Raw genomic sequence first — 127727 nt, forward strand, 5'->3', positions numbered from 1 at the left:
GATTCAACCTAAGATGTTCTATAACGGAGTGCAGTAGGAGAACATACAGTCCACCCAATAAAGATCAATTGTTTAGAAGTTAAACAAAACTGAAGAAAACAGCAACATTAAAAACTAAAGTTAGACCATTAATATGTAAAGTATTCCACGTGGATCAGAGTTCTAAGGGCTAAAAACAAAACTTTATGAACATCAGAGAGAAGAACATTCTAAATAGGACACAAATTCTAAGAGCCACAAAATAAAGATTTATAAACATTTAAAAGAATATTTTAATTTAAAAAATCATAATATTTATTTGGTACAAAGATATACAAATATATTACAAGAAAATACAAATTTTCCCCAGGTTAATAGCAAAAGACAAACTAGAATAAACATGATTTCTAGTATTTTTTAAAAAACATTTGTTTATTATTTTAAAAATTTTATGTGAATGAGTGTCTTGTGTTCATTTAGTGTTTGCCTGGCACCTTGGGGGCCGGGAGAGAGCACTGGCTCTCCTGAACTGGAGCTATACATACGTTGTAAGCCACTGTGTAGGTGCCAATAATTGGATCTCAGTTCTCTGGAGGAGTAGCAAGTGCTCTGAACCACAGAACAATCTTTCTAGTTCTTTGTTTCTCTTTTGCTTTTCAAAAGGCTAGCATCCAAAAGCATGCATGTAACAGAACAACAGTGTTTGCAACCTATAGGGAAAATGGCCAAAGACAGACATAGGGAAGGTCATTCTGATGCAAATTCTAGTGGTTATTAGATCTATGAAAGAACATGTCAGTACTCACAATAAATAAAGATAACATATTTGCTATCTGTTGGCAGGAATGCCAAACTGCTAGAAACTCTTTAGAAACAACTTGGAAAAATGTACAGGAATTTTTATAGATTCCTGCTCAGTCATTTTATATCTCAGCATCTATTGTTAATTGGAAATAAAAAATAATAGCCTGAGCACAATATGCCCGAGAAAAGCACTATGTAGCACATCATCAATTGTGTGTATGCTGCTTGAATTTGTAAAGAATATATTCACTTGGTTGGTGACTAATCTATGGTTTGTCCACAAAGGGACATAGGCAAGGTGAGTGAGGGTGCTGACCAGGAAAGGGGGCTTCATATTCTTTTTTTTAAAACAACAACAAAAATTAAAATCAACTATATTCAGAGTCTGTGTCCCATTAAATAGTTCTAAAATATCAAATACATCCAAAGAGTTTCGTCAAAATCTAGTAAGTCATGAAATATCATGATTCACAAATAATAACTGATAGTTGTTAAAATATTCCATATTCTGTATTATCCAGGGAAACTACAAGAATGCTTGCTTCTAGTCTTTACAAACTTCTGATGTTAAACAGTCCGAGGTCTGCATCAAAAAAGTTTTAGTATAACTAGTTTTGAAAATATGAGTTCTGTACTCATTGGCACTTAAGACATAGTACATATTTTGAAAGTAAGTAAAACTGGCAATTGCCAGGGCTGTTTCAGTTTAATACATACCAACATATTCATGTATAGCTTAAGAAAGTTTTATTATTATCTCCTGTTACTGGAGAAGAGTGGACTGGAGTGGGCTGCGAGCCACCGGTGGATTGCATTTTCATACTTCCTCGGATCTTTTTGCCAATCTTGATGCCACCTAAGGTGTGCTATATCATTTGAGTAATTTTGTCCTATGCTTTGTTTCCACATGATAAACTGCTCTTTATTGTATTGACGGACAGAATCAGACACTTTAGGGTAGTTTATAATAGAACGGAGCTTCTGGTCCAAGGAATAAGTAATTTCCGGAAATTCTGCAGCAACGTTTGTTAGCTCATCTGGATCCAAGGAAAGATCTGAAAGAAAAGAAATAAAGCAGTTTTTTAGAAATAAAGAAATAAAATGGCTTTGTTAGAATATCATTGTGACTGATAATATATTAGGACTTATTTTCATTTTCCTTCTTTCTTTGTGTAAAGTATGCATTCACATTAGCAGCAGCATACAACATTCATAACCACATTCTCTTAACAATACATCTCATAAAGACTCAAAGCTGTTTTAGGTCAATGATCGTGAAGCAAGGGATGGCCATATGGATAATATACTAAATGTGGAATACACCTGTTGATGAATGAACATCTATCTTAATGTAACCATTGTGTCACCCCACCCTTTTTCTTATTTTACTTTTTGATGGCAGAAGCAGCTAAATTCTTGTAATTACTAAACTGGCTTAGCACAAACTGTTTGTATAAAGAATCTCTAGTGTGCTATGTGAAAGTATCACTGGTCAATAAAAATCTGATGGATGATGAGCTGAGGCAGGATTAGAAGGTGGGACAGTGGCAGAGAGAGAGAGAGAGGGAGGGAGGGAGGGAGGGAGGGAGGGAGGGGGAGAGAGAGAGAGAGAGAGAGAGAGAGAGAGAGAGAGAGAGAGAGAGAGAGAGAGAGAGAGAGAGAGAGAGACGAATTCTGGGAAAGAGTCAGGTGGGTGGATTCACCACTGGGAGTCTGAAGGACACACGGAGCTGTGGATAGGTAACCAGCTTGTGGCAAACATAAAATAGAATAAACCTGTTTATATAGGTTACAAGCTAGTCAGGGAACAAGCCTAAGCTAATGACCTAGGCATTTATCATAAATAATTAAGTCTCAGAGTCGTTATTTGGGAACTGGGACATAGTGAAAAGCAAATGCTTACAAATAGTGCCCAATGTGAGACATTTAATCCAAACCTAGCTAAAAATCCAAGCTTAGAACAAAAGATTCAGGCATTAGAAAAGCCCCAAGGTAAAGTGCAAGCAAAGAATTCCCAGATCAGTTTCCCAAGAGAGAATGAGCAGAGGCCAGTGAGAGGGGTTAGCAAGTGGGGAAGTGGAGCCTCATAGTACTCCCCACAGGTGAAAACCTTCCCAGAGCTCAGGCACATAGGCTCATCTCCCAGCCAGTATTAGGCTGAGCTAATACTGGAGGTAGAGCTAGCTGCTCTAGTCACATGCTGGCCTGAGGAGCCTGCAGACACACAAGACAGAAGGAACATTTTGTTAAAGCTGTGGTGGAACTAAAAATCCTCAAATTTCTGAACTGGTAAAGGATAAGTTTGAAAACAATAAAAAAGAAACAAATACTTAGTTTGAAAATGATAAAATCCTTAAAGAGAGAATTAAATAATATTTTAAAAATCTTCAGAGGCATTCTAGAGAAAATTAGAGAAAAAATAAGTTTAGAGAACAGTAAGAGAAATAAATAAATGCCCATAGAAAATAAAGTCTCCAAAGAAAGGAGAAAGAGAGAAAAATAAAATAAAGTTTTTAAAGAAAGGAGAAAGAGAACTAAAGTATAGTCTCTCCCCCCAGAAAGGAGAGTTAGAGACATTAAAAATACTTGCCATATTAAAAAATGGAAAACACTATAGAAAAAGGCATTTGGATCTCATATATAACAACATTAATATATGTTCAGTAGTGATTCAATTTTATTATCTTCTTTAAGAAAAATCGAAATAAAGCAGGCTTAACAGAACAAGAAGACAAAAATTAAAAGCTAGATTGGAGGACATAGAACAGAGATTAAAGGGCTCTTTAAATCAGACTAAAGAATCTTCAGGAGAATCCAATAAAGAGCCTACAATTGCAGAAAAATTAGTTCCAAACGAGAAAAATCCACAAAGGCTTTAAAAATTACATGACTGCTCACAGAGATGCAATATAATGAGTTAAGAATCCATATTCTGTTTAATGCAGTCACCTTAGAGCAATGTCATACAATAGAATATGTGTTTCATTTTATAGAGTTTGGAGAATTAAGATATGTATACATGGTAATATAGCATACAGTTGATACTTATTCAAGGTTTCAATATGTTTCTGCTTTTAACTCTGAAAAAGATGATTCTGAGATTGCACATTTATTAGAGATGGTGACTATCTTTGAGATGCCTTTAGAGACTGAAGCTGATGATGCTTCAAGATGTGTGTCCATTACAATGCAACAACTTTTAGACATTATGGCATAAAAATGTTACAAGCGTATCTCATAATACTACTGGTCAAGCAATTATGGAGAGATCTAACAGGACTTTAAAAAATGCTCATAAAACAAAAGGGAAATACGAGATCTCCTAGAGATAGATTAAATAATGCTTTATTGAATTTAAAATTTTAAAATGTAAATGAGACACAGCTGCTGAAGTACACTGGACTTTAGAAAAGACAACTTTAGAAAATTTCAACAACTGTAAAGATACCAATGGATTTTCTTTAGTAGTTTGTCAATAGATTAGGTATCTACTTAAAAGCAGACAAAGTACTACAATGAGCTGATATGAGAGGAAGAGGGGGAGAGAGGGAGGAGGAGGGTTTTCAAGCTGCGAAAGGGTGAAGAAATCAGAAACCAGGAACAAATGGCAGATTGTACCATCGCCTTTTGTCAATGGTCAAATGGAGGGGGACTCATTATAGACAGTTGCTAAAATGTGAGACCCTTCGGATTAGCTGTTGTCTAACATTAACATTAGATATTCATGAGTTTCTCTGCTGAGAGCCAGGTACCACAGTTCTTAAAACTTAAGGAAGTTTGGCACCAAAGAATGATTTCTAATTAATAATTTTTATATTTGCAACTAGAATTCAATCTTAGGAACCAGTAAATATTAACAAGGACCTTGACCCTATTTTATGTACAACATGGGGAGAAAAGATAAGAAAATAAATCAAAAAATGCTGCTTAAAAATGAATTCACAGAGAGTGAAGCCAGATGACAGTTTTACAGAGTGGAGGAGCTTGGGAACCTATGCTGAACTTTTAGTTTCATGACTTCCTAGTTCTGAGGCTCTGCCTGTCTGTCAAGACTTTCTCTGACCCACCAGTTTGCTTCTCTGTAATTGCAGAGGAGAATGCAATCTCATAGCACTGTGGTGACATTAAATGACATAGTTAGAATGTGTGGACTTCCCAAGAGCTAGGCATCAATCATCTGGAATTGATGAAACTTCGGTGTAAGGAGAATGTTGACAGGCATCAGAAGGTTGCTCCAGGCAACATGGTTGAATGAGATCTGGATCAGGCTTTGTGCTGGCTCTGGTTTCAGGGGCTAATGTGCGAGGCAACTGCTCCTCTTTTGTTAACTGAACACTGACGGCTCATATCACTACCAGAAGCCACGGACTAGAGAGCACATGTGGGTTTTATAAACAAACTAGATCTAGATAAGCTTACTCTAAACCATGAAACTGGGGTGGCCTATTGCAGCCTATTCCAGCCCGAGAAGCAACAGGTATTCATTTATTTCAAAGACAGTTACTGACTCTCTCAAGCTTGTGGTGCAGACCAGCTCATGGCACTTGTCACCTCTATCAAGAAGCTTACCGAAGAGCTGAGGCTGCACCGCAGCACCGTCAGCGTAGGCTATGTACTTCCACGGGCCAGTTCGCAGCATGTAGGTGGAGGCATTTGCATTGCATCCATGGAATTCACTCAGGATCCAAGGCGGCCGGTGGGCTTGGAATGCCTGTTGATTTGTGGATGAGTTTGACGACAGTGCCAACAAGGAGTATCCACTCAGGTTTGGAGGCAGAGCAATTCCTGCAATGTCTCCAAATCAAAAGGAAAGTGTTCTTGTTTGTTTGTGTTTGTGTTAATTCTTTTTGGAGTTATTTAAACATTCAGAAACATCATCTATATTTTTCCCATCACTAAGGGTTGCATGCTAGAGATCATACATGGATTTACAACCTAACTTCCTAGCTAGAGGGGCTCACTCCATGATCATGCTACCCCGAGTGAGGCAGTAACTCCTCTGACTGTTTCCTCATTTCTACGAGGTAGGATGATAGTATAATGCTGCTTCCATTTGAAATGTTCAGTTTCGGTGAAAATTTAGCTACCTTGAGATTTGAGAACTGAGCCTGGCACACAGGGGCCCTCAGTCAAAATTATTTTACATGAGGCCAGACTGGTGTATATATAGAGTGAGTTCTAGGACAGCCAGAGCTACACAGAGCAGGGCAGAGACAGGGGACAGTGTAGCCTTGTTGGAGGAGGTGTGTCACTGGGGGCAGGCTTTGAAGTTTCCAAAGGAAGATAGGAAAGGGGACAGACAGTATCTGTTAGATCATCTGTTCAGCCTCTTTACCTGCTGTCCTGAGTTCTATGTTCCTGTCAGAGAACACCAGAGGCTTGGTTCCCAGCGTGCTCTCTCTACCTTATGGATGGGGATAGAGATGTCTCAGCTGTTCCTGCCACCACACTATGTCTGAGCTCCAGCACCACAGACTCTCACCCTCTGAAAAAATAAGCCAACTTTTGTTCTAAAAGTGCCTTGGCCAAGGTACTTTGTCTTGGCAACAGAAAAGTAACCAACACACCCTGTAAAACAGTGCATAAAATTTCCATAGTGGAAATACTTATACTTTATAGGGGGGTGGTGGGAGAAAGTTGAATGCTGTATATAAATAAATAAGATAAACTTATAGTCATATCCTGATTGTGAATCCTTTGAAGAGAATATGACTGAAGTGGGTGAAGAAACAGGAATCTGTGGGCCGTCCTTGTGATTGAATTCTTGCCTTTCAGAGAACAACTCTAACTCCATGAGTGAGGTACTCAGGGGAGGAAGATTCTGAATGTGTTGCTTGTGTGTTTTTTTTTCTTCAGCATTACAACTAAATATTTCCACAACCACAGTACTTACCAAGCATAGTAGGGTAAATATCCACAAGAGAAACAATACTTGGTACTTGTAGGTTGGCCTTAATTCCTGGTCCCATCATCAAAAGAGGAACATGGGCACTAGCTTCATACATACTCATCTTGTAAAACTGCTGGTGCTCCATAGCCATCTCTCCATGGTCTGAAGTGTATATAACAACAGTCTTCCGAAGAAGATCTAACTTTCGAAGAGCCAAAATCATTTCACCTACCGTAAAAACCAAGGTTAATTAGCTTTATTCTGTGTTTTAGTTCATCACACTAAGTTTAAATGACCTGATTGAGTTTGTCGGGATACTTACCACCTGAACAAAACCAGCCAGCTAAATTGAGAAAGAGGTAGAAAGGGTGAGCATATTTATCAGTAAGCCTTTGAGACATCTGGCAAATAAAAGCTACATTTACTTCTGGCCACCGAGGAAATAAAAGCAACATTTACATTTTCTGCTCCTCCACACCCCATCACTCATTCTTCAAGCTCCCTATGGTTTGTTTGCAACTGCAGTAATATATTATAATCCCTGGTGTTTATCTACATGTACGTCCATCTATATGCATACATGAGCCACAGCACCAGGGCAGAGGTCAGAGGACAACTTTGGGAGGTGGTTCTTTTCTTCCCTCATGTGCTTGGTGACAAGTACTTTACTGCTCCATCTTGCTGGCTGCACTGTGTTGTCTGATGAGCCCCAAGCTATCAGGTACCGTGTTGGGCACTATGTTGAATATTATTAAGAAATAACATTCTTTTTATGTACTTCTTTCTTAATGTACAGGCATTAAAAAGTATAAATTTTAAGGCATATAAAATTAAAAATATAAGGCATATTTAAAATATCTTATTTACCTCCTTTCTAAAAAAGTAACACATTAATTTAAGACATTACAATTATTTTTCCATCCTAAGGCCTTTATATTTTTTTGCCTAGAATGTTCTTCTTTTTGCTATGTACATGGCTGACTTTTTTTTTTTTTTTTCAGTTTTTGGCTCATGAACCATTTCCTCAGAAGTATTTACCCTAGATCCTTTGTTAGAACAAAATGTAAAGTTAAAAAAAATCATTTTATGTACATTAAAATGAGAAAACCCACCATTTACTTTTGTCTACATCTTCCACTATTTGCATCACATTTACCACAGTCTGTTCATGTCTGAGCATCTGCTAATTTTCTTTTCTGTGAAGACACTTCAAGAGCTGTAGTCTCACTTCCTACAGCAGCATTGAGTATACACTACTTCACTCTAGAAGATGCACTTGCAAACTTCTGAAAGCAGCTTGAGGATGATGTCTAGATGACTAGACATTCCCTAGCATCAGGAAACATCAACAAAATACAATTCAACTGTCAGATGGAGTTATGGATAAAGAAACACTTAAAATACTACTGTGCTACTGGTCCTAATGAGGGAGAACTTAGAGCCAGGTATGGTAGTGTTTAATAATGCTAATACTTGGGAGACAGCAGCAGAAGAATCAGGAATTCAAGTCCAGCCTCAGCCACATAGTAGATTCAAGGTTAATCTGGGTAACAAGACCCCCTGACAGCAACCCCCATCTCCCTCCCTCCCTCCTCCTCCTTCTTCCTTCCTACTCCTCCTCCTTCTTCTTCCTTCCTTCCTCCTCCTCCTCCTCCTCCTCCTCCTCCTCCTCCTTCTTCTTCTTCTTCTTCTTCTTCTTCTTCTTCTTCTCTCTCTCTCTCTCTCTCTCTCTCTCTCTCTCTCTCTCTCTCTCTCTCTCTCTCTCACACACACACACACACACACACACACACACACACAGAGAGGTGGGGGGAGGGAGAGGTAGAGGGAGGGAGGGAGGGAGGAAGTGAGAACTTGAAAAATTCTTGTTACTTTTTTATATTTACACTGTTTATATAAACAATGTATACCCATACCTTCCTTTTTTTTCTTTCTGCTACATTCTATTACTCAGTGAGTACTTCTAACAACTGCTGGGTGGTTATTTTCAAGGTGTTTTGAAAGGTTATTCTCAAGGTGTTAGAAAGAGGTGCTGCCCACACTTCAGCAATGCAGTTGTGTTTTATTCCAAAATGTAGTAAAGTAAGTGAAACACTGCTGTGAAAATAACTTGTCATCCAAACAGATGCTTTTAAAAACAAGGTTTCTTCAGTAGGAACTGGAAACTACTGCAGCCAATAGCCAGAACCCTTCCATAATCATCTTACAGAGGCAGGCTTGTCTGAGGCTGCAGTCATCAGAGGAAATAGACCTGAGCTGTGGGTAAGCCTTACTCTAAAGGGTCTAGGGAGAATGAATTTGTCTGTAGGTATTCCAAGTGTGAAAACAGTTTATAACACTAACAAAGAGGTCTCTGTTTAAAAAAAAATTATTAGAGGTATTAAAATGAGACTGGTACATATTCAGTAAAACCAATAAGAGATGAGAGTAAATATTGAGGTGTTAGTTATTTAAACTCAAGATATTTTTCACACAGTAAATATATTTAAACTAATAAACAGATTAGCTGAAAGTTCACAGATCTCATAAATTAGTGGGATTATATTTAATCTGTTTATACTATTTAACATGTTAATGATAATAGTGTCCCAATTTTGACTTATAAATTAGTGGCAATATATTTCTTGCCCTCTTGGCTATGAGTCTTAAGCCTTTAAGAGTGGTAAAGGTTTCTTCTAGGATACTATGTACATGCTGACTGGACATCTGTTGATCTTTCTGAGTGAGAAGAATACAGGGAACAGACATGGACCTCTGTATACACTGGCTTGACACTAAACAGCAGAACGTTTTTGGAACTATAAATTGACCTATGGCTCTTCTAAAAGAGTGGCAGATGCTATATTGGGCAGATGCTCAACCACTATGCTATATAGCCAGCTCCTAGAATGTGTTTTAAACATGTTTAAAATGATATGGTGAAGCAAATGCGAATGCTAAGCTCCTTTCACAACACCTTCACCTACCATCTGTCTCACTTTTAAGACTGACATTTCCAGTAATTGTAAGATTTATACTGAAATTTTCTCATTTTAATACATGTGAATAATTTTACAGAAATAATTTCATCTACAACTTTTATCAGCAAGTGATTTTTTTCCTAACTTTACATAAAAGTACTACTTGATACCTAATAATACAAAGTGTGTTTAAGAAATTAACATGTTTGAAGAAAAGTTAAAGAGATTTTCTATTCTTAATTCCTCTATGTGACTATGCATTGGGTTCCTGAGGACAGTTCAACAAATTCCATAAAAGGAGTTCATGGTCACAAATCACTGAATTCATTCCTCTCCATCAGTGTTTGGAATGTCACACTCTTCATCTCTTGAAAGTAAGCTGCCTTAGAATTACTTGCCACATGCCTGTGCTCAGCAAAGTACAGGCCTGTTTAAGGTTGTTTTTTGTTTCAAGTACAAAACAGCTTTCTATGACTCTTCTTTATGTATGAACAAATCTGAGAATTATAAATAATTAAAATAGGAAGGGCCCTTTATTCTGTTATTAAGGTATTTATTGTAAGTAAAGAGTCTCAAAGTTCTAAGTCTCAGGTATCTAAGCAACTGCTTTAAGACATCTTTGAGGATGCTCCTGCAAGCCCCAACTAGCACAACCACAATTTGTTGGAAAAATATTTTCTTCATGAAATTGCTTATTAATTATACCACCTACCTAGCATGGCATCTGTCTCAGCACACATAGCATAATAAAATGCTCTGATGTTCTTAATTTCATTTTCAGTAAACTTCCCAGTGCAGTTTTTTGTGTAGGAGGAGTAATAATCCACAGGGTGCATTTCTGACAAAGCCAACCACTTTGGGATTTTGATTGCATCATAAGCTACCTGAAAAGGAAGAAGAAAACACTTCACATTTGCAAAGTCAAAATGTCTCTGTCTTCCAGTGAGTATCTGTGTTGAACTTCAAAATGTTTCATACATAGAATGACTGAAAAAATGGCTATGAAGCATGACATTTCTCTGAGTTAGGAATGGCTGAGTAAACCTTCTTTACACTATTTGGAGCTGGGGTGTTTGGGATTTTTCCTGGCTTTCCTCAAAGGTTAATAGAAAAATCGATTTATGTTCCAGTGATAACTCCATGAGACACTTCACGAAAGTGGAATGAAAGAAGACTCAATAAAAATGAATACTCAGGAAGGAAACATACTAAGACTGGAGTGAATTCAGACACACATATATGAAATTATAGAAGAAAAGGCTGGTTTTGGATGTTGACAATGCTGCCACCCCAAAGAATCCAGATTCACAGTCAGAGAAACTCAGGGACGGGACTCCTATCTAAGCAGTTTTAAAAGGATCGAGATGCAAGCAGGAGAGGGACTGGTAAAAATGTTTACCTTAAATGAATTATATCTACATTGCAGCTATATCTATATTGGAAGCCAAAAACTAAAATATAGGAAGGTAATCCAAATAGAGAAAGAAATATGACAATTTGCCAAGCCGAGAGAAGATGCTTGCTGTAGGTCAGCTGCACAAGGAAGGCAGGCCCTACTCACACTGAAGGTCAGCTGCACAGGGAAAGGTGGGGAGTGCTTACATTGTATACTTTTTACAACACCCATCTGAAGCACTTCTGCTTTTAACAGTATACAAAATAATACATTTGGCTATTTCATTTTTATTGACAACCCAAAGCAAAATTTAAAATATTTTGACAGATGTCCTTAACATTTCTAGGAAAATTTGCTTTTTCTGTTGACAAGTAAGACCTTTTTTTTTTTTTTTTCAGTTTAATTCTGCATAGTTATTTTTACCATCCCGAACTAGGGGAAGTGAGGCCTGCCCACACTCCAAAGATAATGTCTTTTAGTTCCTTTTTATAGACATATCACATGTACATCTATACAGTTAGCAAGCTCTAACATTTTATTTCAAAAAATATTATCCTTTGAACAAATTTATTACCAGTTTAGTTTAAAAAGTTCCTAATTTTTCCATAAGAATAATAAAAGTAAGAATGAGCCAATGCCAGGTACCTGCTTTTGAGCACATATACAATACTTACCTTTTCTAACCAGTAAAGAGAAGTTTGAAACGTCGAAGAGCCAAAGTTCTCTCCTGAAGATGGTGAAGGGTAAGGGTGTGGCAAATTAAGTCCCAAGTAAAGGACAAATGGTTTGGTGTCATTCACCTGCCTTAGCCAGTCGATTGCTTTGTCTGTGTTCTGCCAGTCCTTACTCATCACTCTCCTTCTATTCTTGTCAGGGATAAGATTAACCATGGGCCTGCCTTCTTGTCGGAGCAAGAATGCAACTTCTCTTGTCCACGCTTCCACACGGTTACTGAGGGTGTTAAGAGAACAAGTGTGTCAGAAAACACTCATGCAGCCTTAGAAACTGGCTAAACAAATCCTGGAAAACAACAGAGGAAATGGTTTTAATACTCACTTGTGGAAGTGTTTAGATAACTGTATCACATCTCAGTAAAATAAAAAAAAAGTTGTTGAGTATTACAGATTTAAGAACTAAGGAAAACAAATGAATATTCATTTGTGCTGAGAGTAAGACAAATTACTTCGAACAATTAAAACATTTTTTTAATTTTTTAGAAGAAAGATATTTAGTTGTGCTGGCTGGTCTTAGGTCAACAAACTATAGAGTTATTTGAAAGGAGGGGATCTCAATGGAGAAAATAATGCCATAAGATCCAGCTGTAAGGCATTTTCATTAGATATTAATGAGGAAGGGCCCAGTCCATTGTGTGGTGCCATTCCTGTGCTGGTGGTCCTGTTTTCTATAAGAAAGCAGACTGAGAATACCATGGGGAGTGTGATGGTTTGCATATGCTTGGCCCAAGGAGTGGCACTATTAGAAGGTGTGGCCTTGTTGGAGGAAGTGTGTCACCATGGGGATGAGCCTGAGGATGCCCAGTCTGTTCCTGGCATCCTTAGGATGAAAATGAAAACTCTCAGCTCCTCCTGCACCATGCCTGCCTGGGTGCTGCCATGCTCACACCTTGATGATAATGGACTGAACCTCCGAACCTGTAAGCCAGCCCCAATTAAATGTTGTTATTTATAAGGCTTGCCTTGGTTATGGTGTCTGTTCACAACAATAAACCCTAACTAAGACAAGAAACAAGCCCCTAAGTGGTAGCCCTTCATGGTCTCTGCATCAGCTCCTACCCCTTGTTTTCCCTGTTTGAGTCCCTGTCCTGACTGCCTTCAGTGATGAGCAGTAATGTGAATATGTAAGCCGAACAAACCCTTTCCTTCCCAACTTGTTTTGCTCATGGTGCTTTATTACAGCAATAGTGACCCTAAGACATTAGTTAAATATTCACAGCCCTAGCAGTTTTCTTTTCCATTGAATTTTCTAGCATTTTAGTATCCTTCTCTCACAATACTTTTAAGCAAAGGTACTATAATTTCTTTGTATCAATAAAGTTTTTATATTTAAAAAAATTCTACCTCCCATTTGTACTTCTCATGTTTCTAAATTGTGTTTTAGTGTGTTCCCCATTCAGTATTTTCACACTAAAAAGTAGTTTAGCCATGGTCTGAATTGCCTAGTAGTGATGTAGCTTTCTGATTTGCTATAAACCAGATATGTTTTTGTCTTTGATGGCTGACGTATACATTAATGACTTATTCAACTTGAATTTTGGAAGTCTTTAGTTTGGGTCACATGCTACTTGACACTTTTAAACAATGTCTAGGTTTATGAAGCTGATGTTGCTTAATCAGCCTTGCCAAGAAACCTGTTTTATAGCATCCAGCGCCTTTGAAGTGCTCTATCAGGTTAGATTTTTTAAAAAGAATCTAGATAATAACTCCAGCAAAATTTTATCTCATGTTAAAACAGTACTCAGAAGGAATTTCAGAAAATGACCAATGGCCCATGTATAATGAGGGCAAATAACAAGTTTTCTTTCCCCCACAACTTGATCATTGAAGGTAGTCAAGGAAATTGAAGCAGCTATGATAAAGATATTTTTGATAGTACATAGTTAATATACTTTAACAAAAATATCAAACAGTTGAATTTTTAGTAGAATTACTCCTAACAGATTCTAACCAATTCTAACAGATGTGAGACTCTAAAATTAGATTTTTTCTGGGAAAAATTCACCATACTACTATCACACTAATTGTTAAAGAATCTGTAGCTATCAGCCCCATGGTCTCACTTCAGGAGCTGCTCTAGTGTAGAAGGTGTCGTGGAAAACCAATCTAATTCACCTTGATCTGAACCATCCTCCTCTGCTGCTTCATTGTGAATCTCCCGCTTTCTCCTCCTCTTCTGCTTTTCCAAAACTTTGTCCCTGCCCACTCTCTACTGTCCAATCACGTGTCATCTTGACATCAACCTACATGCCTCAAAGCACATGACATTAGCTTCTCAGTCTTCTGTTTATACCATGCTAAGCACTGTTCCTGTATTAGATTCATTACATCACTGGTGTTCAGCATAGAGCCCAAGGTGCTCAAGGGAAGCATCGCCCTGTGCTATGAGGATGTCAGGAAGCAAAGTACATTCTTGTTATTTTACCAGTATTCTATAGGAAACACTACAGGAAATTACTAAGAAACACACTGGTAATGCAGTGGAACTAGCTGCCCATCTTTGGAATGGCTCAGGTGTGGACAAGCATTTGCAGCATGCTGAGTCCTTACCATAGTTAACCTTATGATTCAGTCAGGAATGAATCTAGAGCAAAGGAAGATCATTAGCCTTTCTGCTGATTAGCTTTATTAATACATTTCTTTTTGATTGGTGAAATTATAAGAACTGTTAAGCCCAGCTGGCTGTATCTAGAAAGTATATGTGAGGTCACTGGGCATGCTCATGAAACAGAGACCTTGTTTCTTTCTTTGTTCCTGGTCTCTGTGGTGTGAATGGGTGTTCCCTTCTCCACATTCTGGCCATGATCCTCTGCTTCATCAGAGGCCCAGGACAACAGAGCCACTGAACCATGGACTAAAGCTTTTGAAAGCTCAAGTTAAGTCTTCCCGGGTTAAAAGTTTAATCTCTCTCAAGAACAGCAATGGAAATCTTATTAACATAGTTCTCTTAATGGTAAACCTGTTCAGATTAAGTTAATTTCAGCCTAGCTTTATCATCACGGACAGCTCTAAAACTAGACTTTATTCTTACCTTTTACTAAACTGTGATTTACTCCTTTCTAATACTAATGGGAAATAAAACTAGCTAACACACTGCCAACTAATTACTGCATGAATTTGCCTGTGTGGCATTGCTGGGTGTGTTTTCTGTGCCAGTTCTCTGCTGTTAACACTAGGTACAGTTCTCTCCTGCTGTTAACACTAGGTACAGTTCTCTCCTGTTAACACTAGGTACAGTTCTCTCCTGTTAACACTAGGTACAGTTCTCTCCTGTTAACACTAGGTACAGTTCTCTCCTGCTGTTAACACTAGGTACAGTTCTCTCCTGTTAACACTAGGTACAGTTCTCTCCTGTTAACACCAGGTACAGTTCTCTCCTGTTAACACTAGGTACAGTTTACAGGTATGAAGAATTAATTTATATAGCAACATATAGTACTTCTTTTTTTATTACAAGAAATAAAATTTTAATGTACATCAGGTCTTCATAAATTTTTAAACAGGTTTGCTTTAACATGGGACAGACCCACTCACTATTAGCCTTACCTCTCTTTACAAAAATACATCAAGTCTTGTTTTCAATGATGGTCTGAAAAATTTCAGTCTCAAAAAACAAATGTCATCTGGCTACTAAAATGCTAACAAGTTGAAAACAGAAAGCAGCCTTTCCATGGACAAAACTTTCCAGTTGTTTGCTCAGCTTTTCAGGCTCAGAAACCACTTAGCTCTGAAAAGCAACCAGAAAAAAATGTAACAGTCTGAGAAAAGGTTGCAATTTTGTCAAGTTGTCAGCACAGGGTGTCTGTTGACAGACCCAAAGATTCCTAAATCTCCTCTAAGCAACAGTTTCTAATATAATGCAAGACTGCAAGGATCTGAAATACACTGTAACAAGTACTTCTGAGGGAAAATAACACATTAGGATTGATTATAAAAAATGATTTTTTATTCAATATGAAGTAGTGATGTGACTTCACAAGTCACCCAGGAAGCCTCTAGGCTTAGATTTGCCTAGTTCTGGTGGTTCTCCTCCTTCATATTGCTTGGCTAAAACCGCCAAAGCTACAATAACTCTTTTATATAGAAAAATGATAGTTCTACAAACACCCTTGAAAAATTTTGAATTTACCTTATACATTTTATATTAGAAATAAATTCACCATTCCCTATTGAACGCTCTTCTCTCATTATGACTAAACTTCACATTTGACCTAGTTTAACATTTTTATATTACAGGCTAAATCTCTATGTTTGTAACCTGGCCAGCAGTTATGAAAATTCTGGCATGAAGTGTGAGTTGGACTTATGATACTTTATAGAACTTTAATTGTGCAAGAAAAAAAAATCCAACCATGTCCAACTACGAGGTAGAGGGTCACAAAGGACATGGAGCCAGAATCAAGTGGGGTCATGGTTGAACATGACGAAGTTAAAAAGCAAAACAAAAACCAAGGCCCAGAGAAGATCAGAAAATCAGAAATGATAAATGTCTTTGAAGATTTAGTACCATCAGTGCTTGACACTGAGGCCACCGAATCTGTACTGAAATAGAAATTATTTCCTAGTTTTGTGACTCCAGAGAAGTGCGTGCCGAGTCTGATCAGGTGCTCTAAGTAAATAAATAGCTTGTTCATGACCTTACATTTAGTATTTTAATAAATATTCCTACCAATACCTGTTTAAGAATTGTCCAAAAGATAAGAGCATCCTGCATTCAGTGTCCAGTATGACCACAGAAAACCAGACCAAGTCCACTACCAAATGTGCTTGCATATTATTACACATACCATTGGTCACTGCTTCAGCTGCATGGCCATACTATGATTATAAAGTTTATATTGCTGGCTGATAACGTGTGCACATTCAGGAGCTGCCACATACGAATGAGGCCTGGTAGTAACAGAAGAATAAGATTGAAAGCCAGCTTGGACTCTTAACAGAGCACGAATCCCCTATCTCCCCGTGCTCTCAAAAAAGGGAAAAGTGGTCATTTCCAGCAACTTTGAACACCTCTGTAAAGTGTGGTATCAAGAGACTTTTTCCTGAAACTCCTTTTTAAAACTTACATAGAAAGATCCAAATATAATGTCATCACTTATATAACTTTTTCAGACATGCTACTAAAAGAAGCCCTGGCCCTGTGGCATGTGGCACTCATGCAAACAGTACTGGGAATCCTACTCCATTTCCTAAGGATGCTGCGAGCTACTGATGTGCCAGCTTTCAAAACATTATATTTACGTAGGTTTTGCTTTTTTTTTAATTGAAGAACTTTATTTAAAAAAAAACAAAGATAAATGTACAAATTTTAAGCATTTTTACATAAAAGTATACGAATACATTTTTGTCTCTGCTTGGCTTTTGGGTTTTGCTTTTTTATCCTACTGATTTTAGAATTTACAGAATAAAACAAAGAACTTATGGAACTGAGACTATTTCAAATATTTTAAAATCTTAAAAATAAGACATGCTCTTGTTGGCCTGGTCTGTCTGTCTGTCTGTCTGTCTATCTGTCTGTCTGTCTGTCTGTCTGTCTATCTATCTATCTATCTATCTATCTATCTATCTATCTATCTATCTATCTATCTATCTATCTATCTATCTATGCCCAAGTTGATATCTGGGGGGTAGCAGCTTCCTACTTCCCATGTCAGCACCCAGCAGCCAAGGAAGCTCACAGGCTGTACCTGTACAAGTAGGAGAGAAAATGGATGTCAGTGTGTGTGTGTGTGTGTGTGTGTGTGTGTGTGTGTGTGTGTATTTTCTTTTCTTTAATGTGACAATGCCAAAAAGCAAAGGAAATGAAAGTGTGACTATGCAAAGACAAGAAGATTTGTCAGAGCAGAGGAAGTAGCAGGATGAGGGTAATTGGCAGATGAGAGAAAGCATCTGCAAGCTAGCTCCCTGCTATGGAGTTCACAACCAGAATATACCAGGAACTTAGCTCAACAGCAACAGCTAGGAAGCCCCAGTAATACTACTGAAAGGGGACAGTAGATACAAACAGATTTGTCAAAGGGAAACCTACAAATGGCTGGTAAGTATATGAAAAATACTTAGTATCAGTATCCAGCAGATCATAAAAATCAAAACTATGAAACATCACTTCACTCCAGCAGAATGGCTGCAGTTAAAAAGAAAAGTAGCTAACAAGCGCCAGGGCAGAGGCAGAGGAAATTGTTGTTGAAAATATAAATTAATATATCTCGCTAAAGAAAACAATATGGATGTTCCTGTAAAAGCTAAAAAGATAATCATTGTATAATCCTGCAACACCACATGCAATATCTAGCTGAAAGAAGTGAAGTGAGTTTGTTAAAAAGACATGTGCACCCCTTAACACACTGCAACATTGTTTACATAGCTAAGATACAAAAACAACTTAAGTATCCATCCCTTAGTGAGAGGATAAAGAAAACATGATGGGTACACAGTGGAAGACTGCTCAGCCACAGAAAACTGACTTCTGAAGGCAAGGTGGTAAATGAAACTAGCCAGTCAAGAAGACAAGAAGGGCATCACTCCTGGGAAAAGTGACAGATTAGATCTTCTGGAGGTTGAGAATCCACTGATGACTCTGGTAAGCTGAAGTGTGGTACAATGGAAAAGGAGAAACCTACACCAATGGATGGGAAGAACTAATCAACATTATAACAATGTGTCAAGCTACAGCCAGAGGAAGACACCCTGAGCTTCTATTACATGGTGTGTGAGGTAGGTAGACATCTACCATGCATCTGAGAAAAAATTTGGAAGGATTCTGAACGTTTTTGTCATGAAAATGATGTGTGAGGAGACGTAGATGGTTAAGTCAACTCGACAGGATCTAGCACCATCCAGGTAGCAAACCCCAGGACACTACTGAGAGGAACTTTCCAGATTAGGTTAACTGAAGTGTGGAAGATCAGGTAACTGCAGGCAGCACCATTTCTTGGGCTCAGGTCCTGTCCTGAATAAAAGGAGGAAGTGAGCTGAGGATCAGTCTCCAGCTCTCTTCAGTTTCTGCCTGAAGATTTAGTGTTATGAGCTCTTGGTGCCTTGACTTCCCTGATACAACTAATAGTGCTTTAGACTTGTCAGTCAAAGCAAACCCTGCCTTCCACAGGCTGCTCTAGTCAGTATTTTATCACAACAGAGGAGGTAAGTAACTTAGTAGAAGTTAAGTAACTTGCCCAAGGTGAGCAGAATGTTAGCAGAGAGTCTAACACTGCTCCTCGAGCTATGTGTGCTGCCTCTTCTCATTCTGCGACATTCTCAAAGCAAAGCAGGATACAGCAAGACCTTTACCCAGAAGGCACACTTCTGTGCAGCAGTTCCCACTGGAAAACACATTACAGACATTTTAGTAATAGTAGGTGCATACTGCGGGAGACAGCATGGCATGAAATCAGCCTGTAAAACAGTAAATTAGCTCATAGACTCAGAGCAGGTAAGTCATGGGGTTAATCAGTTGTATATTTAAAGAAGATCACTGTTGCTGCCTTAGAAAATGGTCAGACTGAGGAGTTCAGTTAGAGGCCATTTTAATAACTCAGCTAAGAATGACAGTTGCCTGGTGAGGGCAGAAAGTGAATAAGCTGGGGTGCTTTACAGCAGAACCGAGAACACTTGGTCATGACAGATAGAGTGGGCAGTAGGGGTATTGAGGTGACTCCTGAATGTAGTTTAGATTTTAAAAACAGAAAAATAGAGAAATTCAATATTAGAACAGCAAAATTAATCAATTATTCTAGTATTAATACTCATAGTATTTTAGTATTGGCTTAAGTGCAAACTCACTGTACTATTCCTTACAACTTGCTTAATAAGATACCACAAAACGAGTCACTTAAAACAGCAGTGTGTTCTTCCACCCCTCTAGACACCAGAAGCTGGAAGTTATTATCAGCAGAGATGTGCTCCTCCTCAAGGCTCTCTGGAAGACTGTTCACTGTTCTCTCCTGGTTATGGTTACTCTGGGGACTCTGCCATATTCTCTGACTTGCCCCTGTGTCACTCCAATCTCTGCCTTAACTGTCACCCCTGAGCATCTGTGCTTTTCCCCTTCTTCTAATAAGAGTGGAAGTCACAACATTTAACGTTATCCTGGTCCAGAGTTTGTCACCTTGAGACCAGTAAGTAGTTAGATGTGCAGATAGGATCTATTTCCAAATCAGGTCACATTGTGAAGTTTCCATGGCCATGACGCCTGGGTGGAAAGCTGGTCGGCTCATCACCCTGACTGCTGTCTATACATTTAGTTCCCAGTCCTCTTACCCGTCATCCCTCAGCACCATTAGTCACTCTCAGTTATCACTTGAGAGGCACAAAGTCTTAACTGTGTTTTTGTTGGGAGTGCCAAGTGTTAGAGGACCCACATCCATGTTTATAAGGAGGAACCGTGGGGTGTGGAAGACGTTTTTACAAGAAAGTGCACAAAGCAAAACCAGCACAACAGAAGGTGCTTAGGGTGAAGGCCAACGGAGAGGCACAAAGGTGCAAGCAGAGTTCTCATGATTATTATCCAGATTCTTCTACTATGCAGGTGTGACTGGAGGTGTGAAACGTCTCTAGTCAATGCATGTGTACTATTATTCTGAATAAAGCTAGAGAATCATTATGTGGGCACCTTGGACCTAGCCCATACAAAAACATCTAGTCTCTGAAGAAAGTTGATTGTTGAACATAATCCACACTATACAAACATTCCAGGCCTCTCTTTTTCACTTATAGAACCATGGGAAAACAACTCCTAAGACCCAAGTTCCCCAGCACCAATCAGGGCCAATCATGTGGGTAGGCAGATACTTTAAGGTAATTTTCAGGTATGCACACCAGCACTTACCTGCATTAATTATCTACTTTAGTTGTCACATTAGCTAAAGTTCAGAGAGCTTAGGTGTGTTCAAAACTACACAACCATCGGCTTAGTAGTAAGTAGAGAAACCAGAATTCAAATTAGGCAATCTGGTTCTAGACTTTCACTCTTTGCTTTTGTGGTGTGGTGGTTAGAACCCATAGCCTCTGCATGCCCAGCATGTTTTCTACCCCTGAACCAAACCACCAGCTGAGATGACTGCCTGACACTTGAAGGTTTACTGAAATGAAAGAAAAGTTACAGTAGCTTCAAGTTCTAGAGAACTGTCAAAGGTAAATATCAGGAATGCTAACACTACAAAGTAGCAGTATAAAAATTGGGGAGGAAATATATAACTGAATTCATAGGATAAACTATCTTACAAATATTAAAATACACACACACACACACACACACACACACACACACACACACACACACACACGGTTTCTTTTCAAGGCAGGGTTTCCTCTGTGTCGCCTTGGGTGTCCTGAAACTTGTAAAGTGCTGGGATTAAAGGCATCTACCACCAATGCTTGGCTGCTAAAATCCAGTAATTATAGATGTTAATGTTAAATAAAAAAGCCCCACAGGATATTAGCAACTTTAATATTTTTAAGAAGATTAAAGAGAGTTAGGTGTTAGTCAAATTGGCATAATTGAGGGATTAAGAGATTGAATTTCACCCTTGTGATAAAGTGGAAAAAAAGTCCATGAATGTGCAACAGAGGAGAGTACTGAGTTAATTTAATTTTTACCTAATGGAATGATGACCTGAAGTATAGTCCAGTTTCCCAAATTTCTTTGTCTGATATCCATGCTTCTCCATGATGTCCATCCATGTTGTGTAATTTGGATCCAGACCCTTAAAATTATTCCAAGATTCTGTTAAGTGAGTGAAGAGGCCACTCCACATTGCTGCAGGTTAAAAAAGAGAAACAAAAAATAAAATAAAATAAAGATAAAAAACTGAAAGAGAATAAAAATAAAAAAGCATAAAAATAAAAGAAATAAAAGAAACAGATGAAGATAAAATTTAACAATTCACGTTTAAAGAGAATAACTTGGAGGGTGTGGCTGGCTGTTTTAGAGTCTGGAATGAGAAGTGCCACCAGCTGGGGCAGTTCACAGGCATTTCTCATTGCTACTCTACTTTATGGGAGGGAAAACCCTCATTTCTCATTGCTACTCTACTTTATGGAAGGAAAACCCTGTAAGCGGTTAGTATATCTATTCTTCATATGGACCCACCACGGCATAGAGGTTAAATTGATTAAGGTACTTGTATGGGGCTTGAACATCATTAGCAATTTTTTTCAGCCACAAAAGCTATCTGTATTCTTTTCTAAGAAAAAGAAAGAAAAAAGGATGCTACGTGTTCCCTTTCATTTTCTAAACATTCAATAAGCATTTCTTTTCCTTTTTACATTCTGTGAGCAGACACAGTAGGCTGGATAGGCCTTTTCTGTGTGTGTTCAAGTGCATGTCTAGGGAGTCTTCCTAAATAGTTTCTGAGAAAATGTGTCCCTCCCTCCCCCCTCCCTTCATCTCTCCCTCCTCCCTTTCTTCCTTCATCCTCCCACCTGCTCACTGAACCTTGCAGTTTGGCTTGGCTGGCTAGTCCACAAGCCTCAGGAACCTTCCTGTCTCTGCCTCTGAGTGGTGGTATTGCATGTGTGCACTGCCACACATTACATGTGTGTACTTATTATTGTTGCTTTAATTACATGGGTGCTGGGTACTCAAGTTCAGGTCTCATGCCCATGGAGAAAGCACTTTAGAAAGTGAGTTCCTCTTTTCTGATCTAAGAAAATACTGTCTGAGAGGTCAGGTATGAATCCCAGGAACCATAGTTCTGGTATGTTTGCTGATGCTATTCAACCTTTTTGTTTTAGTTTTCTTGGGCTATTAATAGTAACCATGCTCATGGAATTATGAGGACTACTTATAAATATTAGAATGTTACAACTACAGTAAGAACACACTAATCATTTGTATCACTATGATTCCTTGTCATATGCTTCTTCTAGGAAAACTATTTTTGTGAGACTTTCAGAATTCATCAACCACTTTCTCATTTACTCTTCCAATTGACAACCATGTTTGCTTTGAGGGATTTAGTATATTTAGCATTCTGTAGGTGAGGAGACTGGGTTACTTCCATTACACAGTACACAGAGGTTTAGAATCACCTATTCCAGCTCAGGGATCATTCTAGTCAACACAGTATAGATTAGCAAACACATTTTTACACATGATCTCTATGACTCTACTGGCTCATAGAAAAACCAAACTGTTTCTGTTATTTACAGGTTCCATGACGGATAACCACAGACCCCATGGACAGATGCATAGGAGAGCAACTTTCAGACAAGAGTCTTAAAAGCAGATGTTTGTTTTCTAAATGTATGGCTTATGGTCACTGACATGCTTACCACCAAAACCATGCCTATTTGTTAATAAGGTGAGCAATTAGTTTGGTGATAGATGTAAACTGGGACAGACAAGAAAGAGATGAAGTATATAATCAGAAATAATTTGAAAGACTTTAGATAAACATGAATAGAAGAATTCCTGCCTGGGAAGGATCTTCCAGAGAGCCTGCTGACTCCTTTGTTATATGAGTTTCAGTCCTTCTGAAACCCTCACTGAAAGACTCCCTTAGAAACAGAGCTCTTTGACTTATGGGTGCCTGTTCTTCTGCTTTGATAGTCAAGTGAAAAAAAAAAAAATGAAATGGAACTAGACAGCACCCCAGCAAGAAAAAGCCTTTCTTCAGAAAGACATGTTAGAAATTCAAATGAGCCCAGCGTTCAACATATATCCTAGAACACACCGGTTACACCAAGCTATTTTTATTAGGTATGAAATCCGACTTTACAATAGGTTTCTGCATATGATATTTTGAACATCAATATACTTTTAGGGGTCTGACTCTTTCCATTAACATGAGGCATATTGAAGGCACATTCATACCTGCACGTGATGGACAGCAGATGGGAGAGTTAGTGTAGGCATTTAGGAAGGTGGTGCCATGTGTTCTCATGATGTTAATGAAGGGAAGTTTTATTACCTCACTTCCTGGTTGAAATGTTAGTCTTCCATCCTGAAATAAAGAAATCCAACCACTGATAATTATGCTGCAAAAATTATTTCCTTTATTTTTTAGACACAAAATTTCACAACCCAAAAGACTTCAGCATGTTTGTTCAAAACATCAAAAAGAATAAAAAGCAACAGAGGTATGGTATTAAGGATCCAGTGCTCAAATGAAAATTGAAAATCCATCTACATATGTTAAGTTAAAGAACTTCTTGGAAAGTTCTTTTGTAGAATAAGGAGATAATTTTAAAATTATATTAATAAACATTAAATACTCGATTTGTATCTTTATGTATCAGGCACCTTGCAAGATCTAAGGATACAATGATGAGTTACAATAGAGTCTCATATTCATGAAACTTACACTCTGTAGCAGAGATAAAAACAAAACAAAACAAAAAACGAACAGTAGCAAATTAACTTTCATATTTCAGTTAGGGTTTCATTGCTGTGAAGAGATACCATGACGAAGGCAACTCTTATAAAGGGAAGCAGTTAACTGGGGCTGGCTTACAAGTTCAGAGATTTAGTCCATTATTGTCATGGTGGGAAGCATGGCAGCATACAGGCCAGCATGGTGTTGGATGGAGCTGAGAGTTTTACATCTTGCTCAAAGGCTGCTAGGAATAGAATGGATTCTACACTGGGTGTAGCTTGACCATAGCAGACTTCAAAGCTCACACCCACAGTGACACACTTCCTCCAACTTGGCCACATCTACCCCAACAAGGCCATTCCTTCTAATAGGGCCAGTCCCCATAGGTCAAGCTTTCAAACATGAGTCTATGGGGCCCATACTTATTCAAACCACTACATTATATGTATTTGTGTATATGCATGCATGTATACCTTTTCCTTTGAAAACAGGGGTCTCATGTATCTCAAACAGCCTATGACTTGCTATAATGAATAACCTTGAACTTCTGATTCCCAGACTTCACCTCCTGAGTGTTGGGAATCATAAGGCATACATTACTATACCCACTTTGTGTGGTGATGGGGATTGAAGCCAGGGCTTTGTGTATGCGAGATGAGTCCCATGTGAGCTGCATCCCACATATAGCTGTAAATTTTAATAAATACTAATAGCTATTTCTGAATTATGGCATGGCATTTAGTTCCTGTTCATTCTGGGTCAAGGAGGATCAAAGGAAAAGCTTAGATTTCAAGCATTGTTCTAGTTCGGATTCTGTTGTTGTCACAAACATAACAATAACTCAAAGCAACTTACAGAAGAAAGAACTATTAGTTCTGGCTACAATCCGTCATTGAGAGAAGTTGGGGCAGGAATTAAGTAGGATCTGAGGAGTAGAAACGATGAAGGAACACTGTTTGCTGGTTTGGTTTCTGGCTACCTCACTCAGTCTTATGCTTAGTGTTCTTATATAGCCCAGAACCACCGAGACAGGCCTTGAGACAGTGATGCCCACAATGCTCCCTGCTCTCCTGTATCAATGAATAATTGAGACAATCTCCCTCTTCTTCCTCTTCCTGTCCTTTTTTAACTTGACACAAGCTGGAATTATTTAGGAAGTAGAACCTCAGATGAGAAAATGCCTCTATTGGATTGCCTGTGGGCAAGTCTGGGGGAGCATTTTCTTGATTAATATGGGATTAATTAATGATCGGTGTGGGAAGGTTCACCTAACTGTGGGCAGTGACACTCCTGAGCAGGTGGTCCTGGGTTGTATAAGAAAGCCAGCTGAAGAAGCCACAAGGAGCAAAGCCAGTAATCAGTCTTTCTTCGTGACTTCTACTTCGTAAGTTCCTGCCTTAAGTTCCTGGCCTGACTGGGTGGAGTGTTGCGGTGTGCTCCTCGACCAGCGAGGAAAGATGACCACCACCAGAGGATTCTTCTCAGATCACGCTTTATGGGAGCCTCTTGATTGAAGAGGAGAGCAGGAAGTGAGGGGCCTGAACTACCCTAGCTGTCTGCTTATATAGGGAGAAGCGCATACGGGCTTGCCATGATTGGTTGTCACCAGTCTGCTGACACCAGAGGCCTCGGGATTGGCCAGAGATAGGTTATGTACTGCACATGAGCAGGGTGCAGCGCCTTAGCTGACAAGAGCATTACTATATATGGAGTTGTTTACCTCAAACCGTGAGGGAGCCAGCGCCATCTTGTAATGGCGTCCGCATTCGGCTCCCCACAGTGTGTGACCTGACACTAAAGATGAAACAAACCCTTTCTCCCACAGCATGTGCTCAGTTACAATGTTTTATCACAAGAGTAGAAATCCACAGTGCTCATAGGTCAGGATGATCTAGTGAAAAAACCCTAACCCTAACCCAAAATCAAAGTTTCCTCTTGGATAACTTTAGGCTATGTCAAGTTGACAATTAAAGCTAACTAGGAAAAGTATTATTCTAACTAAAGAGTCAAACAATGACTTATCTGCTGTGGCAAAGCCTTAGCATATTGTGACTTTTTAGACTTATCTACCACACCAAGTGATATTCTTGGGAGATTCCGCAGTATGCGTCCCACTATTTACTTCTGAAGCCTCATCAAATGAAAAGCAGTGTGGCTGCAACAGTGGCAAGGTGCAGTGTGTTTGGTGCAGGGGTTTGGGGGCTGTCCAAGTCCTCTAAGGCCCAGGCAGAAGTGCTTTTTATCCAGATATAATTTATATACAACTTACATATTTAAAGTGTGCAACTCAAAGGATTTTATTGTATCCAGAAAGTCATGTAGAACACTTACATCATTCCCAGAAGAGCCCTTAGCTAGCACCCTGAGGCAAGTACTAACATGCTGTCTGTCTCTACATAGCTGCTTTCTTTGGGCATGTCATATAAATGGAGTCATATAAAATATACTGTCATTATTTCTTTCAAGGACATAGTTTTCTAGGTTCAGCCACATTGTAATAGGCATGAGTTTTGGATTTCATTTCTGTTGTTGAATAATTCCTCCAAGTTCCATTTATACATTTGCCAGGTTGCTCTCCTTCTCATCTTCTAGCATAAAATCGTTCATGAAGAAGCTTTGGTGTGGACTGTTTTCCTTTCTCTTGGACACAGACACAAGCATACACACCTAGGATGAGAACTGCTGAACTGCATGGAAACTCTATAGTTAATCACTGTAAAAACTGCCAAATGGTTTTCCGAGGTGGCTGCTCCACTTTACAAAGCATCTGGGCAGCAGTGTGTGAGGTTTCTAATGCCTCCATATTTTCTCTAACTCTGGTTATTGTTTATGGTGTGTGTGTGTGTGTGTGTGTGTGTGTGTGTGTACCAAAGAACTTGTATATTAACTGTAAAAAAATAAGTCTAATTGAAAGTTTCATACTTTGATCATACTTACGTCCTCCCCTCCCTTGGCTCTCCCTGTACCTCTCATAACCCCTTCCTATTTTTATGCCTTTTGGTTCTGGCTATCTTTATGGGGATCAATTGGTTTGATCTACATTTCACTAATGATTAATGAATCTAAGCTTCTTTTCATGGGCTTATTGGCCATTTGTGTAGATTCTGTTCAGGAATGTCTTTTCAAATCCTTAGCTCATTTTAAATTGCCTAATCTAAGATTATGAAAATTCACACTTCCATTGTCTTGAAGGGGTTTCATATCCTTAGTTTTCACATTTAAATCATTGATTCACTTTAAGCTATTTTTTACACGTGGTGGAAGCATGACCCAATTTTGTTCCTTTCCATGAGTATATTTAATTTTCCAGTACTACTTGTTTATAAGACTTTATTTCTGGATTCTTAAATCTATTCTACTGGTATGAATATTTATCTTTCTGCCTATAACATACTATTGTGGTTATCGTAGCTTTGCCATAGGCTTTAAAATTAAAAGTTTTTTTTTTTTTTTTTTTTTTTTTTTAAATCGGTCTTCTTTTTCATTTTTTCCCCTCCCAATTCGAGGTCCTTTCACTTTCCATATGAATTTAATTTAAATTTAAGAGTTTGCAAACATACATAACTTCTTTAATATATAATGAAGTAGATTTGATTATAACACCTAACATTTACATCAGTGCTAACACATTTATCAAATGTCTAGACTGGTGGTTCTCAACCTTTCTATGCTGCAACAGTTTAATACCGTTCCTCATGTTACGGTGACTCCCCCAATCATAAAATTATCTTCGTTGCTACTTACTACCGGCTTCTTAGTACTACTTTACAAGTAAGCACGAGTGTGCTGCATGTACGCGCCTGCCTGCACCTCACCTCTCAACTCGTGTTGTTTCTCTACTGGCTGTGGGCGGTGTCTGCTCCCAGTCCTCTGGGTACTTACGAAGGAGTCACTGACGACCAGCACCACATTGGGCGCCTGGGCCACTTGCAGCCTTTTCTCCTGTGTTTCGGGGACCGGTGCCGAGTGCGCTAATGCTATGATCACCGACAACAACAGCAGCAGCATTTCTGGCAAGGGAGTCCGAAAACGGCCGCTGAGTCGGTCTCCTTTTATTTGCTCTCCAGTAATAAACAGGGACCAAACTCTAAAACTTGTAAATAGGGGTGGCACCAAGAAACTACAACTCCCATCAGGCCAAGTGCACGCGCATGCGCAAATAAGGAATCGCGCTCAGCCCATGTACAGACCGTTTTAATCAAATTTCGAGCTAATGATAGCTCAGCCAGTTCCTCTCACTCAAGCGATGTCTGGGGAAGTGCGCATGCGTTGTCTAGACTTGTACTTTGTGGCTATCCCATATGCTCAGGTAGGTTCTGGTTGCCTTCGGTTTTGGCAGAAGTTGAAATCTAAAGGTAGTTGAAATAGTATTTAGGGGGAGAAAGGATTGGGCATGGGCGTGATGTTAGGGGTCGTCTTCATTTTGTCCGGGGCTGAATGTTTGCTAACATAGTGAACTTGGAGGTGATGAGGTGGCAGTGATTCTGTCACTTAAATTTGATGGGGCTGTACCCCTATGGGACTTATGCTTGGTCACCTAAGGTGTGGTCTGGATAGTGGCGACGCTCCGGAACCCTGCTCATGCAGCCGGCCTCATCGTATTTCCTCCTTTTTGCCGGGGTTGTAAGGATTGTGCTTGTATGGGGTGAAGAGCGAGCCTAATAAGTTTCAGGTTCCAGATACGGAAAAGCTTAGTTGTTCTTTGCCTTTGGAGTAGTAAAAGCGGGACGGGGGTGGGCTGGGGTAGGGGTGGGGGTGGCTCTAAAAGGAATAGATGTGGGCTCAGTGAAGTGTGCGGTTAATTGATGTATGCTTGGAGTAACATTGTTGGGTATAGAATAATCAGCAGTACCACTTTTGATCGCTAGATTCCTTTGGAGAATTCTGCAAGAAGCACGTTTCTATCTTCAAGTCAAATTCTTTACTGATAAATTTCAGGTATATATAATTGTACATTACACCAGTTGTTTTGATTTTCTGGCAGGAAGAGGAGTAGTGCTATGTATTTAAAATCTCAACTCTCATATCTGGCAGCGTTTTGTATTGTAATAAAAATAGCTTACGCGTCGAATGCAGAGCGGTATGTGCATAGTGTTCTGTTAAGCTTTACTATATATTTACTGTGTAGCGTGCTTTTATGTGGAATGCACTCTGTAGTCTTCACTTGGACTGCTTCGCAGATGGGAAAACAGACAAGAGAGGTTAAATAATTTTTCAAGATTGCGTTCTGTACGGGGCACGCTCCCCAGAATTGTGTTAATTTGGAATGTAGAATATACTCTACAGAAACAATATCACTGGCATTTAGTTTTATAAAAATTACATTTTTTCTTTTTGCATAATAATGATTCTTTGAACACTGATCATCTCTGAAGGCTTTGTTTCTGCAGGCCCTTGTTCTGGGGATAGCAGCACGTCCTTTTCTTCTTTCTGCATTGCTGTGTCAGTGAGAGCAGGTATTCTAGTGACCCAGTTTCAAAGTGTTGCTAGAACCTAAGAGGTTTCTAGTACTCTCCATTTGACATTCAGTGGGACATAATGGTCCTGCCTGCTGGCTTGTCCAGCCAATACTTCATCTTCCTTGGTAGGAATCCTTACATTGAGGAGGTTTAAGTAGTAAAGGTTCTGGGCTGGAAAGATGGCTCAGTGGTTAAGAGCACTGACTGCTTGTCCAGAGGATCTGAGTTCAAATCCCAGCAACCACATGGTGGCTCACAACCATCTGTAATGGAATCTGATGCCCTCTTCTGGTGTGTCTAAAGAGAGCGACAGTGTCCTCATAAAATAGATAAGTAGATCTTTTTAAAAAAGTATTAAAAGTTCTGATTTTGAGCTGAAGTCAGTCTTCTACTTTTACCCACTCATTAATTCATTATACTTTGCTTTTACATGGGTAAAGACCCGTTTTTCTATTTCTTCTCCAAGTCTCAGTCTTGCTAACAAGTCTTCAGCTAGTAATCGTTTTTTACTGAAGGCTGCTTCACTGTTTTTTGTTTTTCTTGGAATCTTAACCTTTTACATTTAATTAATTAACTAATTAATTATTTTAATGTACATCTCCATTGCAGCTTTCCCTCCCTCCTCTCCTTTCAGTCTTTCCCTCTCTCCTCCTCTTCCCAGCCCTCCCTTTATCATCAGAAAAGAGGAGCCCTCCTGTGGTTATCAACAGGCCTTGGTATATCATTGCAACAGGACTAGGTTCATCTTCTATTGAGGTTAGATGAGGCAGCCCAGTTAGGGGACGGGTATCCACAGGCAGGCCATAGAGTCAGAGACAGCCCCTGTTCCTACTGTTAGGAGTCCCACAGGAAGACCAAGCAGCCCAACTGTTAAATATGTATCAAGGACCCGGGTCTGTCCCATGCTCTCTGGTTGGGGTTTCAGTCTCTGTGGGCCTAGGTTAGTTGATTCTTTTTTTCTTTTTTGTGGTGTCCTTGACCCCTCTGGCTCCTACAATCCTTTCCCCTCAGGATTTCACGGTCTCTGACAAATGTTTGACTGTGGGTCGCTGCATCTGTTTCCATCAGTTGTTGGCTGATGGAGCCCCTCTGATGACAGTTATGCTAGGCTCCTGTTTGCAAGCATAGCAGAGTAATTAATAGTGTCAGGGGTGGTCTCCCTCTCATGGTATGTGTCCCAAGGTGGATCAGTCATTTTGTGGTCATTCCCTCAATTTCTGCTTTATCTTTACTCCTGCACATCTGATAGGCAGGACAAATTGTGGATCTCAACAGAGGAATTTCAGATGGCTGAGGAATACTTAAAGTTCAATATGTTCAATATCCTTAGTCTTCAGGATAATCCAAATCAAAACAACTCCTGAGATTTCATCTTACACTCATCATAATGGCTAAGATCAAAAACTCAAGTGACAGCACATGTTGGTGAGGATATGGAGCAAGGGGGACACTTATCCACTGCTGGTGAGAGTACAAACTGTACAATCACTTTGGAAATCCATCTGGTGTTTTCTCAGAAAATTGTGAATGGTTCTACCTCAAGACCCAGCTATACCACTCCTGGGCATATACCCAAAAGATGGCCCATTATCCCACAAGGACAGTTGTTCAAATATGTTCATTGCAGCTTTATTTATAATAGCTGGAAACTGGAAATAACCCAGATGTCCCTCTACTGAAGAATGGATAAAGAAAATGTGGTACATCTTAATTTTTCTTTTTTTGCAGTTTTAGTATTTTGAGACAAGAGTTTCTCTGTGTAACAAACTCTGGTTGTATGTAGATCAGACTGGCCTTGAACTTACAGAGAATCCACCTGCCTCTGCCTTCAATCCCCCCTCACCCCCCACCTCTGCAGTGCTGGGATTCAAGGCATGGACCTTCAGGCCTCAGCAGTGTCTTTATTAATGACTGCCTTTTGAACATAGATGTTTCTGTTAATCACTGAGTTACTCTATGAATAAAGGATCTTTTATGTGTGTATGTGTCCATGTGGGTAGGTAGTATTCAGGATAGGGACAGTGGTTTAGGTCATAAGGGCTGCTATAACAAAAATACCACAACAGAAATCTATTTTCTCATAATTCTGGAGTTTAGAAGTCCAAAGTCAAAGATTTGTTAAGTATGGTTTCTTCTGAGGCCAGTGTTATTGTTCTGTAGATGGTCAACTTCTCACTGTGCACCACCTGATCTGTCTTCTGTGCTTGTGCATCTTGGTATGTTCAGATTTCTTCTATTTACTGTGCCAGACTGCACTGGGCTCTTCCTACATCACCTCATTTAGTCTTTATTGCCTTTGTGCTTTGCAAATTCTGTTGTATTCTGAAGTTCTTTGATATAAGATGTATGAATTTTGGGGTGTTGTCTGACTTTTCTTGTGGAAACATGAACAAGCAAGCTGAATTAATGAGCTTCTTAGACTTATGGAGCATGGGTGTGGAGTTACTTAGGGGAATATGGATGACTCAGAGGTAGCTGCATCACTGAAAAGCCATTGCAACATGGGTGATGACTCATGAAGCTTCCTGAACAACCCGGACTTAAGAGCTCAGCCACCTGCAGAGTATCCTGCACTTCTTTTTGTTACTGCTTATTTTACCTTGGGAGAGGAGCCTTGTTAATCACATCAATTTCAGGTACTTTCTGAGACTTGTGAGTTGTTTATTTCTTGAGCCTTATAAACTTTGTTTATTTTTTGAGTCTTAAGCAGTCTGCCACCTGGATGGAATGTTTTAATTTGAAAGAAATTTCTATATAACACAGCAGGATACAATTATCCCACAACAACCTCGAATCTGTCTGTCTTTGTCTATCAGGTTTACAACATAGCTATTGATTCCATGTTAGGAGCAGGATGCTTTAGGGAACAAAAAATCCATTCTTAAGAAGTTAGAGAGGCGTTCAGTTGAACCTTCTGGGTCTAGCTTGTGGTCCTCTGCAGGGTTTTTAATATCCAAAGTAACAACAGAATTTCCCAAAGAACTTCCAGTCAGTTTTGGAAAACACATAGATATACATACTTGTAAAAGTCTAAGAATAGAAAAGGCATTAAAAAGTATGGATAATGGTTGAGTGAAAACAAACAAACAAACGACCCTATAACTCCCTCCCTTCTCAATATTCCAAGCTATTTCCTGGAGCATGCTAGTGTTTTCAAAATGTCAGTTGGCTTTCACTGAGCTGAATGTTCTGTGACGACAGTTTAGAGTTGCTGCATTCAGCTGTGTTGGGGTATTTGGATTTTCCAGAGGTTTTAAGATTCCAGTATACATTGTGATGAGATACTGAGATCTGTATGGTAGCCACAAAAATTCTGCACCATGCAGTAATACCATTAAGCATGTTCCTTGCAATATGTTTTTGGAAATGCTGGTATAGGTCACAAATGTTACAGGATTGGATTGGTGTGAATTTGGTGTAGCACAGGTTGTGTGCTTGACACTCCAACTTGGCCTTGTTATGAGTAACATGAGACGAGGCAGCAGCAAGAGTAAGCAGGTTGAACAGTTGGGAGAAGCAAGGATACACAGGATACTGGAGGGCTTTCCAAAAGAGTAATGTGAGTATTGTCACGTTACCTTTTGGTGATCTAGACTTTGGAAGCTAGATTGTCTGTCATGTGTTTTATGTGTACTACTCAACAGGATTGTGTCAGAGTTACTAGTGCTGTGATGAAGCAACTTTGGGAGGAAAAGGTTTATTTGGCTTACACTTCCACATCACATTTCATTGTCCAAGGAAGTCAGGACTGGAGCTCAAACAAGGCAGGAACCTGGAGGCAGGAGCTGATGCAGAGGCCTTGGGGGAGTCCTGCTTCTTGGCTTGCTCTCCTTGGCTTGCTCAGCCTGCTTTCTACCAAACCCAGGACCACCAGCTCAGGTGTTGTCCCATCTACTATGGATTGGGCTCTCCCTCAACCACTAATTAAGAAAATACTCAACAAGCTTGCCTGCAACCAAGTCTTATGGAGACATGTTAAGGTTCCCTCTTCTCAGATGACTTTAGCTTCAGTCAAGTTGTCATAAAACTAGCCAAAAGAGATTGATTACATAAGGGGCTTCAAATAATATGAGCCTTGCTTTTGGATACTGAGTTGGGAAAGAACATACATCTCCATAGAACAATTAAAAATTCCTGTGTGTTTTTGTTGAGTAGCTCTGGAGTGCCTCAAGCTTAATCATTAGTACTTGTGTAATGGCTGATTTGAAGAGGATATGCTCATGTCTGATGATAGTTGTGAGTTAAACAGGTAAGAAGATTACCTCTTCAGAGAGCAGGGAATGAGGTTGCAGCTGGGTTGAGCTTGTTTTTTTTTATTATTTTTAATTAAAAAATTGTTTATGTGTACTGTATTTACACATAAATATTTCCCTAATTCTTTCCAGTGCCTTTCACGACTTCCTACAACTAGCTCATCTCAAATTCATAACCTTTTAAAGAAAATTGTATTATATTATAGCTATACACACACATGCACACACACATGTAGAAGTGAATATATAAAAACAACCTGCTGAATCCAGTGTATTGTTGGCTCCTATGTATAATGTTTTAGGCTTGACTACTTGGTATTGGATAACCAATTAGTGTTCTCCAATCTCTCTTATCAGTTATTGATTTGCATAGCTCTTCATCTAGAGGGGGAGCTTTTTGAGATTGTCAGCATTTCAGCGGTCACTGTCATTCTCTGGTCTCTTTCAGGTGACCATATAATTGTGAGTTTGGGATGAGGACAGGATTTCCAACAGTTTCTGTAATGACCCTTACTGTTACTTCCTCCATTGTCTGCAGTGTATGCATGGGAAGGAATGTTCTTATTATCCACAATCTAAAATCAAAATAGTGATTTTGAAAGTTCTGAAAGTTGTTGAAGATACTGTATATTATGCTGTATCAAATACCCAGCCAAGCTTTAATTCCTTATGTAGGAATAAACATTCATTTCATTATTATGCAGATTTCTTTGTTCTTTAATTATGTGTATACCAAATAATTGTTTTAAAATACATTTCTTTATGACTTGCTGTCATATTGATTGTATACCTTTGTTTCTGGGCCTCTGTACTCGGGGTTGTGTTAACATTTTACAGGTGAAAAGGAGGCATGATTGGAACAGCCTAAGTTCTGGTTTAAACCAGTTCAGAAATTTGGAGATGAAGATTAGTGGCTTTCTGAAAGATGAAAGACTGAAAATCATATAGATTTATTTTCCATGTTTTATATTATGGTCATGGTGAATCTAATTTTAAAAATATGTGGAAGGATTTGGGTGTTGGATATCACCATCTCATGCTTGTGCTTCCTTAGTTTAGGTGAAAAATGGGTAAACAATGTGACGTCCAGTTCAGGAAGAAGATGCAGGTGTGGTAACAGGTGAGAGGGGAGCAGTGTCTTTACAGAACGGGCCATCCCAGGTCCTTAAGGATGAACGCCCCTTTATATCACACCACAGGTCAAAACAAATACCTTTAGAATTTTTACTACTTTTTGTTGTGACTTTCTAACTCTTTGAAAATATATTTATTGCTACTTTTAAGCTTCAGTAAAAAGATTGTAAAGTTGCTAGTTGGAAATTCTTCATTGCATAAAAGCATGCAAAAATTATGCGTTTTCTCTTGGTAACCAGTTACTGTGCTCAGCATCTTTTAACATAGTATGCTGAGTTCTAACTTGGGAGGAAAGACAAATGATGGGAGGAGAGGAGTTAGGGAATGTATTAGTAGAATGGTGGAATAGCATTGCAGTTTTTCAAAGCACTTACAGTCTTAGAAATGCTTATGAGGGAAAAATCCAAAATATAGGAGCATAGGAGTACATGGAATAATTTTAGATAATGCATTTTTTTTTTTTTTTGTGAATGAAAAAGGTTTTTAATGCTACTTAGTTAGTGGTCAGTTTTCTAATGTTTCTTTAAAAAATGGTTAATGGGCCTCTTCCTTGCATATATATGTGTATTCATGTACATGTGTGTTAGAGCCTGCATCATCCCATGGCTAAGTGAAGAAGGAATGGGAAGGGAATATATGGTTCCAATGCAGTGTGAAGAATGACATGTGGAAGTGGGTAGATATGGAAGGTCCTTAGAGAGAGGGTGGGAGGGGGAAGGGAGGATGGGAGGGAGGGAGGGAGGGAGGGAGCACACGAGCGAGAGCATACTTCTAGTGGGCTTCAAGTGTAATGTATAATCTGATGCTTTGCAGCTGTCCTTAGTCTAAGTTTGTCTATCTGACTCTCAAGGTCAGTACTTTGGCAGCTCTACTTAACCCTAATTTGCTTCTGATCTTTGGTGTGTCTTCTGGGGTCTGTTCAGTGTGACCTTTCTCATTCTCCCTTGCTTCCTTTCTTGTCCTGCTCTCTCCTTTCACCTTATGCAGTGTCTCTGGAGTCATGTTCCTTCTTCTTTCCATTGCTGTGGCCTGTCTTCTCCTTGTTGTCATTGATTACCTCACACAGTGTGTCTTCTCAAACCTACTGTACCTGCCTATTTCACCTTTAGTCTGCATTTGGTTCTCTCAGGGTTCATGTAGGGTTTTAGATGTTTCTTCTGATTTAGATAGTATTCTTCAGGGCCTCAGGGCCTTTTGTATTTTGTTTCTCGTTGGTGAGCTAGGGGCCCATGTGGAGAATGTCTGTTGTTTCTTCCTTGTTTATGCTCCCACCTAAGGTCTTCTTTATTTTAATTTTTACTTGGGCCTCTCTATTTGTCTGTGTCAGTTACCCTCACTGAGCTTTTCCTTTTAGTCTACAGGTTACCTTGCAGAAGGAACGTGGACTGAGAATGCTAATGTGAGATCAAGGCTAAACTTTGTTAACTGCTGCCATCAAGACTCATAGACTAAAAGCATTTCTTCTCTAGTTCACTTCTAAGTATCACGATACTTTCAGGTAAGGTAGTCATCAAAGTTGATATAATGTCATGCATAATTAATTATTGCATTATATTTGGGAAATCTGAATGTATCACAGATAAACTGATATTATAGTGTTGTAATTTTTATATTACTCGGAATGTTAGCTTTTTTTAAGTTAAAACAACCTTATCTTCAAGTTTATAGATTTCTTTTGTTTCATACTTGTACATTTCAGTGTGGCTCAAATATACTGGTAGTATTCCGTTAGTGTATTGCTTCAGTATACAATGTTAGTGTACCATGTTAGTGCACTGCGTCAGTGTAGTGTGTTGGTGTATACTGTGTTAACGTAGTGCATTAGAGTCATGTGTTAGTGTATTATATTAGTGTAATATGTTAGTGTACTGCATTAGTCTTAAATGTTAGTTGTTGTGGTAAGCCAGCAGCTGTAGGGCCACATGGCACTGTGGGGTATCTGCATCTTATCAGCTCCACGCCACCATTAAGTACTCACAGACTCCGGCTTCTTTTGACCCAGGTGCAGTCCACTTTACCCACCCCAGCTGTTTCTGTCCTGAATGGTCCACGAACACCCCAGCATATTGTTTTCACTCACTTTCCCTTGGTGTGTTGTTGCCAAGCCTTTACACACATATCTTATTCTACGGGCCCTGCATGCCCTTACTTCTCATGGGGAACAGAGCTGGAACTGCTAGTTCTAGCTGCATCTCAGCCATTGCTTTCATACACTGTCCTCCACAGCCTGGTAAAGTCACTGCTCAACAATCAATAACTTATTAAACAGGTTTAGATGTTAAAATTTCAATCCACAATTTCTCTACACAAAATCCCTCTACACAATCCCCTTACACAAAAGATATTAGTGTATTGTGTTAATGTTGTGTTTTATAAAAAGAAAGAAGGCAGGAATATGTTTTTTGGAGGCACAGTAAGTTGTGGGGGAAGGAGGTGCTTCTGTGGACTCATGTTGAGGCATCCCTTTCCCTCTGAGTTACCAGTCATATATATAATATATATATTAGTATATAGATATAGTATAGATAGGTGTATTATAGAATAGAGTTTATTCATGGCATGGCAAGGGGAGCAGAGGGAATAGAGACAGAGAAAGGCAGAGAGAGAGAATTTGAGTAGAGGAGTAGAGGCCAACAGTGAGCATGTGGAGGGGGAGGAGAATGGGGAGAGAGCAGGAACAGGGGCAAGAGACGAGAGCAAGAGAGTGAGGAGGGGCAAGCAGCCCTTTTATAGTGAGTCTGGCACACCTGACTGTTGCCAGGTAACTGGGACAGAGCCTAGACTAGATACTAAGTTAGTGTACTGTATTTGTTTATACTGTTAGTGTACTTCATGAGTGTATTGTGTTAGTGTAAAATGTTAGTATACTGTGTTTGTGTAAAGTGTTAGTGTACAGTGTCAGTGTACAGTATTTGTGTATAGTGTTAGTACTTCACATTAATGTACTGTTTGTACAGTGTTAGAGGTATACATTAGTGTATTGAGTTAATGTACTACATTAATGAACTGTGTTAGTATATTGTGTTAATATATTGTATGTACAGTGTTACTGTACAGTGTTAGTATGTTGTGTTTGCATAAAGTGTCAATGGTCAATGTACTGTGTTCACATACAGTGTTTGTGTACTGTTAGTGTAACACTAATCTACTGTGTTTATATCCTATTTTATGGATCGTATTTATATACTATGCTCGTGAAATATGTTAGTATACTTACTGAGGGAGAGTAGTTACTCTGTGTCCTTACTGTATTTGAATACTGTGGCAGTGTGCTGTGGGAGTTTGTTATTCTGAATATCTGGAGTCCCTAGTGCTTAGTATTTACCTAACTTTGTTTTATCTTTATAATGAAATTAGAAAGAGGTCAAGTCAGCAGAAAATGCAAGTGTTTCTCTTTTAAGAGTTGTATCATTAAAAAATAATTATTATTTTGTGATTGTATTTGGATTGAGTAAGTCAGTAACTTATAAAATATTAGCATGGGCTACTATAGTTAAAATTAAATTAATGTACTTTAGTATTAAATGAAGTACTTTGCCTATAAGGTAAAATATCTTTAAAATTTTTAAAAAATTTAAATGATTGTATAAAATATTAGGTTTCACTTGGGGAAGGTTGGCTTTGAACTTGCTGTGTGGCAGAGGTTTGGCTTTGAACTTCTAATTATCCTGTCTCCACCTCTCTAGAGATGGGATTACAGGAATGTGCTGCCACATCTGGATCTGAGTAGTGTCTCTTCATGACAGCAATTAGTGTACAATTTTTGCATAGTAACCAGCCTTCTATTTATGTGTAAACATATTCATTTCTCATTAGAGAAAGTAATGGTAATTCTCAATACCAAGACAATCTGCATACTAATTACATCTTGCAGAATTTAGTATTAAAATAACTTCCTTAGCCTTTAAACATTTCTCTATTCTAGTTACTAAAGCTATTGTGTTTTTCTTTATCTGGAGCTTATTTTGTTGGATCTTGCTTTAAACATTGGCTTGGGATTACTATATATTGTAGGTCTTTGTTCATAAGATCTTCTGTATTTTAGCTAAATGTGTGGAGAGTGAGTGTACTTCTAATACAGCTGCATTTCAGCATGTATGTATGTCACCTGCATTTGTCCATTAAAAAAAAAATTAGATTTTTCTTTTTCAGGTGGTTAAGTTTACTGGGACTCTTAACATTAGGGAGAGATTCTTGTAGATTCACTGCAGCTTCTTGTCTTGACAGAATGTCCAGTAAAGAAGTGAAGACTGCTCTAAAAAGTGCAAGAGATGCAATCAGAAACAAAGAGTACAAAGAAGCCTTGAAACATTGCAAGGTAAAGGGTATTTGTTTCTTGGGCCATCAAATACATTATCAATTTTTGGGTAATTTGTAGGTATAAGTCTTTGATTGTCCACATTGAGTCAAGTGGTAGAACCTGTAGAGCAGTTGGACTCATTTCTCCTTATCAGTGGGTAGGCTTCTATTGCTGCACTTAATATTCTTGATTGCTAAGTTATCACAGCCCTGTTTTCAAAGGCAGAAGTATCATGAACACCTTGCATTATGGAATGCCACTTTACTTTAGCATCATCATCATCATCATCATTATCATCATTATTGATGTTGATGCTTGCATTATATTTTAAAATGTGTCTGTTATGTGTATTGTGCTTGTAGAGGTCAGAGGACAAATTGTAGGAATCCGTTCTCTTCTTCTACCATGTGGGTCCTGGGGCTTGAACTCAAATCATTAGACTTGATAGCAGGAACCTTAACCTCTGGGCCACCTTTCCTACTCAACGTTTTTATTATTTTAAGGTGTTTGACATTTTAAATTCTATCAAGATTCTGAAGCTTGCTTGTGTGCCAGCGGGAACACTCCTGTTAAAGAGAGATTGACTGTGCTAGAGAGGATGGCGGTAGAAGTGAAGTCCTTAGGGGGTGACAGGATGCGGCCCAGATCACGGGAGGAGGCCTTCAGTTCCTCTTCTGACTCAGCAGGAAAAGGACAGGTGCAGATACATACAGGGGTCTAATTTTTGATTTGTCGATGGGGAAATAAGAGCATTTTTCTCTGATGGCTTCTATTTTTTTTTTTGGTGACATAGGGCACTTTTGAAGATTTGAAGATTTGTGTTACTTAAGTAAAATCTGTGACTGACAGAGTTCAGTTATGGATGGTAAGAATGATGAGGAGAGAGGCAGAGGAGGCAGGAATGGGAGGCAGGAGGAGGTGTGGCAGAGATGGATCGTAAGGAGGGATAAAGCCACAGGAGTAGGAAGGAGAGTCCAAGGTTGAGAGCTTTCACAATGAGACCATTACAATAACTGACTGGGTAGGTGTGTCAGACATATTAGAGATTGCCTCAGAGGCACCAGAGCACACTGGTGCATGTGAAGAGAAGAAATCAGAGCATTTCTTCTTGGAGTACTTTGGCCAAGAACAAGCCCAATTTTGATTTCCTACTTCTCTCCCTGTGACCCATCTGTCTGTAGTTTATGGTCCCGGAGTTGTCTGATGTGTGAGTCTGAAGTTTGTGCCTGTCTGAGTGCTGTCTTGTGAGTTTGTTCTCACACTTGCTAAGCCTAATTGATCAGCCTAGAAAGCATCACAAAGGGAAGGCATTCTTTAATAGAGTTTAGCAAGGGACTGAACTTTCCTGGCCAGGAAGCACTCAGGGAAGCAAAAGTAACAGTGAAGCCTTATTACTTATGTCCATGTTGCTTCCAGTATTTGTGGTGGATATTTGTTTAAGGACACTTACCTGTCTGCTGTTTTCAGCAAATGATTATCATAGCGCACACATAGACCCACATGCATTACTTTTGGAATCAGGAGCGTGAAAGACTTTGCTATTTAAACTTAAAGCTGTGTAACATGGTAAGGTTGTTTATCACATTGTACTCTTAAAGGCAGGTTAAACAAACAGGCTAAGTATAGAGCAGGACATTTTTGTTTTGTTATGTTTTGCTTTGTTTATTTTTGAGACAGGGTCTCTCTGTGTAGCCCCGTCTGTCCTGGAACTCCCTTTGTAGACCAGATTGGCCTTGAACTCACAGTGATCCTCCTGCCTCTTCCATGTGAATGCTGAGATCCTAAGAGTATTTCACTGTACCGAATTTGATTCTAATTCTTAGTAGCCTCAAGGTTTGTTATTTACTCGGCTGTGAGGTTCAGCAAAGATACCGGCCTCTCTGTATGTAAGAGACATATTCATAAAAATATATTGGTGACTGAGATTAGCAGACATATGAAGCCATGATGGTACTAATCTGATACAAAAGGTGAACAGTTTGATCAGATGGAGGATGCAGTATGTGGGGGTGAGATGAGAGGAACCATTTCGTCCAGCATGGAGCTTATCTAACTGATAGTGCCCACATGCTTATGTGGCTACATAGTTATTGTTATTGTTGTTGTTGTTGTTAGTGTGTGTGATGTATATATGTGTGGTATGGGGCATACACATGTGGAGATCAGAGAACAACTTTGTGGAGCCAATTCTCTTTCTACCTCTGTGTTGAGTTTCAGGGACTGAACTTAGTTCTGTAAGCCAGGGTGGCCCACTGAGCTATTTGGCTGGCCCCTGTTCCTGTTACATTACTTAGCATGGGTATCGCTCTTTAGGTCTTTGCAAACTTTTTACCTGAATTTCACCAAGTAGATTATAATTTATAGTGGAGAACAAAGCAATGGCAGACGTCTCTTAGCTGTGGTAACCCAGAATTGGTTGGCACTAAAGAAAAGCTACCCAGTATGTATTTGCTGTGATCCAGTCTCATAGAGCTTTGCAGCATGGCATAAGCGTTCCTTCGGGGAAGCTGGCTCCAGGTTGTACACATACAGTCAGGTACTTTTCTCTCTGTGTTCTCTCAGAATTTTCTTTTTCATGTGATTATTTCCTTTAAAATGTATCTCTGATACTGAGGCTCTGATCGTTAGCTGGGCAGTAATTAGTGGCTGGTGGTTGCCGTGCAGTTGCCGTGCAGCTGTGTCAGTTAATAAGCAGTTCAGTGTCACAGGGTGTACTCGCTGTTCAGAACAGAAGCAGAACACGCCCTTGTGTTAGGGTTTCACTTTGCAGACACATGGCTGAGGTTTGTGGGAGGCAGCATTATTGGATCCGCTGCAGCTTGTACAGTATACTGGCAACAGATTGCTGGAAGTGTGTGTGCATGCGTGCACATAAGCCCAATTATTGGAGAGGTTCAACTCATAGAAATGTGATTTTCCCCAGAATATACAAAACCTTGAGAGGCTCCTAGTTCTTTTTGTTTTCTTTTCCTAGAACATATGAATTGTTCCTTAAGCTTTTTACTTTAGCAGGTACTCTTATTTCTGAGAGCATTATCTATATACACCTTTGTTTGAGATGGATGGTGTTATTTAAACATTTTTCTGCCATTGTGTATTTTGAACATGCTTGGTATATTGACATTAGGGTGAATTGACTTATAACTGCCATGAGGAATCTTTCATGTGGGAAAATATTATTATGAAAAAGAAAATATTGGTGTTGAATGAAGTGCTGTGGAGACAGAAATGGGGCTGGGCATTACTGTTCTCTTCTACCCAGCATTCTCATGGGCCGCCGAGGCATCTGATGTAGGTATCGTGATTTCTTGGGCACTTTACAGAAACACACTTCACTTTCCAAACCCTTTAGAGGTTTTCATTTACAGTACTTGTCTAGCTACAACTCTAAAGGTCACTCTGTTGGTGGCAGATATAGTGTCCTGAGTCATAACAGGCTATTGTTTTGTTGTTTGTTAAGTAGTTTCCAAAATGTAATGACTTACTTTTAATTTTTTTAATCAGACAGTGTTAAAACAAGAGAAAAATAACTATAATGCCTGGGTTTTTATTGGTGTTGCTGCAGCTGAACTAGAACAGCCTGATCAGGCCCAGGGCGCCTATAAGAAAGCCGCTGAACTAGAACCAGAGCAGCTACTCGCTTGGCAGGTATGGAGACATGTTTTATTTCTTGTAATATAGGCCAAGTGCTTGTTTTCCATTTTTTTTCTAAAACGTAGGTCCCAGTATTAAAATAAGTACTTGAACCTGTCTCATGAACAAAATTAAATTTTCTAAATTGAAAGTTAGGTTTACATGTCAAAGATACTGTTTGCCACTATTTAGCTTCCTACCTAGTGGATTGTTATTAAATATAAAGACTTTAAATATAATGTTTCCCTACTACCTTTAATTAATTTGGAAGGCAATCCCACACATATTTCACCTGTAAACTATGCTAATTTGTAGATGCTACCACATTATTTCACACAATAAATAAATTTCGGGACATATGAGATTTGGTAAGAATAATCATTACCACTTCCTGTTTTAGGGGCTAGCAAGTTTGTATGAGAAGTGTAATCACATAAATGCCAAGGATGACTTACCTGCTGTTTACCAAAAGCTGTTGGATCTCTATGAAAGGTAGGATATGTGGGGAAAGGCTAGTTTCTTTCCAAGTTTGAATTAGAATAGTTCTATTCTATCGATGTGTGTTAGGGCACTCTAGAAAAAGAAAACTGATATAATGAATCTACATATATAAATTGATTGATTAGAGTGTCTGACAGGCTGTGGTCCAACAGTTCCAACAGTGGAACGTCCATGAATCCAATAATAGTTTGGTCCCTGAGGCTGCATGTCTCAGATGGTCTTTGGCAAACTCAGGAATTTCAAAGAAGTAGGCTCTACTGCCAGTGAAGGAAAGGGCTTGCCAGAGCGAGGGAAAGCAGAAAAAACAGCTTCCTTCTTTTAAGTCCTTTCTGTCGACTGCCATCTGAAGATGTGGTCCAGATTTTAAGATGGGTCTTCCCACTTCAAATGATTCAGTCAATAAAAATCCCTTCCAGCTCTTCCCAGTGGCTTAGGTTTTAGTTAATTCCAGCTGTAGTTAACTTGACAACCAGAAATAACCACCACAGAGGTAGAAAGAACTGTACTTACTGAGAATTCAGAAACAATTTTCTTCTAGAAGTTTGTCACTTTTTTTTTTTTTGTGATTACAACAGACTGAAAAGACTATTAAGATGATTAACTCAATTTGGAATTTTTAAATTTATAGTCAAGATAATGAGAGATGATCTTTAGGCTTGTTGTATGAAATAATACTATATTATCAATTTTCTTAGGCTTTTAAGTGTTTGGTTGTTTCTGCTATCAAATTAAAATTTCTTTTTTTTTTTTTTCTCTTGAACCTAAGTGTTGACAAACAGAAGTGGTGTGAAGTGTGTAAGAAACTTGTGGATCTCTATCACCAGGACAAGAAACACCTAGAGGTGGGCTAGTGACTTCTGAGCTACTTCCCATAAAAATATTGTTAGAAAAACACTTTCATCTAACTTTAATGAAAGCTAAAAATTAAGATGCAGTATGATATCAAACATTTGAGAAATAAATTACATTTCAGAAACCGAATTACTATTAAAATTTAGAATATCCTAACTTCTAAACTTTAAGGCTAGTTTAAGTTACCTAAATAGTATACCTGTGGAGTTTAGTGAGCCATATTGTTACCTTCTGAGTTGTGGGGGCTGGGGATGTAGTCATTTGTCTTGTGCCTTAGTGGTGTTTCTGATAGAGGGGTTCTAGAAATTCCCCTAATCAACTATTTTTCCCCTTCATAGTTCATACAGGATGCTATTTTTCCTTTCGCTATTTTTACATGTTAAGGACAAAATAATTTTGGTTGCTATGTTTAACATTTTAAGTTTATGGTAACACAACTATGTCACTCTCCTCACCAGGTGGCCCGGACATGGTGTAGACTGATAAAGACACGGCAGGAAGATGGAGCGGACAGACAGGAGCTTTATGAGTTGTGGAAAAAATTGAGTCAGCTGCTGGCTGAGAGCACAGAAGATCAGAATAATGAGACCCAGCAGATGGTAGGGTTGCTTTCACTCTCAGGGTCCATGCCATGAAAGTTCATAACGCAGTTGAGAAAGTGGAAGTGCAGTGACGTGGCACCGCAGAGTCCTGTGCATCAGTACAGTGAGCACTGGCTTTCAGATCCTAGATGTTCTCGCTAATGATAAAATTAGAAACCTTTGCTTACCGTCCCATGCAGTGTGAAGGGGCAGACTTGGGCCTTGGAATATTAGAATTCCAGGCCCTTGTATTCATAACAATTCACAACAGATCATTAATTTAGTCATTGTAGAGAGAAAAATATGTAAAACTAACTTTTACAAAACTGCTGTAACTTCTAGAAAGTTGTACTTTGTTGCTATTATTCCTTATACTTGTTAAGTAAGGGTGTTGAATTACTTAATAACTACTTAATAATTCAATTGGAATATTTATATTTAATAGTTAGATTACATTAGATAATGTCCTTTTGTGAGTGTATTGATTTCCAAGTCATTGAAAGGATTTTTAAAATATAAAACATTAGTTTTAAACCATAGCTGGGAATATCTTTTACATAATTTATTAGTAAGTTAAACAGTAACCTAATTTTTTATTGTAATAAATAGCTACTCAGTGTATGCTTGTTAAATTGAGTGCAGTTTAAAATAATAGTTACAAACCGTACGCAATGAAAACTTGTTTTATATGTTTACTTGTCTATTTGGTAATTTGTTCTTTTGTTCAGAAAATAATGTTGAGGATGTACTGTGTGCCAGGCAGTCCCTAAAGAGTCGAGTATTAAACAGTTGTGTAAGAAACCCAGTTAAAAGGAGGAAGGGTATTGTGGCTCTCAGAGGTTGAGGGTGTGCTGACCGCCTGCCTGCTACTTTGTGTGTAGAAAGGCTGGCAAGGTTAGGAGCCCGTGCAGACCAGAGCTCTTCTCCTGTGCTCACTCGGATCTGAAGGGAGGGCCGGGCTGTAGCACCTCCTTCAGGGAGACCTGCCTTCCGTTCACTGGGACTCACTTTCTGAAGCTTCTGCCACCTACCAAGAACACTACAGACTGGTGAAACCCTCAACCCACGGCTTTCAAAGATGTTTAGTTCTAAATTATAAAACGAACTAATAATGACTTGTCTGTGTAGGCAGCTGAGGAAGAAGTTTAGTAGTGACAAATTCGGTAGCTCATCAGTTTCTTTTAAACTCTATCTACAGCATTATTATATTTCTTAAAATACTATATGTTAACAGTATCAAACATACCAAAATTAATTATGTATATATTTGATTGATTTATACTTTATGGAAGATAATTTATCTAAAAAAATGAAAAGTAGTATCTTACTATGTTGCCCAGGCTGGCCCTAAGCTCCTGTGTATTCCTCTGTTTCTCTGTGTGTTTTTTTTCATCCCTGTCTTCACTCTTACCATTCCCCTCCCCTCTTCTTTCTCCATTCACTCTCCTTCCTCCCTTCTGTTTTCATTTCTTCTTTCCTTTCCCCTGTTATTTCTTTCTTCCTTTTTTTCTTTCTATGTTGGCAATTGAATTGAGGGTCCTGTAGATTCTAGGGCCACACTGAACACTGAGCTATTTGTCTGTAGTTAACACACACATAGACACACATACAGCACACATACATAATATACATAGCATACACACATATACATACACATAGACTGACACACAAACCACACAAACACAAATGCAAGTGCACACATATGAGCACATACACTCATACTTACTCACAAACACATGCACACATACACACATGTACACACAGATACACACAAATATACCTGCACAGCATATACAAACCACACATACTGTCACACATACACATACACAAACATACATTTACACACATACACTCGCACCCCCCCACATAGGTATATATGCACACACACACACACACACACACACACACACACACACACACACACACTTTTGTTGTTTGCTCCTTTGTTTTGTTTTTGATTCAGTGTCTCATCATTGCAGCCTAGGCTAACTTGGAATTCTTGATCCTCCTGCTTCAGTCTGCTGTATACCAAGGATTTACAATAGCATATCACAACGTCTAGCAACTTTTAATAAACATATATTAACCATGCATATTTATGGCATTCATACATAAAACATTTATTGATCATACCCAACTATATCTCTACTTTCTCCTTACCTCCTATATTTTTCATAGTCCTTTAAAAATTTAAAATATGATTACAACATTTTCCTCCTTTTCTTTCTTCCCTCCAACACCTCCATGCTACCCCCAAACTTCTCTGAAATTCCTGACCTTCTTCGATTGTTACCATTATAGATTTGTGGTATACATATATATGTACACACACACACACACACACACACACACACACACACACACACACACACAAATATATGCATAGATCTTAATTCTTACAGGATACATACACGCATACACACATTTATATTTATCTGAGATCTGAGTCCATCCAGTGTTGCATGCATATATATGATCAAGGGCTGACCACACTTGGTGTTGAATTGGTTAATTTGTTAATTAGGAACACCTCCCTGGGGAAGCCTACTCTTGCTCTTGGCATTGAGTCACTTGTAGTTGTTTGTCTAGGAATGGGGGCCCATAGACTTTCCCCTTCCATGTTCACAAGGTGTTTTCCTTGCTCAGCAGCCATATTGAGGTATCATAGATGTCTTTTCTGTAACTTCTGTAGAACACAGTTTCACAGCACATTTTCTAGTATCTGGCTCTTACCTTTTTGTCCTCTCTTCTGCAATTTTCTCTGAGATTCACATGCAGAAGTTGTGTTAGAACTGTATCTCTTTATGTGGGGCACTCCAAGGCCAGCTGTTCTCTGCATTTTGACTAATCTTGGTTTTTCCCTTGATGGTGTCTATTACAAAAGAGAAGCTTCTCTAGTAAGGGTTACACTTCATGCATTTTGTGATGGTGAGCTGTTCTGGTTCTTTCTCAGATCCATACTCACGGGCCTTGGGTGGTCGGCTAGGTCTCCAGTACTAGGTGTGACTCTCTTTTGGTTGAGCAGCCCTAAGTCCAGTTAGACAGATGTTGGTCATCAGCAAGGTATGAGTGCCACCATCACATCTCTAGGATGTCTTGTTGGGGTTCCTAGGCTTCAGTAGTTGGGTAGCACTATTGGTTGGCTCTCTCCCTTTGGCAGCTACCAGGACTATGAAAGTTAGCATACAGGGAAGATATTTTCAAGTCAGATTGAGCTCTCCTCTTCCAAGTTTTCTGTTGAAAATGCTCAGTGTCTTCAACAGCAGGGACTTACTTTCAACCTCTGGGTGGCAGATGAGGACAGTAGCAATGTCCTGTAGTACCACACTGAAAGGGAGTTTTTCATACCTGTTATTAGGGTTTTAGTTAGTGTATGGCTCTTGAGGGGAACATTGTTAGCTTAACTTAATTTAAACTATATATGTATATACATTTATATGTACCATGTGAATTTTGGAAAAATAAAAATTTATCTGTTTTCTTAATATTCCTTCCCTCCTCCCCACTCTTCTCTTTCCCTTCCTGCTCCTCCCCAATCAAAGCACCTGCCCCGTTTTTCCCATTTCCCCTCACATCACCTGCACACTGCTCTTCTCTCTAGAGCTCCTTTTTCTCTGTCCTTAGTTATAGACTTTTAAGAATTTATTTTTAGGCATTAAACAGCTAAATCATCAAAAAGATAAGGGATGAAGTTTAATGAGTGTTCAGAAAAAATTCCATTTGTAATATGTGCTTTGTTATTTGAAAAATATAATTATGATATATATTTTTAAGTTAACTTTTCTTTATTGTGAGATCATTACCCGTATTTACCTTTTGAACAGTTAAATTTGACTTATTCTTATATACTTTATTATTACCAACATGAAATTTATCGTACAGCTTGGTTGTGATAACCAATTTTATCAACTTGATTGGATTAAGAACACTGAGGTCATCAGCACATCTATGGCCGTGACTACAAGTGTCTGATAAAGAGTACCTGGGGGTTGCTTGGGTTGGAGATACCTACCCAGGTGAGTGGCACTGTCAGGACCAATCAGATTGTGGTGGCTCCATCTCTAACTCCTGTAGTTGGGAGGCCGAGACAGGAGGATATCCATAAGTTCATGGTTTGCTAGCAGGACAGGCTGAGATCCCTGCTTTACAAAACTGACCAACCAACCAAACAAAAGAATTATGAGGTGCTGAGAGTTAAAGGTTTAGTTCTGATAAAGGAATTTTAGTTCATTTTAGTGCTGGCAACATTTTTCATTAAGTATGCTGCATAATAACTTCTTGGTTTGTTTCAGCTTTTAACTGCATTTGAGAATGCACTGGACTTAGCAGATAATATTCCCAGTGAAGATCACCAAATACTTTACAGGAATTTCATTCAGTGTTTGTCTAAGGTAAGTGACATTCATGTATTTCTAGTTAAGCACATGTTCATCCATGTGCTCTCTTGCTAACAGGATTCACTTTATCATGCTTTTATATTTTCAAGTTTCCTCATGAGACGGCTCGGTTGAAGAAGGCCTGTGAAGGAATGATAACTGTGTATCCTGCTGTACAGTACCCACTGGAAGTGATTTGTCTGTACCTAATTGACTCAGGCAAGTTTGTTTCCCAGAGATGTGTGATATTGCAATCAATTAAGCACTGATTACTGTGTATAAAATATTATGTTGGTGTTTCTGGACGTAAAAGAAATACAGCTGTGTAATGTTGCTCTTTACAGATACTCTGACAAATACAAGAAAGTAGAGTGATTTAGGTTTTGTGGGTTATAAAGCTACTGGTTCATAAGTGAAGTTTATTCATTTGCTTATTTATTTATTTATTTTTTCAGTGGGACTTGAAGGGTGTCTTGAGTTTCCTCTGACCTTAGATGGAGCAGGTCTGACAGGTAGTTCAGATGTCAGGTGTAGAGTTGGGGCACTAGATGTAGAAAGAATAACCAAAACCTCTCTGACTGATAGGTTGAATTTATTACTGAGTTTTCAGTGCGATGAGAAGGATTTGTCAGAATGCTGAGCTTCATAGTGCTGAGAAAATGTATTGATTTAAAAGCTGAGTGTGGCGGTGCATGCCTGTAATCTCAGGGTGAGGTAGAAGGAGTAGGTGGCCTTATTCCAAGGAAAATGATTATTTTGGAGTGTGAAATGAATGGTTATTACAGGACAGTATGGTTTCTCTTTTTGTCATTCCTAGCCAAACTGAATTCTGAGAATGTAGAACTTTTAGAAACCTGGAAGTCCACTAAAAGCCAGCACACCCTTTCCCCCAATATACTTTAGTATCTACCCAATTTGCTGCTTCACAGAAGTTTAATCACTGTGTTCTTCCCCCCAAGCAACCCCAAGGACAAGTAAGTGTCTTCCATCCTTCTTGGGGTTGCTCTGTGTGTTGAGCCTCAAGACTCATTTAAAATGACTCATGTGTCAAGCTTCGTGTGACAGAGTTTGAATAATTTTTCTGGTTGCTGTTCGTTGAAGGGTATTTTTTGTGTGTATGTGCAAAATGACTCTTTTGATTTGTTTTATCTGGTAGCTGAAATACAAGAAGACAAGGAGGCTCTTGGCTCTTTAAATTCAAGCGAAAACCAGCTTCATTAAGGCCTACTACGATTTTGTATTCTGGGGCCCAGGGAGACAGCTCGGAGTAGAACACTTGTTTAGCTACAGCACTGCAAGGAGGATATTGAGGGCATAGCACTGGTTGCATCAGGTTTTGGGGTTCTTATTTGTGAAGTGGCCTTGACAGAAAGGAAGTCACGTTTGGAAACATAATAACTAATCAAAGTGATATTTCTTTCAGTTTGGTTTTATATTTTATAATACAGTGCTTTTTAAAAAGTTTGAATTAAATTTTAACATTTTTTTTTGCTATTGTGAATATGTTCATTTTAATGCTAATTTGGAGTTCTGCATCAATATATAACATTACTTACAGATTATTCATTGATATGTATCTGATATGCATTATATTGGAATGTAATGGTATTATGTTAATAATTTACTCTTATAATATCTGTGATTGAGTCACTGATTCCGTATATGCTTTGGAGCCATTATATTTACAATAGATGTTAAAACAGCAGGCCTTTTAAGGTATTAGTTATATTTATTTGTTCCCTATGCATATTGTTTTGTCTCTCTCAGTTACTTCTTAAGAACTTCCCATGTGATTAAACTACATATTAAGGTATTGATGCCCCTCATTAAATATAAAAATAAATCACACTTCTCATTCCTTTTTGGTATAGATTTCTAAATATTGGAATGGAACTATACAAAAATATGGTTTCTAACCTAAATTGTTTTACTGAAATAAATTAAGATTATTACAGCATTGGATAACTAATTCATATTATTATATAGACAAAAATTGTTTGATTAAAAAATGTGTGCAGTGTATTGCTGAATGTGTAAACCTAAGGAGACTGTGACAAAGTCTTCAGTCAGTATTGTAAGTCTAGTGCAGCATCTTTTGCTAGTAGGATGCAGATGTTCACCAGTCTGGTGCTGTGCCTCTGGTTATGAATTACTGCCCCAGGAAACCAGTAATATACTCTGTGTTCTTCCCTGTAAATATTAAGTTAATATGGCTGAATAGGTAACACTGCTGAAGGTTGAATAGGGGAGAGACCTGGCAAGTCATGGCTCTGTGACAGTCCAGCTAGGAGCCATAGCTCTAGCTCTCTGATCATGAGTTCAGTTTCAGGGTGTGTGTGTGTGTGAAGTAGTTTACTTCCAGTGTTTCAATGTGTTAATGAGGCTTTAGTGCTGTCTGTATTTGCTTTATTTATCTTTTTAGTTCCTTAAGTCAGGACTTGATAAAGTATGTATGAAGTATGACATGTATATAGATATTGGTAGTTAAAAATTTGGTGTTCATGTATGTATACATATGCACACACATGTATATATGCATATGCACACACATATGTATGAATATACACGAACATATATGTACATGCGTGTTTATAATGCTTTCTTTTCCTTTCAGGGAGCCTGACAGATGAGGGACACCAGTATTGTTGTAAGCTAGTGGAAATGAATTCAAAAAGTGGTCCAGGCCTTATTGGCTTAGGCATCAGAGCTTTACAAGACAAGAAGTATGAAGATGCTGTTAGTCATCTAACAGAAGGTAATGAATGTACAGAGTGCGGCATTGTATGTGGCGTGTAGTTAATCAGTCTGTAGGGACTATTAGTCTCATATAAGGAGATTAACTAGTTGGAAAATATATATACATACTCTAGAGCCTGCTTCTTAGATTTGAATTTAAACTTTGCAGTGTAAGAGTGTGGAAAAGTTCAACTTTATGTGTCACAGTGATTTCCTTTGTACAATAGGGAAACTTTGAGGAAGCCTTAGAAAGAGAGGCTTAGCTTAGTCTTCCTAGGTGTGGTGTTTTGGGCAAACTTACATTCAAGTTGAGATATGTTTGACAGTGTGAGGAAAGTTGATGAACTGTGTGTATAGGAGAGACATTGAGGTCAAGGAGTGCATTCATGGACTGGTAGAGCTAAGAGGAAACTTGCTCAGGGTAGGTCTGTAAGGCTTGAATTTGGGTATAGAAAGGAACAGAAAATAAAGTTGAGCATTGCCTTACAAGCATTGTTAAAAAGCTTACACTGCATGCTGAGGATAGTAGGAGCCCATGAAAGAAAGCTCTAAGCACAGAAATATATTCTGATTTGCAGTTTTAGACAGCTGGGACTAGGGAGATAGATCAGACAGGAGTGCTTGTGAATGTGCAGACATGAGTTTGATTCCTGGAACCCATGGTATCTGTGATTACCTCATCCTTCTAGGTTTGAAGGAAAGCCCTCTCTGCATAGCTGGGTGGTGTCATCTAGCAGAAGCCCAAGTCAAAATGCACAGACCTAAGGAAGCTATTCTTTCTTGCAATCAAGGTATTCTTGATGGATTTTGTGTTTGCACATAAGTGGGACCAATGCTGTTTTGTTTTGGTCAAACTTGAGAAAGATACTATTGTTACAATGATGAACTTTTTTTTTTTTAAATTTTAAATTTGTGGTTAATTTAAATTGCACTGAGGAGGAGAAATTAATGCCAAATCTATATGCATGTCTGGTAGTATATTTATATGCATGTATGTCTACTAGTATATTTATCTTTAAGGTGCAGGTTTAGGTATGGGTGTTCTGTTCGGCCTTTCCAACAAGGAGCTTTTTGGAATGGTTGGGAGTTTCATGAATTCTTAATGTCATAGATGTAGAAGAGAGATAATTCTTTGCTCATGACCCAGTTAGTTGCCAAACTTCTGCATTTAACAGTGGATTCTGATTCAGCTTTTGCCCCCCTCCACCGCTCTGAATTTGCTAGCTGCAGAGGACTAGTAGCTGTTGTTATTCTTAAGCATCTTTAATTTTATTGTATACCATGGGAAGATAGAGGTCTTAAATTCATATGTTTAGTTTTAAATTCAGGTCTTTCTAGAAGAATTTGAGAGTTTGTGTTTGAATTATTCATTTCTCTCTATATATTATAATTATGTGTTTATATATATTAGGAATTTTGCTCACTGTATGTGCAAGTGTATTATGTTTTTTTTTTAATCTTACATTTTTAAGATATACTCTATGTTTTGTGTATAGGAAAGTCTGTCTGTATGTTTTTGTATTATTTTCTGTATTGCTTGTAGAGGGCAGAAGAAGGGTTATGGGATGCCCTGGAACAGGAATTGTTGATGAGTGTGAGGTGTCCTGTGGGTGCTGGAAATCTAACCTAGGACTTTTGGAAGATCAGCCAGTGTTCTTAACTGCAGAGCCGTCATGGCAGTCTTTAGGTTTTTTTTTTTTTTTTTTTTTGCCTGCCTACCCCCTTCCCTCCTTCCCTCCTTCTCTCCCTCCCTCTTTCCCTCCCTCCCTCCTTCCCCCCTTCCTCCCTCCCTCCCTCCTTCTTTCTTTTGTTCATCCTTCTCTGTCTTCCTTTCTTTCCTTGTGTGTGTGCATGAGTACATAACATAAGTATAGAAGTCAGAGGATAACTTGGAGAGCTTTGTCTCTCTTACCACGTGGTCCTGGGCACTGGGCAGTCAGGCTGCCAGGCTGGGTAAACAAACTGAATCTCTGGAGCTCGAGTCCTATGTCCTTAATCTTGTCAGCTCTCAAGACCATAGATAATCTTGGTACGTCGGGTAGTAGTCTTTATCAGAAGAATCTTTGTCTTCGACTGAAAGCAGAGGCTTTGCTGAAACTCTCGGATTGTGCATCTTCGGAGGAGGCAGTTCGTACCCTTGATCAGGTACGTAGTCTGAGCCTTCCCTTTCAGTTTCAGTTTCCAGGTAGCTTTCTATCCTGTCCACATGTTAACCATCATACATTTTGAGTTACGGAGACAAATTTAGTATCTATCTATACTCGGAGAAATCTTTGACACTCTGGAAACTCCTTGTAATTTGTGTGCCTGTGGTTAATACTTCAGTACTTCTTGTGAAGAATTTGTTTTAGTTCTTGTTCTCTCATCTTGTTTCTGTTCTTTAGAAACAGCACTAAAGGTTATTAACAATTTAGGACTTTAACTTTTTTCTTTAGAAAATGTTTTTTTACAGATTATTGATCAATTGATGACTTAGCTTCAAAATGCAATGTTTGCCCCAGCCACAGACCTTGATTTGTTTTTAAAGGAGGGAACTGATTTATGTGGGCTTTTGAAATTCCTTAGTGAGAGAACACTGTGTAGATGATAGTGAGAATACAGTGTGCAGATGGTAGTGAGAACACAGTGCAGATGGTAGTGAGAACACAGTGTGCAGATAGTAGTGAGAATACAGTGTGCAGAAGGTAGTGAGAACACAGTGTGCAGATGGTAGTGAGAACACAGTGTGCAGATGGTAGTGAGAACACAGTGTGCAGATGGTAGTGAGAACACAGTGTGCAGATGGTAGTGAGAACACAGTGCAGATGGTAGTGAGAATACAGTGTGCAGATGGTAGTGAGAACACAGTGCAGATGGTAGTGAGAATACAGTGTGCAGATGGTAGTGAGAATACAGTGTGCAGATGGTAGTGAGAACACAGTGCAGATGGTAGTGAGAACTCAGTGCAGATGATAGTGAGAACACAGTGCAGATGGTAGTGAGAACACAGTGTGCAGATGGTAGTGAGAACACAGTGTGCAGATGGTAGTGAGAACATAGTGTGCAGATGGTAGGTAGTAAGAACACAGTGCAGATGGTAGTGAGAACACAGTGTGCAGATGGTAGTGAGAACACAGTGTGCAGATGGTAGGTAGTAAGAACACAGTGCAGATGATAGTGAGAACACATGGGCCAATCATAGTGAGAACACAGTGTGCAGATCGTGAATTTTAGCAACACTGCTTCTTTTAGTGCCTTGGAGGATATATTAGTTATTTCGATTTGTTTTTAAATCATAGCTTGGTGAATTTCAAAGGATGTTGCAGTCTATCACATCAATAAAGTGAAATCAGCCACTGGCCTCCTTTAAGAACTCTTTACATATTGGGATGTGGGGGTTTGTGCCTGTTTGCCCAGCACAGAGGCTCAGGCATAATGATGGACATAAGTTTAAGGCCAACCTGTGGTGCATTATGAGCTCCAGGCCAGCCTGAGCCACACTGAGAGTCTCCTCGTCTTTCCCCAGTATGTATCTTCTGTAGATGCTTTATAGACACCTCTCTAATACCTTCCCCACCCTTTCAACAGCATAGAGGAAAGTTCTTTCAAAAAGTGTAAGTGTCCATATCTGCAAAAGAGAATTTGTTGAGTGCAAAACATCATGTCATGCTAGAAAGCAAAAAAACTGTAAAAGAATCACCCTAAGGAGATTGGGGGCTGGCTCTGGGGAGATCGTACAATGCATGTACTGTTTAATGTTTAAATAGGATTAAGTTCCAGCGTGTGCGACAATATCACAAATTAAGAATCAGAGCAGCTTTTTGTAAATACATCACTGACTGGTGCCAAGGAATACACTGTAAAACGTGAACACATTAGTCATGTGTCTCTGTGAACTGCTCCTCATGATAGCCACACAGATAGGGGAACTTTCTTCTGGTTTAAGTATTATGTGTGATAAGGAAAAGGGCTGTGATCGACTAGAAATCTCCATTTTATAATCTTTAGTGAATAAAGAGATGTAGGTGTTGAGGATCAGTGGCTTCCACAGATAAAAAGGATAGTCTGACACAGCCACAACAAATAGCATCTATCACCCGGATCAGCTCAAACATCAGCCCTACATGTTGATACGGACCAGAGATAATGCCAAGTAGCATGAGAACATACACTGCATAGAAATGTAACGTTGTAACACTGTGGCAAATGGTCTGTGTTATCACAGTTAAACTGTAAGGCAGGAAGCAGAAAAGTAGAAGGGACCCTGTACTTTAAAAGCTACTGTAAAAGTTAAAAGAACTATCATCATATGTACCTAAGTTGAATTTTGACTAAAGTAAGTTTCTCAAATTCTTCCTGAGGCAACTAAGTCATCTGATGCTAAGGCAGCTGAACAGTTGGCCTTGGATATGAGGATGGTAGTAAGGTTGCCATTTACAAATGACTTTCTCTTAAATGTGTATGCTGAAGTAGCACAGAGGAGAAGTTTTAAATTCATCTGAGGGGTACGGCAACCGGTGGGTATATACATGGGAGAACAGAGCGTCTGAGTTTATAATTCTGTAGCCGGATGGTAGGTGATGCAAGGCTGCTGTACTTACCTTTCTTGGGTATTTGAAATCTTCCCAGTTGAATGGTAGAGGCTGAGAATCTGGACAGTGTTGAGACTGCCCTCTGACTCCATCCTGTCAGACCTTGCTCATCTGTGGTTCTTCTTTTCGTAGAGCAAACACCCCCAAGCTATCTGGAGAGACTTGTAACAGATGTCCATTGTTTTCTATCCAGGTTTCTGATGCCGAGAATACCCCAGGACTACTGGTTCTCCAAGGCCTGGCCCATCTGAACACCGGCGCTGTAGACAAGGCTACAAAGGTGGGTGCTTTTTATTCAAGTGGAGCATTATTTGAAGTCTAAAAAAGGTTTTGGGATTTAGTTCAGTGGTACAGTATTTGTGTACAAAGTTTAAGGCCCAAAATTTGGTACTGAGAACCAAAAATAGAGTAAAATTAAATATAAAATAAAAAAAGTTGAATGGGACACCCAACTAAGAAATAAAACTCAAAAGCCATTGAAGAATATTTTATTGTATTTTATGTGTTTGGATATTTTTCCTGCATAGATGTCCTTATGCCATGTTTGTGCCTGGGTCCCTCAGAGGTCAGGAGAGAGCATGGGCTCCTTGATAGTTGTCAGTCACCATGTGTGTCAGGGAAGTGAACCTGGAGCTCTGGGAGAACAACCAGCACTCTTAACTCATGAACCATCTCTCCAGCCCCTATTTGTTTTTAATGACTGAGGAATTGACAAGTGTCTCCTCCACAGATCATGGAAGATCTTGTAGCCTCTTACCCTGATCTAGCTGCGGCTCATGCTCTTGAGGCTCAGGTTCATTTTACTAAGAAGGACTATGTGCAAGCAGAAATAAGGTAAGACTATAGGCTGCCTGTGCTTCCGTAATATCTTCAATACTTTGTAATTGCCAAAACTTCAAATGGGCTTGATGAAGGTCTAATTGTCGATTTCTGTGCCACGTGTTGTGTGTGTGTGTGTGTGTGTGTTTGTATGTGTACCCCATATGCATAAAATAAACAAAAAAATCCCGAAATCTAAAACGTCATGACTCCAGAATTTATTTAACAAAAATTTATTGACAAAAAATAAAAGCTGACAAATACATGTATATAAGCTTTTTTTATGTCTTATTGTAAATAAACTTGACCAGTTTTCTCATCTTGGCTGTGTGGCCTCGAGCAGGTTAGTCTCTCTCCCTCTCTCTTTAATTGAACAACTTTATTTTAAAAAACAAAGATAAATGTACAGATTTTAAATACATTTTTGTATAAAACCATATGAATATACTTTTTGTCAGTATTTGATTTTTTTAAAAAAAGTTTGATAGTATGCATTGAAAACTTACTAGTTACAATGAGCATAAAGTACATATAAAACAAAACATAACATGGAAATAGTCAAAGTTTTCTTGGTGTGTAAAGATTAAACATAATGATTTTTAAATACCAAAAATTGCTACAATTAGCTCTTGAATCATTAATGATTTAAGGTCTAGGTGTACCCCACTCTGAGAGGGGGCTCTATACTTATTGTTTTGTTTTGTTTTTTTTTTTTTTTTTGTTTTTCTAAGAAGAACTGAGGCTTCCACTTTTTGGCCTTTCTTTCTTTCTTTCTTTTCTTTTTTTTTTTTTTTTTTAGCTTCATATGGTCTGAGAGTTGTTTCTTGGGTGTTCAGAACTTTGTGGGGCTAGTATCCAGTTATCAGTGAGTGCATATCATGTCTTTTCTTTTGTGACTGGGTTACCTTACTCAGGATGATATTCTCTAGTTCCATCCATTTGCCTAGGAATTTTGTAAAGTCACTGTTTTTAGTAGCTGAGTAGTACTCCATTGTGTAAATGTACCACACTTTCTGTATCCATTTCTTTACTGAAGGACATCTGGGTTCTTTCCATTTTCTGGCTAATATAAATAAAGCTGCTATGAACATGGTGGAACATGTGTCCTTACTATATGTTGGAGCATCTCTGGGGTATATACCTATAAGTGGAATAACTGGGTCTTTAGGTAGGACTATGTCCAATTTTCTGAGGAACCGCCAGAATGATTTCCAGAGTGTTTGTACCAGTTTACAACCCCACCAACAGTGGAGGGGTGTTCTTCTTTCTCCACATCCTCGCCAGCATCTGCTGTCACCTGAGTTTTTTATCTTAGCCATTCTGACTGGTGTGAGGTGGAAAGAAGAGCTTTTAAGAAGCACAGGGCCAGGCTAAGTAAGCATTATGGCGAACTTGTTAGATTAAAAATTCATTACAGAAAAATGTATAGTTTCTGTGCTACAAGTGAAATCACACACACACACACAGACACACTTACACATTCCTTTTCACTTCCCTTTGCTGATTTAGTTTCCAGAAAGCACTTGAGAAAGATGCTGAAGTTGCTGAATATCATTACCAGCTTGGGCTGACATACTGGTTCATGGGTGAAGAAACAAGAAAGGACAAAACAAAGGCTCTCACCCACTTTCTGAAGGTAAACCAGCACTACTGTTGAGTGTTTGGTTAGAGTGGAGATTTCTTAAACAATCAAAGGGGGTCAGATTAGTTAATTAAAATTGCTAGCTACTGAAGTATATTTTTAAGTTTCATGTCTCATAGAAGAGGTCTTGAGAGTATTCTGTGGGTTTTTCTAGGTAAAAATTTAAATCATAAAAGTATGAAAGTATCTGTGTCAGAAATTTGTGTTATAGAACTCTAGCCATGGTGTATGTGGAAAAAATGCTGCTTTAGCTGATGACGCTGTAGTTTGTGGTCCATGTGTCGAGATTTTTAGCTTCCTGTTTTTACAGACTTTTAACATCTATGTCTTACATTCTGATCTCCTCAGGAGAGCATAGTAATTTGACAGTGGCTTTAACTTTACATTTGTTTTTACCAAAGCACTGTTAGGTTATCGTGTCTATTTTCTGTAGGCAGTGTGGGCCAGCTTTCCCTTCTGTTTTAAACTGTACTAAAGGATTGCTTGGCATAGCTCTATACCTTTAGTAAGATAGTTTCTTTAATCAGTGGGCTGTGTTAGTGCCTATATGCTGTATACATTGAGGTAGACTTTAACACCGCATTGTCAATGATTATTTCCAAGGCTGCGAGACTGGATGCACACATGGGTAAAGTTTTCTGCTACTTAGGCCATTATTACCGAGATGTGTCTGGAGATAAAAGCAGAGCCCGGGGGTGTTACAGGAAAGCGTTTGAATTAGACGACAGTGATGCTGAGTCTGGAGCTGCCGCAGTTGACCTGAGTGTGGAGCTTGAAGACATGGTTTGTCTCATGACTACTTTTGTCTCTTAGTCTTTCACCCCAGCATATAAATAGGAATGGCTTTCATAATATATTTACTTAAAAGTTATCATTAGTTCTTTTTCTTCGTAGATATAATGGAAATGTCTTTGTACTTATTTATATACTACATTATTTTTCATTGATTGATAGATGCTGAATTACTTGCCAGTTTTCCGTGTGCACTTTTACATGACTATGAACATGGATGCGTGGCATTCATGGGCATATGTGTATGAATGTATGGGCCTGAGGTCATTGTCAGGCACCTTGTCCTTTTTGAGAAAGGACTGATGACAGAACCTGATGCTCACTGGTTCAGCCAGGCCACCTGTCAGTGAGCTTCAGGACTCTGGTCCTCATCCCTGTTCCACAGTGCTGGGGTTATAGGAACCCTCCCAACCCCCAGGTTTCACATGAGATCCTCAGATCTGGCCTCAGGTCCTTCTGCTCTAGCTAACTTCTTGACTTCTCATTTATTATTAAAATTGGTTTTATGTATCTCATTGTAAATTAAAAAAACTAGAAGTGGGAACTGAAAGTGTGTCTGTATCTTATGTATAATTGCTCTGTATTTTTGCATGTCCCTGACATTGATATTTCCCATTAGGAAACTGCTTTAGCTATCTTGACGGCAGTAACTCAGAAGGCAAGTGCCGGAGCAGCAAAGTGGGCGTGGCTGAGGCGAGGACTGTACTATTTGAAAGCTGGTCAACATTCTCAAGCAGTGGCTGAGTAAGGTGTCTTACTATATTTACATTTAAACAGTGTAGTGCTTGCTTAAATTCCTTTCAGGGTAAAAATATTGAGTGAAGACAAGTCATTTCTGATGTATGTTAATTTCTAGAATGTAAATATTCTGATGTTTTTATATAAAATTACAATTTGATTATTAGTATAAGAATCCCTCTTCGTTCTGTACTTCAGGTGTTGAGTATGAGGACTGTCAGGCTGACAGACTGAGGCAAACCAAGATGCCCGCTTACCCCCGCAGGCTAGAAAACTGGAGCTCAGTCAGATAATAAAGAAAAAGACAGCGTGGTCAGCATTTTCCCCAAAGAGCATTTTCTTCTTTTTTAAAAATTGCTTCACAAAGTCTTCTTACTATTAAAACATTCAAGTTGTAAAAGGAGGGACCAGGTCTGCAAATCAGAGGACATGGATTACTTGATTGCTTACGTATTTTATACATTCCTTTTCAATGTGGATGTAGTTCTCACTTCTGCCTCTTAAATATTTAAGTTTACAGGCAGCACTAAGGGCCGACCCCAAGGACTGCAATTGCTGGGAGTCATTAGGAGAAGCGTACTTAAGCAGAGGTGGTTACACCACAGCCTTGAAGTCCTTCACAAGAGCCAGTGAGCTCAGCCCAGATCCCACGTACAGCGTGTTTAAAGTAGCAGCAATACAGCAAATCCTAGGCAGATATTCGGAGGCCATTGCACAGTATCAGCTGATCATTAAAACCAAAGAAGATTATGTGCCTGCCTTAAAAGGTAATTTCTTTTCCAGACTTGCTTTTTTAAAATTTTAATAATACTGAACTATAAAACCTCTAAGTAAATTTTCTACCTATCTGTATTAAATAACTTGAAAATAGTTTAGTCAATAGCAAGTATCTGACACAAAAATTTAAGTACTTTCTTGATTTGATTATTTAATTTGATTATAAAAGATTCAAGTTTTGTTTCCTCAGCACTTCATAAATGGCGGAGATGTAACTTTTAGACAAACAGACAAAAGTCTCTGATGCTTTGTGTCCCAGTCAGGGTTTCTATTACTGTGAAGAGATACTATGACCACGACAGTGCTTATGAAGGACAGCATGTAATTGAGGCTGGCTTACAATTCGGATGTTTAGCTCATGACCGTCCTGGCGGAAGCATGGTGGCATGCAGGCCACAGTGCTGGAGAAGTAACTGAGAGCTCCGTCTCTGGGTCTGAGGACAGCAGGGAGAGATAGTAACACTGGGCCTGGCTTGAACATCTGAAACCTCAAAGCCAGACCCTGGGACACACTCCCCCCAACAAGGCCACAGCTACTTCACCAAGGCTCCACCTATTAGTGCCACTGCCTGTGAGCCTTTGGGGCCATTTTCATTCCAACCACCACACCATGTCTTGGTATTTCTCTATTCCCAGAATATCTTAATCTTTTTGAAAAATGATATTGTAAATTATAGTAGCTGTTTACCTTTTGAGAGTATATATTACCCCTTCATAAACATGAAGCCTGTTATGTGAGTGGCTCTTCTTCGGCTCCTGTGTGGTTTGCAGCTGGGATCACTTTTCTTTTCGCCTCTCTCCTCTTCCCCCCTTTCCAGTTAAAAAACTTTTCTCAAGAGAAAGAGCGAGCTTATGTTTATGAAATACTTCCTGGCACAAGGCATTTACTATTCCATTTAATTTTTACTGTATAGTTTGCTACACAGATTTTAATACAAAAGGTCAAATCCTGTTTCTAAGCTGGCATCTGTACTTAAGGCAACTCTGTACAGTGTCAGTGATTTTTTTATTGCAAGAGATCCTTCACATTTGAAATTGTCTATAAACGTATCAAGATTGTATGTAGAGATAATTTTATAAAATAATACTGTCTTGTTTTTTGGGAAATGTTCTTAAACGAACCAGAGGTTTATCTCAAGTTGATTCTAAGTGTTTGTTTTGTATATTTTAATGGTACACATTGTCACCTCGCTGCAGGTTTGGGTGAATGCCATCTGATGCTGGGGAAGGCGGCCTTAGTGGATTTTCTGGACGGAAAAGCTGTGGACTATGTGGAGCAAGCACTGGAATATTTCACCCGGTTCGTCCCATCTCTGTTTAGTACCTTACTTGCTTGGTAGCATAATGAAGCTAGATTTAGAATACAATTTTATGCCTATGCTGCTAGATATGGCAGTTATTCAGACTGTCAAACACAAAGAGTAACAGCCAATTAATTCTGTAGCATGCACACTGAATTAATTTTACGTTGAAAAAAAAAATCCTTTTTTTTTTTTTTTTTTTTTTTTTTTTTGTGCTCTCTGAAGCGGCTGCTATGCTGTAGAGAGGAGGGAACCAGCAGGCCCTAGTGAAGCAGCAGCTCTGTCAGTGTTTTGGAGGTCTCCCTGACCCTGACATGGTGGCTCTCCACAGCAAATGGTAGAGGAGTGGAGCTGCATGTGTGTAGTGTGCTTTACGCTCATCACTAGAGCCTGTGTCAGCTTTTAGGTGGGCTGAAGGTAAAGAAAAGCAAGCTTTCCCACTCACCCTGGAGAGAAGCTATAAGACAAACGTGGCGTATCTAATAAGAAAGAATCCGGGGAATTTAAATGTAGAATGTTGTAGAAGTGCAACCTATGATTTGTTAGATGGCTTTCAAAAGTCTGCACACTAGGTAGGGGTCAGGGAGATGGCTCTCAGGTAAGAGCAGTTGCTGGGCAAGCATGAGGAGCTGAGTGTGAACCCCCAGTGTGCATGCTGGGTGTGTCTGCACACGTGCCTCTAACTCTGCTCTTCTGAGAGGCCCAGCCCAAAAGCACTGAGTCTTACTGGGTGGCAGCCTGGCTCCAGGTGCAGTGAGGCCATCTGCCCTGCATCAGGAAATATGGCAGAGAGGGACAGAGCATGATGCCTCTTGGCCTCTGTAGTCAGATGAATAGGTGCAAGCACACACACACACACACACACACACACACAGAGGCAACAGCAAGTCTACAAATTATCCTGGGCACAGTGCTGCAATCAAAGCCACTTAGGGAACAAAGGCAAGAGGAGAGCGACTTCAAAGACAATTTCAGTAACACCTCAAGAGCAACCATACCACTGAACTGATTTTAAAACTTATTTTCTAAAAAGAATTAAAGCTGAAAAGACATGAGTTTGGGCTCTTAAGAAGCCCTCGATCCTGTGGAGGCTCGTTGCCCCAGTGTAGGGGGATGTGAGAGGGGTGAGGCAGGAGTTGGTGGGTAAGTGGGGGAACACCCTCTTAGAGGCAGAAGGGATGGAGGGATAGGATGGAGGTTTGCGGAGGGGAAACTGGGAAGGGAGACAACATTTGAAATTGAAATAAATAAATAAATAAATAAATAAATAAATAATAATAATAAAAGAATCCGTGTTGGTCTAGTTTACAAATAAAAGAATGCTACTCTTTTCTTTTTTCTCCTTTCACGTGTCAACTTTAGAAATCTGACTCAGATGTTTAAGGGAATTTAGGAATAATATCTTTTCTTTTGAGTCTCACAGGGGTTGGGCTGGGTGAATGGAATGCTTGGTGTTTCTCAGGAAGACATTGGGAAATGGATTCTGAGTAGACTGTAGACTTATGGAGTAGGAAAGGCTGTGAAAACCTCAATTTGCTTGTGTAACTGCTTGTGACACAGCAGTTTGTAGTAGCTGAGTATCGGGTTTTGCCCGAAACTGAGACGCTCTGGGAAGGGAGAGAGAAACGTGCAGCTCTGACTCTTCCCACCGTGTAGGGAACTAGCAGCTCATGTCTCTTCTGATCCCTCTGTTTACTTCCCGAGTCTTTAGGCTGCTCTTACTTGATCCTGAATGTAGACTTTATGTTTTCCTGGTTAGTTTTGTTGTTTTGGTAGTCAGCAAAAATCCTTTGTACCACCAAATATAGTCAGTACAGATGTATGTAGTTGATACATTTTCTAGTCCTTTGAGGGGAAGTTGAAAGTCTGGGACTTTTATCACAAGGTCACTGCCTTAATTATTGATAAGTAGACAAAAAAGCACACCTTAGAACCCTAGTTCTAACACTAAACTGTAACACAGTAACAGAACTGCCCTAAACCAGTCCTGGAGTGCTGCCAATGATTTATTTGGTTTCTGCCACTTTTTTTTTCTTACAACTTTATTTTAAAGAAATTAGAGATACATGTACAGATTATTAAAAGCATTTTAGCATAAAACTATATGAATATATTTTTGTCAGTACTTAATTTTTTTAAAGCTTTGATAGTATGCTTTGAAATCTTACTAGTTACAATGATCATAAAGTATATGTAAAACAAAGTGTAACATGGAAATAGTCAAAGTTTTCTTGGTGTGTAAAGATTAAACATAATGATTTTTAAATACCAAAAATTGCCACAAGGCTATCTTCTTAGCTCTTGAATCATTAATGATTTAAGGTCTAGGTGTATCTCACTCTGAGAGGGTGCTATACACTTATTGTTTTGTTTTGTTTTTTCTAAGAAGGATTGAGGCTTCCACTTTTTGGCCTTTCTTTCTTTCTTTCTTTCTTTTCTTTCTTTCTTTCGTTTTTTTTTTTTTTTTGAGCTTCATATGGACTGAGAGTTGTTTCTTGGGTATTCAGAGATTTCTGGGGTTGGTATCCAATTATCAGTGACTGCATATTGTGTCTGTTCTTTTGTGACTGGGTTATCTCACCCAGGATGCATCTATTTTCCTAGGAATTTCATAAAGTCATTGTTTCTGATAGCTGAGTAGTTCTCCATTGTGTAAATATACCACATTTTCTGTATCCATTCATCTACTGAAGGACATCTGGGTTCTTTCCAGCTTCTGGCTATTATAAATAAAGCTGCTATGAACATGGTGGAGCACGTGTCCTTATTACATGATGGAGCATCTTTGGGGTATATGCCTGGTTTCTGCCACCTTTAACAATTATGGTGAAGGAAAAATGCATATTTTCCTGCCACATAAAATAATCAGTTCTTCTCATCTTGCCCCTTTCTTTATCTTTTTCTTCCTTGTAAGGAGGAGATGGGGTGTAGTTCTGTTAAGTGAGCAGTGAGACATGCATAGACCCTAACATTGCCTTCAGGACTGCATATAGTTCTTCTGTTGTAAGGATACAAAGTCCTGAGTGACAGGCTTTTGAACACAATTTTGAAAGCCTCTGTTTTTCTGGCAGGGCTCTGCAGCATCGAGCTGATGTATCTTGCCTTTGGAAGCTCGTGGGGGATGCCTGTACCTGTCTGCACCCTGTTTCGCCATCTAAAGTGCATGTTCGTGTCTTAGGAGCCCTTCTTGGCCAGCAAGAAGGACAGGAAGTCTTAAAGAAAGATGAACTCCTGCATCTTGGAGGAAGGTGACTTACAGAGATTACCAGTCATTGGCATTAGAGCTGAATTGGAACATTAGATTTTAGAAACACCCATACCACTCATTTATTTTTCTGCAGGTGTTATGGTCGTGCATTAAAATTGATGTCTACATCTAATACATGGTGTGATCTTGGAATTAATTATTACCGTCAAGCACAGCATCTAGCAGAAACAGGCAGCAGTATGAATGATCTTACTGAGTTACTGGAGAAATCTTTGCACGTAGGAAAAATTTCTCTGAACTAAAATAGCAAGCGATTTTTTTTAGCATTAAACTACATTTTATTTATATAAATGCTGATATTCAAGAAATAATTTAATTTTACTTCTTTTTAGTGTCTGAAAAAGGCAGTGAGGCTGGACAGTAATAATCACTTATACTGGAACGCTCTTGGTGTGGTTGCGTGTTACCCTGGTGAGAATTGAGTAATTTTTTTTTTTTTACAAGATGTTTGTTTTCAAGCAGCAAAGTTCAGTTACTTTAAGTTCTATTTGTTTCAGGAGTTGGAAATTATGCCCTTGCTCAGCACTGTTTCATCAAATCAATCCAGGCGGAACAAATTGTAAGTGCTCTTTGTGTCTACAAATAGAACTGCAAAATTAGGTGTATTAATTTGCTTTTAAAATTAATTCACTTTGTGTGTGCAGGTGTGCCTGTAGACATCAGAGGATTACTTTGGGGAGGAGTTGGTTCTCACCTTCTGCTGTGTTGATGAAGGGTCTTTCTCACTTTAAGTGTGTGTGTGTGTGTATGTGTGTGCATGTGTGCTTGTGTGTGATTGTGTAAATGTGGTTGTCAGGACAATGTTGAAGAGTTTGAGTTATTCTTTGTTAGTTTTATACATGTACGTAATGTTTTTGGAGAATTTCTAGCTCCTCATGCTCTGATACCTTCCTCTCTCATCCACTGACCCCTTCTTTCATTTCTCCACCTACTCTTCCTTCTCCTTCTTCTTTAAATGAACTACTGAGTTTAATTGGATTGTTTGTGTGAGCATGCATGTGAAGTTATTTGTGGAGTATGGACACAGAAGCTACACCACTATAGAAAATGACCTCCCATTCTCTATTAGCTGGGGGTAGAGCACTATGAGCTCCTTCCTGCTGCACAGTAGGAGGCTGATGTGCTTAGTCTTGTAGAGATCTTGTGCAGGTAACCATAGCTGCTGTGAGCTGGTGAGTGCAGCAGCCGATGCTGTCCTGTTCAGAAGACTGAGCACCCCTCCCATCCTCCAGCTCTTTCATTCTTTCTGCTGTCCTTTGACATGTTTCCTGGGCCTTGGAGGGTGTGCTATCGATGTCCTATTTAGGGTGAACACTGAACAGTCATTTTTTTTTTTTTTTTACCACTTTTACTAGTTATGAATCTGTATTAACTGCTGCCCATTGTAAAAAGAAGCTTCTCTGAATCAGACTTGTTTTTACATGTCTCTTAGAATGCTGCTGCGTGGACCAACTTAGGAGTGTTATACCTTGCAACTGAAAACATCGAGGTATAGTTATCACTTGTGAAGAAATCCTATATGTATTATCTATCCAGTATGCAAATATCCTAGTTAATTGGTGGCATTTGCTTTATTGTGTTGAATAATGAATTTGTAAGATTTATTTTTCCTCCCTGGAAACTCATGAAACTTCTCATTTTATATTAATACAAAACTTTTTCCCTCTGAGACATCTTTCTGTGTGGTCCACACTGACCTTGAGCTCACTGTGTAGCAGCCATCCTCTTACTTCAGCCCCATTAGGTCGTTTTTATAGATGAAAACAATTCTCTTATGAATTCATTCCCTAACAGCACAAATGTCAGAGAAGTTGTTTGTATACAATGTTTAGGCTGGGTGAGTAAAGCTAAGAGAGACAATTAGTAGTTTTTAATATCTTCAATTTAACCATTGATGCATAATTTAGATTTTGGACTTAACAAATGTCATTGCCTTTAAATATTTCAGTGCAGTTCCTCCCAGTTGAGCCTATGGAATTGTGTTATAGGCCATATGCGGGAAATCTTAAATCTAGGGATAGCACCACATCCTACTGTTTCTTAGTGTAAGTGTGCTAAATCCAGTCCTCTGACAGAAAAAAAATTACATAATATTCTTTTAGGTAAGTGATTCTGTCTAATCACTCATCGGCTTTGTAAGATTGTAAATTGAAACAAATTCTTCAGTTAGATTTTGACATATGTGAAGGTGTTGTAGCTGTAGCTCAGTGAAAGAAAACACGTTTGGTGTGGGAAAGGCCTTAGGTTGAGTCTCATGTCCACTGGGCACAATGGTTCATGAGCTTCTTAAAAAAGTCTTTCCTGACACCACATGGAGTATTCTGAAACAGCTGAAAGCAGTGTAGAGTAACTGTGTTGTTGTTGTTGTTGTTTTTAAAGCAGGGAGCATATGAATTCACAGTTCAAGAGAGGTATCTTTAATGTTTCTTGACTTCTTATTGTAGAGTTGGTTATTAATCTCTCCTTCTCCAGGAGCAGGTCTTATCTTCAGCTTGATTGGTTGTGGGGGTTCTCCCCTCAATAAGGGGGAATAGATTACACATAGTCAGCACATGGTATTGAAAGTTCTGCAGACTAGGTGATAGGGACCTAGAGATGGAGATGAAGAGCCAGAGGAAGATGGAGACCTAGTATCAATGTTGCAGGGGAACAGAGCTCTACACCTGTAGAGGAATCTGTTGTACATTGCACTATTCTAAGACTGTGCACCTAAAACACTGAATTCTAATGTGCATTAACAATGAAATTTTATATTTATGTATATTTATGACAGGTTTGACTTTTCTTATTTTATGCTTTTTAAACCATTGAAGTTTATGGAATTGCTTGATGTAATTTTTTTTTCTTTTTTTGCCTAGCAAGCCCATGAAGCGTTCAAAATGGCTCAGTCCCTTGATCCGTCTTATTTATTGTGCTGGATTGGACAGGTAAGATATACAGCAATTAACAAACTCATCAGTATAAAATAACTTATTAGTGCTAATGTTGGTAACATTAACATGGAGCATTTGAAAACTCATTGCATGCCAATAATTGTGCTAATGGCTTTGTATACAGTATTTCAATCTATCTGTTGTCAATTCTTGGAGGTGTGGCTAGTGTTATACTCTTTAAAGATGTACACATTTTAAATTTTTTTAAATTTAAATATTGTGAACATTTTGACCCAGCTGGTAGTTATTAAACTTTGAATCCTATGAATGTGATTATTAGTTTGCTTAAGAAATAAACCTAGATCTATTAATAAGCTTGTATTTACAAAGATATTTATGGGGACTGGAGAGATGGCTCAGTGGTCAAGAGCAATAGCTGCTCTTCTAGAGGTCCTGAGTTCAATTCCCAGCAACCACATGGTGACTCCAAATCATCTGTAATGAGATTCGATGCCGTCTTGTGTCTGAAGACAGCGATTGTGTACCCACATATATGAAGTAAATAAATCTTAAAAAAAAGATACTTATGGTTATTGTTTTCTAATTTTCTATAAAATCTTCATATTGGGATGTGCACCTATGGGTATTTTTTCTTTAATCAAGTTTAGATTTTTGTACTGCCAGATGGAATCGTGTTAATGGTTACTAGTCTGGATCTGTTGCTGTTTATTTTACTTTAGTCATATTACTTAAGAAATAGTATTGGGATGACTGATGGCTTGTCTGAATTGTAATGAGTTGCTAAATGGTTCAGGAACAATAGCACCACATATGTCAGAAGCCATTAGTTAAAGCTTAGGTATACGAATTCAAGTTGTCTGATGCAAGCAGAGAGAGCAGGACAATGTCCTGTCCTCATTAGGTGCAGTGGCTCATGGGAGCAGGGCACTTTGTGCTGTTCTCTGTCAGATACTGGACAGGGAACACTGGAATTTGCATTTCTGCTGGATGTCAATCTTATGATGAGATTGTTCTGGGGAATATTGTGTTACTCTAGATTAGTAAATACTAGCTTAGCTACCCACTGTTAAATGTTTAATATTTTAAAAGTATTTTGGTGTCTAAAATAATTGTCTCAGGATACTACTCACAGGCTTAGTTAAAAATGGTAGCATGGAATTGAAACTTAACTTTGCTTTTATCGTGTAAATCTCTGGTTCTTCTAGAACCGTTTATTAATCATCATTTTTGTTTCTTCTAAATTAATTAAAACCCTTTAAAATTCTTTTAATAGGCTCTTATTGCAGAGAGAGTTGGAAGTTATGATACCATGGATCTCTTCAGGCACACTACAGAGCTCAGTATGCATGTAAGAATCTGAATGTTCTTCTTGGGCAGATATTATCCTTGTTGACAAAATGAGTGGAGGCTAGGATTAGTGACCACAGGAGGTGGAAGCAGGAGGGTCACGAGTTCAAGGTCATTTTCAGCTACACAGCAAGTGTGAAGTCAGCCTGAGCTACATTAAATCCTGTCTCAAAAAACTAAAACCAGAAATAAAAAGTAAAAGAAACAAAATAGTGGTACAAAGTGTTATAAAATGTTAATAATCACTGTTGTTTCTAGTCTGCCTTAATGTAGATAAACTGTCTTTATGAGAAAGTTTTGTTTTTAATCTTCAGTGATCAAGCTGATGAAAAATGAGAGTGGGATTACATTTTTTTATTGATTTATTTTTCTGTTTATGGGTGTTTTGCCTGCATGTATGTCTGTGTACCAGGTGTGTGCCTGGTGTTCATGGAGAAGAGGAAGACATTAGTGGCCCTGGGGCTGATGTTACAGACAGTCGTGAGCTATCATGTGGGTGCTGTGGTTTGAATCTGGGTCTTGTAGAAGAGCAGCCAGTGCTCTTAACTACTGAGCTATGTCTCCAGCTTCCACATTGAGATTTATTACATGTCATAAAGGTAATGTTGAAAAGAAATTGAGATCATAAGAAAGGATGGACATGATGGTTTTAGACTTCTAAAAATACATTGAATTAATACATTGAATTGAATTAGTTTTGTTTAACCGGTGGACATGGTCCCAGAAGGGAAAAATCAGCCTATCCAGCAAGCCTCTGTTTTTTAGTCTTTATTGTATTTGATTCTCCTCAGGATTAGAGACGAAATTTTAATCTCAGCCATTTTTCCCCCATGGCAACTTTTGTCAAAGGTACTTAAAAAAGACTAAGCTATGTTGCTATTGTTATTGAAATTTCCTATTTTATTTTTTTAGCTTTAATGAAATATTTATTATTCTAAGTTTAATTGTTCTTTTTAAGACTGAAGGAGCAATAGGTTATGCTTATTGGGTTTGTACAACATTGCAAGACAAAAGCAACAGAGACACAGAGCTGTATCAGTACAACATCCTCCAGATGAATGCTGTCCCTGCAGCGCAAGGCGTCCTGTGTAAATATGTAGGTAAGACACCTTTTGTGTGTGGTGCAGTATCAGACTTCTGAAACGACTTAATTTTGTTTAATTCACCCATCCTCTGTTAAATATTAGTGTTATTCAGATGCTAACTTGACTTTCTGTTGCTACTTGGAGGGAGCACACTTGTTAAATCAGAGTAATGAATGACTTTGAAAAAGTGATTAGCCCCCTTTATTACTTCCTGATTGAGGATGTTCTTGCACTAATGGAAGTGCACTGAAGGTCAATGGTTCTGAGTTGCTGCCACCGCCTTCCTCTGTTGTACATTTCAGTGTGGGCACCAGATGTTTTACCTCCCATAGCTTGTACTTCATCTTTGGGGAGAAGGATCACAATTCACAATGTTGCATGGATAAGGTTAGGAGATTAGGAAAGATAACATATAGGAGATGCTGCTCCCACACCCAGGGGCTTTACCCACCTCACTTAGTCCTCACTACTGAGTCCTTAGGCAGACTACACAACTGAGTTTCAGCTGTCTTACCTGTGATGTGAGAGGGAGAATACCTGCTACTGAGGATTTTAGAGACACAGTGCTACCAGGTATTAGGCTGAGCATGTGGCAGAAACAGTCAAACAGAAACCAGCAGCAGAGTGACATGAGATAAAACACAGGGGAGAAAAGGGTTCTGCCTAGGCGTCAGCACTCAGTTCTCTTGTACCTTTAGTGCGTGCAGAGGGTAATGCGTTTGCAGGCATCGGCACATGGGGCAGAGAGGACATTGCTAAGTCCAGAGATAGGGAGGTGTTAACTCAGAAATCTAATTCACCAGTTTCCTTACTTTAAAACAACTTAAAGGATTTACACAAAGAGGTAAATCTCGTAATAAAATGCAGATATCTAAAATGATGAACAAAATTTTCTAACAGTTGTGCACAGCTGGTTCTTGAAACAGTGGAACCATTTTCATAGACTTGTGTAAATTCTGTGTGCTTGGCCAGAAACACTAACCTAGAAGTAGAGTGAAGAGAGATGCTGATAAGTGTGTGTACACCATCCCTGTCTGTCCTGCTGAGTTTGCGGAACACGGCATATGGAGTTTCAAACTCTTTCCGATGGTTTTGTGATCTTGTAGAGTGACTTTAGGGATTTGGAGAATGACTTTGGTTTTCACCTTTTTCTTTGGTATTAAAAATCCTGCCCACTATGTAAGACTCTTACTTGCCTTGTACGTCATTAAATAACATAGGGCTATGCAAACCTGCTTTTCAGAATGACCTTAAGTAAACTAAATCTGATAATGTGTTTTTGTCTGATGAAATGAGCCTTCAGCATTAAAATTGGAAAATGCTATGTTGAAAGTACCCAGATCCATTTCTCTGTTCCTGGTGTGAAGTACTGAATTATTTTTTTACACCATAGTTTGGAATAGAACCACCAAGAGAAAATAATTGGTAAATCAAATCATAAGAGGTTTTAATTGGTTATCCAAAAATAAAGTATGAAATTTTATAAGAACTAATAAAATATTGTAAAAATCCTGATTATAATGTCAGAACTAGTTTTAATGGGGTATAATTTCAAATAATTTTACTTTGAGATAAACATGTTTTTGTTATTTTAACCGAACATGTCAAGATAAAATATATTAAGATAAAATAAAAACTATCTCATTGAGGCTGGACAAACCAACCTAACAGAAGGAAAAGAGCCCCAAGAGCAGGCACTGAGCTAATGCTGGTACGTGCGTGTGTGCGTGAGCTACCTTAGACCCTGTGCCTGCTACTTCATCCTCTGTGAGTTCATTTGAACCAGGCTTAGTTGATTCAGAGGGCCTTGTGGTGTCTTCCATTCCTTCTGACCCTTGCACTCTTTCTGCCTTCTCTTCTGCTGGGAGCTCTTAGGGGAGGGATTTGATGGAGACATCTCAGTTGGAGCTGTGTGTTCCAAGGACTTAAGAAACACATGTCTAAACTATAAATTTAACTGAAACCTCACATAGCTCTTCAATATCATTCAGTGACTTAGAAGAATTATCAAAGATCAGTGTTGTATTCAAGATATATTAGATGATTATTAATTTATCAATCTCAGTAGGTAATCTTCTCTTTTGAGATACTGAAACAAAAAGAATTTGTTATTTTTGTGAATATAGTCAGCATGAACATACAAACTAAAGATATTTCTGAATTTCCAGAAAGAATTCAGAATTACTCTCCAGCATTCACAATGTTGGGTTATTTAAACGAGCATCTACAGTTGAAAAGGGAAGCGGCCGAGGCGTACCAAAGGTAGGCTGTGCTGTGGGGATACCTTTACCATCTTGTTTGTGCCCTTAACTGCTTAGCCTGTGACAGAAGAACTATTGAGACTTTCGTCTCCTTTCCTGGACCTCATTGTATTCCCTGTGGAAGGTGATGTGGTACAAGTTCTCAGCTGTATTTTGGGCTCCATTAGCTAGGGGGTGGGTCACAGATCAGGGCACTAACAAATCCTTATGGATTCTGTTTTAAAATATCTATCCCCTATAGTCAGACAGGAAATAACGTGAATATTTGCTTGACTTACCTTATTATGTATCACACCTTTATTTCTGTAAATGAATGTTGGATACACTGTGCCAAGAAGTGTACTTGGCACAAAAAATTTATCAAGGAATTAAAATAAACAGAGGCCCTGTTCTCCTAAAACTCCTCAATGGGAAACAATCAATAAGCTGATGATATCTGGTTACTAAAGGTTGCTAAGGAAGAATTAGAACAGGCTCTAGGGTCAGAGAAACGGGAAGATGTATTTTTAGATCAGTGGCAGCAAGTTCTCCCAAACAGAAGTAGTCTGCTATACTTTACAAACAAAACCCATGTACTAGAGTGTAATGACTATCCCGGAGATAGGTAGGAAATGAAACAAACTATCTTTCTATAAGGTTAAGTCTCATGAGTAACTACTAAAAGAGCTGATTGTCTAGCTTTAAGGCACGTCATTGTTTCAGATGTAAGTAAATATTCAGAAGATATCTGGTCATGTGTAATGAGGAATCCCAAATACTTAACTGCATCCTGTGGTGGATTCTCATGTTGTTCAAAGGAATAATCACTAGATGCTACTGGAGGCTATACAATGAAGTTATTCTTTCAGTTGATGGAAGGTTTACTAAAAAAACCAAACCAAAACAAAACCCCATAATTTTCTTCTTCCACTGTCAGTAAACTTACAGTAAATAAAATACAGAGTATAACAGTTAACACACAAAGCTAGACAGCTTAACAGTGTTTGCGCCTTTGTTTTACTGTATTCTTATTATTGTAGACATTGGTGGCTCTGACATCACCACACTTCAGTCACGTGGATATGTGCCACTCCTTTTTGATTGAGCACAGCAACTATTATATGTTGTGATATTTGAGACTTGAAGCAAAAATAGTACATAAATTCAACCAGAAGTATAGTTTTAACTTTTTTAGCATTTTATGTTTCTTGAGCAAATTGTTTTTCATGTAACATCAAGTAGATTAAAAAGAAAAATAACCCTTTTTTAATATTTCTCCTGGCAGATCCTCTTTAAAGAGAAGGAAAGAAATCATTAAAAATAAAAACAATAATAATAAGGTTAGCTTTTAGGACATTTCCCCCTTGCCTACAGAGAACACAGTGGGAGAAGAAAATATTGGCTTTAGCTCTTGATAAATGTATTCTAAGCCCAGCAGGACCTCTCATCTTTTCTCTTAACTCATTGTCTTTTAGTATTTCTGTGTGGGCAGCCTCTCAGAGCACATGAAAGCATTCATTTTTTTCTGCCTTCCTACATAATATTTTCAATAGTGTCTTCTGTAAATATCAGTGTGTCAAAATATAACATGTATATAGTCATTGCTTATGTTTGGATTACAAATTTAGAATATTTATACCTCATATGCAATAATAAATGTCTTGTGAAAAAAGAATAAGTAGATTATTTTTTACTGACAACCTAAAATTTAAACATATTTAAGTGCCTCTGTATCAACTTACTGAAATATGAATAAGCACTCATTTATAGCATTAAAGAATTAGTAGGATTGGAACAAATGAATATAAATTTGTGGATATAGCTCAGGAGGAATGTGTAAAACAAAATGTTGCACATATGGAATTGAAAATACCTTGTTCTCTCCCCCCCCCCCCCAGGGCAACTGTACTGTTAGATTCTGCTGAAGACCAACATACTTACAATATTACAGTAAGAAACTGGGGCAGACTGTTATGGTAAGGCTGTTTTTCCCATTAATTCTATGAATCTATGTATCAGGGACAATCTCGTCCCTACAGATGTGAGGAGTATCCAGAGCACTGGGATACCTGATTCCAAGTGCCAGAATCTGTTAAACTTTCTGTACTCTTAAAATCTTGCCTGACTGTGTCTTGTGAAGAGTGACTGTTGGTGCCCATGTTTATGGACTGAATGGGGGACCAATTCTCTAACAGAAGCCTACTGAACTAGTTGGGAATTGGGTTTATTCAGATTGGTTATATATTTAAGTTTGGAGTAAATATTATAAGCCTAGGGGCTCCTTGGATATAATACGAAAATGTTCAGGACAATGGAGTTAGGCTTCCCTTAGATTCTCTAAATCTTCCGACTGAGAAGGACAGGAAGACAGCTAGGTCAAGGCTAGACCCCCTAGCTAGAGGATGGATGGCTAGGGAGAGGGTTTGTGACTCCTGGGTGATTTCTTAGATGTAGAGTTGCCCTAAATTTGAATGGTCTAGTTTGAAGTACATTAAATTGCAGCTTGGTGCTTTCGGCTCAGTCTTTACATCTCCTAAGGACTTGCACATGAAGGCATGAGGTAGTCAGGTTCTCCTGTCCCCACAGTAACTTAAGCAAGTCCACTCGTGGGTAATTTTGCTGGTTGCCTATTAAGGTTTTTAAACTATATTTTATTAGTTGGTAGAATTAACTGTTAATTTCAAGGTTTTGTTGAAGCAGAGGATACCTAGAATAAGAAACTAGCATTTCATCTTCTTAGGTGTCTTAGGGTTTCTATTCCTGCACAAAACATCATGACCAAGAAGCAAGTTGGGGAGGAAAGGGTTTATTCAGCTTACACTTCCACATTGCTGTTCATTACCAAAGGAAGTCAGGACTGGAACTCAAGCAGGTCAGGAAGCAGGAGCTGATGCAGAGGCCATGGAGGGATATCACTTACTGGTTTGCTTCCCCTGGCTTGCTCAGCTTGCTTTCTTATAGAACCCAGGTCTACCAGGCTAGGGGTGGCACCACTCACAATGGGCTGGGCCCTGGCCCCTTGATCACTAGTTGAGAAGATGCCTTACAGCTGGATCTCATAGAGGCATTTCCTCAACTGAGGCTTCTTTCTTTGTGATAACTCCAGCTTGTGTCAAATTGATACAAAACCAGTCAGTACGTTAGGCTTGATATATTTTTTTAACTTATCAGCAGGATTATATATTAAATTCTCAATTCACAAACCCTCTACACAATAAGCTTACAACCAATGGACAAAGATATAAACTGCCATCTATATGACATAAATAGACCCATAGAAACCCTTAGAAATAGTAATAACAACCTCATCAAGCTAGAGATGCGCCGAGAGAAACATGTACATCAGCTTCCAGTTTGACTCCAGAATTTCTTCCTCCCTCAATCTTCGCTTATTCCCACTTTGATATTTCATATAGACTAAATATCTTGAAAGAAAATTTTACCTTCTATAGAAAATTGGCCATCTATTTTCTTTTCAAAAGATTTATTTATTATTATTGTATGTGCATATGTGAGTATCTGTATGTATGTATGTGAAATGTGTGTTTGGTGCCCAGAGGTGCCAGAAAGGGTTTGGAGCTCTTGGACCCTGAGTTAACAAATGGTCCTGAGCCACCCAGTGTGGGTGCTAGGTACTGACATTGGACTTCTGTGAAGTGTGCTTTAACCACTGAACATGTATCCAGCCCCCTTTTGGTTTTATTTTGAAACCTCTTGAACACAGAGGCTTATTTACACAATAAGCTATAGTACTTAAGTTGATGAATAGCTACCACTTGTGTGTAACACGTTAATATTCTGTCAGTTTGCTTCAAGTTTCCATTTCAAAGATAAAGCCATAACACTGATGTCCCCTTTCTCCTTTTTTCTTACTCTTTTCTCCCTACACATTTCTGAAAACGTTCCTTTAAAGAAATATATGTGTACATATTAACAGATAATCTAACTATATCGAAGGATAGTTCTCTTTTAAAATTCGAGCTTAATTTTATATATTTCTCTTTATAAAATGAATATTCAAAGCAAAGGTTGCTTCGATTTTTAACTTTTATTTATCGCTTCAAAGATTAATATACTTTTATGAAAATACTATAACATTTATAAGAAAGTTTTAGATTATGGTGACAAATACCAGAGGAGTCTCAGAAATATTAATATAGATCACATGTGGGCAGGAGAGTTGGCTGAGCAGTTCGAGTGCTCGCTGTTCCTCCAGAGGTTCTGAGTTTGCTTTCCAGCACCTGTGTGAGGCAGCTCACAACCAGCCCTCTTCCAGCTCCACTGGTACCCACATGCGTGTGACACAGACTCACAGAGACAGACACAAATACATAAATGAAAGATGTCCTTAAGTGATGGCAGGTGACCTCATGTGACTTCATGGAAGACAAGCAGCCAGCCATTTCACCATTATCCCTAATACATGCTTTTTCTGACTATGTATTGAAAGAACAATGAAATTTTCTCAGAATTTTATTGTGTCAGTCAATATGCCATCCAGAGAATGAATATATGGGTAAATAGTTTACAGGAAGGCTAGGTTTTTATTCTTGACTAAATATTTATAACTTGAATCTAGTTTCATACTCTTAGGATAATATTTAACTAGCATAATAAGCTTAAAAATTAAATTTTTTAAAAATAAAAGCAAACCTGAAATTGTTCTTATAATGGGATTTAAGTAATAATGTTTGTTAAAAAACAAAGCATTTGACAGAGTAACTTGAATTTTGTAGAGCCATTCATTTTCACATATAATTTAAGAGGAAAAAATATGCATTTAAATCCACTCTACCTATGAGTGCCTTCTACTCTAATTCTTTTCAACTAATATATTTTATTTGCCAAATTATTATAAAAAAGGACATTAGATAAGCAACTGAATATAGTTGAGTGAATAAGTCTGTATATTACTGTAAAGCCAAAATTAACATCCTTATCTTAAAAGTATGCTGTGCTTCCTTCCTAGCTCCATTGGTGACTACGACAAAGCTATCCAGGCCTTTAAGTCAACGCCCCTTGCTGAGCTAGAGGACATCCTAGGGTTTGCGCTGGCCTTGTTCATGAAGGGTCTGTATAAGGAGAGCAGCACAGGCAAGTAATCAGGTTACTTGAAGCTTTTGCAGAAACATACAATACTGTGATTGTGGGAGGGTTGTGGGATTTTTTTTTTTTTAAAGATTTATTTATTTCATGTATGTGAGTACACTGTCACTGTCTTCAGATAGACCAGGAGAGGGCGTCAGATCCCTATTACAGATGGTTGTGAGCCACCATGTGGTTGCTGGGAATTGAACTCAGGACCTCTGGAAGAGCAGCCAGTGCTCATAACTGCCAAGCCATCTCTCCAGCCCTCAGGGTTGCAGGATTTTAATTAGCTAAAATTAAAAAAAATTATTTGTATAGATTGATGTATATTAGTTTACAATGTGTGCTTAATGTTCTTGGAGGCCAGAAGAGAGCAACTGGAGGTATAGACAATTTTAAGCTACTGTGTGGTGCTGGGAATTGAACCTTGATCATCTGGAAGAACAGCCAATGCTCTTAACTGCTAAGCCATATCTCCAGCCCTAGGGTTGCCGTGTTTACTAAAATCTGACTAGGAGTTAGGAGCCATAAAAAGCATTGTTCATGTCATCTCATTAGTGTAGGATGATGATGAGTATCCTAATGAACAATTTAAACTGCGTATCCATTGAACAGTTTGAGGAGACTGGGGCACGGGTCTTTATGTTCTACACTGCTTAAATGAAACTTTTTGATAAGCAAAAGCTTCAGCGTTTGTTAGTAGTATATTTTTATTTCTCCAAACATTTTAAGTGAGGAAATCCTGATATACATGGGCTCTGCCACTGTGTATACAGTGTGCTTTAAATATTATTTGGTTGGTAAAGGTAATAATCTGTACTAGATTGTGATCAGACTTTTGTGTTTCCAAGTCTCTTTTTCTACCTAAGTTGACTAAGACCTCAAAGTATATTCTGCAGGCAGAAGGTGGGGATTGTCACCTAACAAATACATAGGTGTCCTCAGAGTTATGTTGGAATAGCTAAACCACAGTAGATTTTATTCTGTTTGCTTGAAAACAAGAGAACAAAGAAGAAGGAATTTTTGTTAGATCTGTTTTGAAAAGTGGGATTGGGAAGGGGAAATGCTGTATTTTGTTGGTTAGAATTGCTTTGATGTTTTGCTTCTTGTCCTTTTCTCTGTAACAGCCTATGAGAGAGCCTTGGCTGTTTGTAAGTCAGAGCAAGACAAAGCTCACATTCTGACAGCTATGGCAATAACAGAATATAAACAAGGAAAAATGGATGCAGCCAAGTCATTACTCTTCAAATGGTACGTATGTATAGCTGGCTTTAACGTTTACCTATCAGAGCCTTAAAGTCTTTGAGATAAGATTTGAACAATGTAAATAAGTTTTAAATGTTTTAGGAACTTTCAAGTACATGGAAGGAATTGGACATGTCTTGTTCTAAATTGACGGGTGGAATTAAATATCATGGCTTTATTCAAAGCCTTGTATCTGTTCAATATTGCTTATTTAGTGTCAAGAACAATTGGCCACACTTAGTCCCCAAGGGAGGACTGTCTGTTACAGTGGAAATCTTTTCCCTGGCCTGCACTATCCTTGACTGCCTGATGTACCATGATGGGAACCTGTATATACAAAAATGGAGAGGTTTCTGACCTTCTGAGCAGTGAGGGAAATTGATAAAACCTTCGGAAAATGGCTTCCAGTTCCAACTCTGTGTGACTGTGCTTAGAAGGGCTGAGAAGCCATTCTTTAGTGCCAGCCCTAGTGGGCCCTGGGTCCTTTTTCTTCTTAACTAGAAGGACGCAAGGTCAGGTTCTATGCTGAGGAGATCAGGGAACGTCCTCTGTCTCTCAGCTGTAGCTCCCTGCCAGGGAGAGCCTCCTGCTACCTGCCACCCACCAGACCCGTGGTGTGCTAAAACCCGGAGTTGCTCGTGTCTGTGACCCCTGGCACTGCTGCGGGACTGCAGTGCTCCCTGACATTTTGTCCTGCCACAAAGTGTCTGCCCCTTCTTAGTTCAATCTGAGGACTCAGACAGAGTGCTGGTGGCTCTAATCTGCATCTTCTGATCTTCCTTTAATTAAATAGATTTTACTAAAACTAAAACTTTTACTAAGATTGTTCTCATTATTTATCTAATACTGAGATCCAAAGAGGGCAATTTATGTTTCTAAAACAAAGATATAATGACTTGAAATGAGATTTGTCAATTTATGCTGTGAAAGACCTTTGTTATTTTGTTCCAGTCAGATAATTACTATATTTAAATGTAAATATAATTCTTCTTATATTAAGCACAGCATTGACTTATTTTAATGAGTGTTTAAGAAAATAGCTTTTTTGTATTCAGTCCTACCTCTTGATAGATATTAGGCTACCTCTTTCATGGCTAACAGACAACTAAATATTTCTTTCTAGCTCTATTTTAAAGGAACCAACTGCAGAGAGTCTCCAAGCACTGTGTGCTCTAGGGCTGGCAATGCAGGATGCCACACTCTCAAAAGCAGCACTGAATGAGTTACTGAAGCACGTGAAACACCAGAATCATTACCACAGGTGCCTTCTTACCGCAGCAGTCTCTGCACTGCAGGGCCGCAGTGTGGCAGTGCAGAGACAGGTGGCGAAGGCTGTGCACAGGTGAGTCTGCATTTGGGGAATGGTTTATTAGATGTGATTGTGCTCAGCTTTTAGGATTTATTGTGATAGAGGGAAATATGCATCTCGTTTTGGAAATCAGACTGCTTGTTATTTTTGTCAGTTGATGAGCTTTTCTCTTTTTGGGGGTGGTGAGAAACACTACTTATTTTGATATAAAACGGTAATTCCTTAGTTTGTAATATTGTCAGTTCATTAACTGATCTATATCAACACATATCTATCTGTAGGCAGACTAGGCTGGCCTCTGTGAGTTTGAGGACAGCCTAGTCTACAGAGAGAGTTCTATGACAGCCAAGGCTATTCAGAGAGACCTTGACTCACCACACCAAAGCAAACAAACAACAAAAACAAAAGCCAAAATGACATTTAATAGGAATTATTTTTATTTTCATATGTTGTAGCTTTAATTTCTTTTTCTTTCTTAGTTCCTTCATATGAACAACTTTTGCTGATTGGGTTTATTTTTGAGGGGTGAGTGGGTAACAGAAGTAGCATGTACTTATGAGCATGGGAGGACAATTTGCAGGACTCACTTCTCTCCTGGCTCATATGGTTAACCCATATGGTTTCCATATGGTTAGGGTTTTTCCATGCATCAGAGGTTTTCAGTTTTTGGTTCTCAACCAATTTGAAAGACCTCTGTCTTTAGAAATATTTACATTAAGACTCATAGCAACACCAAATTTACAGTTATGAAGTAGCAACAAAATAATTTTATTATTGGGGGGGTCACTGCATCATGAGGAATTGTATGGCAGGGTTGCAGCATTAGGAAGGTTGAGAGCCCAATCACAGGTCAGGTTAAGCGCCCAAACACACTCACTGAACCAGCTCTCTGGCTGGACTGAAAAACTTAATGTGAAGTGTATTCTTTATGAACTGTTTCTCTTAGTGTTCCATCCTTCTCCTGTGTAATGTAGGAGTTACAGTTCATCCTGTGCCTTTAAGGTTCTTTGTGGTTCTTCTGAACACACATTCTATGTTTCCTTAGCTGTTTTTATTTGTTTCATAATTTTGTCGCCGTGATACTGTTTTCATTCATGTTTTAAGAACATAAGTACTCTTAGTGTATAGAAAACAATATAGTTTGTTTTCTAAAGTTTAAGGTTTTTTCAGTTAAAGGTAGGCAATTAATAAGAACTTGCTTAGGTTTCTAAAACGCTTTATTCTTAAAATATTTGGTGTGTTTTTTGGTTAAAGTAACTGTCATCTTTAAGGTGAGCATTTTTGTGTTCCCTCTAGTAACCCTGCTGACCCTGCTCTTTGGTCTTTGCTATCTCGAATTGTTGCTCAGTACACCCAGCGGAATGCAAAGGTGAGTAATGCCTAGAATTCTGACAAGTAACTAGTGGTGCATTAAATATATATATGCATATGTATATTGTTACACATGTATATATACTTACATATATATGCACAGAGAGAGATCCCCCACACGCATGCGAGCACACACACACACAAGAGGGGGAGGGAAAGAGCGCTTTAATGTGTAACTCTGGCTGCTGACCTGGAATTTCCTATGATGACTAGGCTGAATTCAGACTTACAGAATCTGCCTTCCTTTCTTTTTTGAGTGCTGGAATTAACAGCATTAACCACACACCCATCTTAAATACATTTTTAAACACAGCATTTTTCTTAGAAATATTATACATACAATGAAGGAAACATCATCATTTAATCAATAATGATTTGCACAAATACTAGACTGCGCATCCTCTGTGTATTTACAAACTATTCTGACTGTTATGAACACTACAAAGTAGGAGGGCACTAATGTTCTGAAAATTACACAGATTATCTCAATGCCTATATGAATAAGTAACATGCATAACAAATAAGCATTAGGGACTGTATTTTTAAATTCCAAAAGATGGTTTTATTTAAAAACTGTATAAAGGTAAGATAATAACACGAACATTGCTAATATCCAAAAGTTTCAATATCAGCATGAAATCACTGGCATTTTGTAAGTAATTATATACTGTGTTTTAGTGATAATTTTAAGGTATCTATAGTTTATTAGTTTCTGCTATTAATATTTTCTTTTTTCATTTAAGTGTTTGGCAAACAGTAGCGACACCTAACTTGATTTGAAAACTTATTGAGTAATAATTTTGGTACTTAGGGTCTTTGTGTTTCTATTGTCCGTTGTTCTTCTGATCTTCACTCAAGGTGGCTTTATGTCTTTCACCGATGGTATCTTCTGGAGCATTATTTACAGACATAATTTGAACCTCAGGATTAAAAAAGCTTCATATGAAAGAGTGTCCTTGTTTCTGTGAGACATGTTATAGCCACGTATGTACTTGGGGCTCAGTGTTACAGTTATGCAGTACTTTTAGGAATATGTTCATCCCAGTACTTCTCAGATGTGTGTTGGCATCACTTAGTAGTATTAAATCAGTTGTAATTTGGCAAGGCTGAGGCAGCACTGAGAGTCTGTGTTTCTAATGGCCTCCCAGGCGATGCTTCTGGTTCACAGGCCATTTGGGTAGTAGGCGCTTAGCTATTTGATAGGAGGCATTGGACATTGTGAGTAAGTTGCACATCCAGAGAGGGTTACTGTGGTACACTTGGGTGTGTTTGTTAAACAGTAGAACCAAGTTCAGTAATGACTATTTACTTTTGACAGAAGGAAGCTCGAAGCCTTGAGGTTAAGTAACTTGTACAAAATCCTGGTTGTTGTTGGTTTTCAATCCACTAACTCTGGAATTTTCACACTCTGCTATACTGCCTTTTTCTTAATCCACCTTTGTTTTATATTCACATACCTCTAAAGCTTTATTTCAGCATTCTGTATGAGAAGCCTAGTGCACGTGTGATATAAAATCTAAGGTGTAAAATTGATGTGATGAAACCATTGCATTGCTGCAGCTCTGTTTGAGGCAGAGTCTCATACAGCTCAAGCTAGCTTGGGACTCACTATGCATCCTAAACTGGCCTTGAACTCATGGCTGTCCTGGCCTCAGCATTCTGAGCGTTAAGATTATAGGAATGAACCACCATGTCTGGCAAAAGCATTCTTACAATTCATTTTTTTTAAGGTAAAGTATTCAACAATTGAATTTGAAATTTTTGGATTTTTTCTTTTAGTAATTGAAGGTTTGAAGAATCCTGTTTTTTTTCTTTGTTTTTGAAAAGGAAGTCAGAACAGAAATTTAAGCAGTACAGGAACCTGGAGGCAGGAGCTGATGCAGAGGTCATGGAGGGATGCTCTCATTGCCTTGTTCCTTGTGGTTTGATTAGTCTGCTCTCTTATACAACCCAGGATCACTAGCCAAGGATGGGACCTCCCCCAACAATCACTAATTAAGAAACTGTCCTGTGGGATTGCCTATGGCCTGATCTTACACTGGCATTTCTCACTGGAGGCTCCCTCCTCCCAGATGACTCTTGCTTGTGTCAAGCTGACGTAAAACCAGCCAGCACACACTCCTTCATTTTGATTACGTCTTTGTGCACTCATCCACCACAAAAACGTGAAAATTCAATGACAGTAAAAATGATAAAAGTCATCTTTTTGCTCTTCTTCCTGACTCACAGGTCCTTGCCCTGTATTCTGACCTGTCTCACATCTGATAGCATCCAGCTTCCCCCTTCTAGATGGTCTATACACACATGTACATTTGTTTACATACACGTGTGTACATTGCAGGCTAAGACGCACATACACTGGAGAACATGTATTTTCTTTCTTTCTGAGATAGAATGACATTCTAAGTTCATTAATTTTCCTTTGAAATTTGTGATTCCATTGTTCTTGAGAGCTAAGCAGTAGTCCATTACATCTGACTGTCCATCTGTTTATCCATCCATCTATCCATTCATCCATCCATCTACCTGAGCTAAGCAGTAGTCCATTACATCTGTCTGTCCATCTGTTTATCCATCCATCTATCCATTCATCCATCCATCTACCTATCCATTTCTTTATCTATGCATTTATCACGTTTTTATTATCAGTTCTTCCGTTGATTTACAGCTAGGTTTTTCCCAGGAGTAAGCTGTGCTGGCTTGTATTCACTACCCTTCATCTCCCTCTCTGCCATTCTTTCTTTTAGCATGTTTCTGAAAGATGGTACATCTTAAGCACATTCATTTACTTAGTGCCCCTACAAAATCATCTTACTTTTAAAAGTGAAATGATCAAAGTAGACAGATTTTCTTTCTTAAAGCTCTACTATTATATTGATATTTACAGAGTTTGCAAGTGTAAATTTGCTAAAAACTGATCTTCTCAAATGATTTGCAGGGAAGACTTTAATTAGTCTTACTGTTTCATGAAAAGCTTGGCATTTGTCTAAATACTATGCTTTGTTGTAGGGTGGTGCTGTAGCTGGCCAAGTGGCTCACACTTTGGATTCGAATCAAGGAAAGGTTAGTTTTTACTTTCATACAAAGGAAACATTTAACTTGTTAAATAGTATTAATGAGTCAGAAAATGCTCCTCATTGCTTTAGGGTTTATATCATGCTAAATATAGGCCTTTTACTTTTGAAAAGAGGAATCTGTGAAGCGAATTGATAAATGCAACTCCTTTTCTTCTTACATAGAAGGCATTACTGTATACTGCTGTGAACCAGTTGGCCCAGGGAAGCAGTCCGGCAGAAGATGAAAGCAACGCTGCTCTAAAGACCATTCAGAAGGCAGCCTTCCTTTCTCCAGGTGAACATATTACCATTTTATACTCTGGCTGTCATTAGCTTTACACTTGTGGGTTAAAAGAAGAAAGCTTGTATTTTCATGGTAGAGAATTATAAGAATGTATTTTAAAGTTTTGCATATTACTTGATTATCTGAATGTGACTCTTGTTAATTATAATTTATCAATTGTTTAAATAAACTGATGGTAATGTTTTCATAGAGATACTTGATTATCTGTTATGGAAAATATGAATGACATTTTCAGGCTGTTTTTTATTTCAATTTCTACCAGTCTGGTCTAGTACAGTTTATCTATACCTACTAAATTACTTACTATAATATTTTTGTATGTGGTTAACTCTGGAAGGTTGGGGTATGTTAAGGCATGGGGAAGGCACAGTGGCGGGGAGAAGCCACACAGCATGCTCCATTTCAGTCAGGAAGTAGAGAAAGATGAGTTACCACTCATCTCTCGCTCTCTTTCTGTTGGACTGGAACCCACACAATGGTTCTGCCGAATTCAGGGTAGATATTTTCTCAAGTAGATATGTCAGGAAGCATCTTCATAGACCCACCCAGAAGATTGTCTCCATGATGATTAAATCCTACCAAGTTAATGAGACTGACAGGTAGGGCCTCACCTTAGTGAGCTTTTGTTAATTCTAGCAGGATATGCCATACTCATGCTGTTGACCATACAGGTAAAGAGAAATCAAGTATACCACCCTGGTGTGTTTCCATAGTTATTACTGGAAATGTTAGAGGGTCAGAAGGTCTTAACTATGAAATGCAGCATTACACAGTTGCTCTTCCCAGGTACACGCAATCATACATGCAGCATCCACTCGGCACCATGAGATTCTTTCATGCCTTCCTGGTAGAACTTAGGTGCAGTGTTGAGTTTTTTCTCTGAGTTTCACTTTTCTTAAGAACCAAAACCCAAGACCAAAACCAAAGTGTGTTCACTTGTTTATCGTTAAACCAAGCGTTTCAAACAGGAACAGAGTAGTAAAGATGAGTGTCTCCTCGAAACTGTCCTCCATGTCTATGAGTGTATGTAATTGCACTCCCCATAATAGCATACTTCAGGGGCTGAGCCAACCAGCTGAGGGACAGAAGGAACTTATTCAGCTAGTTCCTGTATGAGATGTTCAGGAAACTCAAAAATCTTAAACGTTAAATATCCAGTTTGTTTTTGGAAAGCAAGTTGGCTTTCTTTTAAGGTCATGAAACTTTTTAAAAAATATAATTAACACTTTTGGGAAAGACATAAATTTCATTTAGGATAGTTTTGCAGCAGCATGATATGAACAAGGCTTTTAACTAACTCTCTTCCTTGTCTAGATGACCCTGCTGTCTGGGCTGTCCTGATGGCAGCCTGCCATGCAGATAATAAACTGGCTTTGGTCAGTAACACTCAGCCAAAGAGGGTAGATTTATACTTGGCATTGCAGTCTGCTGTTTCTGCTTCACGTAAGTTTCATTTTTATGGATTTGCATTTAGAATTTTTTAGTTGCATACAATATATTTTGATATTCTTTTTCCTCACTTAAGTGCTTCTAAATTCTCCCTCCCTCCCTACCCAACGTCATGTTCTTTCTCTCTCAAAAAACAAAACAAGCAAACAAACAAAGAAAAATCAAGAAAATAAAATAAAAAGAAAGAAGGACAAAACCACCAAAGAACAACAACAAAAAAGAAAAACAAAACAAGAAACCATGGAGTCCATTTTGTTTGGTCAGCTGTACCTGAGCTTGAGGCCTCCCCTGGAGGGTGGTGGATATCGCCTGTGTCTTTCCACTAGAGAAAACGGTTCTCGCAGGTATCAGCTGCAGATAGCTTTTTGGTTAGGGATAAGACTTTGCGCCTATTTCCCCTTATCTGCCCTGTGATTTTAGTCTGTCTTGAATTTGTGTAGGCCCTGTGCATGCTGTTATAGCCACTGCAAACTCATGTTTGCATTAACTCTTTCTTGTTGGGAAGGCACTTTCCCTTGATGCCATCCATCTACTGCCTCTAGCTCTTAGAATCTTCTTGTGTCCCCTTCTGCAATTATCTCTACTCCTTGAGGTTTGATGAGGACATCTCATTAAGAGCTGAGTTCTCCAAGGTCTCTTACTATCTATACATTGTCTAGTTGTGGGTCTCTTTTTAAGTGCTGTCTAGTGCAAGAAGAAGCTTCTCAGGTGAGAATGGTGCACTCTTATCTGTGGATACAATGATAAGTCATTAGGAGTCACTTGGTTGAATTGTTCATTTAGCAGAATAACACTACTAGTAGAAGTAGGAGCAGCAGTAGTATATTATGTTATTAGTATAGTATATTAATTTCCAGGGGCAGCCCAGGCTGTTCTTTCTGGTTCTCTCTTGAAGGTAACCAGGGTCAGTCTTGACAGTGAAACATTTAGTCTTGTGAGATATTTAGGGTTGCCTTTTCTATAATAAAACATTTACCTGTCTTAAGTCTAAGTTACTTTGCAGTGGTAGCTGTCCTGCCTGAGTTCCTCTAAGGCCATAAACTGTAGTCTCTGGCATTTAGCACCTCAAAGTAAAACAGCAGGAATTAAATAAAAGGATTTATTGCAAGTGCTCCTTTCTTTAGTGAGTCAACCCTAAGCCTCTCTGGCTAAGTGGGTTAACTCTTTGTGAACCAGAGAGGAAGGAAAGGAAAAGAATTAAAATGCTGTATACAGGAAAATATGCACAGACACATATACATTAAAAAATTTATATGCCTACTCTGGCCAGGCCTGACCATTTGTCACAATCAACTCCACAAGTATTCATGCATGCTTACATGCATACATGTGTATGTATATACCTACATTCATACATATAGACAAACAGACATACACATTTGGCAGAACTCTTCAAGCCAAACCATTTAAAGAACAACTTTATTTCTTTTCTCTGGCCTTTTTATATCTTCTTAGACAGGAAAGTTCTTAGAAAATTACCTCAGAGTTAAAATGTTACATAGAATGGGAGTTACAGAAGGATGTTGATACTAAGTTCCAAGCAGTGTTTTATCATAATATGATCATTATAAGTTCCAAGCAGCAGTTTTCTCATGGCCTTGCCTTATCATAGTATACACCTGCGACTTTATACTTGGACCTAAATGCTTTTTCTTGAACACAAAGTTGTTCCAAGTCTACTTCTTTTTTTAGTGTAATTATGAAAGCTTCTGACGAGTGGACATATTCTATTCTTGATTCTAACTTTATTATATCTTTCTAACAACTAAGACCATCTCTAAGAACTTTCTTCCTAAAGTTATTTGAATCAAATTAGGAATTATATATAAAAAAAGGAATTCTGTATCATCATCTGTATGTCTAGATAGCATCACTATAAGATCGTACACCTTCATGGGTCTATAGAAATCTGCTCAAAAGGGTGGGTCAATACCTAGTATTGTTATATATTTAACAATAGGAAAAGCATATTAATAGCAGGAATCTTTCCTCAGATGTAATCTTTTTGGATTTGCCTAAAGAAGCAAATTTGTCATAGATTGACAGTCCATGGCAGAACTATCTTAAAAAGATCCCCTGCTAGTTTTTAGCTTCTAGATGACTCCTGTGAATTAATAGTAGTATCCCTACCCCTAGGACTCATGACATATCTACTTATGAGTTTTGGGCTTATTAACAGTATCAGGTATGGATTTTATCTCATGGAGTGGGCTTTGAATTTAGTTTTTAAAAAGTGGTTGGTTACTCCCATAACATCTGATGCCACTGTTGCATTAGTATATCTTGTAGGCCATTTGCTATTGCAGGCCACAGGGTTGAGCTGGGTGAGACTGATGATCACTTATCTCTTCTGGTAGTGTGAACAGTGCTTCCCAGCACTATGAGTGTTAGCCAGTGGAGGTAAACATTCTAGTTGGACAAAAGCTTCATTTCTCCATGTCCGATAATGTATATGAGTGAGTAGTGTCTTTAGCAATAGGGCCTTGCTGCCATTTTATAGAGGGTAGCCAATAGTATTGGTACCCTGTAATATTTAATATATTAAGAGCAGGAATCTTTCCTAACATTAATCCTCTTGGCTCTTGCCTATAGAGCAAAACTGTCATAGATTATAATCTGAAGCAGATCATCTCAGGAAGATCACCTGCTAGTATTTAGCTTGTCCTTTTATGGTTCCTGATAACCTGGAGAAGTGGTGGAAACAATTGTTGGCCTTAACCTGCTGACTGCCATGAATGCTTCTGTAAAATCTTGCTTGCTTGCCCACCCACCCACCTTGTTTTTTGAGGATAAAATGAGAATATAAACCAGATGCAGGATTGAGGCCTTTCAGGAGCTGTCCTGGCTTTGGTCACACCCCCCCTTCCATTCTCACTGGTGTAGTAGTACTTATTCCAGAATTAGTCCTGCAACGATCCTGTTTCAAGTAACTTGTAAAAAGCATTTGTATAGATACTTTAATTCAGATTCTACCAGTGAATAAATCAAGGACACATACAACTTCAGTATTCATGATTATAAAAAACTTACCTACAAATTTCATTGTCCTAAACATGATTGAAGGACATTGTTGCTATCATTTTTGAGTTAACTGTTACATTTCAATAAATCAAATGAGGATACAAATTCTCTCTGATACTCTTTATGTAACTTTGAGTTTTGATAAATGACTTTAATCACTTTCCCATCCACCCCCATCCCAATAGGCCTCCTCACTCCCTGGGGCCTAAAGTCTCTAGAGGGTGAGGTGCATCATCTCTTTCTGAGATCAGACCAGCCAGTCCTCTGCTGTATATGTGTCAGGGGCCTCATATCAGCTGGTGTATGCTACTTGGTTGATGGTTCAGCGTCTGAGAGATCTTGGAGGTCCAGGTCAGTTGAAACTGCTAGTCTTCCATTGGGGCCACCCTCTACCTCAGCTTCTTCTACCTTTTCCACAATCCAACCATGGGTCCCTGGCTTCTGTTCATTATCTGCATCTGAGTCTTTCAGCTGCTTCTTGGGCTTTCAGAGACCAGCCATGCTGTCTGCAAGCACACCACAGCATCAGTAACAGTGTTAGGCTTTGGAACCTTGAGCTGGATCCCACTTTAGGCCAGTCACTGGACCTCCTTTCCCTCTGTCTCTTCTCCATTTTTGTCCCTGCAGTTCTTTTAGGCAGGAACAATTCTGGGTCAGAACTTTTGACTGTAGGATGGCAACCCCATCCCACCACTTGGTATCCTGTCCCTCCACTGGAGGTGGACTCTACAAATTCTCCCTCCCCACTGTAGCGCACTTCCTCCAAGGTCCCTCCCTTTGAGTCCTGAGAGTCTCTCACCTCCCAGGTCTCTGGTACATTCAAGAGAGTCCACCTACCTCCTACCTCCTGAGGTTGCATGTTTCTATCCTTTCTGCTGGCCCTCAAGGCTTCAATGTTGTCCCCCTGCTTCCCACTACCTGATTCTGTTCTCTCTTCCCCTCCCTCCCTGTCCCCTCTCACATCTAGGTTCCTCCCTCCCTCTGCCCCCTGTGACTGCTTTCCTCTCCCTCCTGAGTGGAATTAAGGCATCCTCACTTCTGTCCTTGGACTTGCTAACCTTCTTGAGTCCTGTGGGTTGTGTCTGGGTAGTCTGTATTTTTTTGGCTAATATCCACTTACTAGTGAGTACATAATGTGCATGTCATGTCCTTTTGGGTCTGAGTTACCTCACTCAGAATGATATATTCTAGTTCCATCCATTTGCCTGCAAAACTCACAATGTTCTTGTTCTTAATAGCTGAGTAGTATTTCATGGTGTAAATGAACCACATTTTCTGTATCCATTCTTCCATTGTGGGACATCTGGGATGTTTCCAGTTTCTTGTTATCACAAATATGGCTGCTATGAACATAGTGGAACATGTGCCTCTGTGGCATGGTGTGGCATGTTTTGGGTATGTACTCAAGAGCAATATAGCTGGTTTTTTGGGCAGATCTATTTCCAATTTTTTGATGAGCCTCCAGATTGATTTCCAGAGTAGTTGTACCAGTTTGCAATCATACCAGCAATGGAGGAATGTTCCTCTTTTTCCACATCCTCACCAGCATCTGCTGTCATTTGAGTTTTTGATCTTAGCCTTTCTGATTGGTGTAAGGTGGAATCTCAGGGTTGTTTTGATTTGCATTTCCCTGATCACTAAAGATTTTGAACTTTTCTTTAGGTGCTTCCTGGCCCGTTGAGATTCCTTAGTTTAGTTCTATATCCCATTTTTGATTTTATTTTTTATTTTTTTATTTTTATTTTTATTATATTTGGATATTAGCCCTGTATTGAATGGGGTTAGTGGAGATTTTTTTCCCATTCTGTAGGTTGCTAATTTGTCCTATTGGCTATTTCTTTTGCCTTACAGAAGCTTCCAGTTTCATGAGGTCCCATTTATTTATTCTTGATCTTAGAGTGTGAGCCATTGGAGTTCTGTTTAGGTAATTTCCCCTTGTGCCAGTGAGCTCAAGGCTCTTTCTCACTTTATCCTCTATTAGACTCAGTGTATTTGGTTTTATGTTGAAGTCCTTTATCCACTTGAACTTGTGCTTTGTTCAGGATGACAAATATGGATCTATTTTCATTTTTGTACAAACCAACTGCCAGTTAGACCAGCACCATTTATTGAAGGTGCTTCCTTTTTTTCCATTGTATATTTTTTGCTTCTTTGTCAAAGATCAAGTAACCATAGGTGTGTGGGTTTATTTCTGGGTCTTCAGTTCTATTCCATTGATCAATGTATCTGTCTCTATATATCAATATTATGCAGTTGTTATCACTATTGCTCTGTAGCATAGCTTGAAGTCAGGGATGGTGATTTCCCCAGAAGTTCTTTTATTGTCAAGAACTGTTTTCTCTGGGCCAAAGAAGAAAGGGATATGAATGTTAGGGCTAAGATGAGGCTGCAGTGATGGGAGATGGCATTGGCCACCTCAGGGCCTTGTAGCTATCTAAGCAAGGGAGGGGTTGGTGGGTGTCCACCTCTAGCTCAAGTGAGGGTGGCTGTTGGATTGCACCCGTTTATGGATGAAGAGACAGAAGCAAAGGAGCCGCCCTGTGTGCAACGCACATGCAGCTGCTCTCTTGAAGTGGCTGACTGGAGGAAAGATCAGGAGTCTAAAATGTCAGTTCAATGCCTTCTGTGGAGAGACGTCTATATAGGTTCAGTACAGCCCATCCTAGGCACTTGCTGGAAGGGCAAAATGCCGGTGTACTTGCCTATAGGCCTACTGAGGCAGAGAAGACACACACAATGCTAGGCAGCCCAGAACAGCCTGGAGTGATTCCTCAGGCTCTCATGGACCTCCTGCAACTAACAAGGGAAGAGACTGCTGACGGCCTGCTGTGGGACATTTCTGTTGCTATGTCCTATTTAGAGATCTACCAGGAAAAGATATTAGACCTCTTGGATCCTGCATCAGAAGACCCAGTGATCTGAGAAGACTGTCAAGGGAACATCCTGATTCCAGGCCTCACACAGACACCCATCACTAGCTGTTCTGACTTTGAGCAGCACTTCCTTCCAGCCAGTAGAAATCGAGTTGTAGGAGCTACCCGACTTAAGCAGTTCTCTTCTCATAGTCAGGCAGTGCTCTTGGTCAGATTAGATCAGCATGAACATTTGGCTCCATTTCACCAACGGGAAGGGAAACTACCTTACTGATTGCTCAGGCAACCAGGGCATTCGGCTTGAAGAGAGTGGAGCCATCAACACCTCCCTTTTTGTATTGGGCAAAGTGGTGGTTACATTAAACTAGGGAGGCCTTGTATACCATACCGGGACAGCAAGCTCACTTGTTTGTTGCAGAACTCTCTGGGAGGCTCAGCTCATAACATTTTCATTTCCAACATTGCTCCTGAAATAGGAAAATTTTACCTGGATACAGAGTCAGCATTGAACTTCACTGCTAGGTCCAAGGAGATGACTAACTGGCCTTTTACCAATGAGAGTCAACAGCCTCATGCCTTGGTACCTATTAAGCTGTCTCAGAAAGAACTGCTAGGCCCATCAGAGGCAAAGAAAACCAAAGGCTCTAAAGAAAAATCTACTGGGAGCTCTGAGTCTACAACAGCTACAGCATCTGCCTCCCAGATACCAAGCCTCTTACAGAAGCTAAGCAATATGGATCCAGCCATGTTGGAGAACCTCCTGAGTATGGAACATTTACTGGGTTCCCAGAGGAGCCAAGGGACACCTCTACTGAATCCCCTAAAGCGAGAGCAAATGGTACACATTAAGACAGTGCAGGAAAAGAACTTGGAGATTGAGAGGCTTAAGATGAAGCAAAAAAAACTGGAAGCCAAAGTGCTGGCCCAGGAGGCACTGGATCCAAGAGAAAAAGAACACTCCCACAGTTCTCCAGCCTCCTTCCTCTTGTAGTGGCACAGTGGCAAAGCCTTTGACAAAGGCTGTACTGATGATGTCTCTGCAAAGGATTCAGAAAAAGGCAGAGTCCTCAAACAAGATTCATCTCCCAAAGAAAGGCCACAGAAAGAAGCTGGAGTCATCACATGAGTCAGAAGCTGTGGAAAAGGATGAGGACTACTGGGAGGTACATATTAGCCCAGAGTTAATGGCACATAGGTGCCAAAAATTATTGGATTTGCTGAATGAAGGCTCAGTTCGGAACCTGTGAAGTCTGCAGTGCATTGGCCAGAAGGTGGCCTAGCTCATCATGGACTGGAGGGAGCTCCATCACCCCTTTAGTGAAGTGAAGGACTTGAACAGATAGAAGTCATCTCTGGGAATCAGGAGGAGTCTTTAAATTAAAAAAATTTTCTTTTGATATTCTAGGTATTTTGATTTTCCAGATGAATTTGAGAATTGTTCTTTCCATATCTTTGAAGAATTGTGTTGGGATTTTGATGGGGATTACACTGACTCTGTAGATTGCTTTTGATAGGATGGCCACTTTTACTATGATAATCCTACCAATCCATGAGCATGGGAGATTTCTCCACTATATAGACAAACTCAAAGAAAAAAGTCACATGATCATCCCATTAGATGCTGAAAAAGCATTTGACAAAATTCAACACCCTTCATGTTAGAAATCTTGGAAAGATCAGGAATTCAAGGCCCATACCTAAACATAGTTAAAGCAATATACAGCAAACCAGTAGCCAACATCACACTATATTTTGATGTGAGAAACTTGAAACAATCCCACTAAAATCAGGAATTAGACAAGGCTGCCCATTCTCCCCCTTCAATATAGTACTTGAAGTCCTAGCCAGAGCAATTAGACAACAAAAGAATGTCAAAGGGATACAAATTGGAAAGGAAAAAGTCAGAATATCTATTTGCAGATGACATGATAGTATACCTAAGTGACCCCATAAATTCCACCAGAGAACTTCTACAGCTGATAAACAACTTCAGCAAAATGGCTGGATATAAAATTAACTCAAACAAATCAGTAGCCTTCCTCTACTCAAAGGATAAACAGGCGAGAAAGAAATTAGGGAAATACTCTTCACAATAGTCACAAATAACATAAAATAACTTTACCCAAACAAGTGAAAAATCTGGAGCTTCAAGACTCTTTAAGAAAGAAATCAAAGAAAACTTTTTTTGTTTTTGTTTTTAAAAGATAAGTTTTCAGGGTGCAGAATTCTAATCCTCCTCTCCTTTGTTAAAACTTTAAATATTTTGGTCTATTCCTCTTTTCTACAATTTCTGAAATGTCGTTGGAAATGGTCTTATCTTTCTTTCACTCTCCAGCTCTTTGGTGGAGTTTTGCCTTAATTTTAATTTCCTGTGGTTTAAAGATAGCATAGATGGGTATAGTTTGGGGTTTTGTTTTTGTCTGATGTTCATCTTTCTCCGTGTCCTCCATGCTTCCTGGCTAGTGCTTGTGTCCAGTGTTAATCTGGGGACATTTCAGTCATCATGGTTCTAATATGTGCCCTTCTGCTTCTTCTGGAGTTCACTTAGGTTTACTTAGGTCTTTTGTAGTTGTCTCATGGTTCTTGGAAATTCCCTTCTATTGCATTCAGTATTTTTTCTCTTTGCTTCACTGTTTGAGTGATTTCAGTGGAGATACCTGATGTTGAGAAATTGTTTTCTCAGTAATCCTGTCAATCCTGTCAATAAGCCCATTGTGTTTAATTCTAATAATTCTAGCATTCCTACTGCTTTCTAGCATCTCTGCATTGCTGACTCTAGTCTTGAAGCTTGCTGTGTTCTACAAAATGTACCTTTTACACTTGAATCTTTTTCTTTATAGCTTTGTCGTGGTCGGTGCAGCTGCTGTAAGCCCTTGGTGGTGTGGTAGTAAGGTGGCATACCAATTCTTATGGCCCTGTGAGGAGGTGGTCTCAGTCTTGGTGAGCCTGGGACTCTGATCTATGAGCATCACCCTCAGTTTGGCAGAATAGGCTGCCGACAGTGGGCTTGAACTGGTCCTTTAGTGGAAGGCTAATTAAGTTCTTCATCTTTTACCAGTAAATAACAGACTATTAACTAGGAAATTCTTAAATATTTGGAAAGTAAATATCACACTTCCTAATAACCTAGACCAAATAACAAGCCCCAAGGAACATTATTTTTAAGTGTTGAAGTTTGCACAGTGTGTCAGAACTGTAGGACATGGCTAAAGCACAGCTTGGAGAAGATGTTTCATGTTAAATGGTTACACTGGGAATGGAGAACAGCTTCCCTCAAATTAATATGAGCTTCTGTCTTAGGGATCTACATACAAAAGGTAAGTTAAACCCAAAGTAAGATGAATAAAGAAATGGCAAAGATAAGATAGAAAGAAATCTGTTAGATAAGACAAAGAAAAATCAACAGAATGGGAAGATGCACTTTTTTTTTTTTTTAAAGAGGAGCAGTACAGGTAGAAAATTTGCAGTTATATGAGCTACGAAAAAGAAGATAGGAAACCAGCCTCTGAATGGAAGTATGTCATTGCAGCTATTAACATGTTAATAACATTTCAACATCAAGTTCATGTCCTGACATTTGACAACTCAGAAAAAAATAATAAAATTCCATAGGACAAAAAGTTTGCCTAAGCAGAAATAAATCAGTAGCTACATGTGTACTAAGGATATCAAGACTGCAACCTCATGAGGAAAGCTTGTAGGACCAGATGATGCCACTGATGAATTCTGCCACACATTTATGGAAGAAATGATACCTATTTAAGATTTTCTTAAAATCAAAGAGAGAAAAATGTTTTTGACTATAACCTATGTAGCCAGCTTTATTCCACTACAAAACCCAGAGACATTCAAAGAACAGAAAAGGACTGAGCAGTGTCAGCTCTAGCCTCCATGAGGAAATTCATAACAGAACCTTAGCATTTATACCCAATAGCACAAGAAAGATAGTGCATTACGCTCAGGCGGGGTTTGTCCCACAAACTTGACCATGAGTGCTGTTAAAGATGCCATTCGTGGAAAATTACAGACCGTGAAATCTAAGTGGCATTTCCCAGCAGCAGAGGATGAGGGCGTTTGGATGAACTGAAGACAGAAGTGACTACACTGTGGTGGGAGGTGGCTTTTGCTAATGATGATCCTGTGTCCTACCTCTGTAACATTTGTCTGCCAGTGTATGAGTTGGAACTCTTCAGAGTGGATGCAGCTGCTCTTGCTTTAGTTACACTGTAGAAATCGCTCATTGTTTTTCAGTGAATTTTCATTGTTTTATACAGGATATATATATATATATATATATATGTGTGTACATATATATGCACACACACTTAAAATGTTAACCAGAAATATTCATAGTAAATCTATGGTGTTCTGGTGGCTAGGCACAGGGTGTAATGGTAATTATGAGATTCCAGATATGTGAGTGTGAGTTCAGCCTGGGTTATATAGACCCTGTCTCTAGGAAAATGTATGTAAAGTGTACTTGTACTTGTGAAAATTGTTGGCAAATGTTCTTTCCCTTGAGAGCACATTATACATAGCAGAAGAAAGTAGCATTGATCTCTCTCTCTCTCTCTCTCTCTCTTTTTTTTTTTTGCTTTACAGTTAAGGACAAAGAAATTTTGCAAAATTATAACCAGTCGCTTGAAAGGTGGTCTTTTTCGCAAGCTGTCACTGGTCTAATTGACACAGGAAAAATACCTGAAGCTGAATCTCTGTGCACAAAGGTACTATTGTGAAATTGTACGTTGAAATTCATGCTAGTTTTCTTTCTTTCTTTTTCTTTCTTTCTTTTTTTTTTTTTTTGTCTTAAGTAAAATGCTGGAACTTAGTACTTAACGTGTGTAGGGTGGTGGTAGTAACAAGCAACATTCATAGGCTGCTTACTCCAAGTCAGTCCTTTCATTTAGCATTATTTTTTTCTGGGCTTCACAACAATTGATTATGTGCATATTAATGAGTGAGAAGATTTATTTTACGAATGTTCAGTATTTGCCCAGAAGCTCACAGCAGCTGGAGATGTATCACTACTACTGCACTGGTTCTGAACCCTCATAGTCTCTTTGCCCACAAGAAACATTATTGTCTATTTACTTACTTATTCATGAGTGTGAATGCATATCAGAGTATGAGGAGGTCACAGGGGTTTCATATATACTGGAGCTGGGATTAGAGGCAGTATGGACTGCATTGTATGGGTGCTGGGACTTGAACCCCCGACCTCACAAGGTCAGTGTGCTCTCTCAATCACTGTGCTGTCTTCCCAGCCCTCACCTGAACTGTGTACAGACAATTTATTTTATGTAGGGTATCATTGCTTTGCTTTCTGGTTACTCCCTTTAGAATACTGGTCTCAAGAATGTGTTCACTTTTCCAAGGTCTAAAGTCGTAGAATGACTGGAGATGGCTGACCAGTGACTGCAACTACTTTTATCACCATGGCTAGGACCGTGTGGCTCTTTGTTGGCAGGTTTTATGGGTAGATTGTTAGCATCTTGCCTGCCACATAAAGTGACTCAATAAATATTTATTCAATCTGTTAATCAATTGAAGGTTCCATGGACCTATTAAAGGAAGAGTTTTAAAAACGGCTTTTTTCCTGTATGCTTATGTCTCATAAATACCAGAGCAAGTATGTTTTTCTCTTAGAAATGGTTTTTTGAGAGAGAAACAGATTTTACAGAGAGATAAAAATGGTCTTTCATGATCCCTTTTGTCCTTTCAATTCTTTGAAAAGCAGAATAATATATTTTCTCTTTCATGTGAAGGATTCTTTCTGCTTTAAATTCAAGACAGTGCATTAATTATATTGTGGATACTGACTAATCATAAATTAGCAGTTGTAATGTCTTCTCTGCTAGAATGAGGAATGCTTTATGAGTCTGTCCTTTTCATTTTATAGTTTTAGTCTCTCCTAGGATAAAGGCCTCAAATACACTTTAGATATATGTTGGACTGTGGTCTAATGAGGAAAAAATAGATAAGTATTCTCTGAAGATTTGCAGCACAGAAGAGTTGACCATAGTTTGCCAACCTACAGAGCTGACACTTGAGATGGAAATTCTAATTATTCTGATATGATCTTAATATATGTACTGAGTTATGGCATTATACTTCATAAATAAATACTAATGTTACATTAATCATACAGTATGGTATGTTCCGCTGAAATAGTGATAACCTTTACTTTTTACATTTCTTGAATGAGTTTTACATTCAGAAACTTAGTATAACAGCTGAGAATAAACTGGGCATATTAAATCTAATCTAAGTGACTCAAACACTACAGCACTATAACTTATGTGAAGGATTATTTAAATGTACGTTATTGGTATTGCCAGGCTGTGTAGCCTTTTGTTTATTTAACTTTCGTACCTGTTTTTGCTATAGACAAAAAAAAAAAAAAAAAAAAGTTTAAATTAAAGGGAATAAAATCTCTTAGCATGGAGCACAGTGTAATTGCATTTTACTCAGTGTAGAGCCCATTTGATATGCTTCTATTTAAAATTTAATTTTTAGAATTTAAAAAGTAACCCTGATCAGCCAGCTATCATCTTACTGTTGAGACAAGTTCAGTGTACTTCACTCCTGGCGTCACAGAAGCCCCTCCCAGATGCTGTACTGGAAGAACTGCAGAAAACAGTCCTGTCCAACTCAACCTCTGTCCCGGCATGGCAGGTGAGCTCACCGCTTCCTACATCAAAATGCTGTGATGCTAGCTGAGGAATATCCTCCATCTCTATCAGACTATATTTTTATCCTTGCTATTAGAGTCTATTTGTCAATTTCCAAATCTGAAGAGTATTGGAAATTTAGCATTAGTTTAGGATCTGTTTCTATGATGGTTTAAGCCATTCTTAATTGTTAGTTGTAAGTTTCCTCAGTTGAAAACAATAGCAGAACCCCATCTTTTACTTTGAGTTGATGTAACATGTTTGGTTTTATAATAGAGACACTGCCTTAGTTATTTTTCCTGCGTCTTAGACAGAATACATGATAAAAGCCACACAAGGGAGGAGGGTTATGTCGGCTCAGGGCTCTAGGTGGTTTGAATGAGAATGTCTCTTGTGAATGTCTTTTTCTTTGTTGGTGACACTATTTGAAGATGTTTAAACAATGTGGCCTGTGGGAAAAACTGTGTCTTGGGGCTTAGCATTGAGAGTATGCAGCCTCAGCTCATATCTGGTTTATTCTCTCTGCTTCCTGTTCCTGTATGCTCTACTTAGACCATTCAATAAGTTTTCTGGTTCCAAAGTTCTAAAGCCTTCCACATTCCTTTACAAAAGCCATGATCAGGTTCATCAAGTATCCACAGTCTGGTACCAATGTCTGTATTAGTTACTTTCTGTTCTTATGCTAAAACACCATGACCAAAAGTGACTTTTGGTGTGCAGGTCCAGAGGAATAAGACTGCAACATGGCTGGGATGGTGGCAGCTAGATGCAGGCATAGCAACAGGAAGAAAGAACACCAGTTCTATTCAAGATTTTCTTGAAAATCAAAGAGATGAAAATGCTTTTGAATATAATCTATGAAGCTAGATTTATTCCAATACAAAAACCAAAGACATTCCAAGAACTGTTTGAGTAGAAAAGGACTGAGTAGTGTCATCATGAGAAAATTCATAACAGAACCTTAGCATTTATACCCAACATCACAAGAAAGATAATGCATTACACTCAGGTGGGGTTTGTCCCACAAACTTGAACAAGAGTGCAGTTAAAGATGCCATTTATGTGAAATTACAGGCCGTGAAATCTAAGTGGCATTTCCCAGCAGCAGAGGATGAGGGAGATTTCTGAGGGGAACAGTCTTAGCCACTGGGCTAGTGAACATTCAGTTACATTTTGCAAAGTATTCAGCAGCTTTCTGCCCATGTTCTGAGAACCTGCAGGAGGCAAATGAAAAATTAATCAACTGATTTCATTAATGCAGAATATTTCAGTACTATATAATGTATAATGCTGAGTCAATAGAATGGTTATTATTAATTAATCCTTGCAGGTCTACAAAGAAAGAAAGCAAGTGGACAGGAAAAAATACACAGTGAGCAGTTTAGAGAGAAAAGGAGCCCTAGAAAGCTTAATGTTACAGCCAAAGCATTTGCTAAGAAAGAAGCTGGGTTAAGAAGGAGGTTAGGGCCATCATGGAGACTCCTCTTGCTATATCCTACAACAAAAGAAAGGGTGGCAGGCCCAGACCCACCTGGCTAAAGTGCCATCTTTCAGAAAGAGCATTTAAGGGGCAACCAGGCCTTGTAGACCAGTATTTAGCATTACAATATATAGTAAAAGACCAACCCTCAACACATCTGCACTTTTTAAAGCTAAAAGAGAAGCTGTGATTCTAATTTTTGTCATTTCTATCTAGCTTTAACTAGTTTTGAACTTCTATCTGTCTATTTTAATTTAAAATTATTTATGGGAGATTCCTGTTGTTTCCTGTGGTCAGAATGTTTCTTGTTCTTTGGAGTTATTGTGTGTAATGAAACAATGAGTGTCTTTATTTTTAATTGGATGTATTTTATTTACATTTCAAATGTTGTCCCCTTTCCTAGTTTCCCCTTCATAATCCTATCCCCCCTCCCCCTGCTTCTGTGAGGGTGCCTCCCACCCCCTCCTTCCTCCTTGAACTGACATTCTTCTACACTGGAGGGCATCAAGCCTTAGCAGGACCAAGTGCTTCTCTTCCCACTGATGCCCATAAGGCCATCCTCTGCTACATATGCAGCTGGAGCTATGGGTCCATTTATTTGAATTCTTTGGATGGTAGTTTAGTTCCTGGGAGCTCTGAGGGGTCTGGTTGGTAGATATTTTTGTTCTTCTGATGGGTTGCAAACCCCTTCACCTCCTTCAGTTCTTTCTCAAACTCCTCCATTGGGTTCCCTGGTTCACAGTCCAATGGTTGGCTGTGAGCATCCACCTCTGTATTTCTCAGGCTTTGGCCGAGCCTCTCAGGAGACAGCTATAACAAGCTCCTATCAGCAAGAGCTTCTTGGCACCTGCAATATTGTCTGGGTTTGTCATCTGTATCTGGGATGGATTCCCAAGTGGGGCAGTTTCAGGATGGGCTTTCCTTCAGTCTCTGCTCCACAGGTTTTCCCCATATTTCCTTTAGAAAGGAGTCATTCTGGGTTAAAAAATTGGAGATAAGTGGGTGGCCCCATCCCCCAACTGGGGACTTTGCCTAACCTCTGGATGCGGTCTCTTACAGGTTCTCCCTACCCTTTGTTGGGCATTTTAACTAATTTCATCCCTGTTGGGTCCTGTGAGCCTCTTGCTTTCCTGGTTTCTGGGACTTGCTAGTGGCTACCCCTAGTTCTCCACCCCCCATTGCTACACACCTCTGTTCAAATTCCCTCTGTACATTATCCCTATCTCCAACCATACCTGATTTTGCCCGCCCCCCACCCATCTGCCTAGGACCTCAATTACTGTTTTGAACGGGTAGGGAGAGAGTGAGCAGCCTTGTCTAGTCCCTGATTTTAATGGGATTGCTTCAAGTTTCTCTCCATCAAGTTTGATGTTGACTACTGATTTGCAGTATATTGCTTTTACTATGTTTAGGTATGGGCCTTGAATTCCTAATCTTTCCAAGACTTTTAACATGAAGAAGTGTTGAATTTTTTTTCTTAGCATCTAGTGAAAGGATCATGGTGTATTTTTCTTTGAATTTGTTTATATAGTGAATTAAATTGATGGATTTCTGTACATTGAACCATCCTTGCATCCCTGTGATGAAGCCTACTTGATCACGATAGATGATTGTTTTGATGTGTTCTTTGATTTGGTTTGTGAGAATTTTTTGTTGAGTATTTTTGCATCGATATTCATAAGGGAAATTGGTCTGAAGTTTTCTTTTCTTTTTTTTTTCTTTTTCTTCTTCTTCTTTTTTTTTTTTTTTTTTGGTTGGGTCTTTGTGTGGTTTAGCATAATTGTGGTTTCATAGAAGAAATTAGGTATTGTTTCTTCTGTTTTTATTTTGTGGAATAGTTTGGAGAGTATTGGTATTAGGTCTTCTATGAAGGTCTGATAGAATTCTGCACTAAACCCATCTGGTCCTGAACTTATTTTGGTTGGGAGACTTTTGATGACTGCTTCTATTTCTTTAGGGGTTATGGGACTTTTAGATGGTTTATCTGATCCCAGTTTAACTTTGGTACCTGGTATCTGTCTAGAAAACTGTCTATTTCATCCAGATTTTCTAGTTTTGTTGAGTATAGGCTTTTGTAGTAGGATATGATGATTTTTTAAAATTTCTTCAGTTTCTGTTGTTATGTCTCCCTTTTCATTTCTGATTTTGTTAATTTGAATACTGTCTCTGTACCCTCTAGTTAGTCTGACTAAGTAAGGGCTTATCTAGCTTGTTGATTTCTCAAAGAACCAGCTCCTGGTTTTGTCGATTCTTTGTATAGTTTGCTTGTTTGTTTCTACTTGGTTGATTTCAGCCCTGAGTTTGATTATTTCCTGCCCTCTCCTTCTCTTGGGTATATATGCTTCTTTTTGTTCTAAAGATCTTAGGTGTGCCATAAAGCTGCTAGTTTATTCTCTCTCCAGTTTTTTTTTTTTTTTTTTTTTTTTTTTTTGGAGGTACTCAGAGCTATGAGTTTTCCTCTTAGCAGTGTCCCAAAAGTTTGGGTATGTTGTGCCTTAATTTTCATTAAATTCTAAAAAGTCTTTAGTTTCTTTATTTCTTCCTTGACTAAGTTATCTTTGAGTAGAGCATTGTTCAGCTTCCATGTGCATATGGGCTTTCTGTTGCTTTTGTTGATATTAAAGACCAGTCTTTTTTTAAAAAAAATAATTTTGTTTCTTTATTATATTTAAGTACAGACGCACCATAAGAGGACATCAGATCTCATTACAGATGGTTGTGAGCCATTATGTGGTTGCTGGGATTTGAACTCAGGACCTCTGGAAGAGCAGTCAGTGCTCTTAACCACTGAGCCATCTCTCCAGCCCAAAGACCAGTCTTAATACATGGGGATCTGATAGGATGGATGGGATCATTTCAGTCTTCTTGTATCAGTTGAGGCCAGTTTTGTGACTGATTATATATATGGTCAATTTTGGAGAAGGTAACATAAGTAAGCATCTTTTAGGTCCTACTTAGTCATGATCCATTAATGTAATGGTTTGTCATTTTTAAATACCGTGTTTAGATTTTTTAAGAAATATTTCTGTTTGAGAGTGTGTTACTTGCATACATGTGTGGTGTGTGGGCCTCATGCTACTGAGGTCCCCGGAACTGGAGTTTCACAGGTTGTTAGCTGTTGTGTGGGTACTAGAAATTGAACCTAGGTCCTCTGCAAGAACATCAAGTATCCTTAACTGCTAAGCCATCTCCAGCTCTCATGTGTAGAACTTTTGACCCAGGAGTCATAAGAGGAACTGGCCTATAATTTTCATTTCTGCAAGTTCATTGCTAAGTATTTTTATCTGTGGTACTAATTCTTTTTCTGAAAACTAATGTCCTGCTGTGTTGGTCTTTAGTTCTGCTTCCTTTTTATTTACTAGTTTCATCTCTTTGCTATTTCTGTTATGTTTTATTTCATTCTAATCTGTTGATTTACTTTTCCTTTCAGTTTCTTGAGGCAGAATTTTGTCATCCTAACATGTGGGTTTTTCTTCTTCTTTCTAGTATTTATGTGTGTTCACAATATGCAGGTGTGTATGTGTACACCCATTTGTGGTAGTTTCACTTGTGTATACGGATGCCCATTCATGTGTGTGTGTGTGTGTGTGTGTGTGTGTGTGTGCGCGCGCGCGCGCGCGCGCATGAATATACAGGCCTGACATTGATACTGGTTATATTTTTCCATTGCTCTGTGTCTCTCACCAAATCCAGAGCTTGCCGTTTTGGCTAGTCTGACACGCCAGCTTGCTCTGAGTGTTTCTTGTCTCCATTTCTTAGATACTGGGATTGCCAGTGAACCATTATGCCCACCTGGCTCAGTTTGAAGTCTAGCCTTTACTTGCATCGAAAGTGCTTTGCTTGCTGCCTAATTTGCATTCTAGTGTAGCATTTCCATTGCCATTTGTTTCAAAATGCTGTTTATCATTGGAATTTGTTTGAAGCATCTTTGAAAATTTCTACTATAAGAGTATACTAGATATTTTTCTGTTAATTTCAAGTATAACTCCATTTAGTTAGATGATCGTAATTTTATGATTTCAGGCTGGTGGAATTTGTTGAAATGTAGTCTCTCTGAAGTAGGGGCTCAGTAGTAACCCAGGGTGTCCTGGGTCTTGTGTTCCTCCTGCTTCAGCCTTCGGGTTGCTGCCATTATAACATAATTCCACATGTCTGGCTTAAGATTTGTTTTGTAACCCAACATAAAGACATATTTGGTAAATCCTACATGTGTGGTTGTAAAAGGTGTGTTTTGGAGTTGTTAAGTAGGTAGTGTAACCAAGCTTGTCATTGTATCTTTTGTCAGCATGCTGAACTTTTTATTTTACTTTTGTATGTGTGTTTGTTTCTTAATAAGAATGCTGAAGTAGGCATGTTAAAAATCACTTGTTACTGGAAACATGCCTACTACTGGTTTCTGTCAGCCTTTTCTCATCAATTCTATGTTGTTGAGAGTATTTGCAAATGTAGAAATGCTTATATGAAGGGAGTACTGTTACAGTATCAACTTATTCTCTCCATGTTGCTGTCTTAAAGACTACACTGTTGGATAGGGTTACAGCTACACAAACTTTCTTTTGATTAGTATTTACATAGTTTATCTTTTTTTTTTTTTGCATTTGGTAATCTTGACTTGTCATTTTTGGAAACATTTAGACTTCAGCTTGATAGGATTATAAAAGTTTGTAAATACCTTTTTTATTTTGGGGTGCACAGCAATATTTGGATAAAAAATTAAGTTCATTAAAGTTTATTGAATTTGTAGGGAAAGGGGAACCAGACTCTGTACTAAGCTCAGATGTTCTGCATCTGTTTTCCTTTCTTCTCCTTAGTGGTTGGCACAGGTGTATCAGTCCCAAGGAATGATGGGTGCTGCGGAGATGTGTTACAGAAAGAGTCTCCAAGTAGCATCCCAACAGGGCAGCTGGAGTGGGAAGCTCTCCAGTCTGTTGAAGCTAGCCCTTCTTGCATTGGAAGTGTGCATGGTAAGAACGGTGTTGTGATTGTGATCATGAAAACTTGATTCTATCACAAAACTCTTTTCCTTTTAATAATGCAACCTTTCACAGAGTGATATTCTGTGGTGTTTCCTCATTGTTTCATTGCCTTTTGCTATGGTTTCTTGTGGACTATACCTTGAGCTCTTGAGAAACATAGAGCAATAGGAACCCACAGACTACAACAGAATTTCAAAATTGTTTAGAGACACTCTAAGACTGTAATTTTAAACGTTGAATTATAGCAAGTATATTCTTGGTAACTTAAGAATTCAAGTCTGCTACTTACTGTGATAAAGATGCCAGAACATTCCTCAAGATATTTCTAGGTACCTATGACTTGATATTCTATTTTCTAATGCCAATTTTACATATATTAACCAAAATGTCTTATTGCCAGTAGGGAAAATTCTTAAAGATAACATGTACATGAGAGTGAAGTACAATTGATATACTATAATCCTATTTGAGCACTTATGTATTTGGTATATATTTAAGAATCAGGATATATACTGTGTGTGTTTGTAGATATACAAGCACGGAAGTGCATAGATACCAACTCATGGAAAGATACATAAAAACTATGTTAGTTTCCTTGAATAGAAGAACTGAGCACTTAGAGATAAGGGAGATCTCTCAGTCATTGAGCAGCACACACCAGCTGGTACAGGCCCCTGACATATATACAGCAGAGGACTGCTGGTATAGCCTCAGTGAGAGAAGATATACCTAATCCTCAAGAGATTTGTGGTCCCAGGGAGTGGGGAGGCCTGGCAGGATGCGGGTTGGGGTAGGGACATCCTTTTGTAGACAGGGAAGAAGGAATGGGATGAGAAATAGTCAGAGGTCAGTTCAGGACTGGGATAATGACTGGACTGTAAAAAAAGATTAAAGATAATTAAAAGGAAACAAAACAGAATTAACAGAAAAAGCACAAGAAATTCAAACACACACACATACACACACACACACACACACACACACACACACACACACACAAATAAAACCTATAAAAACACAAAATTGGAAACTATAATTTACAAGTAAAATACCAGTAAGACAAAAAAAAAAAAAAAAAAATGCCCAAACAGAAACAAAAAAATCTCTGAAAACACCGTTGCGTTCCTGTTGTATTAGCCATCTACTCCTGGCATGTGTCCTACCCTGAAGTGTGGGTAATGTGCCCAGAGGAACGTTTCAGTAACAAGCAGTGGGGATGGGATCTGGGTTAGGGATGGGAGTTCATGTCCACTTTCCCTTCTCAGTGCTGGGACCGGCGCCATTTTTAAAGTGAACATGCCAAAATTTAGAGTTAATGTTTATTTTGCATTTTTAGGCTAATGTTTCAGGTGATCACTGGTCATCCTTGGTTCAAGAAGCCACAAGTGAGGCCTTGAAGGTTTGCTTTAGTCCACTGGCCGTCTTCTTGCAAGCGTTGTTACAGTTTAACCGTAAGATGGGAGCAAGGTATTAGACATCTGTGTTCATTGTTTGTTTTGACATTCTTGGTGATTATAAAGCTTCCTAGGAAATGTATGTGGGAAGATTTATGATGAGTTAAACTAGTGTTTCAAGCTTTGGATATTATGCCTGTACTTCGGGACATTTCATTCTGTGCTGCAGAGAAGAATAAAGCATTTCTTATTTAACAGAAATTGGTGCACACATATAAATGACAGGTTTGGTGTGTCAGCATTTCAGGTGAAGATGGTCTTGAAATTAAAAAAAAAATGTTTTCTATTTTAGGGTATAACGTAATGTGAATTTTAGAACCAGAAAAATTCAGAGTGGTTCTGGCTCAAGGTTATATTAATAAAAATTTTGCTAATTTAACAAGCTGGAAAAAAATTAACAAATGTTGAAAAGATAAACCTGTTCATAAATATGTATTTCCATGTCTAGAAAAGTCAAAGGCTGTTCAGATTAAAGCAAAACTTTATTATTTATTGGAGGTTGGGGATGGGATCACAAATGTGAAGAACATTACTTAGATGTCATATATATAGGTGAAGACTATAAAACTTTTAAAAATACATCTTATTCTAATTACTTAACTATATATAAACCAATGACTTAGAAATAAACATTGCTGACACAGAATATAGACTAGGTTTATAGAAATAGAGCTCACTATATATCCAAAAAAAGCCCCCTCAAAAAGCCAAGCCGCACAAAGTAAGACTGAAGGATGGATTAAGACCCCGAAATCTTATTAGATTCAGCAATTCAGTTCTCACCTGGTGAGGGACGCTGTGTGTGTGCCTCTGTGTGTGTGTGTGTGTGTGTGTGTGTGTGTGTGTGTGTGTGCCTGTGTTTGTGCCTCAGGCAGACATGCAGCTTACAGAGAAATGTTCTTTCTGTTCCTGCTGATGTACAGCAGGGACATGAGAAAAGTAGCTCTCACGTGACCCTGCCATACTTCTTCCCATTGATAGCATTTCCAAAAATTAGACCCTAAACATGCCTTCTATGAAGAAACTGTGCTTATGGTGCAGCACAGTACTTGGACCTTTTCAAGACAACTTCTTTAGTTCCTGCTCAGACCAACTGCTATTTATATGATTGTTTTACTTAGCAGTTCTAAAGTTAGTTCTTTCATGTTATCTCTAACACTAAGGAGTTTTGAAATTAATAAATGTTAGTAAGATAGAAGTGAAAAAATCAGAACATAACTGTGAAGCATTTTGTAATTATGAGCTGAGTTCACATATTGACCATATCCTTGAAAACACTAAACACTTGATTTTACTCATGTGACTTCTCTCTCTCTTTTTTTTCCTATCTTGTTTTCCAAGGAAATAAAAATAATGCATCAAATTTTGGTCATTATGGGAAAAACAAACAAAAAACCCTATATAAAAGTTACTGCTATAGATAATGTTACATCTTGCCCCAGACATTCACTTTTTCCTTTTGCATTCTTCTATTTATTATACATTTCTGAGAACTTCCAGTTTACCCTTCCAAGCTTCTTCTTCTTCTTCTTCTTCTTCTTCTTCTTCTTCTTCTTCTTCTTCTTCTTCTTCTTCTTCTTCTTTTTTATAAATTGAACAACTTTATTTAAAAAAACAAAGATAAATGTACAGATTTTAAGCATTTTTGCATAAAAGTATATGAATACATTTTTGTTAATACTTGATTTTTTTAAAGGTTTGATAGTATGCATTAAAATCTTACTAGTTACAATGAGCATAAAGTACATGTAAAACAAGATGTAACCTGGAAATAGTCAAAGATTTTTTGGTGTGTAAAGATTAAGCATAATGGTTTTGTTTTTTTCCTTCCTTTTTTTGGGGGGGGCTTTGTTTTTTCTTGAACTTCATATAATCTGTGAGTTGTTTCTGGGGTGTTCAGTGCTTTCTGGGGTTAGTATCCAATTATCAGTGACTGCATATTATGTCTGTCCTTTTGTGACTGGGTTATCTCACTCAAGATGATATTCTCTAGATGCATCCATTTCCTTAAGAATTTCATAAAGTCATTGTTTCTGATAGCTGAGTAGTACTCCATCGTGTAAATATACCACAATTTTTGTATCCATTCATCTACTGAAGGACATCTGGGTTCTTTCTAGCTTCTGGCTATTATAAATAGAGCTGCTATGAACATTGTGGTGCATGTGTCTTTGTTGTACGTTGGAGCTTCTCGGAGATATATGTCCAGCATGATTTACAGAATATACGCCAGAGTGATTTACAGAGTGGTTGTACCAGTTTACAACCCCACCAACAATGGAGAAGTGTTCCTCTTTCTCTGCATCCTCGCTAGCATCTGCTGTCATCTGAATTTTTGATCTTAGCCATGCTGACTGGTGTAAGGTGGAATCTCAGGGTTGTTTTGATTTGCATTTCCCTGATGGCTATGATGTGGAACACTTCCTTAGATGCTTCTCAGCCATTCGATATTCCTCAAATGAGAACTTTTTGTTTAGCTCTGTACCGCATTTTTTCATACGGTTGTTTGATTCTCTGGTGTCTAACTTCTTGAGTTCTTTGTATACCTTAGATATTAGGCCTCTATCTGATATGGGGTTGGTGAAGATCTTTTCCCAATCTGTTGGCTGCCATTTTGTTTTCTTGACAATGTCCTTAGCCTTACAGAAACTTTGCAATCTCATTAAGTCCCATTTGTCAATATTTGACCTTAGAGCAGGAGACATTGGTGTTCTGTTCAGGAAATTTTCTCCTGTGCCTAACTTATGTGGCTTCTTGTACCAATAATAAACATTTTTGTCTGTTTTAGATCATGGCTGCTATTGGCTGGTTAGTTGGTTGGTTGGTTACTTGTTTAAGAACTTTTTTTCACTGTGGACTTTTGTGTGGCCCAGGTTGCCTTGGATCTGTGAGCTTTCTACCTTCTCTTCCTTAGATCTGAGCCTCAGGTGTGTTTCACCATGCCTGGCTGAGTTTTCTGCAAAATGTTTTGTCAAAAAGACCACAGGTTGAACATCCAGAGATGTTTATATAATTTGGAGTCTTCTCATTGTATGTTGAATGAGCTTTAATTTGCATGCCTGCAGTAGGAATAAAAAGAGCAATAAGGTATTAAGTATGACTAAATGCCATAGTGCTTTGTGCATAGTAAACATTTAATAAATACTAGCTGTTACTATTCTTATCAGAGTAAACCTCGTAATCAGTTAAGATATTTAAACAAATGAGAAAGGTAATGTATGTATGATACTAGTATTTAAAATCTGCTATAATAACTTAAAATGCTTGAAATAATTGTACATGGCTTTCTTCTAGAGAGACGCGGCGACTTTTGGAGAGAGTAGTGTATCAGACTGGATACCCCAACTCAATTGTATCAGCTGCTCGTTGGTACCTCTTAAGACACCTCTATGCAAAAGATGACCATGAGTTAATTGATGTAAGCTGCTCACTTCACTTCAAATATTAGTTATCTTTTCAAACTTACTGTATTATGATTGGAATTTTAATAGATGAATATCAAGTTCTTTGGTGAAAATAAAACAATTAATGTTGCATCTGTTGAAAGTACAGAAAGAGTTATATACAAGGTTTGAAGGTTAAACTGTAGTTAGTGTTTTACATACATTTATTTGAAAATTCCCATCTTGAAAGCTAAGATTCTTTGGCATGAAAAACTAAGATATTAAGCTTATGCTTAAAACTAGTTCAGTGTAGATTCAACAGGAAGTCATACAAAGTTTTTCTTTGAGAATGGCTATTTTGGAGTGCAAAGTCCAAACAAATGTCTAATACTTTAAAACTCTTTGTCACAGCTAGTTGTGATCCAAGTTCTAAAGAACTGTATGAAGTGCTAGTGAGATGCTCTAGTCTCGCTATGAAAGCCTGACTCAGATCCCTTCCCCATGATGCAAGGAAAAACTGACTACTGAGAGTCTCTTGTGAATATATATATCCACAACTGTCCCACCCCACACTTGTAATGGTAAATACACTTTCATCAATGTACTTTGAAAGTGTTTTGATATATGCTTTCTTTGTTCTGCTCCTATAAAAATTGTTAGCCATGTTGGAGCATGAAATTTAAGGTAACCTAAATATGTGTTCCTGGGCACGGTTGCTCATATTTGGCTCCAGAATAAACTTTCCCTTAGTCATTTAAAGAAAATAAATAATTGCATAGTACCGTAGGTGACAAGTTTAGATTGTTTTATTTTCTGTGCTAAAATACAGCCAATGAAAAGTTATTCTCGCACATATGTCTATTTATCAATGTAGTTTTACGGGCTCTCTTTTTATTTCATTCAACTTTTTATTGATTCTTTATAAGTTTCACATCATATATCCCAATCCCACTCATCTCCCTGCCCCTCTGTACCTGCCCTCCACCCCTGCAACTTTCCATTCTAAAGAAAATCTTCAAAACGACAAGCAAATCTGTGGGAACTGCAGTGTGTTCTGTGTCCTCTTAGTATGTACCCTCTTGTCCTCACTTCTTCCCTTGCAATGGTCACTGTAGCAAGCCACTGGGCTGGTTCAGGGTCCCTGGCTTCTGCTGTACCTTCAATGCTGGCCCCTTCACACGCTTCAGCACTTCTTAGATGAGGTAGATGTTGGCCAGCTGAAAGTCCTGGATCTAGGCCTGCTAGCTGAGGTATTCGGCCCACCAGCTCTCCTGCACCACACCACCAGGGCAGGCTCTCCAGCTCTGCCCCGGCTAGCTCACCCATCTTATGCTGTGGCTTCCAACAGGTGCTGCTGTTGGGACAGAGCTGTAAAGAGCAGGCACATGGGGCCAGGATTCTGGGTGACAAGCGTAAGCAACACCCTTGATTTTGCGCACGACTGATCATGAGAGCAGGCATCAGTGGTTTTACTAACACACATGCTTATATGCTGACTTTAGCTGAGTAATTCACTACAGCAGAAGTGAACAGCTGCATCACTCTAGTCTGTATTATACTTCAAACATTTCATCCCAAACCTCTGCATGATTTCACACAGGTGTTGGTGAGGAACGCTGAGACTCACGGGGATAAAAGGATGTTGGAACTGAATCAGAAGCTGTCGGCGCAGTAACCCTGGATTGTGAGACCTACAGTAAGGAACCAAGAGCTCTCACCAGAACAGCACATTTTAAAATTATAGTTGTATCAGCTGGACGAGTTGGCGCACCGATTTAATCCTGGCATGTGGGAGGCAGAGGTGGTGGGTGGATCTCTGTGAGTTCTAGGCCATCCTATCTGCATAGAGTTCCAGGCCAGCCATCTGTACACAATGAAATCCCATCTTGAAAAGAATAAAAAAAAAAAAAAAAAACAAGTGAGTTTAAAGCTACAGTTTGATCATCCTCTTTCTTATTTTATTAATTAATTAAAGAGACACTGGGTATAACTTTCCAGGAACCCTTGATCTACTTTTAACCTGAAATACACCTCTGACTTGGTCCATAAGGAAAGTTAATACTCTGATTCCTACTTATTTAAAAGTTACTTACAAACCAATATTTGTTTGTTTCTTTGTTTCTGAGACAGAGTTTCTCTGTGTAGCCCTGGCTGCCCTGGCATTCCCTGTGTAGAAAAGGTTGGCCTTGAATTCAGAGATCCACCTGCCTCTGCCTTCCAAACACTGGGATTAAAGGCACGCCTCACTATCGCCTGGCAAAACTGTTATTTTTACATTTGCATGACATAATGGGGTACTTTTTGGAGGTTGCCTCTTACAGTAAAACCTTTGTAGCCATTTTACAAATAATATGAAAAAGTAAATTTCTTTCTTTTTTTTTCAATCCCAGAATTCTTCAGACCAAGTCTTGGTGAAATCTCCATGTTCTTGTGCCCTGTCTTGCTAGTTCCATCTCAGATCCTATTGAAGAAGCATAATATGATGCTTGTAAGAGTCGACTGCTAATGGATATGTCTGTAAAGTTCAGAATGCTTTATATGGTTGCATTTAAAAACACATTAGTGGAAACTTTGGGAAAAATAATACTGATATTTAATTATTCGTGCTTTTTTTGTTTTTGTTTTTTGTTTTGTTTTTTTTTTCCTCATGATGAAAAAAGACATAATCTGAAATAAAACAAAAATCAGTGTCTTATTTTTTCATATTATTAATATGAAACATAGTCTTAAAGTTTCAGGTTTTAAAACATAAAAGCAGAGTAACCTACTTTTTTCCAAAATGTAATTTATATATTTAAATAACCTATGTGTCACTCACTTTGGATTGTGGTTTTAAATATTTCAGTGGGCGTGGTGGTGATACCAGCACTTGGGAGTAGAGGCATGCAAATCTCTGAATTCGAGACTAGCCTGGTCTACTTAGAAAGTTCCATGCCAGCCAGGAGAGCTTAGTGAGAGCTTCTCAGTAAAGTGTTTTCAGATGTAAACAAACATTTGCTGTACAGAGGGATGTGGCAGTATAATTAATTTTGTATTTTTTTTCCCCAGCCAGGAGGCTCATTGTATTATTTTGAGAAATCCTGTGAATTGGTAATACCCTTTAATTAAATTGTATGTCAGAAGTTATTCTCTTAGACAGAACTGTAACCTGGTATTCTCCATTTGTTTTTGGAACATTACAATCACTGACAGTTATTTAATCAGATACCTTGGGGTGGGAGGGCTCAGAACTCAGCATTCTGATGCAACCTGAGGAGATCTAACACTGGCACAGAAGACCTGAACACAAAGGTTCTTCTGGTTGTTTCTTCCTGATCCTCCTGGTAAGCTGACCCAGTATGTACAGCTTGACCCCCATGCAGCTAGGTGTGCACCAGAGAAAGGATGGTACAGCTCAATGCCCACTTCCTTCTGTCTTCTCTGCCTGGCTGCGCTGCCGCCATCTGCCTGTATTAGACCCCCTGCCATCCACCTGCTTTCTGGGGGTATCATGTGATTCACAAGATTATTTCCTTCCTCAGTTAGATCATGTGGCGCATTTTTGGTTTAAAGAATGCATTCACTTAAAATTGTATGCTGAAGGTCACTCATGGTTTAGCCTAACTCTAGCCCACATTCAAGCAATGACCTTTGGATTCTTTTGCCAATTCTGGATTCCAGGGCCTTGAGTTTTCTAGAAATCAGGGGTTTAAAAAAAATGTCTTTAATAACAGTTCAGCAGTTCAGTTCATTCTTTTTTTTTTTTTTTTTTTTTTTTTTTTTTTTTGCATTTAGAAGTACACATGCAGGTTATTTTGTACCAAACTTGGGATCATTCGCCTTCTCCTTTAATATTGGTGTTAAACAAGATTCCTAAAGCAAGGCACTTTGAAACATACCAACATTATAAAGCTGTGGAAAATGAATTAAAGCTAATTTCTCAAGGACTAATATCCAGTATTTCATTGTTATTTCTACATTTGATTTTAGAATTACAGTGTGTTTTCTGTTGTTGCTTTTCTTTTTTCTTCATTTTTTTATTGGATATTTTTAAGTATTTGCATTTCAAATGTGACCCCCTCTCCTGGTTCCCGCCTTCCATCCCCCATTCCTTTGCTTCTATGAGAATTCGCCCCCTCCCATCCATCTATTTCCACCTCAACACCCTGGCATTCCTCTACACTGGGGAAAAAAAGCCTTTACAGGACCTCCTCCTCCTGTTGATGCCAAACAATACCATCCTCTGCTATATAAGCTGCTGGAGCCATGGAGTCCCTCCATGTGAACTCTTTGGTTGGTGGTTTAGTCCCTGGGAGCTCTGGGGGGTCTGGTTGGTTGATATTGTTGTTCTTCCTATGGGGTTTCAAACCCCTTCAGCTCCTTCAGTCCTTTCCCTAACTCCTCCATTGGGGTCCCCATGCTCATTCAGATGGTTAGTTGCAAGCATCCTTATCTGTATCAGTATGGCTCTGGCAGAGCCTCTCAGGAGACATCCATATCGGGCTCCAAGCACTTCTTGGCATCAGTAAAACTGACTGTGTTTAGTGCCTACATATGGGATATTCCCCAGCTATACCACTCCTGGGCATATACCCAAAAGATGCTCCAATATATAACAAGGATACATACATGTTCCACTATGTTCATGGCCGCCTTATTTATTATAGCTAGAAGGTGGAAACACCATATACCCTTCAACAGAGGAATGGATACAGAAAATGTGGTACATTTACATAATGGAGTACTACTCAGCTATTGAAAACAATGACTTCATGAAATTCTTATGCAAATGGATAGAACTATAAAATATCCTGAGTGAGGTAACCTAATCACACAAGAAGCACACATGGTATGTACTCACTGATAAGTGGATATTAACCCAAAATCTTGGAATTCAGGATACAATTCTGAGACCACATGAAGCTCAAAAATAAAAAAAGACCAAAGTGTGGATGCTTCAGTCCTTCTTAGAAGGGGGAACAAAATACTCACGGGAGGAAATACAGGGACAAAGAGTCAAGCAGAGACTGGAGGAAAGGCCATCCAGAGACTGTTGTTGCTTTTCTTAACCTACCATTTAGCTACTGTTGATTAAATATTTACACCCTCATTTGAAGCATATGACCCTCTTCAGTTTAGAAAATAGCCATGGTGTTGAACTGTTATGTGCTATAGTGTTTTTGTGTGGTGATATTTAACTTTTTGTTGATTATAGAGTTTTAAAGATAACTTTATTGTTTCCTCATGAATTTTACATCATGCACCCCTATCCCACGCATACATCTCCCCCTTCCCTTATTTCTGCCCTCTATCCTTGCAACCTCTGCAGCAACAGAGAGAAAAAAAATCCCATTGTGGAAACTAGTGTGTCTGTCCCACAGTATACCCTTTTGCTCAAACTACTTTACTTGGAAATGTTCGTTGCATTGACTTGTTTGCACGGTAAGAGGCTCTGGTTTCTACTCTTCTTATCCAGACTGGATCTTCACTGAGTCTTCTCTGGGGTATCCTGTGGTTGCCGTGTGTGTCATGGAGATCCTGCAGATCATGCAGCTTTGTTTCTGAGAGTTGGCCCCTTTGTGTACTCCAGCAGTTCATGATGGGGAAGATGTGGAGATAAGCCAGTTCAAACCTCTGGAGAGGTATCTGAGCTGGTCAGCTTACTGGCTCTCCAGACCTTGCCCAGCTCATCAGCCACACCCACAACCAAGGCTAGTTCTACCCTGCTGCCCAGGAGAGCTGCAGGGCTCCTCTCCTGAGTGTTAACAGCTGGTGAGGGACATACCCTGTCTTTGTCAGGGTTTAAATTCCTGCACAAAACATGACCAAGAAGCAAGTTGGGAGGAAAGGGTTTATTTAGCTTATACTTCCATATCACTGTTCATCACCAAAGAAAGTCAGGACTGGAACTGAAGCAGGTTAGTAACCAGCATCCTTCCATGGCCTCTGCATCAGCTTCTGCTTCCTGACCTGCTTGGGTATAGAATAGAAACCCCGACTAAGATAAATTGGTAGCAGAAATGGAGTATTCCTGTGACAACCTGACCATGTTTTGGGAAGGACTATGGAAGGACTTTGGAACTTTGAACTAGAAGAGCCACTGGGATATTAAGAGCTCTGTGGTATGTTCTGTGGGAGCTTGGAAAATAATATTAAGAACAGTACAGAAGGTGGGGGCCTGGCTTGTGAAATTTCAGAGGGACGATTAAAGACTTATCAGGGATGTTGCTCTTTTTATTGTGAAGATTCTGTGGTCTTGGTTAGCTGGAGCTAAAGAATCAGCTGTGATTAACAAAATACTTTAACTACTAAAGTGAAACCTTTGCATTACTGGGACTATTGATGCTGGTGAGCTGAAGCTAAGAAATTAGTGGTGACTAAGAAGAAACCAGGATCATTGAAGTGAAATCCTCTGGGAACTATTTTCTGAGATTGCAAAGAGGCTATTTCCAGAGACAACCAAAGTTGTACCTCGTGCTGTGACTGGACTTAGTAATGTGTAGGAGTCACCCAGGTGGTACTGGTTTTGAAGAAATGAAGGGGTTATGAAGAACAGCTGAGGCTCGGCACTGTGATAGGCCATGGAAGGCCATTGGTGAAGGTGCAGCCTTAGGTGCAATTAGTGCCCCAGGACTGACAGTAGTGTTTTGGAGATGCCAGTGCCATGAGATGACCACCAAGAACAGCAGTGGCAGTGGAGAACAGGCAGCTGGAGCCTAGAAGACAAGGTGTGTGCTACAAAGGGCACAGCTGGAGAAGTGACCCAGGGAGCCCAGAAGTTCGTAAGTGGATTCCCAGACATTGGATGGTTAGAGAATTTTTTTTTTTTTTTTTTTTTTTTTTTTTTTTTTTTTTTTATTGTGACTGTGCCCTGATATTTTTCCCTCTTGAAGGAAGAAGTGGGAGCCACACTTAAGAGAATTTAAGTTGTAAAAAGGCTTTGATTTTTAAAAGAGACTGGATATTTTAAAGGTATTGCAATTTTAATATGTAAGACTTTGTAAAGACTATGGACTCTTAAGGTTATGGATCTTGGGGATGAATAAGAAAGTAAGGATTGAGACTTAATAGTGTTATATTTGTGTGTCAAGTTGACAAGGGGTCAATTGTACTGGCTGGTTTTGTGTCAACTTGACACAAGCTGGAGTCATCACAGAGAAAGGAGCCTCAGTTGAGGAAATGCCTCCATGAGATCCAGCTGTAAGGCATTTTCTCAACTAATGATCAGTGGGGAGGGCCCAGCCTATGATGGGTGGTGCCACCCCTGGGCTTGTAGACCTAGGTTCTATAAGAAAGCAGGCTGAGAAAGCCAGGGGAAGCAAGCCAGTAAGCAACATCCCTCCATGGCCTCTGCATCAGCTTCTGCTTCCTGACCTGCCTAAGTTCCAGTCCTGATTTCCTTTGGTGGTGAACAGCAATGTGGAAGTGTAAGCTGAATAAACCTTTTCCTTCCCAACTTGCTTCTTGGTCATGATGCTTGTGCAGGAATAGAAACCTGACTCAGACATGCCCAGTTCTCCTACTCTCCTGACTGCCATAGATGGTGTGGAATGAGGGAAGGGAGAAGGATATCTCCCTTGTCCATACCTCTGCCTAGCTCACACCCTTGGAGCTGGCTCACCTGCAACCTCCACATCCAGAGCCAGCAATACTGTGTTTCCTAGGTGATGTGCAGTGTTTGCTCTCAAGTGCTGCAGCCGGTGAGGGGCGGTGTCAATTCTTCCCTCTAATGTCCTTGGAGCTACCTCTCTTGCCTGCTATACATGTCAAGGGGCAAGCATAGCAAAGGGGCTGTGCATCTCTCCTTTTCACGTTACCTACCACATGGCAGGTAAAAATGGTGAGGCTACAGTGTGTGTGTGTTTGTGGGAGGGGCTGCCCCATGGCACTGGACTGGTGGTTGTCTCTTGCTGGCTCCTTGCAAAAACCCATCTAGGCCTCATGTGAGGGAGGACTGCTTCCTTAATAGCAAGGTTCTCTATCTAACCCTTAGACCTCCATAGGTACACTACAGCATGTGCACTCATATACACACATCACTGTGCACACAAGTAATTTTCACAAAGTTTCCAAATACACACACATAACACATGGTTCATATAAAGGACTTGATTGGAATTACTCTACATAAGGTATAATGCACCTTCCAGAAACCATAGGTTATCAGATAACACTCAGCTGCCAGGTGTGAAAATCCTTCAAGTTGTTGGTTAGAGGATCCCGGATAACCCCAAACAATGCAGACTGTTTCCAGTACTCTTGTTTACACAGCAGAACCAGATGGCATGATGCTATTGCTGAAGATACCACACACTTGATCAAGGGACTTAGAGAATTCAAGGGGGTATTGAACAGGAGGTTTCCTGGGTACTTTTCATAGTACTGGAAGGTGATAGGCAGTCTGGTAAGGGAAGGCCATCAATAGTTTTATCCATTTGTGATGCCTGTGACATATATTAATGGCAGGTATGGCAAGATACAACTTTGGGTGCAATATTACCACAGTATTTATTGGGATAACCAGCCACTTTCTGATTGGACTTAAGAACCACTTCACAGGGGCTGCTGTAAATCTAGCCAAAAAACCATCCCATGAATTGAAACCAAAGTGATGAACCTACTAGTAGTATCTTGCTAAGTGTCAAACTGCCCTCTAAATTCTTACTCTTTATCTATAGATTAGTACAGATTTCAGAACTCACCAGAGAAATTTCAGTGGACAAGGATTAATGCAGAAACTCACAAGACTGCTCAGAACACAGAACAAGTATCTGGGTTGTTCAGGCACAGATGGAACATATCACACTTTCTTCCCAAGGATCAGGGCCAAAACATAGTAAGAACCAGAGTTTGGGAAGACTTGAACATAGCTGCACCTTGGGGACATGGCAGGACCACTGCACTCTTGAACTTACAGCAGCTACAGCTACCTGCACACAAGCTAGCCAGTCAGCAGGCCATTGAGGAACAAAGGGAGCTCAGAAACCTCCACCCCTAGCTAAGATGCTGTTGGCAATTGATAGTTAAAGGGCTCTAGCAGGCCCAAGCACGGCAAACATTGGCATTGACAGATTTTGCTTTTTACCCTTCTCCCCCTCCCCCATTAAAAACCATTATATTCGTAAAGCTAGCAACGGAGGTCTGTTCCCTTATGGGCCACTTCCTCCACCCGAGGTTGACCTCTGAGGTCCAGGTATCAAAGTATTAAAGTCCAATAACTAAAAGAATCCTTTTGTCTCACCCAATTATTATGTTCAGTCAAAATTAAAAGCCTCATCCTAACACAGGTTTTCCTGTTTCTCTTTATGAACTGCCATTTGTCTCTGGGCCTCTCTATCCAGAATCTCTGTCCTCCAGGACAATTTTTCTTTCCTTATCTCCCTTCTATTCCTTCTCTTCAGTCCTCTGTTTTCTGTCTTTGTCTCTTATTTCCTGCCCTTTGTCCATCTAGGGCAAACAAATCTCCACTGGGCTGAGAACTTGGTCCTGGTATGTCCATCCAGTGATTTCTGGGGAGGGGAATGTGAGAGTGTATTTGGAAGGAGTTAGGGGATACAGTGGAGGAAGAATATGATCAAACACATTGTATGTACTATGGAATTCTTATTTTTTAAAGCATGTTTTATTGATTGGATTGTGACTATATAAGTCTTCTTTATTGGCCTTTGAATTGTCTACAAGTTTATAAATTCTGGATCTTAGCTAGATTTTTAACACTGACATTCTATTCCTCTAATGAGGGCACTAAAGTTTTCCAAGCCAAAATGAATGAAACAAAGTACTAGAATAAACCGTTGCTGCAAACCCTGTGTCTATAAACCATAGAAGAGAAGCCCTTTGATATAAGGTAGAAATGGGGAGGGAGGTGGTCTTGGCTCTAAGACTAGGAAGGAAAGAAAGTTGTCCTCACTGAGAGGATGCCTCACAGAAGCAGCCATTCATGGATGGTTGAATGTAATTATATGCTCGCTCTTGCAATATGCCAAAATAGGTTGTGCTTTTTTTACAAGATCACACACATTAAATAGAATGTTTACATTGTTTTGTAAATCTTAAATAACTTAAGCTCTAGGTCCCTACTACAATTTTAATGTCATTCCCCCCCTTTGATCACAAAAGTTTCATTGCTTGATGTCTGTATAGAAAATCATGCTGTGGTAACTGTTTTTGGAAACTCCAATACACTAGTTTAAAGGATTTAATTGATCTGCACTATTTAATGTGTTTAGAAAATATAAGTAGAGATAGTTTTTGTAAACATGGAGCTTGAAAATTAAGAAGAATCAGGTAGCAGTGAGGAAAAGAAAGGGTTCTTATCTTACAGACTGCATTATATGTTTTCTGAGTACATTTCTGAAAGTGCTAATTTCTCTTATGTTTGTGACACAAATTTGTCTGGGCACAAGGAAGAACCAGATGGAGCAGATGGTTTTTCATGGAGGAAGGAGAGGAAGTTACTAAGTAGGGGTGGGGGGGCATAGCTGAAATTTTTATTGATATGGGTCAGCAAGGTCCAATGAAGCAAATGGGACCACTCCATAGATAGAAAGGTTATTGTGGATCCAAACTGTTGGGCTTTTTCTCAAAAAGAACAAATGAGGAGTGAGCCTTGGCCAGTTTTAAGGGGACAGGTAGTGGTGGTGGTGGGGAGAGGCGTGTGAGCCAGAACAGTCTAGAGAATCAGGAAATGGGGTACGGGCCAGAATACCCTAGGAACTAGCACAGAGACTTTGGTCTTTATGTTAATTGGAAACCAGATGCGCCTGCTGAAGGTAGTTGGATGTAGGGTAAAGTGCATGAGGAAGTAATGTCTTATTGCAACACGCAGGAAGCTGCTTCGTAATGTTTCTGAGGAATGTCGAGTAGGTTTTATGTGCTAGCGAGCCTTTTATCTGGTCAGAGTCCAGCCTGGGATGATTCCATTTTGTCATTGAAGACATTGTCAGCAGTGCTGCTGTCTTGGGGGTGCACTTTGGACCTAACAGTAAGCAGCTACTGTGGGATGGAGGTAAGCACACTTCAGAATGACTCGAGTTTCCCTGCAGAGCCTCTGGATAACTGCTATGCATGTGATTGAAAGACTCTTCTAAAGTAAGCTCTCCAGACTCCTATTCACAATGAGAAATGCTGAATAATACATAAATATTAAGAACTAGCCAGTAACACGTTTTTGTGCTAGTCAAGTTGTTTCTAGAAAAACCAAAATGAAGATACAGTATCTTGACATAATAGCCAGTCATTTGGTCCAGCCATGAATGTTTGTGCTCACACACACCTGTTTTGCATTAGCTGTTTCCCACCAGGCCTTCAGTACCCAAGAACCCATGGGGAGAAATGGATTGAATACTTATTGTGTGCCAAACTCATTTTTTTTAATCTCACACCATTTTGTGTGGTAGAGTTTCTTACTTTAGAGTGGGAACAAAAAGGATCAGAGAGGTTCGCTTTTAAATGTGTATATTTAGGTGAGTATAATTTACCTAAAAGATCATTTATGTTGGCATTTATTTCTCTTCATTGCTGTAATTCAAAGAAATGTAGAAAAGAGAGAGGAGAGGGGAGAGAGAGGTGGGTGGCTACCTTTGTTATCCTAACAAGGTGTATTAAGAATGTACCATAACCATTTGGCACAACCTGAGTTTTAGAGAGGAACATGAAGAGGAAAGCCATGCCCTCCAAAGCAACCACTTAGTAAATGTGAACTTTTGCAGTCATATATATATATATGACTCAATTCTGAACCTTATAGGAAGCCAAGGCCAATGTGAGTGAGTTGTTTCATTTAATCCTTGGTAAGTGCAGTATTATGGTTCTGTTTGAAGGCAAGGAAACCAAAATTACACAACAAATCCAAAACCATGCCAGTGGTGATTGTGGCACAGGATTAAACTTGGGGTTTGTAGCACTCAACATCTCTCAAATTCTCCAACAACTAGTCGATTACCCCATTTCTCTCTGAGACTGTTGAAGTGGACCTGGCTCTTGGCATATTGGTCAGTCTACCAGTCATTTAGAATCTCATTGTCATGTGTACATATACCTTGTGAAAATGAAATAGCTACATTCTACCAGAGTCAGAAATCATCATGACTCTATAGCAAAGGATCTAATATAATGTTAACGCTTTCCACAAGCTTGTGTGACTCCGATCTCCCAGAGATGGAGAAAAGCCTTGTGGGATATGGTGCAGGACATCTCTCCTGTTTCCCTCCAGCAGCCTCCCTGAGGAACTCTGTCACGCGCCCTCGCTTCCCGCCGATAGGAACAGGCGTGCAACAAACAAACAGATTCTTCTGCGGATAACCTTTATTGTACAGCACTCTGAGCAGGGGACTTCTTGATCAGGAAACTTCTCTCTGAGCCGGGACTCCCTACCGGGTTCTACTGTCTAGGTGACCTCTCACGTGCAGTCTCCCACATGCGATCTCTCTGTCCACTCTCTCTCCACGTGGGACCTCCCGCAATCTCTCCTATCGGGTCTCTCTCCACGTGGTATCTCTCTGCCATCCCTCCACGTGGGGTCTCCCGCAATCTCTCCACTGTCTTCCTCTCTACGTGGGGGAGAAATGCACTGCTATATATGCCTAGGAGACTCGTGTTGCTACCTGATTGGTGCGCCCTCCAGTAACTCAATAGTATGCCCCCAGAGCAGGCTATGACGTATGTGGTGCATGCGCATTAAGTCTCTTGGCTGGGCAACAGCTCTGTTTGCTGAGTTCTCGGCGGGAAGCCGGCGCCATGTTTGGGTGTGGCACAAACGGCTCCCTACAGAACTCATCTCCTCTGTGTGCTTGAAAAGACACACATTTATTTATGAAATGGAAATACTCCATTGCTGTTTATATTCTTACCTGGGCATGCCTGTTCCTTCACACTTACTCTTCTTCCTCTTACAGTATCCATGCCCCTTGACCCATGGCCCTCATGCCCAAGTAAGTCTTTCCCACTCAGAACTCCAATAACCTTTGCTGGTGACTTCCAAAGCTAAATTCACAGTCTGAATTTTCCTCATTAACCACTGGATTCACAGCTTTGACTGTCCCCAGAATATATACTGTATACTCCTGTGTACACAGACCCCGCCCTGCTGCTTCATTTTTCTTTCAGCCCAACTGTGCTGCCTCCTCCCTGTCTGTTCTGCATACTCCACGCAATGGAATCTCAAATGCAAATCTCAAGTACTTTCCTAAATAAATTGCTTGGGGCCTATTATGAGCCCTTGGGATAAAGCCCGATTTCTCAACATGAATTACTAAGTCCTTTGTGGTTGAGCCCCATACGCCCTCAGTGCTCCCCAGCTCTCTCTTTCTCTACCTACTTCCTGCAAGCCCCTCCCCTCTCCATCTCCTAGGACACACTTAAGGCTCTGACTATATTGAACTTCTTGAAGTTCATGGATTTAGTCTTTTGTCCTTCAGACTGTGTTCACACTACTCCACTTGCCTTAGTGCCCATCACAGCCTTGTCCATGCCTTTGAAATGTAATTATTGGCCTTTCCATACATCGTAACTTCCTTTTCATAGACCGTAACCTTCTATTAAATGTATGGTTAATACATGAAGTATGCCTTTCTCCATCTGCAGGTAATTCATCTGTAGACTTGGCCATTTGTAAAATTATTTTATAAGTTGAATTGTATAGAACATATGTAGTGGTAAATATTAAACAAATTGGCAATCTGTTTCTGGGCACCACAGCATGCTATCCCCAGCTTCTCTCTGTCCCTGACAGTGGCTGCCCTTCTGTGACTCTCTGCCATAATCTTTGCTCACATTTCCTGCATCTGCCCCCTGTAGTTTTTGTCACAATTCTCACTAGTCCAACACAATCAAAACTCTGGAAACTTGTAATTTAATAACCATATTTATATCAGTAAATGCTCACTGCACAAAACATTCACACAATAAACTCAGAACCAATTGATATGATATAATCTGCCCACCTAGAAGAAATTGTCCTATGATAATGAATCTCTTATAAGACATTCATAGCTACTTGTGTCTATTTAGAGCCACATGGAGATGCATCATTTTCTTCTTCCTCCATCTTGGCTTCTTCCATCATGGCTTCCTCTTTATCCCCTATCTCTCTGGCCTCTCAAAAACTCTGTCCCTACCTTACTCTTTCACTGTCCATTCACAGACCTTGCCTTATCTTGTGCCTTCCCTCACCTGTATAATACCTGTATAATACACAATACACTTTTTCTATATAATTAAAAAAGAACTTTTTTCTAAAATGTAAGCTGAACACAACTATTACCATTTTGTAATTTATAAAGTATAAAGTATACCTAACACCCAGTCCATCATTTTTGTCAACTAAATAGAACACTGTTATCTATCCTAGCTTAAGAAAGGCTTAAATTCTGTATGTTATATCTTGGGTAATTTGCATACTATCTGAAAACTATCTAATTAAATATGTTTTCTCAATGTTAAATGGTCTGGGTAGGCTATGGGACTATAATTTGTCTTCAATTCCATCAGAAATCTGAGAACAACCAAAATTATCTGAAAATATAGGAAGCCTAACATGGCTTCCAGAACTGAGGCAGGTTGTTAGGACAACTGCCTACCTGCACAGTCCCCTGTTAGCAACATATAAGAGCATCAGTCTTCTGGCCCAGGAATCTGACAGACCTTAGTAAAACAGGATTTATTAAGAACTAGCTCATTCTGTCTCAGCAGAACTAACCTGTCCCAGCCTGCAGAGTGTGTCCTCTCAAGAACAGTACAGGTCTGTAGGAGAAATAGGCAATTTCTTCCCAGTGGCTACCTAGCTACAATGTATTACTTCACCTGGAGGTAGAGATGCTCAATTTCTTCTTTGAATCCACAAAAGGGAAGCTGTTAGAAGCAGGTATGTCTCAACAAATGATAAATAACATTAAATGTCACATTTTGTGGATTTCTGATGGTTTTGAAAACCATCTATATAAAATAATCTGGACTCTTGTCTCTAAACTATTCTTAATGAATTATCTTGAAAAGAGTAAATTTAGAGTCATGAATTTGCTATCTGGCCCTTAATTCCTATGCTTAATCACCTCAGACCAGCTTATGATAGCAATTATAGGACTGGATCTATAGTGTATTCTTAGATGTGTTGTACAGGCACAATGTCTATAAGAGAGTAATAACATCAATCTCAATTTTAAATCAGTAAGAAATTCATACCAATGAAAACCTTAAATTTGTATCTAATAAATTATATAGCAATGTAAAAGATTATAACTTCAGCTTAGTAACAAATATAAGGATTTTTACCAAATGAGATTATGGCTGTACAGTTTAGCTAGTTGCTCCCTGTTAAATTATGACCCTTTCTAAGTTCCCTAAAGACAATCTTAGAATAACCACCTTCAGCCTTTCAAACTAATGTACTTTGAACAAATACATAGAACATGTACTTCTTTTTGTTATCATTCCCACTACCCCTGCCAGAAGAAAAAAGGTTTAGCAAAACTATAGAGCACTGACAATCTTGACATTGCAATAATCTAGTAAGGTTTAAAGAATATGAATGGCCAGGGATGTGGCTGAATTGTGGAGTGTATGTTTAGCCTGCTTGAAGACTTGGGGTCCCTCTAACCAAGTAATGTGATATTTGTGCTGGGGGTCCTCCTGTAGCTCCACATTCCCTGTTTCCTCCCTCTCAGTATATTCAGGCATCAATGTTTACCAGACTGGAACCAGAACAGGTGGGGGCTGCAGGATCCTCATGAGTCCCAGACCTTGAGTGGGAAGGAGCTTCTCTGGTGATTTTAATGAAACAGCTCTCTTACATGATCTTAACTTGTGCTCATACCTTTATTTGGGGGTGGATAAGGGTTGTATAGGAAGGCAATCTTCTTAAGGTGAAGGTTCATTGGTTGGAGTTTAAAATACTGTGAATGCTTCATTTGTATGGAGAGGCATTCTAGGAATACCAGGTACTTGCTGGGCAGATTTTTATTAGGAAAGAGAAAGTTGACAGGGACTACGTGAAATTCCTCATGTAGAGACTAGAGGTGAGGTTCTCCAGATCAGGCAGAGAAGAGGAAGCCCTGGTAAAACGGAGTCCTCCACTTTGCACTGAGCTTGGAGGAGCTATCTGGACATGGTAGACTACAACCTTAGTAGAGAGGTGCAATATAGGAACAAATAAAATATAAGAATCTGCATAGGTCTTCAGTAAATGCTACACAATTTTTACATGAGTTTAACATGTATGGATCATCATGATGCAGAAGGACAACCATATTTTCTACCTCTCTCTCAGTCTCTCTCTGTCTCTGTCTCTCTGTCTCTCTCTCACACTCTGTGTGTGTGTGTGTGTGTATCTGTTGAGGTGTGTATATGCATTTACCTCTGTAGACATTTAAGGCTAGAGAAGCACATCCAATATCTTTTCCCCTTTTACCTTTTTCACTCGAGATAGGGTCTTTCACTGTACCTGGGGTTATATTGGTGTCAGCTTGCTCCAGTGATCTTCCTGTCTTGACTCCTGCAGGTGCTAGTATGGACATACCACCTTTTTATGGGCATGCGGGTGCTGGAATATCAATGCAGCTCTTTATAGTTGTGCAGCAGATGTTCTCATCCACTGAGCCATCTCTGTCTCTCCCTCCCTTATGCTGTCCCTCCATATAGTTGTCTTGCTATGTAGAAACCTTTTATTTGATGCAGTCACATTTTTTCTCACCCTCT

At 39.0% G+C, this 127727-nt stretch overlaps 2 protein-coding genes and 1 pseudogene across 3 annotated transcripts; 2 read left to right on the top strand and 1 right to left on the bottom strand.

Moving 5' to 3' along the window:
- Nucleotides 1-379: 379 nt before the first annotated feature.
- On the bottom strand, nt 380-28097 carry ARSK (arylsulfatase family member K). The gene is made up of 8 exons (XM_080925337.1): nt 27960-28097; nt 23576-23705; nt 21358-21517; nt 11704-11980; nt 10346-10517; nt 6677-6901; nt 5353-5577; nt 380-1838 (listed from the first exon to the last, which is right to left on the bottom strand). The coding sequence occupies exons 1-8, from the start codon at nt 28083-28085 to the stop codon at nt 1537-1539; spliced, it is 1617 nt and encodes a 538-aa protein (XP_080781463.1). The 5' UTR covers nt 28086-28097; the 3' UTR covers nt 380-1536.
- A 246-nt stretch (nt 28098-28343) lies between these two features.
- SKIC3 (SKI3 subunit of superkiller complex) lies at nt 28344-114814 on the top strand. Its single transcript, XM_080925132.1, has 43 exons — nt 28344-28386; nt 36278-36421; nt 39151-39241; nt 42728-42871; nt 43257-43348; nt 44124-44199; nt 44668-44808; nt 49083-49181; nt 49277-49389; nt 51785-51921; nt 52592-52693; nt 53908-54047; nt 56667-56753; nt 57204-57307; nt 58802-58928; nt 59538-59717; nt 60346-60470; nt 60978-61231; nt 62439-62541; nt 65614-65790; nt 65884-66028; nt 66143-66221; nt 66308-66369; nt 67243-67299; nt 68669-68737; nt 69978-70052; nt 71010-71151; nt 73305-73398; nt 75275-75352; nt 78346-78470; nt 79592-79715; nt 80833-81051; nt 82315-82387; nt 85399-85452; nt 85629-85740; nt 87064-87192; nt 97695-97816; nt 99609-99767; nt 106055-106207; nt 107556-107686; nt 110968-111091; nt 112657-112752; nt 113447-114814. The coding sequence occupies exons 3-42, from the start codon at nt 39152-39154 to the stop codon at nt 112729-112731; spliced, it is 4692 nt and encodes a 1563-aa protein (XP_080781258.1). The 5' UTR covers nt 28344-28386; nt 36278-36421; nt 39151; the 3' UTR covers nt 112732-112752; nt 113447-114814.
- Nucleotides 92624-94473, top strand: LOC308427569 (kinesin-like protein KIF22; annotated as a pseudogene). The gene has a single exon. The product of its transcript is annotated as a kinesin-like protein KIF22 (transcript).
- Nucleotides 114815-127727: the final 12913 nt, after the last annotated feature.

The sequence above is a fragment of the Micromys minutus genome (assembly GCF_963924665.1).
Source record: "Micromys minutus genome assembly, chromosome: 11".
NCBI classification, from domain to species: domain Eukaryota; kingdom Metazoa; phylum Chordata; class Mammalia; order Rodentia; family Muridae; genus Micromys; species Micromys minutus.

Coding starts and splice junctions, on each gene's coding strand:
- ARSK (XM_080925337.1), bottom strand. CDS start 28,085: ATGCTGCTGCTGTTGTTGTCGGTGATCATAGCATTAGCGCACTCGGCA. Junction 21,518..23,575: donor CTGCTGTCCATCACGTGCAG/GTATGAATGTGC, acceptor TTTAACCTGCAG/CAATGTGGAGTGGCCTCTTC. Junction 1,839..5,352: donor GGTGCAGCCTCAGCTCTTCG/GTAAGCTTCTTG, acceptor CTTTTCTTTCAG/ATCTTTCCTTGGATCCAGAT.
- SKIC3 (XM_080925132.1), top strand. CDS start 39,152: ATGTCCAGTAAAGAAGTGAAGACTGCTCTAAAAAGTGCAAGAGATGCA. Junction 66,029..66,142: donor TACTGGAGAAATCTTTGCAC/GTAGGAAAAATT, acceptor ACTTCTTTTTAG/TGTCTGAAAAAGGCAGTGAG. Junction 67,300..68,668: donor TTGCAACTGAAAACATCGAG/GTATAGTTATCA, acceptor TTTTTTGCCTAG/CAAGCCCATGAAGCGTTCAA.